The 141,709-nt window shown below is 38.6% G+C and overlaps 5 protein-coding genes and 1 long non-coding RNA gene across 8 annotated transcripts; 4 read left to right on the top strand and 2 right to left on the bottom strand.

The window, feature by feature from the left end:
* The first annotated feature begins 27,118 nt into the window (after window positions 1-27,118).
* asah1a (N-acylsphingosine amidohydrolase (acid ceramidase) 1a) lies at window positions 27,119-30,847 on the top strand. The gene is made up of 14 exons (XM_052149991.1): window positions 27,119-27,236; window positions 27,350-27,396; window positions 27,520-27,610; window positions 27,730-27,813; window positions 27,909-27,987; window positions 28,086-28,160; window positions 28,243-28,288; window positions 28,441-28,585; window positions 28,669-28,723; window positions 28,913-28,994; window positions 29,261-29,392; window positions 29,481-29,604; window positions 29,711-29,767; window positions 29,926-30,847. The coding sequence occupies exons 1-14, from the start codon at window positions 27,168-27,170 to the stop codon at window positions 30,013-30,015; spliced, it is 1,176 nt and encodes a 391-aa protein (XP_052005951.1). The 5' UTR covers window positions 27,119-27,167; the 3' UTR covers window positions 30,016-30,847.
* A 1,290-nt stretch (window positions 30,848-32,137) lies between these two features.
* Window positions 32,138-35,846, top strand: fgl1 (fibrinogen-like 1). The gene is made up of 7 exons (XM_052150020.1): window positions 32,138-32,389; window positions 32,524-32,698; window positions 32,801-32,960; window positions 33,045-33,142; window positions 33,733-33,821; window positions 35,145-35,332; window positions 35,530-35,846. The coding sequence occupies exons 1-7, from the start codon at window positions 32,321-32,323 to the stop codon at window positions 35,690-35,692; spliced, it is 942 nt and encodes a 313-aa protein (XP_052005980.1). The 5' UTR covers window positions 32,138-32,320; the 3' UTR covers window positions 35,693-35,846.
* An 8,931-nt stretch (window positions 35,847-44,777) lies between these two features.
* On the top strand, window positions 44,778-88,332 carry LOC127659426 (microtubule-associated tumor suppressor 1 homolog A-like). 2 transcript variants are annotated; one of them, XM_052149227.1, is made up of 15 exons: window positions 44,778-45,143; window positions 45,183-46,475; window positions 47,596-47,830; window positions 49,883-50,059; window positions 51,847-51,951; window positions 52,091-52,201; window positions 70,584-70,804; window positions 75,724-75,790; window positions 82,344-82,558; window positions 83,174-83,279; window positions 83,398-83,471; window positions 83,633-83,728; window positions 84,257-84,370; window positions 84,558-84,655; window positions 86,841-87,057. In XM_052149227.1, the coding sequence occupies exons 1-15, from the start codon at window positions 44,778-44,780 to the stop codon at window positions 87,052-87,054; spliced, it is 3,492 nt and encodes a 1,163-aa protein (XP_052005187.1). In that variant the 3' UTR covers window positions 87,055-87,057. The 2 variants fall into 2 exon arrangements, with proteins under 2 accessions (XP_052005187.1, XP_052005188.1); XM_052149228.1 differs by lacking the exons at window positions 44,778-45,143; window positions 45,183-46,475 and having other exon boundaries at window positions 47,682-47,830; window positions 52,094-52,201; window positions 84,254-84,370; window positions 86,841-88,332.
* A 201-nt stretch (window positions 88,333-88,533) lies between these two features.
* Window positions 88,534-92,103, bottom strand: LOC127659429 (platelet-derived growth factor receptor-like protein). The gene is made up of 6 exons (XM_052149234.1): window positions 91,933-92,103; window positions 90,942-91,221; window positions 90,640-90,791; window positions 90,198-90,497; window positions 89,888-90,024; window positions 88,534-89,387 (listed from the first exon to the last, which is right to left on the bottom strand). Exons 1-6 carry the CDS (start codon window positions 92,069-92,071, stop codon window positions 89,196-89,198), a joined length of 1,200 nt encoding a protein of 399 aa, XP_052005194.1. The 5' UTR covers window positions 92,072-92,103; the 3' UTR covers window positions 88,534-89,195.
* A 1,022-nt stretch (window positions 92,104-93,125) lies between these two features.
* LOC127659427 (cationic amino acid transporter 2-like) lies at window positions 93,126-107,094 on the bottom strand. 2 transcript variants are annotated; one of them, XM_052149229.1, is made up of 12 exons: window positions 106,886-107,094; window positions 105,274-105,655; window positions 104,303-104,458; window positions 103,596-103,761; window positions 103,321-103,457; window positions 102,724-102,946; window positions 101,395-101,534; window positions 98,379-98,481; window positions 97,746-97,945; window positions 97,450-97,616; window positions 95,897-96,005; window positions 93,126-94,899 (listed from the first exon to the last, which is right to left on the bottom strand). In XM_052149229.1, exons 2-12 carry the CDS (start codon window positions 105,635-105,637, stop codon window positions 94,745-94,747), a joined length of 1,920 nt encoding a protein of 639 aa, XP_052005189.1. In that variant the 5' UTR covers window positions 105,638-105,655; window positions 106,886-107,094; the 3' UTR covers window positions 93,126-94,744. The 2 variants fall into 2 exon arrangements, with proteins under 2 accessions (XP_052005189.1, XP_052005190.1); XM_052149230.1 differs by lacking the exon at window positions 101,395-101,534 and adding an exon at window positions 100,796-100,932.
* A 3,053-nt stretch (window positions 107,095-110,147) lies between these two features.
* LOC127659435 (uncharacterized) lies at window positions 110,148-131,019 on the top strand. Its single transcript, XR_007972538.1, has 3 exons — window positions 110,148-110,367; window positions 130,411-130,769; window positions 130,867-131,019. It is a non-coding gene; the product is annotated as an uncharacterized LOC127659435 (long non-coding RNA).
* Window positions 131,020-141,709: the final 10,690 nt, after the last annotated feature.

Below are 141,709 nucleotides of genomic sequence, written 5' to 3'. Positions count from 1 at the left end.
GTTTTAAGTAAATCAACCTGGATTTACAAACCAATTAAACTCATTATTTTACATCTAGTCCTAATTGTGAGGTCACAGCTAGTGTTTACATGTAAATTATAATTTACGAAAAACGAAATAGAGATATGCACATTGTTCATTCTCGCAGCAGCCTATAATACAGTTGTATAAAAAAGATGAATAAGAAAGAAAATAATAAACAGCTCTGCCTTTATTATTATTTGAGGAGGGGAAAGTGGCTTTAGTCGTACTTACCATCGCCGCAAAAGAATATCCGTCTCCCACTCAGTTTTGTAAACTAACACGCAGCCCACACACTTGTCTCGCGTATCACATCTCAGACTATTTCCCATAAACAATGCCGTCTCAAAACTCCATATCAGCCGGAGAGAACACACGCAGTCTCGATCTGTCAATGGTTTCGCGCTCTCTGATGCCTCACTGATGCTGGCTCATTACTGCTCCTCTGAAGCAAGTCCATTTGTGATGTCATTCAGAATCACACATGAAACCGCGAATTTCCATGTGTATGAGGTGTGTCTGCTTGGTACATTTTTGACTCTGGTCATGACATTTATGAGGGATCCTGTTTATATGAGCACATCCCAGTAAATAGAACGTTCCCCAAACATTGTTGTACGGTTCCCATTTGGTTATTTTTAGGGTGGAACAAACTCCTAACGTTCTAGGAACGTTCTTTGAACGGTCTGAGAATCCCATTGTTAGTTGGGATGTCCAATATAGTTACAGGGGGAAAAAGTGATTGATTGTGGTCATATAATGCACAATCAATGGCATGGAGATGACTCTAAAACGCTTTTTATTATTATTATTGTTTTCAAAGAATATGCATTTGGAGTCATGTTGGTCTGCTGAGATTTAAGATCTAATTTTCACCCTCAGATATCTCAAGCCATAGTCATAATAGCCCTATGCATTTCTGAATTAATGAATTATTTAATTAATTAACTATGTGTATTTGTCTGTTTGTTTTCAAGAAAATCCTTTGAACTTTAGTTAGTGTGGTTGTGATTATCAAAATTTTGTGTTTAAGTCTTGTGAGTATATGAATAGGATCTTAGTCTAGAAGCTTCTTACACTTGCGGACAGTCCGCCATCTGCTTCTTGTTGGTTTAGGTAGCTGGTAACATTAGATAACTCTCAATTTCATATTGTCACAGAATATAAATGTTCTTCCCATTTACATCCATCATGATTTTTTAACTCTTGCTCAGGTGTTACAGACATTATTGATTCAAACCCCCAAAATATCCCATATATTCCCAGTACAAGACAACTTTACTTCATAACTTCAGTAATGTGGCATGTTTATTGAACAGTTCTTGACTCTTTTGAGAAATAGGTGGTAGTTCTAATAGCATTAGGGAGCAAACGTGTGCAGGGTGATTCTCAAAGGAAATAAAAAGGGGGAAGGCTATTAGCACTTTCCTTATAATTTACACTTCATCTTATAGTGTAAAGAAACTTCCATCAGTTTCGGTCATTATGTAAAAGAGAGGTTGTGGGAATTAGCCTGTGTTCAGAGTTATTTAGCAAGAAATACCAAGACTTATGAACCCTATCTGAATATACTTTGGGGCATTGCTCAGTTTTATCTGCATGATGCATTTGAGAAACTTACAGACTTAAAGTTGTAGATCATACAAAAATGAAAAGTCTTTCATCATTTTCTTTGTCTTTCTTCATGCAGTATAAGAAGAGAACATTTGAAGAATGTTGAAACTGCTCATTCCCAAGCAATGCAAGTGAATGGTGACTGGGTTTGTCAGTCACTAACATTCTACCTAACATCTCTTTTTGAGAGAAAATCTTGTAATATGGGTTTGGAACAAAATGAGGTACCAGTAGACGATATAATGACAATTTTAAACTATCTCTTTAATTAAATAAACTTGAAAATAGATACAAAGGAAGTCAAAGCAGAATCAGTTGTTGCATGTCATGGGCAACTGATAGCCTGCAAACAACAAGTTTTGTTGCCGTTTTAAGAAAAATCAGCACTGTTGGAACACCCCCTTGTCAAATCAAATCAGAGGACCAAGAATAATTGTTGTAATTATTTGTTAGTATATGTTATTATATTTGTATTTACAGCACAGCTCTTTTGGAGATTACTTTAATTTGTAAAGATTGTTTATCCTGTAAGACTAGTGTAATTTTTAAGCTATTTCCAATTTCCATTCAATAAACCACTGCCAGATTATATCCTTAATGAAAAATAACAGAAGACAAACCTCGAAGCTGGCATGGACACATCTTTAACTGTATTGGCACTTGCTTTGCAACAGTAAGAGGATGCACACAACATGGAAGCTAAATGTTGCATTGATCATTCAAGAGTGGGAGTATACTTTTTTACATTTATGCATTTGGCTGACGCTTTTATCCAAAGCAGCTTACTGTGCCCTTATTACAGGGACAATCCCCCCGGAGCAACCTGGAGTTAAGTGTCTTGCTCAAGGACACAATGGTGGTGGCTGTGGGGCTCGAACCAACAACATTCTGCTTACCAGTTCAGTGCTTTAGCCCACTACGCCAACCATCACTCCATATTGGATCAGCCTCTGAATATGTGCTATTGAGTGGCTCTGTGTAATTCCATTTGTGGTTAAGTAAGATACATGGGAAGTAGAAAAACAGCCTTGTTTTCAGTTCACTGGCAAGATTACACAGGAACTCTGTAACAAAGCAATGACAGGAAATTAGTGTGGAAAATGCTCACAGATATCTTATTTTACGTGAATACCTCACATGTAGAAGATTAATTTAATCCAAATTGAAGAGTTAATATGTTACACATTTGGCAGTACATACTGTACAGAAGTCTAGATCTATAATACAGTATGGTAAAATCTTAAAGGAAAAGTTCACCCAAAAATAAAACTTCTGTCATCATTTACTCACCGTCATTATGCTCCAAACCTTTAAATATTTTTTTTTTTTCATGGAACACAAAAGGAGATATTTATAGCAGAATGTCTAAGCAGTTCTTTTTATATAGTAAAAGTGCATGGTTCCCATGGCTGTCAGGTAAGATTTTCAGTGAATAATGACTTAAATTAAGACTTAAAGGAATGTTCCGGGTTCAGTACAAGTTAAGTACAATCGAAAGCAATTGTGGCATTATGTTAATTTAATTAATTTAGACTCATTCCTCATTTTCTTTAAAAATAAAAAATAAAGCAAAAATCAAGGTTCCAGTGAGGCAATTACAATGGAAGTAAATGGGGGCCAATTTTATTTTAAATTAAAATACTCACTTTTTTAAATGTAGAACAACAAGACATAAAGGATGTGTTTAAACATAATTTTAGTGTGATAAAACCACTTACAAACCTTTTCTGTGTAAAGTTATAGCCAATTATACAACTTTGTTATCATGACGATGTAATGTTAACAAACCCCAAAAACCATAAAACGACTGAAAAATTACAATTTAAACAACTTTAAAGCTCAAATAATAGTCAAGTTTTAACATAAGAATTAATACAAGTGCTTTTTATTATAAAATTATAATCCTCACACTTTTTAAACCCTTAAAAAAATTGATCACGTTCGCTTTTATTGTCCCCATTCACTTCCATTGTAAGGATCTCACTGTAGCCTTGAATTTAGCTTTTTCTAAGAAAAGGAGGAACAAGCCTAAATACATTTTTGTTGTAATCAACATTTTGCCACAAATGCTGTCAATTGAGCTTAACTTGGTTTGAACCCAGAACAATCCTTTAAATTTGGTCTTCACATAATGCTATCATATGACTTCATAAGACTTGGAAAATAATGCACTAGTCATATGAGCTACTTATGGTTCTTTTTTATTACTTTTTTCTGAAAGCATCTTGGACATCCTGATAAAACTTCTCCTTTGGTATTCCACAGAAGAAAGAAATTCATACAGATGTGGAACAATATGAGTGAGTAAACGATGCCAGAACATACATTTTTGGGTGAATTATAATTTTTTTATTATTATTTGGGCATTGAAAGAGGAATTCTTCTGTCTGTAATTCTACGGCGAGAGATTTCGAAAAAAGGCTGGCAACTTTGGTGTTAGTGGTAATTTACATAGGAAGAGAAAATAGTGCTTGTTTATATTTTGTACAACCAACCATACACAGTGTCCTTTATATTTATATATACATACAGATTTGAAAACAGGTACACCTAAGGTTGTAGATACATTGTTCACAGTTCATTTAAAATAGCTCACTGTACTTTAGCATTTATTAAATCGAAGAAAAATACATCATGGTTTCTTAAAGTGCATTACAACACTTACGACCATATATTTACAGCAAGAATACAATGCAGAATGCAACGCTGTTAAACCAGTGAAAGTGTGAATTTTGGACAGTAAAAACAGCACTGTTGCCATCTAATTTGTGAGAGTCCAAGACAGACGGATCAGATCAACTGCTATGACACCTCTCCTGTAGCCTGGAAGACAGAGGAAGGACACAAGAAAATGTATTTATATAATGTTATGAAATAATTTCTAAAAAAGGGTTCATTATTATTTCCATCATCTTTACAAAATGCACCATAATAATAATAACAATGAATGTTATATAATTGTCCTAATGCTAAGATTATGATTCAGTGTTTTGACTCTTGCATGAAGACTCCTAAAACATGTCAATTGAACTTCCGTTTAACCTGGATTTCAAGCTGTGCATCTCTGTATAATATATATTGTTATAAATAGACTAAATCGTTTTTCACCAGAGGGTGAAAAGATGTACTGTATTAGATGGGTGCCAACAGAGGGTGTTTTTTAACAGTTATTTGTGCTTGTGAATTTTATCATTTGTTGCGATACATATTTTCAAGGGTTAAATATTTCCTTAGAGAGCATAATTGCAGTGCTTGCTTTGTTCTAAACCTCTAAAACTAAGTATTAAACTTCTGCAAGCGAACGCACAGTGACTGCCAGATTTCAAATGGAAAAGCAAAGTCCGTTTGCAACTGTGTTTCCCATATCTTACGAGTTTTGGCCCTGTCATATTTAAATAGCAATTTCAATTACCACGTCTGCTTTTTCACTTTCTCAGCGTCGCGTATGTAGCCAGCCAAAACTCAAGTGGAATATTAATTCCCTTAGTATTTCCATTGACGCCTTACACGGAAACCTGTCAATCAGGGTCAAGGGTGGGATTATGCTATGGGGCGTGTTTGTCTTGGGAAGTGACGTCACTCACAGTCGACGGTCAAGAGTCATTATATAAACAAGCATTAAAAGTAATGGACCAGAAATCTGTAAGATGGCATCACTGCATCATTCTAAGGAAGCATAATATCTTGAGTTTTGACAGTTTTGTAAATTTTTCTTTTTAAAACTAATTTTTAAATGTGTGAACAACGTTGCACCAGAAATATTCTGTCAACTAGTACATAAACAAAAGAGCGGAATAAGAACTAGAGGCACAATAAGTGGAAACTATAGCCATAAAACGTAGAATAACATTTGGTCAGACATCATTTTCAGTAAGAGGCATACATTTGTGGAATGCATCTGAAATTAAAACATTGACAGACTTCAAGGTTTTTAATACACATTTAAAGCAATGGCTGAAACTGAAACAACTTTGTGAACACTGACTGTACAGGACATAACACAATGCATACAAACATAATGTTGCATATGTGAGCACGCACAGACATATGCACCCTTTTGTGTTCTTGTATTGTTAAATGTGTCTAGACTTTGATTTATAGTGACTTCCACCTCTACTTAAGCCCATATCTTATTTCATATATGGGATGTATTTGTTGTATGTATTTTATTAATTATAAATCTTAAACTCAATACTCTGTAATTTTTGTTTTAAATTTATAAGCCTAACCAGGGACAGGGGTTGCAATTTAGTCATGGCTAGAAACATGTATGCGTGGCATCTACTTTGTAGGCCTATTCTTTATAAAGCAATGTTCTATGCATTTGTCCCTGTCAAATAAACATTAAAATAAATATAAAATAAATAAAGAGGTGATGCCCTGAACAGACGCAGGTTTATTTGATCTTGACCGTCGACTGTGAGTGACGTCTCTTCCCAAGACAAACACGCCCCATAGCATAATCCCACCCTTGACCCTGATTGACAGGTTTCCGTGTAAGGCATCAATGGAAATACTAAGGGAATTAGTATTCCACTTGAGTTTTGGCTGGCTACATACGCGACGCTGAGAAAGTGAAAAAGCAGACGTGGTAATTGAAATTGCTATTTAAATATGACAGGGCCAAAACTCGTAAGATATGGGAAACACAGTTGCAAACGGACTTTGCTTTTCCATTTGAAATCTGGCAGTCACTGTGCGTTCTCTTAAACGAAAATGCAAACGGTAATGCGCGATTTGCAATTGCGTTTGGATTATGTCACATTTTATGCGTCCACAAATTGAAAACGCAATTGCAAATACAATTTGCAATTCCTTTTGAATAATGTCCGGAAAATCATTCCATATGTATTCATAGATGCTATTTGCTATTAAACTAAGTGTAAATATCAACAAAAAGCATCTTCTTTTGCACTAAGTGCAAATAGTGTTAGACGCTATTTGCACCCCAACAAGGGAAATAAATATTGGAAGATATTAAGAGCAGTTGTAATACTAACATACAGTACAGTGGCATCACTGCAGCATGTTTATTGTGTCCATGGGCGAAAATTTCATCAAAATGTTGGGGGGGACAATAAACATAACAATTCTCAAGAGCAATTTTTGAAGGGGACACCAAGGTTTTTTTTTTGTTGTTGCCCCATTTGCATTTGTATTATTTTATTTCTTAAACAATTATTTTAAGAATATATTGTAAAACAGTTAAAGGATGGGCAAGGAGGAGGCGAGAACCGGCTTGTCAACATAAACCATATTTAATAAAACTCAAAACTCAAAGCACAAACATAAACACACATGACGGACATGCCCGTATTTCTCTCTCTCTCGAACAATTGTCACCGGCCGCCTTTATCCCTCGCGCGCCTCATCAGGCCGATTGGGGACCGGTGCGCGATATTCCGACCGGCCCGCCCCCCTCCACTCCACATTCCTCCCGGCGTTATCTCAGGCCGGGTGCCACCGGCACGACGTACACCCCCTATCCCTGGGGCGGGGTGTATTTCAGCGTCCAGCGTGGTCATCCCCGCCTTCCTCGCCCTGGGAGGACACAGGAGGGAAAAACAACAACAAAATAGGCGAGGGAAAAGGCCAACACGGTGCGAAAGGGAGAGAGAGAGAGAGAGAGAAAAGCTCACTCACCGGTTCTCTGATGTACCGTTGCGTGGTCCTCGAACACTCCTCCACACTCAGGCGGACGACAGTCGCTCCAACCCCGGGCAAACCGGGTGAAACCTTCGACCCCCAGCGGGCAGAAGCGCCTCCGCTTTCCTGGCAGCAGATGGGGACACTCCTCCGCCCCTGGCAGCGGCCCTACCGCTCCAGGCGGTCGGAGAGTTTCTTCCCTCCTCCCCTCGCGGACGGCGGTTTCCCTCGACCCCTCCGCATCTCTGGGGACGGCAGGGCACTCCTCCGCCCCCGGCAGCGGCTCCCTCGCTCCAGGCAGTCGGGGTATCCCGTCCCCACTTGCCCCGCGGACGACGGTCGTTCCCCGCATCCGGGCGGTCGAGCTACTCCGTCACCCGGCAGATGGCAGCGGCGCTCCCCAGGGTGGACGGCAGTGTCGAGGACTCTGCGACGGGCATCCCTCCTCCTTCCCGGGTTTCGGCACCAATGTAAAACAGTTAAAGGATGGGCAAGGAGGAGGCGAGAACCGGCTTGTCAACATAAACCATATTTAATAAAACTCAAAACTCAAAGCACAAACATAAACACACATGACGGACATGCCCGTATTTCTCTCTCTCTCGAACAATTGTCACCGGCCGCCTTTATCCCTCGCGCGCCTCATCAGGCCGATTGGGGACCGGGCGCGCGATATTCCGACCCGGCCCCGCCCCCCTCCACTCCACATATATCATTATATTATTTACAATCCACATATTTTAATGATATTTTAGGGGGGACAACCCTCAGATGGGGGGTTCCGCCTATGTGTCTATTAAGAGTCCCACATACCTACACAACCCCTTCCCCTAAACCCTACCTTTAATTACAAAAGTTGACCATGGTTTTACATTAACCAGAGTATCATCATGGTTTTTTTGTAATAAAATCAGAGCAACCATAAAATTAATTAAATCATGCATCAGTGAGTAAATGAAAAACACTTTCACATCAGTCAGAAATCATAAGTCTAGAGGAAATTGATATAGACAGTATGAGTCATGCTCAGATTAGTTATACCAAGGGATTAGCCTAATTAGTGGGACTGTCATATCACTATAGTGAAATGAATTAGCTGTTTTGTGCACAGCCACTTATTTATTTCAGGATACTTTCAAACTAGAGCCACTGTCCGGGGTATTAAAATATGGGTAATGGGTTTTAATTCTAAACATTTATACAAAACTGTATTGGCTATAGCTCTTAGTCTTTCTGGTGTTTAATTTATTGTGAGCTCCTGGGAGGTTTGTTTGACTCAGTGCCTGGTATGTGTGTCACACCTGCAGAGCTCAGATTAGAGAAGATTTATCTTGGGTATGAAATAGAACCAGTTTGCCATTGATTTGTGGTCAATCTATCATTTAATCTATCTGACTGCAGCAGCCATTGCTGTAGCCTCTTAGGTAAAGCAGGTACAGGAAATGTTGAATAGCTTTGGGCACTTTTCTAAACAGAGTGATTCTAAACAGTCTGTTTGTTTACAGAATGTAAGTCAGTGTAGCATGAGGTTTCTTGTACTTTCTTGCATATGCTAGAGAAGTGTTAACAGGCATTCATATCATCCATTACAGTAAGAGGCAGGTATAATTATCTCTTCAAGGGATAATTCACCCGAAAATGAAAATTCTGTCATCATTTACTTACCATCATGCCATTCCAAACCTGTATGTCATACAGTTTATAATTCTTTTTTTTTCTGTGAAACACCAAAAGAGAAGATTAGCACAATGGCCAAGTGGCTCTACTGCATATAATGTAAGTGTATGGAGACCAGGGGCTGTCAAGGTCCATAAAGGGCAAACCAGAACCATAAACACTTGCATTGCGCATGAAACAGCTTGAAATTTAAGTTGTAAGTTACTTGAAAATCTTGCTTGACAGCCATGGTCACCATTCACTTTCTGTCATGGTCCTGTCAGTCTGTCAGTCTGGGTTTTTGTCTGACAGGACCGTTGCATGTCTATCTTGTGTTTTGTTGTCTGTTTTTTGTAAGCGCACAATTTTGGTTGAATTCCCTGCTGTGATCTCTTCATACCTATCAACACTACCGTTATTCCCGGGAGTCTCCCATATTTCATACCCATCTCCCGCCCCCTCCCCTTTTGTTATTTTCTCCTAGGAAACTCCCAGAATTTGTATGGCCCATACCTCGTTATATGAATCATCACATCAATATATTATTCCAAGGTTGCCCAGTTGCCAGATCTTGTATGAAACGCATCCACACAATCGACACTTCATACAAATTTCAACCCATTTGTGACCTCAACCTGGCAACCTACAACCCAGTTGTGCTGTTGATATCTGCGCAGGTAGTAGACGCGGGAAGCTGAATCAAGCATCACTGGTAGATGGGAGGAGAATATGTGCTCCGGCAAAAAAATTTTAAAATACAACAGCTTTAACAACATTTATTTATTTAACAACATAAATTTTAAACAGCTGGATGAAAGAATTCAATTTAAAATCTCGAAGCAATATTAACAATAGCCACACCTTTTGAAAAGTGTGTTGCACTGATTTTAATATCGGACACAGTGGGAAAAATTAAGTTTCTCAGCACATTAAATCACAACGGCACAATTTGTTTGTATTTAGCCTGCCTCTGCCATCAGCACAACACCATCCCCCGTTACCCAAATTGTAAATGGTCTGCACTTATATAGTGGCTTTTTAACCTTAACGGTATTCAAAGCACTTTACACTGTAACTCATTCACCCATTCACACACACATTCATACACCAGCTGCGGCAGTGCTGCCATGCAAGGTGCTAGCCTGCCATTGGGAGCAACTTGGGGTTCAGTGTCTTTCCCAAGGACACTTCTGCATGTGGAGTCATGTGGGCCGGGATTCGAACCATCAACCCTGCGATTAGTGGCCAACCCGTTTCTTGTTTCATGTCGGGAGCACGGTGTCTGGATCCTGACTTCCTATCTGGTTCGGTTGACTGTAGCGGCTTTCCCACGGAAGAAGAGAAGATGCAACCATAACATTGCCATGGTCATGTTTTCGCAATGAGAACATGAACCATCCATGAACTGCCTCAATGTGACTGCTGCCCAGACATGTGAAGCAGCGCCCGTTGTCGTCGGAGGCAGAGAGATAACGACCGCATCCAGGAACTACACAAAGGTGGAAAGTCATCTTTAAAAAGACGTTCACGTCAATGTGTTTCGCGCTAATAGAGAAAATATACTCTTTTGTCAGGAATATATACTTTCTTAGTGCTGTCGAAGCACCCAGGGTCATACTCTGCACTGATCGTGCAGAAGGAGAGAAAGCCACTGGAATGCGCCATATATCCAATAGCATATGCTTTTTCGTTTAGAGGTGAATGGACCAGCAGTGAGATTCAGCTCGCTGACACACATCCGCTCAGCTCCGAAGAAAAAATCTGAATGAGTGGCCACACTCCAGCTCCTTTTATACCTGTATGTCCGGGGGAGTGGCATGCAAATTCTACTCACCAATTCTCATTGGCCTTTTCTCAAAGATTGGAGGTGTTTTGGGCTCCCAAAAGTGACCCCAAGTGTCACTACATCGACACAAGAGCGAGTGAGTGACGAAAGGGGAACTCACGTTTTTGTTTCTGGATCTTCCTGAGAAGCACCCTTTTACTGCCTGCTCTGTTTAAAACTGTCCAACACAATAAAGCAAAAAATTGCAATAAGAATGAATCGTTGGATTTTCTGGTGCAGTGGCCAGAGAAATTGAATAATAACCTAATAATAAAGGACCTCTCTATTCAAATGATAGTAGTGTCAGCAATCATCCCTTTTAATGGTCTTTCAACTGGTAAGGAGAATACTTTGCATAATTTTGACGTGATGCATCTCTACATTGATTTATGTGCATGTTATTCTGATGAGAATTTAAACACATAGAGTTGTCAGTCACATAAGTAAGACTATTATGAAGTTCCTAATTAATGGGTAAAATTGCATTACATAAAAAAGCTGTTCATGTTTAATTACAAAATTGCTGCTTTTGTACAGGTAATTTATCAAAAATTATTTAAAGTGAAGTTAGCTTTTAATTTGTTTTAAAAGGTGATGAGAGAAAAGCTGACATTATAAATTATGTTAATAACATAAAGGATAAAAATACAATGTGTTTGTATAACCTTATCTCAACCTTTAAATGTACCTTCAAAGAATTTTGAAAAGTAGCATTGCTTACATCTCCTCCTGACCAGGAGAGTGGCGTTCTGAAAAATGCTCTACATGATAAGCTCAGATATGCAAGGTAACCATCAGCCTAAACTACCAAGCTTAAAGCATTCATCAAACATGTCAACACAAATATGTTTTAAAAAGGTATATTAGTCATGCCCAATTTAACTAGCAACAATGTGGATCTGTTTGGTAATCACATCACAGGACATATTCCTCTCGACTGTCAGCTCTTCGCCCCACTGTCACACCAGCTGAGAGACATTCTAGTGCACATAGTCCTTATTAATCACACACTCATAGTCTTTTTGAATTGTAGATTAGCCAATGCAATTGTATATCATTTGTAGAAAGGAAACAGAAAGGAAATAGAAAGGTTTACAATGCCTCAGAAAAGAAATTTGATTTGTTGGTTGGAGGGTCAATGTTGCATGTTTGTGCTACAAAATATAAACCTTTTGAACTATGTTTTGGTCATCTTGCCCTATGATATACTCTCCCGTGTCTCAGCCTCATTAATTGACTGTCTGATGCATATTGCATACAAAAATGTGCAAGTCACTGCAAGCACTGACTGAAATTGGCATTTCCATTTGGCTCATTCATTTGTACTTTTGTTTAGTTTTTGTTCTCAATCAGACCACCTCTAACCTACACATGTTAACAGGTACCATTTTGATGCAATAAGCGCTTTTGTGAAAAAGCTAATTACTGGACTTTACAAATTTATTCAGATTTGTGGCATCAAATCTTTGAAATATTCTCAGAATTTAGTTTGAAGCACTTCCAGTGGTAGCAAGTTAACTAACGAACTGTAAAATAATCAGTAGCTATTTCTTTGTAAGCGACAAAAATGAACTATTAGTACTAATAGAGTATGATATTAATATTCAATATTTACTTTATTCACATGCACACACACACACACACACACACACACACACATCTACACTGATGAGCCAAAAATATGCTGTTAGTCCTCCTTAGTGCCGCAAAAACAGCGCCGACCCACCAAGGCATGGATTCTGCAAGACTCCTGAAGGTGTCCTGTGGTATCTGGCACCAAGACATTAGCAGCAGATCCTTCAAGTTCTGTAAGTTGTGAGGTGAAGATACCATGGATTTAAGAGTAGTTTTAAGTTAAGAAATCTATTTTCAAACGTGTGGAATTGATATACTCTGCCTGGCAAATAAAGAAAATTAAAAAAGTCACATAACTTATGATTGGATCATTATTGCAGTGATTAATATGTTTCAGCTGGCAACAATTCTTTAAACCCTAACTGATGCAGTGTGTAGCCTCTCATTTCTTAAACAACCATGTCGGAAGACGTATACCATGGTCGTGGAAAAGATGTTACTATGTTTCATAAGGGGCAAATGAATGGCCTGCATCAAGCAAAGAAATCTACTAAAATGTGTTGAACTGTCAATTATGCAGAAGAAATGTGGTTGTAACAATTTTTTTTAATGATTGTGAACGGAGATCACTAAAATGCTAGGTGAAATCACACCGTAAAAAATTTACATGATTGGGACTAAACAGCTGTTTGACTTCAAGAAAGCCACTTGTTAGTGAGGCTAATCTGGAAAAATTTGCTAGGGAGCATAAAGATTGGACTGTGGAGCAATGGAATAAGGTCATGTGGTCTGATGAGTCCATATTTACCCTATACCAATGCGATGGGCATGTCAGGGTAAGAAGAGAAGCGCATGAAGCCCCCATCATATGCACCCATCATGCATAGTGCCCACAGTACAAGCCTCTGGAGGCAGTGTTATGATCTGGGGTTGCTCCCGTTGGTCAGGTCTAGGTTCAGCAACATTATGCGGCAATAAAATGAAGCCAGCTGACTACCATAATGTACTGAATGACCAGGTTATCCCATCAATGGATTTTTTTTTCCCTGACAGCACGGGCATATTTCAAGACGACAATGCCAAGATTCATCAGGCTCAAATTGTGATTCAGGATGCATGTAGGAAGTGGTTCAGAATGCATGAGGAATCGACCTTAACCCCATTGAAAGTCTTTGGGATGTGTTGGAAAATACTTTATTGAGTGGTTTGTCTCTCCTGTCATCAATATAAGATCTCTGCCAAAAATGTATGCAACTCTGGATGGAAATAAATGTTGTGACATTGCATAAGGTTGTCAAAACAATGCCATTATCAATGCTAAAGGCAGTCCAACAAAATATTAGAGTTTGCAAGTATTTTTTGACAAGGCAGTGATTGGAGCTCCTACCCCTTTTTGGAGCTCTGCCTGCAGATATATTCTTGATAAAAAGAAGCAAATTCTGCACCCCATTCATTTACCTGGGTACTCTTCACCTCTGTATTCATGTGCCTGATTTGATGAAGCTTCAGGGTTACATTGGCATACTGACATAATCTGTAGTCACATAATGTAGAATAATATTCAAAAACAATTACATGCATGGATGACTCATAATGTGATAATAATATGAACTATTATCTTTAATATTAATACTATAAAGCCATTATTTTCTCATTCATTACAGCGAAGCTATTAATGACCACATCATCGCCAGCTGTTCTAAAATTTCACTGTAATCTATAACTGTTTTAAAAATGAGTTTTCTTCATTATGTATTTTGTCATCTAGAACTCTCTACTAATTAGGAACGCCATTACTCATTACCATTCAAACAACTTGCACATTCATTAAAGCCATTCCAAAGTTTTTCTATCTTAAATACATATGGCTTTTATTTTCTTACTCCACTATTACACTAAAATGGGTTCTCAAGAAATCTCTAGCACAACCTTACTAGAGTTATTGCTCATTGAAAACAATACACCTAAATACTCCTGCTAACTTAAGTTTAGTTCTGAGGAACCTCCAGTCAATGACAGATTAAATCCTCCCAATTGGAACAACTGAAGGAGCTTCTTGAGGTGAAGATTCTACCCTGCACTGAAAGACATTTTCATTAAGTCTCTGTCCATACATCTTTTGTCACTGGAGGACAATGACAATGAACCAACATGATACAGTATTCTCCCTTCTATTTCTGTGCCAGCCATAGAAATGGCATACATCGACTCTTACCCACTCATTAGGCCTCTAACTAATATCCTGTAAACTGATGTCTCAATTGATTGACATAACACATACAACTAGTTGTAAAAATTAGCTTAAAATATTATTGTTATCTTCACAGTTTTTTTTTTATTCATTTACAAATCACAAATCAGATTTAAATTAAATAGATGTTTCATCACTCTCATTATAGGTAATGGCTTTTGAAAAACACATTGTTTTAAACCAGCTTTACAGAAAATCATGCATTAACAGAAAATGAAAACTGTAATATCTAAAAAGACTTAGTCATCATTGTGTAGTTTTATTAAATATGATTGTAAATTGTGTATAAAATTAATAATTAAATCATAATTGTATTTAGAACCCCAGTGAGCAAGCCAAAGGCAACTTTGGCAAGGAACACGAAACTCCATTAGATGTTTTTTAATGGAGAAAAATAACCTTGGGAGAAACCAGGCTCACTGTGGGGGCCAGGTCCCACCTGGCTAACCAGCATGAATATAATGCCAATATTTGTTATTTATGTGCAGTGCCGGTCATGGATTAAAATGAGTAAACTAAGTAAGTGGTAAAATAAATGAGTAATGTCTTTGAAGTTAAGCCTGGATTAACTGCAGAAGTTCACATAGATGCATTGTCCTTTGTTAGTTGGCCAATTAAGGCTTTTGTTGGTGTCACGAACCCCGCTCCCTCGCTCCGCCCCCTCGAGCTTCCTCGCTCATTTTGCTCCCTCGGGCTACCACGCCCGTTTTGCTCGCTCGAGCTTGCACGCTCGTTTTTGCTCCTACGAGCTCACACGCTCATACACTATCTCCCCCCTCGGGCTCACATGCCCGCTCCCAATGGCCAGAACATTATGACCACCTGCACTCGTCTCAATCACCCCTTTATTCGTTTCACCTGCACTCGTCTCGTCACCTTTCATTGTTTACACCTGCACCTTCCCCTATAAATACCACAGCACATCCGTTTCACGGGTGTTGGTTATTGTATTTAGTTTCCCGTGTCTTTGCCCCCCGCTAGTCTCGTCTAGTTTTGCTCTCCTCTTGTTTACCCCTTAGCATGCCAACTCTAGTGTTCCCCTAGCTCCCCTGTTTAGTATCTCGTTGCTTTCATTCTGATTACCCCGGCTTTGACCCCCACGCCTTCCTCGACCTCTCTCCCGGATTTGCCCCTTTGTTCCATTCTGATTCCCCGGCTTCGACCTCCCGCTCTCGTTGACCATTCTCATTTGGATTTGCCCTTGTTTGTACTTTTGCCTGCTTTGCTTTGTGAATAAAGCAGTTTCCCATCGACATTGTGACTGTCTCGTCTTGTGTGTGTGTGTGTGCGGGTTACAGTTGGCAAATAATTGAAAGTCTATGTATTCAATTTTAAGAGTGTAGTCCATTGTTAGACCAAGGTGATGCAGGAAGAGATCAGTGAGGTGCATCACAGTTAAACCAGCAGGTAATTTTGGTGTCTATCCTAAATCCAAGGTTCAGACAGTGGCATATGAAGTATCCCATGTCTTATGGTTGGAGTAGGCATCAGTTCATCCTATGAAGTCCATCGTAATAGACTGAAGTGATGTCTGCCTAGCACCTGCTGCATTTAGTTGTCATCAGTGGAGCAGTGGTGTCCGACACCAAGTAAGAATGGAGGTGGATCTGGCCGGCTCTGGATATGAATGAGTTGAGACAGGGAAACAAATAGAGTAATATTAGCGTAGGTGCCATTCAAATTTTTGCGGAATTATTGATCATGATAAATGTTTCTGGTTCCGGCAGACCTAACTAAAGCAGCCATTGAGTTGATGGACAAATTAGGTGTATGCCTGGGTAAATAGATGAGTCTTTAGTATAGATTTAAACTGAGTGAATGTGTCTGCATCTCGAACAGTGTCAGGGAGACTATTACATAGTTTAGGAGGCAAAGAGGAAAATGATCTACCCCCTTTTGTGGATTTTGATATTCTAGGAACAATTAACAGGCCAAAATTTTGTGATCATAATGAACGTGATTGAATATAGAGTGGTAGAAGTTCACTTAAGTACTGCGGAGCTAGACCATTCAAAGATCTGCATGTAGTTTTTTTTTATTACTATGAAATTTAAAAGGTAGCCAATGTAATGATGATAAAATGGGGCTAATATGATCATAATTCTTGGTTCTAGTCAGCACTCTGGCTGCTGCATTTTGAACCGATTGAAGTTTATTTATTGAACTTGCAGGACATCCTTCCAGTAATGCGTTACAATAATCTAGTCTTGAGGTCATTTAATGCATTAATTAATTTTTCTTCGTCAGCAACAGAGAGCACGTGTCATAACTTTATATACAGCAATATTTCTGAGGGGAATAATGCTGTTCTACAAACATTGAAATTTTATTTTCAAAGGACACATTGGTTTTCTTCACTGTAGAAGGCGAAGTAACAGTGCATCCATCAAGAGTCAAATTATATTTAAGCTGCTTATGTTTAGAGGTTTTTGGTCCAATAATTAGTACCTCTGTTTTGTTGGAATTGAGTAGAAGGACATTTCTGGCCATAAAATCTTTGAGTTCATTGATACACTGCTAATTTAGAGAATTGTGAAATTTTGTTGGGTTTCGAAGAAATATAAAGTTGGTATCGTCGGTATAACAGTGGAAACTTATTCCACGATTCCTGATATTCTCTCCCAGGGTTAAAGTTTCTTGGGACATGTCCTAAGGAAAGCGAGGAGTTAATTATTTTAAGAAGAGGTTCTGAGATTACAGGGAATATCTCTTTTAAAATCTAAATTGGTTTTGGATCTAACATACATGTGGCTTTTGATGTTTCGATAAGTTTTTCTAGCTATTCATGAACTATGACAGTGAAGGATTTATGTTGCTCATGAGGAAAATTATGAGACGCTGTTTTCTGTGGTACTGTGACAGACAATTGCATAATTCCAATTTTATTTCTGATTATTTACATTTTATCAGGAAAGAAATTCATGAAGTCATTACTATTGTGCACTGACGGAATATCTGGTTCAGTTAAGGCTTTATTCCAAACCAATTTAGCTGCAGTACTGAATAAAAATTTTTTATGAGTTTTCTAAAATATGCTGACCTGGAAACTTTCAGTGCCTGTCTGTAGCTACAGACATTATCCTTCCATGCACCGCAAAATTCCTTTAATTTTGTATTCTTCCACTTGCGCTCCATTTTCCGAGCAGCTCTATTGAGAGCATGAGTATGATCATTGTACCATGGTACATGGGTTTTTTCTTTCATTTCTTTTAATTGAAGGGGGGGGCAACACTATCAATAGTTCTTGAGAAGACAGTATTTATATTTTCAGATATTACTTTAGTTCTTTTAGACTTTTTGGCTTACTGAGTATATGAGATAAATCTGGAAGAGAAGCTATATTTAGATGTCGAAAAAATAGTCCTACCTGAACGATAGCATGGTGTAGATTGAGTAACATTAGCTGATCGCAGTGTACAAGAGATGAGGTAATGATCTGGGGTGTCATTGCTCTATGGCAGAATTGCTATAGTATCAATATCAAATCCATATGACAGAATTAAATCTAGCTTATGATTATGCCGATGAGTTGGTCCTGTCACATTTTGTCTGACTCCAAGAGAGTTGAGAATATCGATAAATTCTAATACCAATGTGTCATTTTCATAATCTGTGTGAATGTTAAAGTCACCAACAATTAAAGCTCTATCCACAGTAACTAGATCTGATAAAAATGTAGCAAATTCTTCAAGGAAATCAGAATACGGCCCGGGTTATCTGCAGTATATACTGTAACAAGCGCAAAAGACGACAGATTTTTTTTTTTTGCAGCAACACCTTCTCCTCAACCCTTCTTGTGAGACTCATGTTTATAACAATAACCTGGGGGAGTAGATATATTTAAACAAATATATTAATCCGGTTTAAGCCAGTTTTTGGTCTCACGGAGCCCATCTAATATATGATCTGTATAATAATTTAATTTACAATTAGTGCTTTGATTGAAAGAGATCTAATGTTTAGAAGCCCTACCTTTCTATGATGTTTATCTTCTATTTTTATGTTATTTCAAGTTTTACCTTAATCAGATTTTTTTCTAAATGTTTTAGGGAGGGGTTTGTGTTTGGTATTTCAGAGAACAGACACAGTCTCTATATGATATCTAGGTGATACATTCTCTATACGTTGTAGTTAATGTGACCTGTGTGATGTCTCAAGGCAGCTAGCAGACGTTCGGATTAGCCAGTTTGTCTACTTCCTGACATGGGCTTATTTAGACTATGAGCCATATTGCTAGACAGACGAATGGCACCTTCCCTGTAGGGATGGAGTCAGTCTCTCTTTAGCAGGTTAGGTCTACCCCAAAAACTCTTCCAATTGTCTATAAATATTATGCTTTCTCCGGACACCACTCAGACATCCAGCCATTCAGTAACACTAATCTACTATAAACCTTGTCACCACGACAAGCAGGGAGGAGTCAGAGCATATTACAGTGTCTGACATAGTTCACACACCTCTATTATCTTTACACACCATTATCTTTAGTGATCTCCGACAGCTGAAGCCGGATATCATTTGTGCCGACATGAATAACAATTTTAGAAAATCTACGTTTAGCATTAGCCAGCACTTGTAAACTTGATCTGATGTCAGACACTCTGGCACCAGAAATGCATTTAACAATAGTGGCTGGAGTCTCTTTTCCACATTCCTTACAATAGAATCACCTATGACCAAGGCTCTTTCAAAATTGTTCTCAGTGGGTGCATCACAGAGTGGGGAGAATCGATTGGAAATCCTAACAGGAATGGGAGAATGGTGTCGCTTTGCTGAACAAGTATGCTGCCGAGATGTCAGCCAAATGCCCTGCTGCGGGGGCTCTACAACCATACCTGGTGACACTCCCGTTTTTCCCGGGAGTCTCCCGTATTTCACACCCATCTCCCACCCCTTTTGTTATTTCTCCCAGGAAACTTCTGTAATTTGTATGGCCCAAACCTCGTTATATGAATAATCAGATCAATATAGTATTCCAAGGTTGTACAGTTACCAGATCTTGTATGAAACACATCCTACTCACACAATCAACACATACAAATTTCAACCCATTTGTGATCTCAACCTGGCAACCTATAACCCAGTTGTGCTGTTGATATCTGAGCAGGTAGTAGACATGGGATGTTGAATATAACAACAGCTGGATGGAACAATTTAATTTAATATGGTGAAGCCATATCAACAATGGCCACGCCTTTTGCAAAGTGTTTCGCACTGATTTTAATATTGGACACGGTGGGAAAAATTACGTTACTCAGCACATTAACTCACAACGGCACAATTTATATGTATTTATCCTGCCTCTGCCATCCAGCACCACCCCACATCTGAAACAGTATCTACCGGCTTCGCTCTCTTTTTGACCTCCACTTGCATTTGGATGCATGCCTCTAACTCATTAAATTTCTCGATCAGCCTGACTAATTCCTCACATTTATCACATGTAAACCCCTCACTGTTGATGGAAAAATCTATAGTAAATTTGTGGTATGCAATGCAGGAAGCAATAAAATGAGAGGATGCCATGACTTAGCACAATTGTTTGTTGATGTTGCTGTAATTCCAGATCAGCATATGTTTGAGATTGATGCAATAACCCGTGTAAAACACAGAGGAGAAAACTAATGCACACAGTAGAAATGCGAGATTTAGACAAGCAGAAAAAAGAAAAGAAAGAAAATAGATGTGCATGGTTAAATAAACGCAGATGAAACAGTAGAAAAGCATGGGGGAAAAAAAGCATGCTGTAAAATCAAATGATGAGCATAGAGGAATAAGCAATGCTAAGCAGTCTAGCAAGCTACAAAAAAAACCAGACTTGTGCAGCATGACAGCAGCAAGCGGAACAGGATACAGGAAGTCACACAGAATGCAAATTCAAGTGTAGTGTATTAGTGTTGTGTTTTCTGACAGAGCTTAATAGAAAATTATTAGTTTAATTTATCAGACAACATGTTGGTAATAAGGCTCTTTGTGACTATGAATATCTGTAATATAATATGTTCCTAATGGTGGATTGCGCAAGTCTCTGATGCAATTAATTCGTTTTTTATAAGTGCATCACACATTGAACTAAGACAAATGCAATTACAACAAGGCAAGTTGTGATTCACTTACAGCCTACATTTCCTTTTTTATGTTTTACTCTCAGGAAGATGTGTGCTGTTGTTGTATTGTTAGCTTCTCTTTTTCAAGGCTCATGGTTACTCTTAACGATTTTTTAAAATCTATTTTTCCTGTTCATAACTATCCTGTTTATACTGAATCCAATGAAATAAGCCACTGAAATTTCTTAGTTTATTCTCATCAAACCCAAAGTAAAGAAAAACGAATTTCTCATTGAAATCAAATTCCAACCAATATCAAAAAGTCGGATCCTGATTCAATTGTGCCATATATATATAATGTATAATATATATATATAATGTCGACACAATGTCCGGCTGCAGCACTTATGTTACACCCTTACAGAAATTCCAATACAATCCAATAATTCAAAGGATACTTTTCGCTGAGGCCCACAGGCTGCAGAATAATCTATTCACTGTGAAGCGGTGAAAATGGCGAAGATGTCTCGCCTGCCCGCTGTCACGCAGAAGGGAAATTCCACACACTGCCGAGTGACAACTTAGAGCAACTCACAGCAGTCAAAGAAAATGAAGAAACAAAGCAATAATCCATCATGAGAAGACCAAAAGCAGATCCTTTATTCTGGTAGTCTTTTAATAAATTAGATCCCTTATATTGATTGAACAGCTTTTGAATTCAACAGAGGTTGTGAAAAGCAAATTTTTAATAAATAAATATTCCCTGTTTATCAGAATGGGGTTTCATCTCTTCAGAATTTTCTCTTTCAAGGTGCATATAATCTCTCTCTTGTACTCTACATGAAAATTGTATTTCTCTCTACTAGAATCATCATCAAGATCTGCACATATCACAGAAGGTGGATCAGAGTATTCTTCTACCCGCTGTGGTGCGCCGGTGATCGCGGATTACTACATTCACTGTTGAACGGCAGTGTGTGGAATTTCCCTCCTGTGGGACAGCGGCAGGCGAGACATCTTCGCCATTTTCACTGCTTCACAGTGAGCGGATTATTCTGAAGCCTGTGGGCCTCAGCGGAAACTATCCTTTAAATTATTGGATTGTATTGGATTTTCTGTAAGGTGTAACATAAGTGCTACAGACTGATTGTGTCTGAATGTGTATTTGTATCCTGTGCACACTCGTAAAAGAGTCGTTTGCTTATCGACATCTTTATAAAGTTTGTAATGTCGTTGACGCTGTGTCACAACATCTAATAGCCCTCTCACTTATGCCGCTGTCACGAGCCGGAAATTAGGTTTTGCTATGATTCACGAGGCACATTCACGTAATGTGTTGATGCGGCGCTCGCTCCGCGGAGGCTGAGCTGCCTTCGAGTTATGAATTACCTTGATGACTGGTTGCTCTTAGCACAGTCTGAGGAACAAGCTTGCAAAAACAGAGACCTGTTACTTGCACATTTGGAGGGTTTGGGACTGAATGTCAACTGATTAAAGAGCATGTCAAGCCATCAGATTTCATTGTTGGGCATGAATTACAACTAAGTCTCTATGATGGCGTGCCTAATGGAAGAACAATTTAATTCCATTCACCTGTGTTTGAACATTTTCAAGCTCAGAAAAACGTTTCCATTGAAGCTTTTTCAACGAGCCCTAGGCATCATGGCCTCTGCAAAAGTGGTCACCCCCCTGGGACTACTGTGGATGAGACTTCTTCATTGATGGCTCAGACTGAAGGTACTGTATCCCATCATTCATGGTGACACGGACGCATACGTCTTGTGGTGACACGCTGCTGTCTAGCCACGTTAACCACTTGGAAAACGCCCACATTCTATCAAATGGGCGTGGCACTCAGTCAAGTCTCCAGACAAAAAGTGATCATAATGGATGCATTGAACACGGGCTGGGGAGCCATGTGCAATGGGCACCCAGCCTTTGGCACCTGGACAGGTGCTCAGGCGACCTCGCACAAAAAAAAAATTCTGGAATAACTAGCATTCTGTATTTCTAGCATTAATGACTCTCTGACGAGCCATCCAGGGGTTTCAAGTTCTGATCAGAATTGACAACACGGCAGTAGTGGCCTACATAATTCGTCAATGGGGAGTTTAATCAAGTCCATTGATTAACCTGGGGTACCAAAGGCTTTGTGCCGAAAGTTGACCACTCTCCTCAGGGCGCAGGTTATTATAAAAGGCGGGACTTCCTTTCTACATTTGTTGACCATTGGGTGTTTCAATTTCTATCATTCATTTAATAGAAGTGGCATGTCTCTGCTAAATAATCTCTGGCTTTATTCCTGATAAAGCACAGCTCTGACCTCTTCACAGAACTTCTATTTGTATCACTCCACAGCACTGATAGCAGACAGGTATTCTTGTTGCCTAGCATTCTTTTGTTTACTCTTTACTGTCAGGCACTATTTCATCTAGCGGAAGGATGGAATTTTAATTTAAAAAAAATAATGTTTTAATGAACATTTAATATTAATATTAACTTAATATTTGTATTATGTGGTAACCGTTTTATAAAAGCAATAAGGCACTAGAGGCTGTGCCATATTGTGAATATAGTCACGGCTGAAGGGGTTGCAGGCCCTCCGCTTCGAGTCGTGCCTAACAGCGCCCTTCAGCCGTGACAATATTCACAATATAGCATGGCCTCTCATACCATATTGTTTAGTTTTTGTTATTCACATCAAGTAAATAATACATTTAGATAAAGTTGTTGCCTTTTATTGGAAACAAATGTGCAGTATATTATCATTAATGCCAGATATACGCTATCTTTTCACAGAGTAGCTGACATGATATACTGTACATATTTAACATGCAGCCTGCATTGTACTGGTGCAGCAACTGTCCTCTGAAAACTGAGCATGATGGATCCTTTTATGCTACTTTTGCTAGATTTTCCTTTAAAAGTAATATATTTTCAATGCACACACAGGGTCACCTCTTTATTCATTAATGCAAAGTGACAAGCTGATTTTAATGGACAGATATAGAGAGTTCAAAAAAACAAACAAACAAGGCAAAGTAGTGTGGGCAGCTTTCCTTTGTTAGACATGGTGTAATATGTCAGAAATGGATGAGCCTCCTGAAGGCATGACATAATAGCTTTCCCCTTGAACCTGAAGCCACAGACATTCTTTTTAGACAGCCTTTTTACAAATTAGGTATTATTCAATGTGTCTCAATAAAGTGTCCCCCCACCCACCCAATGCATCCTCATTTTAGCATTTTATTTGGACTCTGAGACAGATGAATGAACTGCCTTAAGCATTGGTACAAGTTTGCATTGAAAGTATGTAAAGCCAGGGTACATAAACAAGTCCCTCACATTCTGTTTCTATTGATGTAACAGCCTATGCGCAGAACACACCCCCGACTTTGGAGATAAGTTCTATCAGAGGGGAAAATCAGGAAGTGTTTAATTAGTTGAGGATTCTCAGCTGGCTGAGCATCCAGCCTGCTTTTATCTCCTATTTGTGAAAGATCCATAACTCAAACTCTTCTCTGTGCTTCATTTACCACTGTGCAGTAGTGTGTGCTTGTATATTATAGATCTGCCTCTACAGAAACCTAAACAGCAAAAGAAAAAAAAAATTATGCAACACTGATGTTCTGTGGCTATTAAGTATTACAGCAGTCTGGTAAATCTTAACATTCTATATTTATTTGATGTGAATCCAATATACTATTGGGTGCATTTCAGTCAGCTCCCTATGTCGTGAATCAGTATATTGTAAACGAATTTGGGCACTGGTAAGGGTGTTCATCCATTAAACATTGGGACACTTATGACTCATTTACCTGTGACATGATAACGAGCTTGCACATTCAGTTATTAAGCAACATCATCAAGATATTCAACAAGATATTCAAACATACACTGTTATTATGAAAGATAAATTACATAAAATAAAGAAATAAAAATATAAAGGAGTATATTTTAAACCTACTTTTAACAACTCCAATTTTTAAAAGATTGTTTCCCTTTCATGTCATTATGGATGACAGACATTACAAACAACTCTTTAAAAGAGAAAATACAGCTTTTAAATCATATATTTACACTTGTGCTCATCTTCTAATGAACTGAGAGAATTCAGAAGGCATGACAATGTTTCCGGTAAGGGAACATAGTGAGCAAAGATGCTCCCTGGTTTTTACGTGCATTGTAGGATTTTTTAGCGAGCGATTTTGCTATTGATACAACCCCTAAAATGGCTCCCTGATCAGTGCCCTGACTACTGAACTAGGGAGCTGATTGAGAATTTAAGGGCAACAATTCTTCAAAGCACTAGGTCAAACAAGGACACAATTTCAGCACAAAACGTTCACTATGAGTTTATATTCCTCATCTACTTTTTGACTGATCAGCTGTAGCCAGAGTTGAGACATTGTTTCTGTGTCCCCCCTTAGCCTGGATTAGTAATGCGCTTTCTCTGTAATGGGAAACCTAGGCTGGTGTTAGTAGGGCCAGTTTGCTGAAATTGGATTAGCTTTGCTGAACAAGCTGATTTGTCACTTTGAGAAAATATTTTTCATGCCTTGGGAAATACAGAAAGCAGACAGTGGTAAGAAACTCATTACTGCCCGAGGTCAGAGCAGTGCAAATCAATTAAGGAGATATGAAAACTTCCAGTCTGTAATTAAACAAGAATAGTGATAATGTACAGTTAATCATTTTTATATTCCAAAAGGTCAAAGCTTCATATCTTTGGATTAAAAATATATTTTCTGCTAAGAAAGCATACCGTAAATCCAAACAGTAAACCCAAAAAGAGATCTTAAATGCTTTTAGATTAGATTATATTCAACTTTATTGTCATTGTGCAAAATACAAGTACAGAGCCAATGAAATGCAGTTAGCATCTAACCAGAAGTGCAAATAGCAATATAGTATATATATATATAGAGAGAGAGAGAGAGAGAGAGAGAGAGAGAGAGAGAGAGAGAGAGAGAGAGAGAGAGAGATGTAAGTATATACAATATGGGTTTTTGAGTGCAAAGTTATGATGTAGAGAAGCAGAGACCAGCTGAATGCAAATGTCTATAATACAGAACAAGGTGCAAATGAAGAAGCATAAACTGAAGGTGCATTGTACAGAATGAGGTATAGGTATGTAAATGTGTAAATATATGTAAATATATGGCCATAACAGTGCAAGCAGCATCAGGAGGTAGACGTTTTCTACTTATCTACATAGATGTTATATTTTATGAATAATTAGATAATTAATTGCAATTTGTAATTAATAAAATGGTATTCAAATTCAAAACACTGTCTCTTCATTCTTTTACTTTATTAAAACTTCGAAAATGCATCGCCTCAACAAAACAAAAAAAGCTGGTCAAATGTTTAAGGGTTCTTAGTGGGGTTATAGCGTCTCCTTCTGGATATGCTGAATCATTACACGTGGAATACTAGTTTTTAGCGTCCTTGTATTTTCTGTATTTCTGCTCACCATAAGCTATTGACTTGTGGTCTCCCAAAATCAATTAAAATATGACACGGACTACATGAGAAAAGACAATTAGCAATAAACATACCAAATAAATGTTGTATTCCTATCAAAATCTGTGTTGAGTACGCTAAAACATAACAGAAGTGAAACAGGGATGCTCTTAATCATGATGCAGTAATGTATACAATAGTGTGGCTTAGATGATTCGCTGACTTGCCATTAAATACTGCAAGCAATGAAGCGCAAGCGATGCTTCTCATCTTCTATTCACAGCGGTCGCATCATGATGATTTGATATGCCAATCTAGAAAAAAAAACTCCGCGGTTCTATCATTAACTGGCTTGTTACGACAGTGAGTAACCATTTGCCGGTTCCATTCAAATACATGGGGAGATCCGTAAACTTTCAACTATCTGTCGCAAAATTGTATGTGTCTTCTCTTGGATAAAAAAAAAAAAAAAAAAAAATATATATATATATATATTTTATTGTAGTAAACTACACACATTGGTCATTCAAAAAAGATGCTGTAGTGTAAAACATTTAGAAGATTAGCGGACAGGCGGTAAATTCATTAAATTATTAGCGGTTTCCTCACAGAGGAAACATTAAAACATCTTCTCTATAAACATCCGTTAAAAAACGCCCTCTTGTCTCCTCACCAGTATGCATTGCTATGCTAAACGTTGTATGATAAATGATAGAAGGGCTCTGATCACATACCCATAACATTAAACGAACTGACTTGAACTTCCTTGTTTACGTTCGGGTTGAAATTCAAGCCGCAGTTTGACGGGGAACTTTAGTTAGTGTAGTGTACTCAAAACAAGCACACACGAAATATAAATGGTTAAATAGCCTTTTAGTTCTGAATTCATGGATAAATCATTCACTATTTTGTAGATATACACACAAAAAAAAATGTATCGATCTAAAATTATTTTAATTTGGCAATGCATCCCTACATAATATGGTACATTCCGTTGTGAAGCGTATTTCACCACCTGCTTCCGCAGTTGAATGAGTGAACGTTTGGAAAACTTCGTTGAACGATAATGACGCCAACCTCAGTTTATTACATTTTGATTATTTCTTTACTTCTTTTCTCACCCTTTGCTCGAGGGGTAAGGTTAAATGCAGTTACTTCTCCAGAGAGAAAAGCTGATTTAAAAAATAAATAAATCTGTTTTTAGTTGGTGTCATGCGTTACTCATTTCATTTCTGCCTTTATTCGCAGCTTGTTGAGGATTGCAGAAGTGGAATGTTTCCACCTAAAGGACCAACGTACATGATTTTTACTCTTGCTATGTCCAATTATAATGAGACATAAGCTATATCTCAGCTATATTATAGCCTTCATTTCATACGCTCTTTGTTCTGTTCTTATGTGATGTTGAATTTATCTAGGTTTAAAGGTAATGTGACCTGGTACACTGTAAATCTCGATTTACCCCCAAGCGAGAGGTGGACACAGGTGATTAAAGATAAAAACAAAGAGGTGTGCAATGTTTTATTTTAAAAATATGACAGATTGGGGGATTCATGGCAATATATATGGATAATTGTGTTCAGTAAGAAGGCTATGGTTGATCTTATATAATCTATGTTGCTTTGCAGTTGATTACAATGGTGCAGACAATAAAAGACATGGCCAAGGGCTTTTTCGATGGAAAACTTATTGATTTGGTGGACAGTGAGTTGGTAAGCTATTAAATGTATGAACATTCACTCTTATATTATTTGAAATATATTTGTTTGTTATTTTAATGTAATTCATTTTATTTCCTGTGTGGTAGCCTTTCATTGTGGACACACTCCCTTACCCTTACAATGAAGAGATTAAGGGAATTTCAGCAGCTTCTGGTGTCCCACTGGGTGAGAATTTATTTTCTGCTCTAGAGTTAAACCTCACATGATTTGAGGATGAGGTTTTATTTATTTATGTATTTATTTTTGTGCATGTGTTCCTCTAGGAGAGATTACACTGTTCAATATTTTTTATGAGATTTTCACTGTTTGCACTTCACTTGTTGCAGAAGATCTAAAAGGTGAGAATAAGTCATGTTCTCTTCATTTCTTTAGATCAAATGTATATTTAGAAGTTTTGTAGCTACTGTGATTTTTCTCTAGGAAATATTTATCATGCCCGGAATTTGGACTTTGGTTTGTTCATGGGGTAGGTCATGTGTTTTTGTTTATTTTGTTGCAATATATTTTCGAGTATGCATACCATGGCGATTGCCATATGTTTTTTGGATTGATGATGTATGCAGCCGATATACCCATACCTTGAAAGGTGTTGTTTTTTTGTTTTTTTTTTCCATGTAGGTGGGATAGACAAAATAAAACATGGACTTTAACGGAGAAGCTGAAGCCTCTTGTGGTGAATGTCAAATTTGAACGGGAGAATAAAACAGTCTTTAAATCAACCAACTTTGCTGGATATGTTGGCATGCTCACTGGAATTAGACCTGTATGTGTATAAACATTACAAAAATGCTTCTCTTTGTTTAAATGTAAAGATGAATCAAAAATATATTTTTTTCCTGGTTTTAGGGTGAATTGACTCTAACAATGAATGAACGTTTCAACTTTGATGGGGGATACATAGGTAAGGCTTAATTAAAATCATCTTTGACACTTTGACAAATGAAATTTTAAGTGATTTTTCATTTCTGCTTGAATGGTTTGCAAATAATTGCCACTACCAGACAACAGTATATATTTCTTCTCAAAATTAACCACAAGTCATCATTGTAAACATGGTTGACTGCTTGTATAACATCATGAATTCTCTCAGGGATCCTGGAATGGATTTTTGGCCAGAGAGATGGAATGTGGATGAGTTTCCTTACTCGCAAAGTCCTGGAAAATGCTACCAGGTAGAATCAACAATCTACACTTTTGAAAACATGCTACCAAAATCACTTCCTCTATTCTCCTGTCATAACCGACCAAGAGCGAGCGCACACAGTTTTCATTTCTTTTTTTGTAATAACTTGCAAAATAGCTTCATCAAACCAAGTAGTAATCTTCCCACATTTTTCAAAGGCACCAAGAGAATTTATATTCAAATGTGTATAGAATTTAATCTAACTAAAACATTGTGAAAGTAATCAAACATAATGAATGTTTTGTTTCCTTTCAGTTATGAGGATGCCAAAAATGAGCTTTCTCAGACCAAATTGCTTGCACCAGCTTACTTCATCTTGGGTGGTAACCAAACAGGGCAAGGTTGTGTGATAACCAGAACGAGAGTAAACACATTAGATATCTGGGAGTGAGTACATCATATCACACAGTAGAATCAAAGTACTTCGTGCAGTGTTTTAAACTACCCTCTAAATTTGTAACTGTTGATGTTTAAGACTTGATGCAAAGCTTGGTAGATGGTACGTCCTGGAAACGAACTATGATCACTGGGAAAAGCCTATAATCTTGGATGACCGCCGAACACCAGCTATGAAGTGCATGAATCAAACCACACAAGTGGTATGTGGTGTTCTGCTTTTAGTTGTTTAAAAGCATTTCTAATCGGTAACTGAACTTTGTCAAAAATGCTAGTCAGTAAGAAATGTTTTATACTTAATTCCTGCAGAACATTTCTCTGGCATCAATATATGATGTTCTGTCAACTAAACCAGTCCTTAATAAGGTAAGTGTGCCTTTACTTTAAGAGTGAGGATATATTTTTGTGCTTGTCACTTTTTGGAGAGTTTGATTACATCACTGTACCAAGTCAGATGTTTGATGCTTTTTATGGATAAGTGTTGTGAAAGTGACACCCTTTTCTGTCCTGCCTTTACTCTACAGCTGACAACCTACACCTCACTGATGGAAGTCTCAACTGGAACTCTGGAGTCCTATATAAGAGATTGCCCAAATCCATGCACACCATGGTGATCTGCACCACTTCTGAATGAGCTTTGGAAAATTAAATGCTGTTGTTGGTCTTTATCATTGGCAGGTCAATGTATAAGGAAGTGGTTAAAAACAGTAATGTTTTAATTCTGCCTGCATCTGTGATTACTGACACTTTGTCTTTGCACCACTTGTGCCATTTAAGACAAGCATAAATGTTCCTTTATATTAACAAACATCGATCATTTTCATTAGAAATAACGATCTTTTTTTATTAGTATATGCTAATTGTTCTACATGTGGATAAAAAATGTAAATATCAATGGTCTTTTTCTTTCATATTTTAATGCTGCGAGGAAACCTATTTTTCTGATCGTGTGAATCCTTGGTAACGATGAATTCTATTTTGTAACAGCACTTAGATCTTTTGTAAATGCTGGTATGAGAATAAAAAGCTTAACAAGCTTGAATCAGTGTTATTCAAAGACAGCCAATAAGTAATGTGTTGTTCAAAACTGGTATGTAATTTATGAATTAAGTATTGCTTTGATAAAGACAATACCTATAACAGTCTCATTACTTATTGCTCTTAATAGTTTTTGAAGTGTTTAACATTTGTTAATACATAATTTAACATTATTTATCAGTTGCAGTTCAGCTGCTGCATATTCGTTCTCTGACAGGGAATTGCTTCTAACACCTCAGCAGCCTAATTGTTTCTCCCCAATAGCTGATTAGTTAATGTGTAGTTTTTATATATTCAACAATGTATCTATTTCATCCTTAGCAACTGTCCATTTATTTGTATTGGGGCCCTTTGAGAGACAAGTGCAAATGCACTGCCAAATGTAATTTTCATAAATATTTTTTTGTTCCAGTAAAAAAATAAAAATTCTGAGTAAACTCTAGAGACTGTTGTGCATGAAAATCCCAGGAGATCAGCAGTTACAGAAATATTCAAAAAAGCTAATATGGCACCAACAATCATGCCAAGGTTGAAATAACTGAGATAAAATATTTTCTCCATTCTGATGGTTGATGTGAACATTAACTGAAGCTCCTGACCTGTGATTTTATGCATTGCACTGCTGCCACATGATTGGCTGATTAGATAATCGCATAAATAAGTAGGTGTGCAGGTGTACCTAACAAAGTGCTCAGCGAGTGTAATACTAATTAAGACATTTTTGCAGTGTATGCATGATTTTAATTTAACAGGATCAGACAGGTACCAATTACATGTTGTTGGATATTTGATCAAATGCACTTTCAAATTTAACAAATTGTTTTTAATATATTTGATTGCTGTTCTGAACTGCTGAAATATTACTTCTATAAGAGAAGTAGCATATGGATATGTTAGCAGTAAAGCAATTGTATTGATTTCCTAATTTTTATTTATTGATTTATTTAAATGCATATGTGCCAATACTCACATCTTGAAGTGATTTATATTGGATATGTTATTTTGTTAATTGTAATAACCAGAAATGTACTGTACAGACTAACATTGGTAATGTCAATTAAGTGGAATATTGTAGGCAGGCTGCATTATCCTCCTCCATTTAGATAAAGACAAAAAAAAATATATATATATAAGATTTAATGCAGCCTGTGTTTGTACAAAGAGTTAATTTAATCTTTTTGTTAATCATATACGGTGTCAGTATATTCATGAAATTTAAGATTCATCCTCTCAATTCTTTTATTTTGAGGTGAAATTCTTTTCTCTCTCTTTAAGGCTAGTGCCATCAAACATATGTTTCCCATTTTAACTTTATGGGTGTATCAAAGCAGGTATGTGTTCCTGTGCGGCAGACATTCCTGGATTGGATTGATCGATTTTTGTTTTGTAAACAAATACTCCTCTATGTTTGATATTTTTCATAGAATTAGCTAACAATTTATACACTCTGAAAGAAACACTCCGGACTTATATTAAAAATAACATCTATATTGATCTTCCATTGATTAGTACTTCTGGATATAATTTTTCAAATTCTGCTTGGACAAATGTATGTTTTGAGGTCAACCTCTAATAGTTTGCAGTATTACAGTACAGATTCTAGCTTAGTTTTGGACTTCCGTTGTTATCGGGACTGTTTGTCTTATCCAAACATCTGTTTTGTTCAAGAGTGACTCAGCTCAAAGCCGCGTACATCAACCACAGGAAAAAATTTCAGCACCCAGAACAGACCTCAGGAGCATTTGCGCAAGTTGACCAGTTTGTAGATGTTCTTTAGTGCATTAGTTTAATTGAGCTCTAGAATATCTGAATTAACTCTGGACCCTCTGGATTAACAAGATCATTAGTTTGGTCTTTTTCACCTTTAAATAAGGCATCAAAATGAGTACATATAAAATCTCAAATTTGCTCATCATTTTGATACTTTATACTCTGGATTTGTCAGACTCTGTAAGTATATTTATTCTTCTGCTTTCTGTAAAACATTTACTTAATGAAAGCCTGTATAAGTTTGTTTATTTACATGTTAAATTTACAGAACAGTCATTCCGTATATCTTTATATGTGTTTATACATGTGTTTAGTCACCTGAAGAATGCAAAGATGAGATGGAGCGGCTCCGTGCTCAGTTGAAGAGTCTGGAACTTCTTGATACAAAGCAACAGCAACTTATCCAACGATTGATGAATCTCAACCAAAGGGATGAACTTTCCCTAAAGGAGGGCAAATTTTATGACCTGGGAGACAAACAATATATGGGTCAAGACTCCATATAATTTTGTTAAGAGTTTGGCATTCAATGTGCTTGTGTAAAGATGTTATATTTGATTTGACTAACACAAATCTATCTGTAATCTGCAGACTGTGCTCAGATATTCAAAAATGGAAACACGCAGAGTGGATTTTACAGAATTAAACCTTTGCCAAGTACAACCCAGATCAGAGTGTACTGTGATATGACTGACGGGGGTGGATGGACAGTATTCCAGAGACGCACAAATGGTAGTCAGTCATTTGAAAGGTATGGAAAAATGTACATCATTGCTTGTGAGGAGGAAATAGATGTATACTGTTTAATTAATAAAATATATATATATTTTTTAAGAGATTGGAATGATTACAAAACAGGATTTGGTGACATGCAATCTGCTAATGGAGAGTTCTGGTTAGGAAATGATAATCTGCATTATCTGACATCTCAAGGTGAGCTACTTCTAGACATTAAAACGAAATGTACACTCACTGAGCACTTTATTAGGATCACTATGGTCCTAATAAAGTGCCCGATGTGGTCTTTTGCTGTTGTATCCCATCCACCTCAAGGTTCGACATGTTGTGCATTCTGAGATGCTATTCTGCTCACTACAATTGTACAGAGTGGTTATCTGAGTTATCATAGCCTTTCTGTCAGCTCAAACCAGTCTGGCTATTTACCTCTCATATACCTACTTATCAACGTTTTTTTGTCTGCAGAACTGCCTGCTGTTTTTGTTGTGCATGTAAATCCCAGGAGATCAGCAGTTACAGAAATACTCAAACAATCATGCCATGGTAGAAATCACCGAGATAACATTTTCCCCCCATTCTGATGGTTAACGTGAAAATAAACAGACGCTCCTCACACATCTGCATGATTTTATGCATTGCACTGATGCCACACGATTGGCTCATTAGATAATTGCATGAATAAATAGATGTACAAGTGTTCCTAATAAAATGCTCACAAGTCTATATAGAATGTGTTATGAAATGGTTTCCACATTTATTTTAATAAAACGTCTTCTGTTACACAGACGATTACACCTTGAGAATCAATCTGGAAGACTTTGAGGGGAGCCAACGTTTTGCAGTGTACAAAAATTTCAAAGTGAATAATGAGCAGGTGGATCTCTTTGTTAATCTCTTATTATTGCGATTAATGATGTGTGGATAAATACAGTGCCAATGAACAGGTGGCATGTATTGACAGGGGCCATGAGAAGTTTACTAATAAACAAATAATGGCCCCAAATGTAGGCTTTATTGACAATTTTGTGGATATAAAGTATCTAACAAACTGACATCTGCAAATAATAAAAACAAATAATGCTAGAGTGTGTGTGTGTGTGTGTGTGTGTGTGTGTGTGTGTGTGTGTGTGTGTGTGTGTGTGTGTGTGTGTGTGTGTAGCGTGTATTTATCACTTTGTGGGGACCAAATGTCCCCATAAGGATAGTAAAACCCGAAATTTTTGACCTTGTGGGGACATTTTGTCGGTCCCCATGAGGAAAACAGCTTATAAATCATTCTAAATTATGTTTTTTGAAAATGTAAAAATGCAGAATGTTTTCTGTGAGGGTTAGGTTTAGGGGTAGGGTTAGGGTTAGGTTTAGGGGATAGAATATAAAGTTTGTACAGTATAAAAAACATTATGTCTATGGAAAGTCCCCATAAAACATGGAAACACAACATGTGTGTGTGTGTGTGTGTGTGTGTGTGTGTGTGTGTGTGTGTGTGTGTGTGTGTGTGTGTGTGTGTGTGTGTGTGTGTGTGTGTGAGAGAGAGAGTCTGTGTGTGTGTCTCTGTCTTAGTCTTAACTGCCCAAATACTTTTTGGGGCACTGACGGGGTAAATAAGTGTTGTATTACCATTGGAAAACAAAAAAAGTGGATATAAAATATTGCACTTTGTTGACACTGTTGGGTTTAATCCATTTACAAAATAATTAGTCAGTGTAATTTAATTACTTTTTAGTCAAAAAAGTTGTGTTATGCATTACATTTGAAATTAATTTAAATTATTGAATATAAGATTAGAATTACTGACTTTCAATTAATTTAAATTACTTTTAAGTATATTATATGTTTATGCTTATTTCTAATATATGATTTATGTAGAATACATGAATTTGGCCCCATAATGAATCACGGTGTCAGAGAAATGTGAGGTGCTGAGTGTATGACTTGTGTGTCACAATGAACAAGAAAAAAATATAGACATTATTTTGTTGTATATACAATTTGTTGAGCAGAAAAGTGTTTTAGAAAGTAAAGTAATTAGTGATTTGGTTACTTTTTGAGTGAAGTAGAAAATAAATCTAATTCAATTTTAGAGAAATAATTAGTCCTTTGTAGTGGATTACTATTTTTAAGTAACTTACCCAACACTGTTTATTGACTTCATAGTCTGCCTGTGAATGAGTTCTAACCATCCCATTTGTCTTATCAGAACCATTATCAGCTGCAGTTTGGTCACTACATAGGAAATGCAGGGGATGCTCTCTCTGGAAGTTATCACCCTGAGGTTCAGTGGTGGGCCAGCCACCAGGGAATGAAGTTCAGCACACGAGATCGGGATAATGACCGTTATGACCGTAATTGTGCTCAGGAGGACAAGGGTGGCTGGTGGTTTAACAGGTTTGCACCAGACAAACTCTGACAGAGCTATATTTATACACTACAATAACCATATTAAGCTCAATACGATACAGTAAAATAAAAAATAGAAAGACATGGATAATATACAAGCACTTCATTAGAATGTGTTCTAATTTTTAGTAGCAACTCATAAATAAACAACTTCACCTAATGTTCTTTCACTTTTATCCCTCTAGATGTCACTCTGCCAATCTGAATGGACTCTACCACAGAGGTCCATACAGCGCAGACACTGATGATGGAATAGTGTGGTACCCATGGCATGGCTGGTGGTACTCCCTCAAATCTGTGCAGATGAAGATCAGACCAACAAGCTTTGAGCCTGATGATGTCGAATGACTAATGTATCTGAGCACTTACTTATATCTGAACTATGGAAGCGATGGTATTGTGGACGATGCCAAATAACATCGTAGTAACTGTTCAATTCTTAACTTTTTACAAATCTAGTTTAAAATCTCTTGTTTGCATGTAGCACAATAAAGTTGTCAAAACGTCATTGTTGTGTCCGCTGCATTATATTTGTCATCATACCTAACTAAAATGTTTTTTTTATTATTATTATTGTAGGACTATTTATTATTATTCTTTATATGTTGACTATAAATTCAAGACACTTCGTTTGTCTATGGTATTTTGTATAAAATACAATAATGTATTTAATGTTAAATGCAGCTTATAATTTAATTAAAGGTGCAATATATCTAATATACTTAAGCATACAATTATCATAAAATGTTAACGGAGATTTAAGAAACATGCTAATTTTAAATTCTGGCTTCTCCGAAAACAATGCTACAGCCAGTATATTCAACTTTGAAATGTCCGTTCCAGGCCGGAATATCTGTTTGTGTTTTAGCTTGTGTGATCCCGCCCGCTGCCCATTTCCCAATAGTATTTCGACACCCAGGTTACCAGATTTGAAACAAGTTAGCAGCAAACACAGCGTGCTGCAGCCATGGAAGCCAGCAATGCAACTACCTTTAACATTGACAGGTTTATAAAAAATCCACATGAGCTTTTTTATATTTCAAACGTATACATTAGCTGATCAACATAGAATGTGAGGCTCTTGCTTGCCATTGTCATTTTGCTCGTTCCTGTTGCTTGTACACAACCTGGCAACCCGCGTGAGCTTCGAGTTTGGAGAGGAGGAGGCGGGGGAGACAACTCTCTAATATTTTGATTTTGGACTGCAGTATCCATTTTAAACGCTTGATGTCGATGTTAGCCTACACATTGCTCTTTTAAAGGAATATTCCGGGTTCAATACAAATTAAGCTCAGTTGACAGTATTTGTGGTATTATACTGATTACCACAAAATCAGTTGTAAATTGCCTCTCTTTTTCTTAAATATAAATAAATTAATGGGTGTAACACAGCAACAATCTGGGTTCCTGTGAGGCACTAATGGAAGTGAATAGGGCCAATTTGTAAACATTAAAATACTTTATGTTTCAAAAGTATAGCCACAAGACGTAAAATAATATGTGTGTTAATATGATTTTAGTGTGATAAAATCACTTACTAGAATTTTCTTTGTAAAATTATAGCCAACTTTGCAACTTCGTTGCCATGATGATGTAATATTAACAAACCCTAAAACGACTGTAACAAATTACGATTTATATGACGACTTTACAGCTCAAATAGCACATGATTTTTAACAATAGAATTAATGTAAGTTTTATAAAACAATAAGCTTCACATTTCTGCCTTTAAATCCTCCAAAAAATTGCCCCATTCACTTCCATTGTAAGTGCCTCACTGTAACAACGATTTTTATTATTTGTTTATTTGTATTTTTAAACGTTTTACTTATTTATTTTTTAAGAAAAGGAGGGTCGAGTCGAAATGATTTTTTGTGGTAGGTTGTCAATGATCACCAATATCATCGTATTTAGCAGAACATTCACAGTGGCTTCTTTCTCTCCTGCAGTGACGTCATTTAAGGAGAGCGTGAGCTGCACCTGAGTTCTAACTGTCTGGGTGCATGCGCTGCTGTTAACGGTAGAAAATGTGTGAATCCCACAATTAATAACTCGTACAATTGTGACCTGCGGGGTAAGTACGATGTTAATCAAACGCTCCTCTGAGAAACTGAGACGTCAGTGTAACATTTTCCTAAACAAGATCCTAACTTCAACTATTTAGTCGCGTGAGGAGTTTCAGCTGTTTCCCAGACCGTGTTATTGCCATATTCAAATTTAAACAGATTCTTTATGACGGTTTTTTTTTTTATTAACAAATGGTCTGAATCACATTTCTAGACGCTTTTCACAACAACATAAATGCAAGGCAAAATGTGGGACAGATAGTTTGGCTTATATGATATGTATAATGTGTATATTTACGCCAGTTGTGCGTTCATTGCAGTCTGTAATGTCAGTGTATATTTATTCTTGGGGGATTTGCTGCTTTCTATAGGTTTACAACTTTGTTTACCCCATATGTGCTATTTATAGAACGGGCTGCAAGACATCCCATACTGGCCTCTGATTTTTCACTGTCAGGTGCAAAAGACAATTTAAGGCCAGAGATCAGGAAATAGATTGTAACTCTGAGGGAGGTATGACCTCATGAGAAACACGAGCTGGGCAGGAATAAGTTACTAGATTTTAAAATAATTGAGTAGGCTTGTTTTCCTCGTTTCTCAGTAGACTCCATTCACTAGTTTGGAAATGGGTTGGATGTTTTTTATGGAATGGAAAGTTTCTGAAATGAACCAACTTATGTAGTGACAGTAAGCTTTTTTTCATTTGTCATCCACTTTAATGTTATGTGACTCAAATCCACCCATACTGGATAATTCTGTGGGACGTACATGCCGTGACTTGACCTGATATGGTGTTCAGTAACTGTAGAAATCTCAAAGGGTAGGAGCTTTGAATTCCAGAGCAGGTTATAGTACAGGTGCCCTTTAGAGCATCATTATCAGTTTCTAACTCTGCAAGAGATTCATTGTTTTTTTTGTTTTTTTACAAGAATTTATATGTGGCTAATGATAGTGTTTTTTGGTAATGTTTCAAATTAAATTATGCATATTTAGAAACTGCATTTCAGAGACCAATGTAACAACCATCTATATCTATGTCACATTTGCTGATTTATATATACACTACACACACACACCACAGATGTGGACATAGATTGATGATGTTAGTCTGTTTGTATGTTTATAAATGGGCTAAAGATCAATGATTTGCTCTAACTCTTTTGTATTTAGTTTTATATATAATTTCCTTAAGTAGTTTGGAGTATGTGTCTTTATATGCGACTTTAATGCATCTTACTTTCAATAATCTGCAGCAAATCACTCATATGGTTATTTAACTGTTATTAAACCTAAAATATTGCTTTAAGCTCAGTCGACAGCATTTGTGGATTAGTATTTATTGCCTCCAAAAATAATTTTGATTTGTCCATCCTTTTCTTTAAAAAAAGTCTAGACTAATTTAATTTTATGACCCATTAAGCAACCGTGTAAGCTGGTGTCCAACACTTTATTGTCATGTTTTGTTAGCCAAGATTATGGATTCTCAGTCTGGTTTAAAGACGGACTAGTCAGAAATCGTACTAACTTCCCAATGACTGGGGGGGCCCTTGCTATTACATAACATCAAGTTATTGTGTATATATCAATACAAAGAAAGAGGTGCTGTATAGTAAACATACTGTTTGCATCACTGTGTTGAAAGAGGCATTCATTGAATAAATAAGGCATTCAAATCCAACCAGCTTTCTTGAATATGTTTTTGTTAATATTTACACCTAGTAAACTATGTTTTTGATTTGGATGTAATAGAAGCCAGAATATTTCTGCTTTGTTGCCATTTAGGTTTTACAGTGTTTCTCCTAATTTATCTCCTGATGCCTAAATCCCTTCAAAAATGCTGCTGGCTGCTTCGCAACAGTATATGCTGCTTTTGGCCTGACATGCCCTGGCCACTCCCCCATGTAGAGGGGCTTGTCTGGGATAGGGCAACCAGTAGCTGTCCCCTGTAAAGTTAGCCTTGAGACTTAGCAATGAGTTCTGTCAAGGCCCAGGCTGGAACTTGAACAGTGTGGTACGAGTAGAGGCGTGTTGTAGTAACCCAGGACAGACCAAAAGTGTGCTGACAGCAGGTTGGTCTGTGCCACATTCCTATGGAACTGACTATAATGCTGCGGGCCTGGAGAGGTACTAAAGGAGAGAGTTAGAGTTGATTGGTGTATATTGCAGGGAGTATAGTGTTGGCAGACTTCATATACGCACACAAGCAGAGCAGCCAGTGCATTTCGTCTGGTGTAGTGTTTACCACAGCACTAATGGGATTGATCCTGAGACATGGAACTGTGAGTGCTGCAGGAGCCTGAATGGGATGGTGCTGAACACAATGTTTTGCTGGTAAGGCTCTCTTTATGCATTTAGTTTTTTGAAGAGATTTCCAATGACATGCTGTATGAAATAAGAAAGTATTTCCTACATCCTGTAGCTAGGTTACAAAATTCCAATAAAGATCCATGATTGCATTAGTACTGGTACAATTTACAAGTCATTTGATTCTTGAGAGATTTGATAATTGATTTGATTTAAATTCTAATTAATTTAATGAGAATTCAGTTGAAAACTCTGAATTGAGAATTCAATTCAGAGTTTTGCATGTTTTCAATTTCAATTTCAGTACTCAGTTTTCAACAAGTATAAACAATCACCCATTTTATTTCACTGCTATGTTTTATGAGAGTTCAACGTTTCAGTTTTATGTTCCTTTAAAGGTGAAATAAGACGCATCCATCAATAATTCTTCGGGCAGTGGTAATGTATTACCAGAGGGGCTCTTGTTTCTTTAATGCCCAGCCCTTGCATGAGCAGTCAGACTGTAAATGACTACGCACACTGATGGTTCCCAAAGTAACAATTCACACTCTGTCAGTGAATCAAGGAAGGAATTCTTGTATTGCCCTTTCAATCAGAATATTGGAGAAATGTAGAGCCTTTAAATTTCAACAAACCTGTAATCTTATTTAGTCTTTATGCTCGGGATAAGATTAACTTTGTTCAGAAAATAGCAGCCAGTTGTTAAAAATTCTCAGTAGGCAGTTCAATAGATTTGTAATATTTGCTAAAATCTGTAAGAGTGTGATATTGCTGCAAAAGTTAGATTATTTATAGTCAAACCGATATGCCTTTTAATAGTTTAAGGTTCTGCGATCATTGCTGAGAAATTTGCCTTATTTAAAGGGTCTAGTTAGTATGCATGACCATTATTATTCAGAATTAGCTGCAAATTAATATCTATTAGTAATTGAGAGTGGACCTAAAATGCAAATTCCTTGAGAATTTCCGGACATTTTTGTATGATCACGCGCTTAACATGCAGGTTGTAGTTTTTATGTGATTTGAAAGTAAACTAATCAACTGATAAAGTTGCAAAACACGAGGATAATCCCTCTTCTAGAATGTGTTATGATTCGAGCCTGTAATTTAAGCCAACTTCCTACAGTCACTCAGGAATTATACACGTTTGCCTGGTGGTCAGATCGCAGTGCTATCATATGGCACCAACAGAAACCGTCCTCTTTTAGCTAAAACATGTAAAAATAGGGTTCTAATTTGTGTACATTTTGCGCTGAATTATCCACCTTCTCTCTGTAGTTCCACATTTAAAGTGGCATTTCCAATCACCGATTGTTCACATATATTTTATATGGGTTTTGTTGTTTCAAAAGTAGGGTTGGGAACCGAGAACCAGTTCTTGTTCAGAAGCGGTTCCATCCTTTATCAAATACAGGAATAGTATTATCATCGTGACATTCGGCTCTTTCTGAATGAACACTCTTTCCGGTTCTCCAGCTAGCAGTTTTCTGGCGATGTGGCTGAACACCATACTCAGACAGTGTTTCCAGCAGCGCATCTCTGCAGCAGCGCTGCCATCTTCTGAAAACGCACAGTTCTACCATGCATTTAATTCCCAATCGAACGAGTCTCGAGCCGGCTCTTTTTACAGCGCAAAACACATGTTGCTTCCGGTACAGTCCGATCCCGAAAGAACCATTCTAATGAGCTGATTCTTTTGAATCTACAGCGTGAAACATACTGCGCTTCCAGTATACAATAATCTTATACTGATGTTCAAGTTACGAATGTCCAACTCGAATTTAAATAACTGTTGAAGTCTCACAAGCCTGAAGTACAACATTGTGCTACAAAACACAGTCTAAACTGTCTTTGGAACAGTTAATGTTTATTTAATGATGACCTGTGTGTCTATTAAATCGAGCAGTGCAATTTCTGACTGGTTGTTCATATGAGAAATGTATAATTAAAGATGCACAAGTTTTGTTGTAATGAGTGGAATTTTATAAAATAAATTAATTAATGAAATATGCCATCACATTTCATGTTGGTTTAGATTTCTTTATTTAAAATAGAGTAAGATCTATTATTGGATTGTAGTTATGTTTCTAAAAAGTCTGCAAACACACCTTTTACAAGATCCGTATTAAATGTATTTCTGATTTGTAATATCTGCTCTGTAGATATTCAATCTGAAATTATCTCATTATTTGGTAATGGACAGCAGAGGGTAAGAATGCATTATGAATTGCTTATCTAATTTCAAAATAATTCTTAAAAAAAAAAGTACTAAATGAATTACTGGAATCGTTAAGCGGAATCAGAACTGGAATCGTAAAATTCCTTATGATTCCCAACCCTATTCAAAAGAGCTTGTCTCTGCTTCTGCATAAACTGGCCTCTCTCCTCATTGTACTTGACAGAAGTGCATTTGAGCATGCAAGGCCTTTCCCTCAAAGTATGCCATGCCTCTTCCACCCCTGTGAAGTTGTGCAGTGATGTTAAGTTGAGGAGACCGAACCATAAAATAAATGATGAAAGATTCCAAGTTGGGTAGCCTGACCCACAGAAATGTATTAAACAAGTAGTTCACCCAAACATTCTGTCATTTACTAATGTCACTCCAAAACAGTTGGACTTTCTTTATTCTGTTAAACACAAAAGGTATAAATTGTAAAAGCTTTTTCACAGGGTTTAGTTGCCATACTTATAAGTAAAAGGACAACAACAAATAAACCGCATAAAAACATTGTAAAAGAAATGGATATGACTTGTGTAGTATTCCAAGACATCTAAAACAATTCCATCACTTTGTGCAATGATTATTGTCATGAGATGGGATGATGACCAATGAGTTTGATGTAGAAGCCAAATTTGATTTAAGTGCTTTACTAATGATATGGTTTTGAATGACATACAATTTGTTCAGTTTATTGTACTAAGTGATCGTATTGCTTGGACTTAAAATATAATGCATGATTTGTTTCATTTACGTTTATGTTTTTTGTTTTGGTACTTTTTTTAAGTTTGACAGACCGAAGTAACTGCTGTGCGTGTGCGCGTGCATAAATTGACAGCAAGCCCTCTATGTTTGCTAAAAAAGGGCTTGTCTTCTAGGTTGTAACATTACCATCACAGAGCTAGATTTGTCCCTTCTAAACACAAAAAGGTGTTTTCATTAACACCCAGCCAGTACTCCTTTTCTAAATATGTTTGCTCCCACTGACCCCTCTCACCATCTGAGTGGTCATTTGTCTAAAACTAACATGTTACATTCAGGCTTTTAGACTGCTCAGTCTTGGTAGTAAATGCCAATAATGGTCCTATAAATGCACATTCTCTGGTTACTCTTTATTTTATAATGCTCTAAATTTTTGTTAAGGCCTTTTGTGTACCAAGGATAATCATTAAAGGGGAATCTTTGGTCCTATTGGGTTTCTCCTGGTAAAGCAAAAATAAACCATATGTTTGCTGTAATAGTTACTTTTTATAATTTTTAGTTAATTTTATAACAAACTTTTTATATTTAAATATTGTAAAGGGATTGCTTTAGTTCCACAATAAGAGGGGCTAGAAATTGATAACCTAAGTGCTTTAATTTTTTATGTTTTTTCTCTTGGAAACATATAAAGAATTAAACAGGATATCAAGTTCTCATGATTCAAAGTAATTGGTCAATTAATTATTTAAAGAGGAGTACATTACTTATTTTGCAACTACCAACATTACAACAGGTCTCACAAATTGTCAGGGTATCATTCACCGGGCTTGCGGTATTGTTCTATAGACATACTTCACCAATAGCTAATACTACCTCTTTTCAGATCCAGTGTATTATTTTGAGATCAATAGACATGGGCCCCGATTTACTAATATCTCAAATAAAGGGTGCTAATTTGCTTGTGCTATCTATGAAATTGTGTGTGTCGTTGGCGTTTTACTGGTCATTTTCTAAGAAACATCGTGAAAATATGTTGGGGACACACTCCAAAAGGAGGCTTTTGCCTCCAAATACAATTAAAGGTACAACTCTCACTAAATACCATTTTATTTGTATTCAGTTTGGCATTTTTATGTTTATTTGTAGGATTGTATGGTATTGTATCACTGCTATTTAACAAGTGTAAGAGTTGTTGATGAGAATGCACATGACACTCTTCACTTCATTTTCATAAATCACAAAGAAAATACAATATTATGTACACGTTAAACCATCGCTCCACTAATTTATACTTAAATGAAAACTGAATTTCATTCCGCTATTATCTTAACCATGGTAAAGATAGCTGTGCATGAGAGACGCCGGAAGCTACATTGTACAGAACTTGTGCTCCCTATTTGTTTCACAGGTGCGTCTCGGCTTGCCTATTGGAAAGAACCGCCACTTACATTTTTTGCAGTATTTCAGCAGTTAAAACATTGAAGTATGGCATATTTAGGCATAAATTGTTAGTAGGCTTATGATGTTATTAGTTAAGATATCGAGTTTAAAATAATCGATTAACTGTTTTCATGAGTTTTAATTTCACATTTATGTGTGTCAGTAAAGGGTGTTCTATGTATTATCTCCTTTGTCACATTGACCAAGTGCAAATCAGATTAACACCTTTCATTCATATTCATTTTCTCTCGTATTTTCCGATTCTGAAAGGACTTTCAGGCTTTATAAATCACATTGCGGGTGCAATTTGATTAATTTGCATCTAGACCGTCCCTTATTATGCCCTTTTGGAGGCAGGCCTCTAAATTGCACATACATTTTGGGGAAACGCAAAAATTGCCAAGACGTGCCATTTTGCACATTTAAAGATGCAAGACTAATTTAGAAGATCAGCTCAGACCTTTTTGTGAGCGTGCTGTCAAGTTTGCGCATGTTTTTATACATTGTAAACCTTTAGTAAATTGGAGCCATAGAGTATTGATAGAATTTCTGCACATTTATGTTTAAAACTTTTATTTTTCAGGAACATCTGAATGGCATTAATAAATAGTCCTGTCCTCAAATTGGTGAGAAGATTTAATTTTCTAAAACAGGAGGTTGTTCAGACAGTTCTGATGTGAAAATTGCTCACAGCAGCAGGGGCATGGAGATCACACGTAGAGCCATGAATCTTACTTTTGAGGACAAAAATGGAAATGATATTACTTGCCCAAGTGAGCATTCCTCTGATTCAGTTAGAAGATCTAGCTGCTTGAGTGGTGGCAGTTCAGACAGTCCTTCTGATGTTGAAATGGAAAACTGTATCAGTGATGCCACATCTGAGGTAAACTTAAAAACAAGGAAAACTACCTCTAATGCCACCTTTACTTGCACTGATAATGGAGAAACTTCATCCTCAAAGATAGTGGTGAAATCAAGTGGAACAATTATTGTGGACCAAGTTAATTCAAAGATTGACAATTGGAATGAGAATATGTCTCTGTTAATAGTGGACTTGAAAACTAGTGATGTAGGAGCCACGGAATGCAAAGAAGGTGTCAATGTTGAGATGAATGACAGGAGCTTAGAACTCTCTCCTGACTGTGGAGAGCGAGAGCTGTCTGAGGTGGACTCCTGCGAGCCATCCTGCCATGGCTCCAGTGAGAATTGCTTCTCTGTGAGCTCTGGTGAGATGGTGATGAGGAGTAAAAGTTTTGTCTTGCACGAGAATGACCAGCCACTTAACATCTCTCTGCTTGGGGAGTCCAAGACCTCCTTGGATATTTCCTCTGACTTTGGTGGGGTTTTGGGCATGTTGCCTGATGTCTGTGAGGGCCTTCATGAAGAACATCCAGCCAAGGTGCCTCAGGAAGACCCCAAGAATCATGGCTTGCAGTGTACATTCATCCAACCAAACAATAAGACCTTCCTCATAGAGGGGGATTTCTATCAAATGGCTTTAGGTCTCTCTGACTCTCAGAGAGAGACAGAGGAAAAGAATTTGCACCTGGGCACTGACAAACTTGAATGTGTGACACCTGTTCATCATCACAATGTGCAAAAGTTAACTCTCAACACCAGTGGATCGAATCGCTCAACTCCAGCAGAGGGGAAGACTGTGCTCTTCACAGCTTCTGAGGATTTAGACATCAGTGGCAATGCTCAAACATCAACTCCAGTACAGTCTGTGAGTAATATGACATTTTGCCTCCCATCTCTCTCTGAATCGCCTCTCAACAAAGAAGGCGATTCAGTGAGCCCAATGGCTCAAGTCATCAATAGGCAGAAAGGAAGTGCCTCAAAGTCTAAAACACCATTGGTGGCAGCAAGCAAAAGCAATACAGTAGAAATTAAAAGGTTTTCCAAGCCTAACTTCTGTAATATAAAGTCTAAAATCTTGGCTCGTGCCACAAACCCCTTCAAGACATCAGGTGTACCGGTTCCAAATGCTTCTAGCTCTGTTCCTCAAGCTACTGACAACTCTACTGAACACAAGTCATCTTCTAAAAAGTGTTCCTCTACTGCAGTAACCAACACCTCTGCCACACCAGCCCAAAGTGGAAAGGGTTCCATTGCGGCTAAAAGAACACGCTCATCCACTTGCCAAGAAAGTGGTCCAGCCTCAATGTCTCGAGCTCGCCATTGGTCTGAAAGTGCTACCTCTTTCAAAACGAATAAAGATGGGTCCCAAGAAAAGAATTCAAAAGTCAACCTTGCAACACCAAAAACTTTATTTAAGGGAGGTTCTCGAAGTCAGCGTGAAAAGATGAAATCTGCAGATGGACAAGAGTCCTCTAAAGATGGCAATCAGACGAAAGAGTCACTAAAGGGTTGTGGGAAAAATCTGAAAATCAGTCTGTTGGTGAGTGTGTTTTCAATTTAAGCTTGATTTAATGTTGTAAATTGTTGAAATATGTTTTGGTTGATGGTAAATTTCATGACCTTACAATTGACAGAGCTTGTGCACTCAAATATTATACATGAATAAATACAAATATAATTTTTTCTATAATTCTGGAGGCTTCCACTGTGCTGCCAGCTATTCAATTAATACAGTATATTAAAATATGGCCTTGACAACATGATCACACAGGAAATCGACATGCTTCCAAAAGTTCATGTACCATGAAATCAACACCGTTTAGACAAATTGCTGAAAAGACACATCCCCATCAGGCATTTTTTCATCAATTCCGGTGTGAATGCATTTCTCTAGCACTGCTGTAAGCGTGTCTCGTTAGCAACTTAATGAGTTATGAGTTCAATGTTGAGTGCAATTCAGAGGTTGCATTTTCACATTTTTAATTCACTGACAGTTGGGTTTAGGATTTGGGTTAGGGGTGCTTTTAATAAAACGTGCTTTCTAGTTGACTATCACATTTACAACATAAAATAGTAACTGCTTTTGGCACTACACTCTGAACATTTCATTCTGGAGACTGTGCCTATAAATTCAACAATCCAGGGGCAGTGATTCCAATTTTGGTAAGAACAGTCCGATTTCAGCAGCAAAACTTTTGACCTACTGTTGCTGAATTCATAGTATGATTATGCTGGCATAGGAAATCTTAAACCTTTGCCCTGCCTACTTTGTTTGTAAAAACTCTAAGTCAAACTTAGAATGTTTAGCTTTGATTTGTGGTCTGTTTTGCTATTTGGATCAAGACTGCCATCTCAAACAAAGCACAATTCACAAAAGATTGAAAAGAGTGTAATTGGTGTTTTAATAAGAGCTGCAAGATAGTCTCTGGAAAATGCGTTCCATGTGCACACATCACATAATCTTTACGGAGCTGAAGAGAGGAATGAAAAAAAAAATTGGTAGTTACTTCATACTTCAGAGTTCCCATGAGTCTGTGTAAGTTTGAACATTGAGCTCACTCTTCAGCTTTCTTATGGCAAACGCTGTCAAGAGTGTGGGAAGTGCATGCTTGGAGTGTCATGTGTGGGAGTGATTTGCTGAAAGGGAGCTTCTCTTGCAGGCAGTGTCTTCCAGGCCAGCTGCAGCAGTTTGCGAGTGGAGTAGATGTAGGCTTGGCCCTCAGCCATCCCCAGCCAGGAAAGGAGACCCCTCTGTTGCTCGCAGTCAAGCTGCAAACCTTCGGCCGCCACTCTCGGCTGCATGTAAGCTCAAACCTGGGACAGCAGGAAAAGATGGCAGCAATACCACATTGCAAGACATGCCTTCTCCCAGAAACAAACTGAGCACACCTAAGGGTATGGAAAGCTCTTTTACTCAGCAGAGTTAGCTTTTTCTGTCCTGTTTAGGTATGGTTTCTCTTTTAATAGAGTGTGAGTGAAGGCATGTTTTAGATGCACACTTTGATATTGTTTTTCTAATTATCTTGTGTAACACCACAGAATACAAATTGGTCAAAAATACTACATGTTGTTGACCGTATATGTATGTGCTGTATTGCCATTCATGTCTATCCTTTATTGGTCAAAACATATTGGGAAAGAGACACCTGAGTAATGCCATATTTTAATAAAAGTAAATGCACTTTACCTTGTTGTTTTTTATTCATATGTGGTCCCAAAGGCATAGCTTGTTATGTTACTTAAACTTTACACTTTTGGATTTCCTTTTGTATCACTGTGGTCTGTTGCATGAAGCTACCCAGGTAAGTTTGAGTTTTGTTCAGGCTCCTGAAAATGGGTCAATTTTTACCGGTGTTCAGCACCATTGACACTTACGCCACATGGCTAACATGCTCCAGAGCTAATTTTATTCTGGGTAACCGATCACAAACTGATGCTGAACCAATCAGCTGTGAGTGACATCTCTGAAACAAAAGAAGTCACTCCCCCGTATCTCTCAGTCCAAATTAAAGTGTGCTTCACAGGAAAATGGATATATAAAATGTATTTAAATATATATGTTACGATTTAATATCCTACCTAAATACTTATTATAAGATGGTTTATTTGAGAGATTGGAGAACCTTTTATCTTTTGAGCAGCACATTAAAATGTATTATTGCAGTTCTTAACATACTGTACCTTTATGCAGTGCTTACTGCTGAAAACCTTGTGGAAAAAAATACGGTTTTAACACTAAGACAAATTTATTGTGTGATATGCATAAATATTTACAAAAGAACAAATATGATTAAAATTATATTGTAGACTATCACAAAGTGACATTGCTTGCACATTTAAAAAATGTATTAGGCTTTTAATTTAAATGAATATAAAGGCTTTTTCATTTTTAGAAAAATAGATAGATTTTTACACTTTTAAAAATGAATAAGCCTGTGTCTTATTGTGAACCTATATCCGTGAAATTACACTATATTCAGGTTTTATTTTCAGTGGTAGCAGCGGTGTTTCTTCATGCTGTTTAAATGTAAAAATTCTTTATTTTTTATAATGATCTCTTGATCTTCAGTAGAGATGTAAATCATGCTGAATGTCTTCAGCATGATTTAAATTGTGCCAACTCTCTCCAAGATTCACCCATTGGCTGTTCATGGCAAATGTCACTCATTTATGTGCACAAGCTTCAGATTTAACAACAAACTTGGGATCAAACTTTGAGTTGACAAAGAACGTTTGTACCAAGCTTCTCTAAATCGATGAAACTTGATCTTCTCAACCTGAAACATACTCTGAAACTCTGAGTTAAACTAGCTATGTACAACCAGCTACTGTAGTCTCAAGGTAGCTATTTATTTTGTTAAATCGATTTAAAGGGGGCTAGACTTTAACATGGATAATTATTCAAATATTCTTGCCTGCTGAAAAGAAAAGGTTTTCCTGGAATGGTTTGTTACTGTAAATACTAAACTAAACGTGCAAAACGCATCCTGTTCTGTCAGCTCTATCAAGGTTTTATTGTTATATTTATTATTTTATTTAGATTTAGGGCTAGGTAATTATTTTGGAAATGTTTATGAATGAGTTTTGGGTCCCCTTTTTTTTTTTTTTTTTTAACTAATCTGATAAACACATACAGCTCTTTTAGAGGACTTGTAGACTTTAAAAGCTTAAACCTTTAGATAAAATGTCACCAATCATCACTGCACTCTCAATGAAGGACTAGATTGATTCAAACGGTGTCCACTCTCAAAACAACTTCATGTAAACATGGACTTGGCACAGAACATTCGTTGTGTTTTGTAAGGCTTGTGCTAAAATTGCCATTCCAGATTTTTATAGTACACTGTTTGCAGAGCAAATATTTGCAATACAAACACTTAAGTGTTTATTTGTAACTCATAACCTGAAAAATAATGGCTTTATTTTTTTGTCACTTTCCCAATGCAGCTAAGCTCAAAATCCACTTGACTGGGGGCACTGCTGCTGTTTCAGAAGGAGCCCATTCCAGACTTGTCCCATCCACACCTGCCCCAACAGGATCAGCCTCCAAACTGCCAGTGAAGCCCAAAACACTGCCCAAGAGCTCCAGTGCTTTCTCTCAGACCAGTGGACACCTAAAGCAAGGTGAGACTCTTGAAGATTACATAAAGATCAACTTGCATGACTGGACCAAAAGGGTTGAGCTGGACATGTTTAATAGATTATATCCTCCTGCACATGCTTATGCCGAGTGCAAAATTCTAACACCATACAGTAAATGTATTAGTTCACTGACTAATTTATGGAGTTACAAATCATTCATGATTGCTGCATAGCACCCTAGATCTATCATGAACCAGTTCGAAACCATACCATACCACATCTCAAGATAGTTTGGACTCCAAAGATCTGAGACAATGGGTGGAAATGTTTAAATTAAGCATATTTCTAATTTAATTACATTTTATAATATTATCAGCACAATGATTAGTGAAATGTTGTCTTGATTCATTATTACATTTATATCATAATTTGTATTTTTATTACAAATCTTTAAATATTTGTTTATTTTCTTCAAATGTCACAGACAAATTTCAGAACACCACAGCCATACCAGCTCTCCCCTTTTTAAAATGTAGTATTATTTTTATGTTTAAAAAACAAACAGACAAAATGTGTTGCTTCAGATAGGATCAACCTCATACTTGTACAGCTTGACATACATTCCCTGCTAGGACAATGGTGCCTTAAATCCAAAGCCTGCATATTAAATCCCTTCTAAAGATTTAAAACCTGATTTTAGAAACATCTTGATTTTGGAATGTAATTGCTGCTTATAAGCTATTGATTTGTATTAAGCCAATGGCTGGATATCAGGCCAAATGTATTGGCCTATATTTGGTCATTATCTGACCAAATATAAGCCAATTTGGTCAGTCTAGAGAAAGGATGTACCAATAGACAATGATTCTTTACCTTTTCAGTATCTGCTTCTCTCATTGGTTAATGGGCATGTTAGTGACAGATGTCTGCGAGGCAGGGTTTGTTCCACCTCAGTTCACTTGGAGGGATATGAGAAAGCTGTGCACATAAACACACAAACATTATGTTGAACTCTCTGTGGAAGGTCATGTCTGAACACAGAGGTACCTTGACTGAATTTTCAGACCAGGTTTTTAAAAATTCCACTTTGAATCACAAGCCAAGCTCTTGTCCTCCGTGTGATCTGACTCTCTTGACATGCCTCCTTATCGGATCATATCATTTTTGTATTATTCCTTTGTTGACTGCCTTTAATGGGAAGCCTAAGACACGATTCTGGCGAAGTAAGTACAATTTTGAAGGTAACACTTTAAAATAAGGATTCATTTGTTAATGTTTATTAATGCATTAGATATCATGAATATCATTTGTTAATGTTTTTGTTAATGTTCTTTTTAAGAAATACAATTGTTCCTTGTTAGCTACTGTTAGTTCATTATGCGTTAACTAATGTTAGCACAACTTGTAATTTTAAAAATGTTTTAGTAACATTAGCATTGACCAAGATTAGTGAATGTGTATTTTTTTGTGTCATGTCCATCTATGGATTTAGGTAATATTTCATCAAAGCTTATTTTTTGCACATTTAGCACTTATGTTCAAAGATATATTGAATATATAACAGAATATCTCTTTGTTCCTCAATTTATTTGACCAGATACCATATTTGTTATATTTCTGTGTTCTAACAGTCTGTAGACTTTCTTTTTGTGTCAGACAGTAGCTATTGAGTGATGTGCTGTTATGGTAACATGACAATCCATAGTATATCTATACCCACTGGCTACTTTATTATGTTCTTAACTACCACTGTAGAAGATTTCAGTAATATATTTGTAATTATTAATTTCTTATTATTGTCTTTATTATTATTATTATTATTCAATCAGATCACCCAGATCCAACAGTTGGAGCCTCAAGTAAACCTTCATCTAACAGGCCCAGGTTATTAAGAACCAAGCTGCAGTATCCGTCTACCAGAGGTGTATCATCAGGTATGACTCATGCATGCAAAAACATAATGAGTATTAGCTTCTGATCTTCAGATGGAGATCAAGACAAGTTAAATCCGATTTGGATTATATTACGGTTCTATTTACTCTAAACCTAATGAGACATCTTCTGCTACGAGAGCAGGATGCAAGAACACCCCATCATTGGGTCAAAGTTCAGCAAGATCTTCAGGCAGTCCTCTGAAAACCCCTACCTCAACCCGACCCTTGAGACCTGCTACTACTCCAACAGGTGAGACATGCTAAGATTTTATGAATTACCTCAAAGCGCATAATTACAGTAGAAGGTGTCAGAGATTATGCACATGTGGCTTTATAATATACTTTTAATTTAATAATGTAACATTTAATCCATTCATATTTTTAACAATATCATATTCACATGATAAACACAGGATTTCTATTATTAATAAAATATTGAGACCCATTGAGAACCAGACACTTGTTTAGTTACTGTATGTTCACTGTAAGTCTGAAACGTCCTATCAGCATTGGGAAAACATTATACAGCAGCCAAGACCATAACATATCTGTCAGATTCTAAGTCGTCTCAGCTGCCATACCTGTGGCCTGGTACAAGTAACCTGTGCTTTCTTACCACCCTTTACTACTGTAATTAAAGCTGAAGTGTGTAGCCTTTACAGTGTTAAAATATCTTCTCCTATCCCATATTAAAATGGAAAGACAACTATTATGAAGCCATTTATAGGTTCATTTTCTTTAAGTCTATAAACCCAGTGTCTCTGTGAGGCAAAGAAATTCCTCTTTAACCCGACACGACAATATTGACTCAACCAATTGTGTGAGTTGTGGGTGGGACTATCTGTTTGTTCGATTTACTGCAGATACACCAAGCTTTTTTTAGAAAACAATTGTTTATTTGTGCAATTGTGTTGGATGGCACAGAAATGATACACTTTAGCTTTTAAGGAAATCCATTGCACTCTTTACAAAGTAATTTTATGATATTAAAGTGGTCATGTCATTAGGAATAAAATTTCCCTAGATCTTTTGATATAAAATAATTCAATGTAGTATTAAAAATATACAGTAGGTTTCAGAATTTTAAACTTCAACCCTTGTCCAAAAAGAGCAGTTACTAACACAATGCTGCAAAAACAGCTTCTCTACTTCCGGGACTTCTGTCACTTGGGGGGCCTTCATTAATGCATGACCACAGCAAGACTACTAACCCTAACCTAACTACTTGCATATTTTGGCCAAAATGATTGCATTGAAACACCCTTTGTACCATTTTTAAGTAGCAAAATGGTCTAAATAAAATGAGCATGCTCCCACAGTACATGGTAAAATACCAGTAAAATTAACCTTAAAATAAAAAAATATAGTAAACTTTTATATAAGCTATTATTTAAATATTAATAAATTATTAATGTTTATTAGGAAGTTCAGTGCAAACACATAACATGACGTCAACCTAATAAACATTAATGTTGGAGGGAGAGATCTTATATAAATGTTGAATTAGGCTTTATCAAGTATGGTAAAATGTAATAGTTTTATTCATTTAAAAACTTGTATTGTTTCAGTATGCTTTCTGTCAACCAGACTCTCAGTCCTAAACCGATGCAGCCCCTGTCGCTATGAAGTTCTGTGTCACTAAAATTTCTTCTTGGTGTCTTTTTCCATGGCAACTCATGGATTCAGCGCTTCACTGAGAATGCATTTGAGTTCACAGTGAACGCGCACAAAACTATGGGCACTATGGAACCATTAACCATGTGTTAATGCTTGGTTTAACAAATACTTTAGAGTTTGTGCCAAGGCAAGCTAAACATGCTTTCTGGAACAGCCCACAGGTCTTAGCTGTCTGTGTCAAATGAAATGACTTCAGATACATTTAAACTTGTCTAATACTATCCATTTCAGGCCTAGGTCCCCCCTGGTGGATGGAGAGACATGTTGAATAAAATAGTGTTGCATTTTAGACCTGACCTATAATAACATTGCTTTGTGCTATATTACTGTATTTTTATGATGGTTCCATTACAAAACCGATAATAATCATTGTGTCAAAAACTTGAACATAGCATTTTAAATTTGCTCTTAATACATTTTAAAATGGGAGGGAAAATGTTGCTGAACTTCAGGCTCCACAAAGAAACCTTACACATTATTATTTATTTATTTATTTATTATTATTATTATTATTATTATTATTATTATTTCACTTTTATTGAATGTTCTGCATTCCAAACATGTCAACACAGGCATGTATTACATTACAGTATTTTCATCTTTTACTATTTTCTGGAATTTGTAAGCTTGTATTTTCAAACTGATTTATGAACGCAGCCTCAAGTATCTGGACTGCAGTCTTAACTGTGCAGGCATGCAGTGTTTGCTGCCATCAACAACCCCTCATAAACATAATTGCATTTCAAACCTAAAATTATGGCTTCAATGTGGTAAGCACTTTTGTTTTCTGAGCTCTTGCTGGCATCATAGGCTTGTATTACACCGCTTTGGTCTGTGGTTGCTCGGCACTGTTCTCTTTGTAACAACAAAGAAAACTGTTCCCATGTAATGGTTCTTTATTATGGAGGTTTATAGTGAATGAACTGCAATATTCAAAGCAATGTTAGGTTCTCAATTAAAATAAAAATTTGTATTTGGTGATCTGCCTCAGTGTTGCTGTTCATCTAACAATCTGCTGCTGTAAGCGGTAACTTTCACTCCTGCCATTTTTAACCCTCCCCCGTGTGCAAGAAAGCTTGTTATACTGCACATTTATCCTGACTGAGAGTGATGGAGAGCTCTGTATTACAGCCCACCCTCTCCTGCTCTGCTGTTTACTCCTCCCAGTGCCCTTACACTCTTCCGTTCACCCAGCATCCTGCACCTTCTTAACAGAAAGCTTTGAGCAAGGGATGTAAACTATTGGATGAGTTTAAACCGATGGATTAATGTTTTCATTTTTCTCTCTGGCTGTGTTGTCATAAGCAGCTGCCCCACTTTAATCTAGGCTGGTTCTGTTATCTTTTTTGCTAAGTGTGATGGGAAGACACCGATCTTTTTACCCCCTCCCTTCACACTCTTTGCTGTTTGTTTGGCAGATGTTTTTTCTTTTGCTGTAATGCCTAGTGCACAGAGTCTTTTCATGTGTGCATCTGAGGCTGTTTCTCTTGTTTTGCCTACGAAGAGCAATCTTTCTGACTGGCAAGATGATTTTCTCTCCAAAATTTTCTCTTTCCATCATCCATGTGAGGCTAACAGCCAAAGGCTTAATCAGAAACCTCCAGCTGTTGTCAGGATGCAAGAGTACTGTGGTGTTTCAGACAGGTCTGTTCTTGGTTTCTCTGGTTTTAATAGAAAATGGTCTGTTATTGTGTATTTTCCTTCATTCTGCACCAATATTTCCAAGTAAATCTGTGAAGCTCTCAACAAATTATCTTTGCACATGTGGTGTTGATTCTATCTTTAGACTGTGTGTTTCTCTCTCTGCCAGAGAGTATTTGATATTTGTACATGACCTGTAGGTATCTGCTTGATCTCCACAAATAGATCCTGGAATCTTTTTGGACATGAACATTTGTGCCACAATTTGAGTTAATCTATGGGTTACTGTTGTGTTTATGTACTTGTCAGGAGATGGCGCTGTAGTTCACATGATGTTACCTATAAAAGCTGTAGAGTAAGGTTGCACCTGGTGTTTAATTATGTAGCCATGTGGCACTGTTGCATTGCTTGTGGGTTGAATAAACCTTGAAGAAGTAAGAAGGTTCTTGTCTTCTTGATTACCAGGATTTAGACATAACAAATTGGCGACGAGGATTTTGCTGGTCTACATGAAAGATGGCTGCTGTTGCTTCTTTTCCTACGCCATTCTTACCATGTCCGGGTGAGCCGTCTATTTCTTTTGGCGTCTGGTTAAAGATGTTTGAGAATTACTTGCTTGTCGTAAATGCATCAGGAGATGACTGGCCAGTTGCAAGGAAGCAAGCTTTGCTTCTTCATTGCCTAGGAACAGAAGGTCAGAGACTGTTCTATACTTTACCAAACCAAGGAGAAACAATGGAGGATGCTATTGAGACTTTGAAACTACATTTTATTCCTCGACGTAATGTTGTGGCTGAGCGTCATGCATTCAGAAAACGAATTCAAGCACCAGGGAAACAATCCTGCAGTATGTTGCTTCTCTTTGGGACTTGGCCATGACATGTGAGTTTGCATCTAATAATGATGAAATGTTGCGAGATCAACTAGTGGAGAATGTAAACAGTCATCGTGTTAGAGAACGTCTGCTATTAGAGACTGATTTGACTCTTAACAAGGCTATTACTATTGCTACACAAATGGAGGCTGCTGGTGAACAAGCTAAACTTTTTTCAAATCAGACTTCAGTACCGGTGCAAGCAATTCAAGCAACAAGTGTGCCTGCTGTTGACCGTTACAAAAGACAATCACCTTTGAAACCTCTGTCTGTGCCTCCAAAGTCTTTTGCTACTTCCTTGGCTCGTGCATGTTATCGATGTGGATCTACAAAACATCTTGCAAATGATTCCAGATGTCCTGCAGTTTCTGTAAAGTGCAATAATTGTCAAAAGTTGGGACATTTTTCAAGAGTGTGTCGTTCACAGCAAGCACATTCGGTACATGAGATTGAACTGCCTGAGCTTCAGATTCTTTACATGCATGATTTAGTATCTAATAAGATTAAGTGTATTACTACTATCATGACTGCATCAGCTTCTGTACCTGTGGAGTTGATTGTGGATTCGGGATCTTCCGTGTCCATTCTGCCAAAATCTGTGTATGAAAAACATTTTAAACAAGACTCTTTGCTGCCTCCTTCTGTTAAATTGGTGACGTATTCAAGAGATCCAATACCAGTGCTTGGCTGTCTACCTGTTACTGTTACCAGAGATAATATGAACTGTAATACGTCAATCTTTATATTTGAATGTGGCACTGCTCTTCTTGGAAGAGATGCAACCCATTAATTAAATCCAAAGTTTGAAGGTTCTTCCATACTTCCAGGATTGGCTTCAGCTTCTGTAATGCGACTTTCTGCTTCTGTGCCTGTTACTAAGCTAGGATGTGCAAAAGGATTTGTGCATAAGGTAAAGACTTCTTCAGTGGTGAAACCTGTACGTCAGAAACTTAGACGGTTGCCATTATCTGTTCGAAATGCTGTCAGTGATGAACTTCAACGCCTTCTTGATTTGGGTGTTATTGAACGAGTGGATGCATCACCATGGATTTCTCCAATTGTAGTTGTTCAGAAGAAGACCGGTGGAATTTGCATGTGTGTAGACCTGCGAGAACCAAATAAAGCTGTTGTTGCGGACAGTTATCCTTTGCCCCATATTGATGAGATGATGTCTATGCTGCGTGGAGCAACTGTGTTTTCTACAATTGATTTAGAGAATGCTTATTTCCAGCTTTTGTTACACGAAGAAAGTCGTGATCTGACTGCGTTCATCACTCATGAAGGGTTATTTAGATTCTGTCGAGTACCTTATGGCCTTGCTTCAGCTCCATCTGTGTTTCAGAAAATGCTAGCAACTGTACTGCAGGGATTGCCAAATGTGGCCAATTATTTGGATGATGTTATTATCTGGGGACACACAAAAAGTGACCATGACCACATGCTCAAGGTGGTTATTCAGCGCATACAAGATGCAGGCTTACAGTTGAATGATTCAAAATGTCACTTTAATAAAAGCAGTCTGCGCTTCCTTGGTCATACTGCATCTGCACGGGGTATTCACCCAGATGAGGATCATCTTAGTGCAATGCTTCATGCTCCTGTTCCTAAAGATGCACATCAGCTTCGTTCCCTTCTTGGATTGTTGTCATGGTACAATAAATTCATTCCAAATTTCGCTACAGTGGTAGAGCCATTGCGTGCTTGCATCAGACAAGGATCTGAGTTCAGCTGGTCAGATGAGGCTCAGAAGAGTTTCAGTACTGTAAAGAAGTTGTTACTTCAAAGCCCCGCTTTGGCATTGTTTGACCCTAACTTGGCCACTGTCGTTTCGACGGATGCATCAGATTATGGACTAGGTGCTGTATTCTCTCAAATTCATGAAAACAACACAGAGCACATTGTTGCATTTGCTTCAAGAACATTGTCGATTGTGAACGTAAATATTCAACGATTGAAAAGGAAGCTTTAGCATGTGTCTGGGCTGTTGAAAAATGGAGAACTTACCTCTGGGGTCGAAAATTTCTTCTACGTACGGATCATCAGGCCTTGACAGTGCTCCTCACCTCTAAAGGCACAGATCGCGCTGGAAAGAGGATCGCGCGTTGGGCAGAGCGACTCCTGTTTTTTAATTATGAGGTGAATTATTATCCTGGCTCTCAAAACCAGGTTGCTGATTATCTTTCACGCCTACCCTTACTTGCTTCTGATGAGGATCTCTCTGATACTGAACCAGAGTTTGTTGCATTTTTGTCTTCTGAAATGTCTGCTGTGTCTCCAACTGAATTTGCTTCTGCCTCTGCATCATGTTCAGAAATGACTGCATTACGTGCTCAGATTGATCGTGGATGGCCTTCTTCATCAGCTGCTGTGGGGGTGGTTCTACGTCCATATTTTCAAGTACGTCATGAACTTGCTGTGCAAAAGGACTATGTGTTTAGAGGGTCACGTCTTGTTGTTCCTGTTGCATTGCGACGTGTTTTGGTGAATCTGGCCCATGAAGGTCATCAAGGAATAGTGCGGACGAAACAGCGCATTCGTGAACTTTACTGGTGGCCTGGCATTGACTGCTTGGTTAATGAACAGATCAAGAACTGTGAGGTTTGCTTGTCTTCTGATAAGACTACAACTGTTCGTGCTGCCCCTTTACAACCTGTACCTTTTCCATCTATGCCATGGGAAAAAGTGGCTGTTGACATTGTTGGCCCATTTGATACCGCTACTTGGGATTGTCGGTACATTATGACATTGATTGACTATCATAGTAAGTGGCCAGAAGTAGCGTTCACTTCTTCAATCACAAGTAAAAATGTGATCAACTTCTTGACATCAGTCTTCAGCAGATTTGGAAATCCTCATTACATTGTATCTGACAATGGATGTCAGTTCAAGTCAGTGGAGTTTGCAGCATTTCTGAAAGATCGAGACATTCAACACATACGTACATCAGTGTATCATCCAGCTGCAAATGGAGCTATTGAGCGATTCCATCGAGTACTGAAGAGTTCTATTCAATCTGCTATTCTGTCTGGAAAGCCATGGAAATCAACAGTAACAGAATTCCTTCAAACTTACCGTGCTACTACCCATTCTGTTACTGGACGGTCTCCTTCTGAGTTACTCTGTGGCAGGAAAATGCGTACTCGTCTTAATGTTGTCCCTCTTCCTGTGACTTGTAAGGATCCTGTTGTGAGTCAGAAAGTGTCATTGTCTCAAAAGAAGATGAAAACATACACAGATCTCAAACGAAGAGCCTGTACTCCTGAGTTTAAATCTGGAGACTGGGTGTGTATAAAAGTTCCAGTTCATGTTCCAAAAGGACATCCGAAATTCTCAAAACCTTTGAAAATTGTATATCAACTTGGTCCATGCACATACCAGTTATCAGATGGAAAAAATTGGCATGCCTCTCATCTTTCTCCAGATTGTGCACCTATGGAAAATGTTATTGAGAGTGAACTGGTGTCCTTGCCTCTCCAGTCTGTTCCGTCCTCTACTGTGTTGCCTAAAGATGAACTTGTGAACTTGCCTAATCAAATTGCTTCTCCATCTGTTCCTGTAAGGTCTTCATCACGAGTGAAACGCCCTCTGCGTTGGCTACATGATTATGTCACTTAGTACAAAAGACATTGATTATCTTGTGCTAAATGAGAAAGTAATTCTAGTTTAATTGGTCTGGTTACAGAATGTAGAATATATTGTTAAATTAATTGAATTGGATGTAAATATGGTATAAGTTTTGCCTATTGCACCAACTATGTATTTTGGGTTGAATTTACAGTTTTGAGTAAAGGGGAATGTTGTGTTTATGTACTTGTCAGGAGATGGCGCTGTAGTTCACATGATGTTACCTATAAAAGCTGTAGAGTAAGGTTGCACCTGGTGTTTAATTATGTAGCCATGTGGCACTGTTGCATTGCTTGTGGGTTGAATAAACCTTGAAGAAGTAAGAAGGTTCTTGTCTTCTTGATTACCAGGATTTAGACATAACTGTTACCTACCAAATCAGTAGATACAGTAAGTAATTATTGAACTTTTTCGTCCTTTTCAAGCGTGTTTGTATACAGGCCTAGAAACCTTATTCTCCTGTATCTAGTACACTTGGAAGGTTATTTTTGGCAATTGGCTCTAGGGTGATGTCTTGTAAACATTCTGACAAGCTAAATTGAAATTCCCATGAAAAGGGACAGTAGGGAGTTATTTGTATGGCAGAAACTGGTCTTTCCATAGTGATTGGCCAAATAAGGTCTGTTTGTAATCGGGGGGAGTAACAATATTTGTTCCCCATCCATAACGCTGAGATCAAATATAGTCTGCATTTAAACTGGGATTTATAAAATGTACTTTGATAAGGTTTCACCTGTTGAAAAATCCCTCTAAAAATAAATTAATATTGGCTTAGTGTTTCTAGTTTTATTGACAACCTTAGCGACGATCGGTTCGGCACAGATGTTAAATACAGTACGGTATGTAATCTGGGTCACTGAGTCTTTCCACATCAGTGTGTCGTGTTGCATAGATGTAATTGTAATATGCTTTTATTTAGTATAACATATTTTTTCTTAAAACACATTTGTTCCAAATGTTATCAGTGTTATGGAAAATAATTGTACCATGCAAAACTGACTTGTAATCAAAAGCTGATGAGATTTGTCAGGCACATTTGCATAAGATCATAAACTTTATTTAATATGCCATTGTAAATGGAAGGAAGTGCAGGAATTCTGCAACTGAGTGAGCGAGTGAAAGGGGTTGTGCTTACAGGGAGCACAAATCTGCTTCTCAAGAGTGTCTAAATAACTCTGGTGTATGTAATGATATTGAAGTATTCATTTCAGTACGCAGTTAACTGTTATGCAACAGTTTTTTGTTGATATTACTTATCAATAAAAGTACTTGTCTCGTAAAAACTAAAATTTGATTTCAGTTATGTAAAATTATATTTTGAGGCAAATACTTGAAAGAACTGCTCACTGCTAATTCATATCAAAGTAGATTTGGCATATTTTACCATTTTAGCTTTAAGACCCGGTAAATGCATTTAGTTACACCTTTAGGTCTCACAATCTCGGGACAAAATCACAGTGCATGTGTGGTTCCTGTAAGGAGATTAACCACTTAAAGTGATAGTTCACCCAAAAATGAAAATTGTCTCATTTACTCATACTTATGCCATCCAAGATGTGTACGACTTTTTCTTCTACCACATAAATGCAGCATAAAATTAATCTACATGGCTCCAGTGGTTAAATCCCTATCTTCAGAAGTGATGTGATCGGTGTGGGTGAAAAAAAGATCAATGGTCAAGTAATTTTTTTACTATAAACTCTCCTCCCTCTCCAGTAGGTGGCGATATGCACAAAGAATGCAAATCGCCAAAAACAAGAGGAATGTTTTGGTGAACATGGAGATTTATGGTTAAAAAATAACTTAAATTTGTATCGGTTTCTCAACCACACCTATCAAATCACATCTGAAGACATGGATTAAATAAATGGAGTCATGTGGATTACTTTTATGCTGACTTGAACTGCTTTTTGGACCTTCAAATTTCTGGCCACCAATCACTTTGCATTGTATGGACCTACAGAGCTGAGATATTTTTCTAAAAGTTTTCATTTGTTTTCAGCAGAAGAAAGTCTTATACATCTGGGATGGCATAAGGCTGAATAAATGAGTGATATTTCATTTTTTGGTGAGATTTCCCTTTAAAAAAAACTCTAAGGACTAATAAACTGTGTGGTGATCACAATGGGGGGGATAGATAATGAATGAGTTAGAATTATCTGCATTGCAGAGGTCAAAACTGCATAATCTAAGTGCTTATGTGAATTTTATAACAAAATTCACACAGTTAGGGGAAAAGATGAATGACTAAAGCATTATCAGCTAAAAAGAGAGTTACATGACCACTTGGTGTAATAAACTCCCACGATTCCCATGTTCTTTTAGAGATTAAATGAGACCTGATAATACGCGTTACCCTTAGAGACCTCTGGGGGTTACTGACGGAATTACAATAATAATAATAATAATGGATTGAGAGCCCACTCATGCAATATACACTACTTGTCAAATGTTTAGACAGTGATTTGTTTGTGTTTATCATGCTCTTAAGAACCTTTTGATCTAAATAACGACTATAAAGTGCTTGAAATTATTTTGTCTACTCATGAAATTCTTTACAGAACAGAAGTACATTTGTTTGAGAAATGTTTGATATAGAGTAGCAGCACTGTATAGTGAAGGAAAAGTGTCACAGGTGGTGAGTGGTTGTACAGAACTGCAATTTAGGCTAAGGGTTGCTGCTTTGTAGAAGCTAAAATATAGAATTTTAAATGTATCTATTGATCTCTACAAAATTCCCATACTATTTATATTTATATTTTTTTATGCTTTTCATATTTTAAAGTTTTTACTTTTAGTGTGTACAAGTGTCATTTCGGCAACCGATCTGTCAATGTACATTTATCAATTGTGGGAGCAATGCAGCTTTTAAGGAACAAGAGAAGTGTTTGGTTAATGTAGCTAAGGTTGCATATCTCTATTTAGGTCTGGGTTCAAAAGATCTAGGTTCAAAAGATCTGCATCAGGAACCTGGTTTAAACTGCCAAATGTCTACCCAATATTTATTATTCACAAAGGCTGCATGACCAACTCAAACACCCATTCAATGTGTGCACTTTCCTGGACCTATAGACAGCCCTTACTTAAAGTTGAACAGCAGAGGGAGCCACACAAGTGTTTACTTGGCAGTGACATCTTTTTTTTTTGGTTTGAATCATAATACATCTCTACTTCTGGTGTTTTGGCTAAAACGATTTATAAAAGTCTGCAACAAGTTTTTTAATTTAGGACCACTCAATCACATTTAAGAAGCAATACATCTTTATTCAGACTCGAAAGAATTCGCTCCTAAATCATGTTTTCCTCTACATGTATGAGCTTGGTGTCTTGCTGTTATTTCAGACATAAAATTATGTTTGAAATGTCAGTCTGGATTACATATCATTAGCTCATTAAATGTCATCCTTACAGAAAGAGATCGGCACAAACCGAGTTCAGAGAAATCACAGCAGCTTAAAAAGCCAAACTGTGGTTATATCTCAATTTCTTACATTTGGGTTACAAGACGTCCCTGTTTTCTGGGGACAGTCCTGGTTTTTGGCGTTCTGTCCCTGACTGGATCTGTCCCCAGAAATGTCTCAGTTTTTCCAGAGCGATCAAATCAGCCCGCATAGTGAAATATTAAATGGCAAGAAACTTGGCCCGAGCAGCGAACTCTGCCATGTGCTGTTTATTTTGACCAACAGGGTGGCTGCTCGCTATAGCAGCTTCAATACATTTGTCTTCCTTCACTAATTATTTGGGCAGACCAGTTTTGCCATTTAAGAACTGGACCAGGCAATTGAAGTTTTATCATAAGTTTTGTTATAAACTTCAAGGTAAAGCACATACTATTTATATTATAAAGTTATATTGTTATGAATAACAGGTTCTGGATTTGGCCTTCATAATGTAGGAATTCCTGCACAGACCACACAAACTATAGCATGCTGGTGAAAAGTAGTCAAATTAATCCCAGCAGATGAACAAATAAAATCAACAATTTTATAATTGTATTGGACTGTAAAACCAAACAGTGTGATAATCTTTCAGTGTGATCAACGTAATATTCACACACTAAAGGAAGCTCCTTCTCCTATATTTGCTAATTTGTTGTTTTAACATATGCCTGAAATAAATTTCAAAAAATAATTTGACATTAATAAATTGCTTAAATCTTCACTGTAAGAGATTATTTGGTTGAACTTCAGAAGTGAGTTCATTTAAAACTAAATTTTGATTATAAAATAATAATTTTAATAAAAAAAGTATAGTAAATAACATTTTCCATCATAATTGTAACACTTCCAGTCTCTTCAATCCATGTGATATGCTAAACAGTTCTATTTATTTTATGGGTGGGTACAGTGAACTAACAGACCCAGAGTGGTTTGCAACTTTGTCTTGAAAGGCGTAACAGGATGTTGGATGTTGGGGGTGCGTGTGTGTGTGAGTGACAAGCAAACACACTGGCAGCCAAAAGTTTGCTCTTATGGAAAGAAATTGGTACTTTTATTCACCAAAGTTGCATTCAACCGATCATAATGTATAGTCAGGATATTAATAACTTGGAAAAATTACTATTACAATGAGATTTTTAGACTTAAAGAGTTCTCATCAAAAAATCCTCCACGTGCAGCAATGACAGCTTTGCAGATCCTTGGCATTTTAGCTGTCAGTTTGTCCAGACACTCAGGTGACATTTCACCCCACACTTCCTGAAGCACTTGCCATAGATGTGTCTGTCTCGTTGGGCACTTCTCACGCACCTTACAGTCTAGCTGATCCCACAAAATCTCAATGGGATAAGATCCATAATTCTCCTTTTCAATTGTCTGTTGTCCAATGCATTTGCTGCTTTGCCCACTACAACCTTTTCTTTTTGTTTTTCTATTTCAAAAGTGGCTTTTTCTTTGCAATTCCCATAAGGCCTGCACCCCTGAGTCTTCTCTTTACTGTTATACATGAAACTGGTGTTGAGTGGGTAGAATTAAATGAAGCTGTCAGTTGAGGACATGTGAAGTGTCCATTTCTCAAACTGGAGACTCTGATGTACTGAATGTACAGGTGCGTATGTACGTAAACACACATACATGCATACAACAGTTAGTTCCAGTCCTCAAATCTGATCAGTCTCACACCATCACCATTTTTGTGTGTAATATGAGCCAGTTGGTGACATGAAGTAAGTGTCAGTCAGTGTTTATATTCAACCGCACTCTGTGACTGCTTGTATTACTACTACAATACTAAAGCTAGGAAATAGCTTTAAATGGCTTTAAACAAACAACTTCAGCATTATGGCTCATCACAGTTGAGAGATACAACAGACTGATTAATTACATACACTCAAGGGGCTTATCTCTTACCTGAGTTTCGACATTTGGATACATACTGTTCAAAATGGCAGAGGAGATTGCGGTTTCTATAGTGAATGACTCTTGCGCACCAGCTACCGCAAAATAGGGAGGAATGCCCCACATGGACTGTTATATTCCTCTTAGAAAATAGGATGAATTTCACTAAAATTACATTATCTTCAGAAAACTGACTAACCGACTGCAGCATCATCAACCGGTGATTGCACACACTCTGTATCTCTTTCACTCACACACCCCTAATTGTTTCTCCAATAACATGTTAGAAACAGCCCAAGCTGGGATACTTCTAAAGTTACGTTTTTGAGATGCTTGGATGCATCATTTGGTTTGAACCAGCAATAGCAGATTCTAATCGGTCACGTAAGAAAGCAGTTCCATGCTCAAAAGCGTTTATCACCGTACTCTTTATGACCTACTTCCTATTTTTTTATAAATATGCTTGCTCTGCATCTATAGCCAGAGGTTTGTTTTCTGCAGTGGTATCAGCCCATGTTAATGTGTTGGCATTCTAGACAATGTCTGCTGGAAATCTTTTATTGACATTTGGATCAAGTTCAAGTGTTTACACTCCTATAGCTCAGTCAGTTCTCAAAAACCCATCTGGTCTGTTTCCTAGGAGTGTTAAATGGACATTTTGGATTGAATAACTTGGAATGGTGTTGCTGAAAGGGGCATTGTGTTTTCCAACTTGCATTAAAATGGTCCTGTCATAAGGAATACAATTTTCATTGACATTTTGACATATAAAAGGCCATTGTACTTTTAAAGAAACATACTGTAAGTTTCAGAACTAAACTTCCTCCCCAATGCAAAAACAAAAAAATAAATCCGCTTTTAAAAAAAAAAAAAATATATAAGCTGCAAAAATTCTCTGTGGTTTTCCTACGTCACTTGGGGGCTCATTCAATTATGACCGCCTCGACAACATAGACATCAACGCCTACTTTTACATCATCGCACCCTTAACCCCGCTCACTGGGGCTCAGTCGGTAAACAGAGACAGCATGACCGTTAGGTCCAGTGGCCTAGTATTCTTGCATACCAAAGGGGACTTACATGGGATACCTTCTTGTGAATCCGAATCAGAATGAGCTTTATTGCCAAGTATGCTTATGCACACAAGGAATTTGTCATGGTGACCGACGCTTCCAGTGCAAAGAGAATGCAACTAATATGCAAACATATACATTTAAACACATATACATAGTGACATAAAAAAAATGAGATATATATCTTATTTTTGAGCAATAAAGTTATGAATATTTTATATACAGTTATGTGCTGGTGATGTAATGTATTGAAGAGGTAGAACATGTTAAAAAATATAAATTGAATATTGTGTGTGTGTGTGTGTGTGTGTGTGTGTGTGTGTGTGTGTGTGTGTGTACACACCTAAAGGATTATTAGGAACACCTGTTCAATTTCTCATTAATGCAATTATCTAATCAACCAATCACATGGCAGTTGCTTCAATGCATTTAGGGGTGTGGTCCTGGTCAAGACAATCTCCTGAACTCCAAACTGAATGTCAGAATGGGAAAGAAAGGTGATGTAAGCAATTTTGAGCGTGGCATGGTTGTTGGTGCCAGACGGGCCGGTCTGAGTATTTCACAATCTGCTCAGTTACTGGGATTTTCATGCACAACCATTTCTAGGGTTTACAAAGAATGGTGTGAAAAGGGAAAAACATCCAGTATGCGGCAGTCCTGTGGGCAAAAATGCCTTGTTGATGCTACAGGTCAGAGGAGAATGGGCGGACTGATTCAAGCTGACAGAAGAGCAACTTTGCCTGAAATAACCGCTCGTTACAACTGAGGTATGCAGCAAAGCATTTGTGAAGCCACAACATGCACAACCTTGAGGCGGATGGGCTACAACAGCAGAAGACTCCACCGGGTACCACTCATCTCCACTACAAATAGGAAAAAGAGGCTACAATTTGCAAGAGCTCACCAAAATTGGACAGTTGAAGACTGGAAAAATGTTGCCTGGTCTGATGAGTCTTGATTTCTGTTGAGACAGTCAGATGGTAGAGTCAGAATTTGGTGTAAACAGAATGAGAACATGGATCCATCATGCCTTGTTACCACTGTGCAGGCTGGTGGTGGTGGTGTAATGGTGTGGGGGATGTTTTCTTGGCACACTTTAGGCCCCTTAGTGCCAATTGGGCATCGTTTAAATGCCACGGCCTACCTGAGCATTGTTTCTGACCATGTCCATCCCTTTATGGCCACCATGTACCCATCCTCTGATGGCTACTTCCAGCAGGATAATGCACCATGTCACAAAGCTCGAATCATTTCAAATTGGTTTCTTGAACATGACAATGAGTTCACTGTACTAAAATGGCCCCCACAGTCACTAAAATGGCCCCCACAGTCACAATAGAGCATCTTTGGGATGTGTAGAACGGGAGCTTCGTGCCCTGGATGTGCATCCCACAAATCTCCATCAACTGCAAGATGCTATCCTATCAATATGGGCCAACATTTCTAAAGAATGCTTTCAGCACCTTGTTGAATCAATGCCACGTAGAATTAAGGCAGTGCTGAAGGCGAAAGGGGGTCAAACACAGTATTAGTATGGTGTTCCTAATAATCCTTTAGGTGAGTGTATATATAAGTAGGAATGGATGGATTGAATATTGCACATGGTTGTGTTGACAAAAAGAAAAGCATTTGGAGGCAGTTTAACTGTTCATGAGGTGGAAGGCCTGAGGGGAAAAAACAGTTTCTGTGACTGGCTGATCTGGTGCTCTGTAGCGCTAACCAGGGATGTAGTGGAGGCTAAACGCACGTAAACGCCGTTTACGCACCTCCCAAAATTCGGAAATAGCGTTTACCCACCTCCAAAGTGGGTTTATCCACCTCTAAATTGCGTTTATCCACCTCTAAATAGATAGTTCCTAAGCCATTTTAAATTAAGCTTATGTCGTTTTAGTTTCATATTGTTCATTATTAGTTTCATAGGTTGTTAAACCTAAGACGAAGTCTTTCATAATGCGCTGCTGCCAGTGTTTCCCATGCGCGTGCATCGATATTGACTACTACCAGCTATATACAGCGTGCTGACCTCAAAAATCCAGCTGTATTCTAACAATAACTTGGCTCTCCTTATTAGCTAGGCTCCTTGCATGCTGGCTAATAAGTAGTAACTGACAGTGCTGTGTTGGACAGATTTATGCAGTGGTGTTCCATGACGGAGAGAGAGCGCGAGAGGTACGGGTGAGAGAGAGAGAGGGACGAGCGAGAGGTAGCCTAGTGCTGCGCGAATGCACTACGGCTCTCTGCAATCAAATACGATTTTAAATAGGCTTAGTAAAAAATAAATCGAAAATCAATGTGTGGCGGTCAGCGTTGATATTGTGGCGGCAATGAACGTATGGGAAACCCTGGCTGCATTAGGCCTACTGTCAGTATTGACCAATCAGCAGGAAGCAGCAGACTGCATCAAGATTCATCCGTCACTCACTAGCCCAAACGATTAAAATAAAAATATGTGGCACCAGATTCATTCTTCTGTCGTTAATCTGCACTATTTTACTATTTAAACTATTTTGATAATCAATTAGTCGGGTTGAGTCATTTTTTTTAAGACAAAAGTAAAAAATTCTTTGATTCCAGTTTGTTAAATGTGAATATGTTCTAGTGTCTTCTCTCCTCTGTGACAGTAAACTGAATATCTTTGAGTTGTGGACAAAACGAGACATTTGAGGACGTCATCCTCCTGGGCTTTTGGGAAACACTGATCCACATTGTTCTGACATATTATAGACCAAACAACTAATTGATTAATCGAGAAAATATTCAACAGATTAATCGACTATGAAAATAATCCCAAATCCCTAATCATTATGTACAAGTGCATTGCATTGGAAGCCCTGGATATAAGCCTCCCTCTCTATCTCTCTTAAATATTTTTGTTCTCTCTGTTTTGTCATTTAGTAAACTTTATAGATTTCAACCATATTATTCCTTCTTGGGTCTCTTTAACAAGAACTTAGATTAATGTATGAATTGAATAGTGATTGTGTGACCTATGATGAGGGAACAACCAGTGATACCCTTGGTAGTACCATCAAATGATAGCCTATAGCGATGCCTAATGTGTATCCTGATGACAGTGGCCCACCTTACTGGGTGACCACATCGTGGTCCACCAGAATTTTTTGTTTACCCACCTCTTTTTTTACCACTACACCTCTGGCGCTAACCAGAGGGTGACATCTGTTGTGCCTATCTGAACTATTGTGATTTTTTTGGTATATAAACATCCACTAGACTGACTTCTTTGACCATTTGTAATTTGTGTAATGCTGCTTTTACAAGATAATGTGTCAAGTTATAACTTTTAAAAGCAAACCCCAATTGTGTTTCATAAAGCTGTTTTGACCATAAAAGCATCCTGGACCATTCTTGTTAAATACAACAACAATTCAAAATTGTGCAGATGGGCACAAGTCTTTTATCGTGTGTGTGTGTGTGTGTGTGTGTGTGTGTGTGTGTGTGTGTGTGTGTGTGTGTGTGTGTGTGCTGAGGGGATCATGCATGATCGTTTCATGATGTAAGATGCTAAAAATCCTGAATCAGTTATACATTTTTAACACTCTTCATCTTGAAACCGAAAGTTGCTGTTCAGACTACAGGTTCAGCACATTTTCTTCAACTCTAGCTGAGACACTTTGATTAGTTTTAAAATAAGCAAATGTTTGCAAATATCTTTAACACTTGTAGAATGTGTATTTGTTTTCTTTTAAATGTACTTTGTTTGTTTGACACTGCAGATGTAAACTTGTAGCGATACATTTGTTGAAGTGACATTAAGGAGAAAGGCCACATGGGGGTTGTGGTCCCACCCCTGCCTTAATAAAGCTAGTATTTCAGAAATGTAAAAGAGCTGTTATGTAATAACTCTGCTAGGATAAACTGGATTAACAACATCAAAGCTTGAGGTGTTAGCATTGGAAAAATGTTAATTTGCATAGTATGGTAAAAAAAGCCATAAAACCCTCGTGAGTTGCAAGCAACTTCTAGAATAATCTTATTTAGGTGGCCAACTTTGTTCCCTTCCTCTAGTAGCCAGGCCCCTTTATTAGAAGGATTCATGATTATACCCTGGAGTTATATTTATAAGGTGATTGTAATTTAAAACCCCATTGGCAAAGCCTGCTAAAATAAGAGGGCTCTGATGGCTAGATTTATAGAGGGAACAATATTATCCAGTGATTGACGAACTGTTATCTCATTCAGGGGTGCATTTGGTGGCAAGGTTGAATTGCTACGTCTGTAGGATCTCAGTCTACCGACATCAATGTGTCACATCAGTGTGATGCGAACCTCGGTTGGGTCTCTGCTCAGTGTCTTTCCATCCTCTTCTATCAACTGGGAAAGGAAAAGCTCCTTGAAGGAAAATTATGCTGAATGTCATCACAACATTAAATACATGTTCTCTTACAGTTGACAAGAACAAGTCAAGGACAAGTTCCCGGAATCTGCAGACACCAACAAATGGCCATCCGGATCTGGTACCACCGGAGAGTAAGGCAAGAAGCGTTGAGTATTATAAGACTCTGTGTGAGAAGAAGAACCAGACCATCCAACAGATGGAGAACACTGTCCGATCCAACAACCGCAGGTTTGAGGCTGTTGCTGTTGTCATAAAGCACCTATATGCAGAGGTGAGTTATGAACATCGCTTGTTTATCATTAATCATTCTGCAATGCAGTGATCATGAATAATCAAAGAAGGTTGCATTTTAATCAGTTGTAGAGATCAATTGTCATGTTAAGAGTTAGATACCTTTATGTTGATCTCTTTTCTCAATTTATCCTAAATTTGGACTGTACAGACTGTACTGGTTTACAGTCCTTTTGCATGCATGTGTATTTGTTTGCAGGCAGGCAGTGTAGAGAAGCTTCCTCCTGCTCTGTTTGTTTTGGTGATGTCCTTTTATCAGCTTACCTCAGCTTACCTAATTTACAGCACTTTCCTAATTAACTGGCTCAATGCCACATATTTAACATTTTTCACATTCATTCTGTGTGTGATGCTATTTTATGACCTTCCAAAGTTGTGTCAGTCTTTGCCGTTTCTTCACTTATGTCATGTCACAGGTGAATTTATGTGTATTTAGCCCCTTCATCTCAATGGAAGCAAGTAGCCCAATTTACCTGAATTCACCTTATTATAGACCAAAAGTGGCCAAATGCAACCACCTATAATGCAAAAGTATTGCATAAATGTAAATGTGTGCCATCGGTATATTACCTACAGATTGTATTAAAACAATAGGGTTGTGCTTTACATGGATTTTATTACTGGTAAGAGGTGTTAGGAAGGCAACAATATGCAAGACACCAATGTTCGATAAATAGTTACATTTATTAAAAGTTATAATTGGAATAAACAGTTCTTCCAAGTGATACAGTTGATTAGTAATTCAGTTGACTAACTTGAGGCCGTTTACGTTTCCCATGCAACATGGCACCTTGGCACAGTAATGTAGATTGTGTGGTCACAGGTATCTGTTTGTTGGCATTTTACAACTGTGAACACTGTTCATTCAGTCAGATTTAAGTCTGAACTATCCACTTTATAAATTCATTTAAACAACTTTGTTTTATATTATTATTCACCTTCCACCCTAGTTGTGCTGTATGTGAATGAACTAGGTTTATTTACAATAGCCTATCTGCAGCTATTCCTGACTCTGGACAGTCAATTAATATGAAAGAATACTGCTTTTGACCGTACATGCTTGAATTCTTCAACGTGTTAAAGTAAATGGTAAAAGCACAGTACTTGTGTAGCTTACCTAATAAAATAAGCCATGAGAAATGGAAAAAGCCTAGCTGCAGTTTCTTGTTTCGGTTTATCAAAAACTAAATGTGTATTTGAATTAATTACTGTGCAAAAGAAGTGCATTTTATTTAAGATCAATTTGAGAAACATGCGCTATATTGTATATTGGCTGCTCTTGCAGAATCTTGACCAAGACCAAACTTTAAATATTTATAGACCTTTTATGGTGTAGTTCTATAAATGCTACAACTTAATTATGGTAGTGCATTTTACTGAACTCAATACTATTTTCATTGAAGATTCCCGTTAAAACGAGCCCACACACAACATGATCTGATGTGTAGATTATTGGATAATCCACATGAAGCACAATGTGCATACATCACTTAATGTGCTAGCGATCCTGGATCAGATGACTTCATCGGAAATGATGTAGTATGTTGTCTACTTCATGGAATCATAAATCAACCATTAATCAATATTACGATTCAGATTGCTTCAACCAGAGGTAGAAGTCGTTCAAATACGGGCAGAGAGGAAAGTTCACTCTGTTTACATTATGCCACCAGGAGATGCCGCCAAGTGCATGATAGGGTTGCAGCAGTATACCGATGGAGAATCTCACATGCATGTGCATGCGCGTGTGCATTTACTTTTCTCCTTGTCTGCCTGTCAGACTTGTCAACTTTTTATTTTTTTGGATTTATATTCCTTTCATTTTGGGCATGTCACCTGAAACGGGAAATCTTCACACCTAAGGGTTAAGAGGTGTCAATGCCAGACAGACATAGAACAAATGATAGAATAGGGAAAAGCAATGGTTGAGTTCACTTAAACCAACTGTCTGTCCTATAGGTGTTATTTTACTTATACGACTCATAATTTCAGCCAGTGCCCCTTTGAGAGTTTTCTATATTAATTGCAAACAAATGTTGAAATTTGACCAGTTTGTCCTCTTTCTGTCTGGGTGCCATAACATTTGATGGCAAAAGTTAGATTTGCAGCGTATGAATCTGATTTATGAGTGTAGTTTGATTTTGGGATCACAGTGTCCTGTATTGGAGTCTGTTAAGCATTCATTTACTTAAGAATAGGAGGCTGGGCTTCGCCATGTCTGTGTGAGAATGTACCAGCTGCTGCCTTGATATGGTGAGATGCATACTCGAATGCCAAGTGTAGTGTAGGGTACTGCTTCATATCACTTGTTTGCATTGAACTGTCAATGCACTGTTTGCATTGCCATAATTTCACTAAAAGTGGTCACCCACTTTCCCTGAAGCACTATCATGAATGAATATCTAATATATCTCTTGATAAATTCATATGGGTTAGTACTCTTTTAGATGCAGATTTTTGGTGTGAAATCATTACAAATTGCCACACTGTTTGACTTTTGATACAACCATAGTTATGACTCCATTACTGTTGATTTCATGGTACCTCACTGGTCTGTCAGGCTGTACTTTTAAAGTCAATTTTATAAAAAAATAAAAAGATAGAATTGGCGCACATTTTATTGTAAATGGTCTATTTTGAGGCTGCTATTTTACTTATTTAATGGTCCAGCCTTCAATATATTTGATAACACTTTTACAATAAGGTTCCATTCATAAACATTAGTTAATGCATTATGTATTATGAACTAACAATAAACAATATATTTTTACAGCATTTATTAATCTTTTGTTATTTCATTTGTCACACTGCAAGACCATTTCAAATGGGGAAAAGGCTAATTATTATTTTAAAAATGGTGAAAAACATTCAAAAGAAATGGTGACCAGTCACTGCGCTTGAAATATAAATTTTCCCTCATACATTCACATAATGTTTAACCTTAAATCTTCATTTGTGTGAACATGTGCATACATAATGTAAAATCTCATTGACATGTTATGCATCAACTAATACCTATGTTTATGTAGGTATTGTGCTTCTATTACCATTTAATAATTGTAAATACGGATTTTAGTCAATGAAGCACTACACCGCTTTCCATTAGCAGCAACTCTCATTCCCTGTGGGAAGGTCATTGCATACTTCTCTCCTGTAACATGCACTATTTTACTGTGGCACTCAGTAAAATGGTGATTGTTACAGGAGAGAAGTATGCAATGACCACTCAGTCAGACATGTATCCCCCCCCACACACACTTTATTTGCTCTGCTTGCAGCAGGTGTCTTAAAGTACTGCTTAACAAGCACTGTACAGCTGCCTCCCCCTGTTGCCCTTCTTTTAGATAAAGTACGGTATCCCTTCACCACTGTGAAGGCAAGTGGTTGGAGGAGGCAAGAGCCAATGAGCTTATTCACTCTAATGTAGAGCAAGATAGCAGAGAGAGGAGGTAGAGTGGCAGGGGTTTGTGCATCTGGGCTGCTGTCTTCCTGTATTCTGGACTCAAATCACTGAGACTGCTGATCATGGGCTGCTCTGGCAGCAAAATGTGCCTTAACGCTCCCTGCGCTGGACACAGGGTAAAGACATTAACCTCTCCACAGGGAGCAGGGCGGGATAGATTGGGATTTGAAATGGGATAGCCATAGATGCCTATACAAAGCACGTATAGCCTGTGTCATTGCACAGAAATGAGGGTAAGGAATTACAAATATGATGCTTTTACGAGGTTTGCTTAAATTTGGTATGTTTTTCTGATTTATGCTCTGAATGCTTTGTGTTCTAATGAATGTGTTATAAATGGTAATTAGTTCATAACTGGCTGTAGAATGTCACTCAGCCTGTGTTGTCATTGACCTCGGGGGAAGGGGCATGTTAGGACAGCAGCAGCAGCATGCGCTTTTGAAGCAGCTTTGTATTGGTAAGGGAGTCTTGCAGCATTGCAGCTGTGTGGCTGGCTGTCCTCCACTTTATAAAAACAAAATGCTGGAGTGAGAGAGAAGTGTAATGATTTCATCAGTCTACATCAGACTTGGCTGCATGAGGACAGCGGTTAAACCCATTGTTGATGTCATTTATTTTTAATTAAACCCTTAAAGCACTCACTTATTGTATAGTGGTGTGTAAACCACCTACCTGGGCTGTGGGATGCATGCCCATGCAGATCTGTCACTACCTTATCAAGATAAACAATGATGATTTTCCTCAGTGTCCTCTGGCAAAAAATCTAATTTGGACGTTACATTTGGAAAAGCCATGCTTTTTTTTATTTATTTTTTTATATCCACTATGTGCTTTGTTCAAAGTTAAGTTAAGTTGCAGATGCCTTGGAAATACGTATTGGCAGTACAATTATGATTCATGCTAATAAAGCACATTTAAAGGTTTTATTTTATTTTTGAACTAGTTCTCTTACCCCAGCTAAATATGCAGACAACAAATAAGCCATTAGTTGGCTGACTTCCACAAGTGTAAACACTGGTTCTGTGGCACTATCAAAATATTGCTCTGTTTGCTTGAGCATCTGTCCCACTCGACACCACAGCATTGGCTCAACCAGTGTTTGGCTACTCGATGGCAGATGGGGGAGTGTTCAGGAAACCTGTTTAAAAACAGTAAAAATAAATAAATTCTACTAGTGGCACAGAAATTATACCCTTCACCTTTTAAAATGAAATTAATATCTATAATATTCTACCCATCCAGTCCTTTGACTGACAAACACTATTACATTCCTGAAGATGACTTTAGATTGCACTTGGCATTGCCCCACTCTTTGGCAACCTACTTTTTGGCAGATGATATTTCTTGTGAAATCTGTACTGGAGTAATATAATGCATGTGTTGCACTGTGAGATGATGCACACTATTGGACTGATTTACTTTCTGTGTTCCTGCAGCATGAGGAGGTGATGAAGCAGCGCAAGGAACTGTCTCAGGAGCTGGTCACCATGCGTGAGGAGCTGGGTGAGTGTGTATGCAGTATGTGTGAGTCATTTTAGAGAACTGGCTTTCCACTGCCTGCAGAATAGAGAGCGAGATTTTGTAATTAAAGGAATGGTTCACCCAAAAATGAAAATTCTCATCATTTAATAACCCTCATCCCATCCCAGATGTATGACTTTCTTCTGCTGAACACAAACAACAATTTTTAAAAGAATATCTCAGCTCTGTAGGTCCATAAAATACATGTGAATGTGACCAAAATTTTGAAGGTCCAAAAAGCACAAAGGCATCATAAAAGTAATCCATACGACTCCAGTAGTTTAATCCATGTCTTCCAAACTGATCCAATTGATTTTGGGTGAGAACAGCACAATATAAATCCTTTTTCACTTTAAATCTTGAAATCACCAGTGTCCTTGCTGATCATTATTTCAGGATCCATTACACTTCCTAGCACTTTGCCCATGCGTCAAGCACTAGGAATGTGAGTAAATGAGGTTGAGTAAATGAGGTTGAGTAAATGATGATTCCCTTAATTTTATGTAATATATTAATTGCTGATCACAAGTGGTACCGTAATCAAAGGGTTGTACAGTAGGTGTGCTTTTTCTTGCCATAACATGCAGACATCTGTGAGCTTTCAAACTACTTTCATCCTGTGCAGACATATGCACTTTGGCTTCATTTTTATATCCATTTTTCATAATAATAGTGAATTTATCAAAGCATTGAAATAACAAAAGAAGTATGGAAATTATGTAGTGATCAAAAAAGTTAAATCATCATGTAGCCACCTTTTTATCTAGATTACAGCTCTGCACACTCTGGGCATTCTCTCAACCACCTGTGATGTATTGGAGGAGTTTCCACATATGCTTGGCACTTGTTTGCTGCTTTTTCTTCGCTATCTGGTCCAACTCATCCATTTAAAAAAAACTAGTTTTGTAAAAACTACAATTTAATTGTACAAAACTAATTTTAAGCCTTTAATCATACGCCTTTTAGAAAGGTTTTTAAGATCATGTGAAACATCTGAAACGTAGTGTGTCTATGTTCGACTGGTAGTGTTCTGTAATTCACTCACCTAACTCTGAGCATACCCACCAGTAAACAAACTACCCTGTGATGCTAGATATGGAGGATGGACTGTTTGTCTTATTGGTTCTGTCAGAAGGACCCCCTTCCCCTCCCATAGGGTTTATCTGAGACACTCCAGACATCATCTGAAGGCAGCAAAGAGTGGTCCGTCTGTCCTGAAATGTGAAGGACACTGAAGTCATGCTTGTGTCTGCAGACAAGGACATTGCCTGAAATCTGATGTCCCTCAGTCTAGTTGGCAGAGTAACGGGGAGAAATTAATATTAAGTGCAGAGTAAGAGACGGTATTTCCTATAGCAGACATCTGATGCATTGCACAAGCTCAGTTTTCAAGAAGTAATATGAGCTGTGAAATCAAAGGAGTGATATTTGATTTTATGTTCTTTTTTTGACTGAAACTAGAGAAGTGAAACTAGTTAGATCACTTCTTTTGATCTAACCTTACATTTAATAATATTCAGTTGATCAGAGAAAATATATTTTTTTTTTATTATTTGTAAATCCTGCACATGACTGTCCTTAACCATTATAATCACTGCTTGAGCATATTAGCACATTCCAGCAACTCTGACCATGTTTAAGATCCCATATGAATTTGCCAGACCAACTTCTAAAGCGAAAAGTATAGAAGCTTGACACCCATTTCTCAATTTACCCACAGAAAGCTTCAAATATTCTTATATGAACATATTGATGTCCGCATGCTTGCTGTAGTGTGGCATGTTTTTTTGGCATGCACCCATATTTCCCTTTATTAAACAAAAGTGTCTTTTAACACGGGACAACTGCTCTCTGCTCATGAAGCTAGTGCTGTCTTCACTCAAAACCTGCTTGAACTGTTGTGACTAATTGATTTAGCATGTGACTAATATGTCTTGCTGCAGAATGTTAACTTCATTACTGCTACTTTTGGCACTAGTGTTTTTCCTGCAAGATTGGGATTTATTAATGGTGCTTGCTAAAGAAAACTTCATTATTAGGATACTACTGCTAAAACTTGGGGTTAGGGATTTAAACCCAAGCCAGATCCAGGAACGTGAAAATAATTTAGAGGGATAGGCTCTTTTGACTTGGGCCAGTTAGAAACCACATTGGAACATGCTACAAACCACTGAAACACCTAAGCAAACAAGTAGCAATGCCCTGACAACCACCAACCAGTGAATTTGCATAGGCAAACACCATTCACATTTTCTTCCAAAAATGTACAAATCTAGTTCTGTATATTTAGTATCAAATGCTGTCTAGACCAAGAAGAACAGCATCTCCGAATTCTATTCTGTGATGCGGTTTGGGGCTGTTTTGGCAGCAATAGAAGGATCAACACAATATTAGGCAGGTGGTTTTGTGTTTGAGTGCATGCGTGCACGCATTCTGTGATGCTATTCTTCTCACCAAAATGTACAGGGAGTTACCGAAGACTGTCAGTTCAAACCAGTCTGGCCATTCTCTGGTGTCTTCTCTCATCAACAAGGCATTTCCATACACAGAACTGCTGCTCACTGGATGTATTTTTTAAATGTTTTATTTTTGGCACCATTCAGAGTAAATTCTAGAGACTGTTGTGCATAAAAATTGCAGATCAGCAGTTACAAAAATACTCAAACCAGCCCATCTGGCACCTACAATCATGCCACTGTCCAAATCACTGAGATCACATTTTTCACCCATTCTGATTGTTGACGTGAACATTAACTGAATCTCCTGACCCGTATCTGCGTGATTTTATGCACTGCTGCCACACAATTGGCTGATTAGATAATCACATGGATGATATTGGTGCCAAACGGGCTGGATTGAGTATTTCTGTAACTGCTGATCTCCTGGCACACATGGAATTTCCTCAGAATGATGCCAAAAACAAAAAACATCCAGTGAGTGGCAGCTCTGTGGATGGAAACACCTTGTTGATGAGCGAAGTCAACAGAGAATGGCCAGACTGGTTCGAACTGACAAAGTCTACAGTAACTCCGATAACCACTCTGTACAATTGTGGTAAGAATAATAGCATCTACGAATGCTATTCTGAGATGCGTTTGGTGGGACGAGGGGGACTTACACAATATTAGGCAGGTGGTTTTAATTTGTGGTGTGTGTGTGTGTGTGTGTATGTGTGTGTATGTGTGTGTGTGTGTGTGTGTGTGTGTGTGTGTGTGTGTGTGTGTGTGTGTGTGTGTGTGTGTGTGTGTGTGTGTGTGTGTGTGTGTGTGTGTGTGTGTGTGTGTGTATATATATATACACATGCATGCATGCTCAGAATTTTTTCTGACTGTCAAGTTAACCTGTTTGTCTCTTTGGAGAAAAGAAACATCCTCCTCCTACCTGTCTGTTTTTCCACTTGCTCATGTTATTTTGATTATTTATAGGCCATGAGTCGTGCTCTGCATCATAAATATAACCTATAATAGAATTACACTGCAGATTCATAAAATACATAAGGCCATTAGTGAGCTCTGGGTCTAGTTCATCTACTGTGTGTGGATCTGATCCTGTCATTGGGTTTAACTGTCTCATCTAGCCACTACAAGCAACTGTTTAACTATTTTGCTTGTGACTCATATTTAGACTGTCTTAAAATATCAACTTTGTCATTTTCATTGCAGAAGATGGATGATTGGATTGTGTGCTATTGTGAGATATGACCACTTTTCTTTTTTTTTTTTTTTGAGAACAGGAGTTCTTGTGTTATATAGACAAATGCATTTGACCTCAAAGAATTTTGCTAATGCACACTTGGCCCCTTTTATTTCTAGTAGCTGAGGTTCAGTTAACAGATAAGATTAGCAGAACATCTGTGGCTAGTATTGTCCTATACTTTTGAGAAGTGGACAACTATTTTAAATGCTATATTGCATTTTTTTTTTTTTTTTTTTTTTTTTGTTATTATACATGCAGGTTTTATGACCTAATTTATTGAGGGTCTATAGGGAATATTTGTGCTCAAAATGAATTTGTCATACCGCAGACCATGTAAACTGAAGTAATGAAGCCAAAAAGATGGTAAAATTATAATTATTATTTTTTAAATGGTGACAAGTTACATGACCTGAGTCATACACCGATGAACCAAAACATTATGACCACCTGCCTAATATGCTGTTTGTCCTTCACCTGCTGCCAAAACAGTGCCAACCCGCCGAGGCATGGACTCTACAAGACCCCTGAGGGTTTTCCTGTGGTGTCTGTCACCAGACAGGGTCTAGAACTCATCATGTTCCTCAAACCATTCCAGAACAATGTGTGCAGTGTGGCAGGGTGCATTATCCTGCTGAAAGACGCTACTGCCATCAGGGAATACCATTTCCATTTAAGGGATGTACCTGGTCTGCAATGATGTTTAGGTCAGTGGCACATATCAAATTGGTGTCCACATGAATGGCCGGACCTAGGGTTTCCCAGTGGAACATTGGCCTTCGCATCACTCTTCCTCTGCTGACTTGTCATCTTTCCACAGTGTATCCTGGTGCCATCACTTCCCCTGGTAAACTGTGCACACGTACACGGACGTCCACGTGATGTAAAAGAAAATGGGACTCATCGGACAAGACAGCCTACATTGTAGGTGCTTTCAAGGTGGACAGGGGTCATCATGGGCACTCTGACCGGTCTGCAGCTACGCAGCCCTATACGCAGCAGGGTGTGACACACTGAGTGTTGTGAAACATTCCTCCCGTAACATCATTCAACTTTTCTGTGACTTGTGCCACAGTAGACCTTCTGACAGTTCGGATCAGATGGGATAACCTTTGTTGCCCTTGCGCATCAATGAGCTGTGGGTGCCAAACACCATGTCGCCAGTTTTGGTTTGTCCCTCCTCGGACCACTGTCGGTAGGTACTCATCACAGCTGACTGGGAGCACCCCACAAGCTTTGCCATTTTAGAGATGCTCTGACGTAGTCATCTGGCCATAACAATTTGGCCCTTGTCAGAGTCTCTCAGGTCTTTACCCCTACCCATTCCTCCTGCATTCACTACGAGAACGGATTGTTCATTTACCATCTTATCTTCCCAGACCTTGACATGGGGCCTTGTTAGGAGATGATCAACGTGATTTTCTTCACATGTGAGTGGTCATAATATTTTGGCTCATCAGTGTATACTTTCCCTTAAAAATGTAAGTGAAATTAATTTATATGTCAATTTTTAAAGTGGAAGTCAATGGACAATGTTATGCGTCAACTCCCTACATGTATAATATCATCTCAAGAGCAGAGATGGCTGGTTTTGTACTTTGTTATTTCACATTACTGGTCTATATGGATCCTTTTGGACCTGTAGCTCAACTAATAAGGACCATAGGACATCCATGCAAACCAGATATCTTACCCATGCATGGTTCCACCAGACTAGCCCATTATTTTATGAGCTGGATAACTTGACTGCACAGTCATGCACTACAAAGACAGGAGCAGCTGCAACATTCAACTTGACACTTTGTGCATAAACTATATCAGCGCTGTGCAATGTTGTGAAGTGCCATCTGTTTCCAACCATAAGAGGTGGGCAAAGACAGCAAATCCTCATAGGGGAAATATCTGTGACACAATTGCAATTGAGAGCTCATAATGGTGGATTGGGAAACTTTTGTGCATTGCACCACTGTGGATTAAAATCCACAGTGGTGTGTCTTGTGTCAAAGAACTTTCCCTAAATTGTAATTTGACTTGGAGTTTCATGTAACAGTTGACACTGTATTTACAGAACTGCTGGAGATACCATAACTGTAGAGACAACTGGGAATCGTGTAGAATACCTTTGTAATGAATCATAGCATCCAGAGTAGGCAGGGCCTGATGTCAGTGCAGCAAATGGAGTTACAGACATGGATGTCTTGGCCTTTCACATTTTTCCACTGCTGTCTAGATATAGCATATCTATATTTTCATATCTCAAACTGTTATGTTAGATATCAGATGACCTTCTATTTGTCAAGACTGAGGATAGCTGTCATCATGCCACAGCAAAAAAAAAAAGCAAACATCTAGATCAGTGGTTCTCAGTTGGCTTTGCACCAGAACACCGAACCCACCATATAAAAGAATTATCGTACAAAAGTACAAAATAAATGATACATGTACATTGTTACAAATGTACAATTTTGTAAATGCATGAACAATATCGTAACTATTATTTAACATACACATAGAACAAACACTCAGCCAATATTTGTATTTACCATTTTAACAAGTAACAGATTAATTTGCACAAATTCTGGAGTTTGATGGGATGCACAGCATTTGATGTACATCAACAACAAAGGAAAGGGTTTCTCCCTTTTATATGTTGGTATATGCCTAGGTATTTTGATATCCCATCTTTGCACAATTATAGGTTATTTGCATTCAACTTCAGAACAGATCTGGGACTCATCAGCTGAGAACCTCTGGTCTTGGTGGGCTTTAATTGGGTTGATATTGGGTTGATATTTGTTGACTGTATGTATTGAACTTCAAAATGAACTGATCTTTTCCCTAGTGAGCTCTGCTCACTCATGTGAGCGTCTAGAGCACGAGAAGGAGGACCTGCGTGTGGCCTTTGATGGAGTTCTGCAGAAAGTCCAGGAGCAGCACCGCTTGGACCTGGCTGACCTGGAGGAGAGGCTGAAGACCTTCTACTCCACTGAGTGGGAGAAGGTCTACCAGACCTATCAGGAAGAGACTGACAGATGCAAAGCGCAGATGGAGCAACAGGTGTGGAGGACTTTTTCTCTCTCGCTCGTTCTCAAGTGTCCTGACACAATTATGGTTTGATGCACTTTATTGCAGATGTCTTATGTCGTAATAAATGGATGGTTCACCCCCCAAAAAATTCTGTTATTATTTACTCACTCTAATGTCATATGACTGACTTTCTTCAGTGGAACACAAAAGGGGATATTTTAAAAGAGGTCCAATTTGCTCATTTCAATACAATGGCAGTTGTTCGTGACTTACTTTAAAGCTCAAAAGTGACCCAAAAGAATCATAAATGTGGTCCATGCAAGTAAATGTTGTCCATGCAAGTACATTTTTTTTTTTTTACTTTAAAATAACTTTTTGGCTGTTTCTCACCAAAAATGAACAATTTATTTTTATGACACTTTTGGGTAGTTCAGCTAAATCTGTAAACTGCTCCTTTTTTGTTTCCACAGAGGAAAGAATTTAATATGGGTTTAGAACAAAATGATGAAGGTAAACCAATAGTTTTACAAGATCTTTTATGGATACTTTCCCATAAATGTAGTCTCAATGTATGGGTTCAATATTGACCTTTTGAGATGTTTAGATGGGCTTTTGCATAATGATTTTATTTGTAATTTTTTTTAGCTGGAAGAGTTGCGATCAAAACATGAAGCTTTGAAGAAGGAACTGGAAGTCAGCCATATACTGGAGGTGGACCGCCTTAAGCAACAGTTTGAAGAGTCTTTCAAAGGTAAATAATCTTGGGCGTTGCCTTTTCTTCTCCCTCTAAACTAGTTTTTGTATAAATGTTGAAACATTTACTCCAATGTTGAAAGATTGATTATTGTTAATATTCTATTGACTTTAAGAACTCAAACAATCCCATGAAAAGGAATTGCATATTATCAACACAACACTGAAGGAATCAGAAGAAACATTATCTGTAAGTCGGTAACCAAAATCTCCACACAACCATTCCTGTTAACCTTTCTAAATGTTTTTTTTTTTTATTAAAATGTCAAAGGCCTTGTCAAAACTTTACAAAACCTTAAGCTATATGGTAAAATCATTTATTTTTTATATATAAATATATTTCTCACTCAGAGTCAAATTCAGGAGCTTATTACAGAGAATAACACCCTTAAAGAGAAACTGAAGGTTGAGGAGAAGAGAAGGAATGATCTGGGAGAGCAAAGCCAGGTACAGTACCTTAACACTCACAACCATAGCTCCACTGTCAGTCAAAAAGTCTAAAAAAAAAAAAAAAAGAGCCATTGATAGCACTGTTTGCAGTACTAAGCCACACACTTCAACTTTGCTCTAAGTAGATTGTGTATTTTCCATGAATGGCAGGTTAATATTAGACGGGCCTCTATGATAAGTCTTAAGGAGATTCCGGAACTCTCAACATTCTGAAAATGCATGTAAGGGTTTTTAGATAACTAACTTGCATTACGCTTCTATAAATAGTGTGACAATGGCAGCATGGGAAACTTATCACTCACTCACTTGCAGTTCATAAGTGATTCAGAGAGCTTTCCTAACGCTGCAAGCACCTAAACCACACTAAACTATTCAAATACATGACTCATTTAAAACTCTCAAATTTGAACATGGTTAAATGATAAATCAATGATAAATTCTTAACATTGATTCCAGTGAATGAAAGACAGCATATGTTTCCTGATATCTCTCTCTCGCTCATGCTCATTTTTGATGTTGAAGAAGGACTCCCACACCCTTTATTTGGAGCAAGAACTTGAAAGCCTTAAAGTAGTGCTGGACATCAAAAACAAACGGATCCATGAACAGGACATGAAACTCTTGCAGATCAATAAACTGGTGAGCTCAATCATCTGTGTTTCATGAAGCTGTTAATATGATTTAAATCAAATGGCATTAAAGTTTAATTCTAGTTTCTCTCAGTCGGTTTTAATGTTCTACTTTGTGTACCTTCTGATCATTTCTGAAGTGGCAAACATAAATCTATAAAGGAAAAATGCTCACCGAGAGTTTGATTTAATCCTAGATGGAGAGGAATATAAAGTTGGATGAGTGTCTTAAAAAGCTGCAACAAGAAAATGAGGACCTCAAAGCCAGAATGGACAAACATGCTGCTTTGTCGAGGTAGCGTGCTGCATGCTGTCTTACATAAAGTCAAGACACCACATACCTTTCAGAAATGATTGTTCTTAATCCATTGGTCTCACTTATTACTCTTGGGTGTTTTCCCCTGTGGACTTCAGACTTGTAGAAAAGCAAGTCAATTTTGATGCTGCTGGCTATATTTTGACAGTTTAATTACATTTGATTATTGTTTGTGGTCTTGTTGGGTGAGAAAAGGGACGTTTGTTCAGTGCAGCTAAGCTTGGTTCGCCCTGCTTTCTGTGGAACCTTATATTCTTTCATCTTTTAGTGCATCTTCCCAACCTTTTGTCTTATGTACCTTCACAACTCCCTCAGTGAGGCCCAAAGAAACCCATCTTCGATCAAACCAAAAATGTGTTCCTTTTAAACTCATGCTTGATATCATTTAGTGGCCATTTTTTAAATGATTCACATTATCAACAGACTCCAATTTGCTTCATCTCCGTTTGGACACCTGAACTTGTTTTTGTCATTACATATTTTGGCAGCTCTGGTGGCAATTATAGAAAAACTGTCTAACTGCAAATTTATTCATAAATGAAATCCACCTTGGACATTTAACAAAAGTGAAATACTTTTATTCTACTGACTTGGTTTAGGGTTTTTGTTCAAAACCAAGACCAAAATTTCTGGCTATAATTTGTCCTAGAGCTTTTAAGCTACATACACAAACTTGGTATAGACCAAGTCAGACAACATCAAGGTTTCTTTTGACAAACTTTACCTATCTAGTCATCACTGAAGCTAACAAGTACAAAATATCATCCAGATGTCATTCATTCTCACAAATTGACAACCAATACATTCTATTTTGTTTTCGTTCCTAAAAAGAAACTGACAAAATCATTAGATTAATCATGATTTGTTATTTTAACCTATTGACAGCCCTAATATTTAAGACATCATTTGTTTAATTGCTTTAATTATGGATATCCCGATACCATTTTGTTTTTACTGATACTTCCTTTTAGTACTCGCTGATACGAGTCTTTTTTATATGTCTATATATATATATATATATATATATATATATATATATATATATATATTTATTTATTTATTTATTTTTATTTTTATTCCATATCAACAATTTTTCACATTTATCAAAATGGTGTTTATATAAAAAGTATAATTGTTTTTTTTTTATCAAAGGAAGTGCTTTTATACAGAACAACACAATCTAAAATGCAACATTTGAGTTATATTTTGTCAAATAAAGTGCTGAATAACAGAGCATCACATGTGAGATATTGCTTTAATACAATTACTATTGGTTTATTAGTAGTAGTAGCTGTAGTAATATTAAAGTGAATATTACTTAACTATTCAGTAGTGATATATTTCTGTCGTAATTTCTATTTTTATTTTTTTTTATTTTGAAGTGCTTCTGTGTTGTGATGGTAAATATGGTAAATACAGCTATTTAATTAAATATGTGAAAATTATTGTTTCTCCCACATGCTTACGGAGTTGCACTTGGGTACATTGATCTGCAATCCCTTTCTGGTAGATGAGATTGCATACCCTCTGCAGTATTATTCAATATACAGTCTATTAGTAATATGTACAGTCTACATATGATGACAGGTGTTTGTGTAAATGTAATATGGATCCCTCAAAAAAAAAAAAATGTATGTGCCTTGCGCTACAAAGTGAATTTGCACACTGTTCACTCTCATCTGCTACAAACAGTGCACACAATGCTCATTAGTGTTTTCCGTCTATGAGCCAAGGCTAAGTTTTAATATGACACTATCTCCACACAATCACAAGTGCTCACATTTGAAACGTGCAGCACAATCAAACAATTAATATAATTCAGTTTTAGTGGCTAAATAATCTCACTAGGACATATAGTGATTTTATTTGTGCACTGAATGTTTTTACAATGATATTCGCATGTTAGATGGTATTGTTTTTTGGTATCGGAGCATTTTTATGAGCACGAGTACAAGGACATGAGTGCTGGATCGGACCCCGATTTCAATACCAGTAACATATTGGGACATCCCTAGCTTTATCAAAGCAAAATCTAAATCTTTTCAAGTGCCACCTGGAACCTGTTAAGTGCACGTTCCCCTGGTTTGGAATCAATGTTAATAGTGATCGTGATATTGTCTAATCTTATCAAGTTTACCTGAGTTTACTGCCTTGTTTGTTTCAGACAACTGTCCACAGAGCAGGCAGTTCTGCATGAAACTCTCCAGAAAGAGTCCAAAGTGAACAAACGACTGTCTATGGAAAATGAAGAGCTGCTCTGGAAGCTTCACAACGGTGATCTTAGCAGCCCACGTAAGGTCTCCCCTTCACCCTCTCTGACTCTACAGTCACCGCGCAACTCTGGGATGTTTTCCAGCCCTCCCATCTCGCCCAGATAACAATGGCTTTCAGCTTCCAGGAAGAATCTTCAAGGACTTTTCAACGGACCGAACACTTCCTGCATGCTGAAGCTGATATTAACTGTTGGTCTGGACCATTTCAATGGCTGAAAGCCTCTCTAAAATGGAATTGACTCTCAACTCATGAACAGATGACTTCAAATAAAAGATAAAAAAAAACTGAACACAAAATTGCACAGAAGCACTTACTAATGAGGCCACGTTTGTACTGTTTGTTGCCTTTGATGTCTGACTGTGGAGCAAAAAAGGAATATCTCAGGGCTTAAGTTTTTCCTCCTTATATATAATTATTATTTTTAAGACTTTTTGACCCATTATTGTCTTGAATGGGTCTCTCTGTAGAGAACTGACATCAAAATCCATGAATTGAAGAACTTTGTCAAGTTATAAAGCTTTAAAACCAGACACCTTTTAAGTTTACCTGCATATTTTAGGATGTATCTTGGCTCTGGGACGAATGGAAATTTCTCCGATGTTTGACTTTGGACCTCAGGTTTCAGGAGAACAATATGAGCTTTTTAAGGAAGCACTTCATAGATCTATCAACTCCATAAACCGATGCAGTCCAGTGCATATACTCGACTGATTAAACTGATCTGAACCAGGTGTTATCAAAACCATATGCAACACATTTGTGTCTAGTTTTCTGTATAATTTCTTTCTTTGAATTGTATATGAGGAATTTGTTCAACTTTTTATTTTGTCCATGAAAACTTGTAGCCTGTTATGTCATGCAGTTCAAGAGCTCCTTGAAGGCATCTGATGCATGTTTCATCACCGTTGAAATGCCCTCTAATTATATGCTTGATTGGTGAGCTTTTATTAAATGATTGATTGCAGAATGAATTCTCCTGAGTTTATCAGAAAGCTTGCATTTTCATAACATCTGTATTGACTATTAAAATGGGATGAATTATCTATTTCTTAAATTTCTTGGCAATCAGAAATTAATTAATCACGGTATGCTGTTGAAATGATGACTGAAAGCATGTATTATTGGGAATCTGTGTTTTTTTTTTTTTTTCACAACAATTTGTTTCAATAAGGGATTTTGGTGTGATTGAGCCCTGGAGGACAGATTTAAGTTTTTATTTGTATTATTATTTTTATTTCTATGTTTATGTCTGATCATGAGACCCATGTAAATATCTGACTGAGCATTTTTCAATGGCCCCAAGAGCACCCTTACTGTCTGAAACCCTCCACTGCAGCTTTAAATTCATGCAAGTTTTTTTTTTTTTTTTTAAATGTATTCACTGTGTGGATGTTGGTGTGAAACTGAAACTCTTGAAAATATGCAATTAATAAAGTCATATGTTGAAATTCAAATCTGAAGTGTGGAATTATTTTTACCAATAGCAAACACGAGGGTGTTCTGGAAACCTATTTGGAAAAAAATCCTTATTTTTGCAATTCCCTTTGGCAAAAATTACTTCATCTTTAAAATCCACCTTGCAGTTTTTGTATTTGTCACACCGTTTTGTGTTTATAATGTAAAACATACATATATTTTGTATTCTTGGTTCCTAGGTCTTTCCCTTATAAGGGCAAATTCTACTGAAACTTATTCTTGAATAGCTAGAAATTCAATAACTGAAAAGTAAAGACTGGTGTGAGAGGAGAAACATGCTTTGACTATGTCGCACTGAATAAGCACTGGGCTCCCACTGCACATTCCACATAAGGAGTCCATTAAAGCAAAGCACAAAGCCTTCACGCTCCTCAGCAATATTTCATGGTAATGAAAGGTAGTACAGAAAAGTCATCTTAGACCTTAACACCTTCCATTTTGTTGGGTTAATGTGATTGAAATATGCAGATGTAGTCACAATACCACAGACGACCAATTCCTCCAAAACCTTTTGTACTCCTAAAATACAGTTAATAGAACAAACAATATATAGTACTGAATAACAACCTAACAAGGTACTCTCAGTATCTTCATTAAGCTACATTCATTTTAAATGTCATTTTTAAAAAATAAGCTATTTGTTTCTAACACATAAAATGGATTTTGAATGGTTAAAATTTGAATCAAACAGCATAAAGCCTGAAATGTGAACGTCTAGCTCAGCACATTGTATAATCTTTGTTTTTCTTCCTTGTCTTCTGAGGATAAATTATTGATCCGACTTCACTGATGTTGCCACCGATGTCTCTCCGTGCTTATTTTTGGTGCTGCAGATGTACTTTCCAAAGTCAATTGTTTCAGCATCATCCACAATCATGACACTTTGGGAGATGCGTGTGGTGTGTCCCACACCTCGGTTTATCAACCTCCAGGAGTCGTGAATGATCACTGGCCTCTGACCCTGAAACAGACATATTTAGGATGTTACAGTAGTGTTAAGTAGAGGTTACACAAACAAAATTTTGTCAGTCATAACCTGGAATGAGATTCTACTTTGAATCTACTAAGAATTCAAAGACACTTTTGTGTTTAAAACAACTAGATTACATCTATTTGACCTTACAGTCGGGAGTACATTTTCTCACCTCTGTTTCACCCCAGGGTGTAAGGCCAATATGGATAAGGACTGCCCACTGAATGCCTATAAAATACAATGTATGTCTCCCTAAGTTAGACTTGATGACTACACATTCTGACATGTAGACTGATTCTCCTGATCTTCTACAATAAAGAATCCTGCTGATGCTGTACTCAAGTCTCCTGGTCTTCTCTGAGAGATTCCAACAGCCACCCATCAAAAACATTGTGTTGTTATAATTACATCTTCAACTATAATCGAATCAATCCCAAATCAGTAGCACACCTGAGCATACCAGGGGAAAAGAATGATGTTCCACTTGCCTGGCCAGGATACCTCCAGCTGAAGCTCACATTCATCTCAGGTTCACCTAGAACTGTGCATGTAAGATTAAAGATATCTCCCCCGCTTACTGTATTTGAAGAAGCCTCAATAGTTGCAAAAGGGGGACCACTAGGCACTATGAAGGGAAACAAGACAAAAAATACTTTTAAATGCGCACAATGCTACAAAACATCCATCAACAACAACTGCACTAATACGTGAATTAAGGAGTTTTTAGTAGTGAGCTTCGTGCTAACTGGTAATCAGCAGCACCATTGTGTTTTCTCATATGGGTCTCTCTTCTCTTACCCTCCACATAGAGCAGCTGGTACTTAGTGGATATTTGTGGGGTGGTTTTAGTGGTGCTGTTGGCCTTGCAGTAGTAAGCTCCCTTGTGCTCTGGACTGGGGTTTTGGATAATGAAGCCCTTAGTGGGATTGTATAAGATTTGTTTTCCATCTATAGGGATTTCCTCTGGAGGAACCTCCTTGTGCATCGATACTTTGATTTTGGGGTTGGTCACACGACATGGTACGGTAGCCGGCTTGTCAGGCCGTAGATAGATAATCTCAAAATGGATGGCAGAGGGGACAAACAGCTCTTCTTTGTCTAGACATACACACAAGGAAAGAGAGTTAGGCCTTTAGACTGCAAGTATATGGTATACCTGGGTAAATATCTATATATTCTGTAATGTTATGTTACATTACCATGACATAAACCTTTGGAAGTGTAGTGTTAGATGCAGTACCTGTAAAGTATATGTAGGTTTTGGAGGTGGTATCAGCATCCTTTTCACATTCAGAGCCGTCACAGAGCATCACCCAGCAGCTATACTCCCCAGTATCAGCAGCAGAGGGCGATGTCAGAATCAGCTGGCTGTACCTATCATGTTGTTTTATACTGGAGCCAATGAAACAAGAGAATCAGTCAAGTCTTAGACCTGGACCTTGATGATACTGAAAATTAAGGGCTGTTAATTTCCCTGATTTAGCCAAATTGGTCTCATCCAAACAGCCTAAATGAATGGAAAAATTGAAAAGGAAAGTATACCTGAGGCGGTTATCATTGAAGGTGTCCAAATAAGAGGGAAATGCCCAGCCAATCTTTGTTCCTTTGCATCTCAGTTCCAATGTTTTTCCAGGATTTAATGAAAGGGTCTCGCCAAGTCTAAGAAAACGGCCTTTATCCAGAACCTGGGTGAGAATAGATTGGCCCTTGCTTTCTGCCTCCTTTTCTTTCACTTTGGGGTAGCGAGTTTTCACCCTCTTTCTTCCTGGTCTTATGCGATTCTCACCAGCCTCTTTCTTATGCTTCACCTGCTGGCACACACCTAGGTAAACCAGTAGACTATTAAATGAAGTATATCTCTCAGAAAATTCAACAATAGCTGGTCAGCATAGTCCACCAGCTAGACCAACACCAGACCAGCACTAACCAGTATAAACCAGCCTGGATGACACTGAAATTAATGCTGGTCAAAACTGGTGGAGAGGGAGAGAGAGGGTGGTTCTCCCATCTGGAAAACTGTTCAATATACTTCAGCTCACAGCTGTACAAACAACAAAGCAGGAAATATGCATTTTTTCGCTCTCTATGCAAAAATGCCCAAATCTGAGCAGTCTCTCTGATGTTCAATGACTCTATATTCATTTAAACTCATTTATGCCATATGTGAGAGTAATGAAGTCTACAGGAATGAAATATACACATAATTGAGGAAAATAAATAATTGCGAGTTGCACACAAATTTGCTAGCACTGAATCATAGAGGGTATCCCATATAACAATGTACATTGTCTTTGATTTTTGTTGTAGTCATTTAACCTTGATGTTTCCGTAGAAAAAAATATTTCATGCTCTGCTCTGATTTAACATCTCCTCCCCTTTATGCTCATGTTGTTTCCATTACCACTTATGTCAGCATTGGCACACACCATACAAGTCCCACATCGACAAATCCTCTCAGCTTATTGCAAACCAGAAACTGACAACATTGACTTTCTAAAGGCAGAAGAAACAAAACAAAATAAAATCTGCTCACCATTTTGCAGCTCCAGCCAGAGCAGTGCCAGTGTGCAAAGCAGCCAGAGCTTCATGGTGACTGAAGTGTGTTCCAGCAGCACTAACGGACTGTTCTGATTAGGAACTCTACGACCACTGTCTGAGCCGCTTCCACACATAGAGCTCCATCCTTTGCGGAAAAAAGAGGAATTTTCCCAAACTCCTCCTCTAGTTTCAGTCTGTGAGCTTCATCTTCTTATTTTCTGAAGCCCTCTGCTGGGCTGAAGCAAACTTTTGACCCAGTTATGAACATAAATTTACAGCTCCAGTTAATGTTACTTAAAAGCTATTGTGAGGATAACAACATTTTTGTCCCGAGGACATTTATAGTGTAGCCTTTTAACAGAATGAAATGAAGGGAGACTATATTTTGTGTACGACACACAAAATATAAAATATAAAATTTTGTTGCATAAAACTGATTAACACAAACATGAATTTTGACTTGCTCCACCTTTTCTTAAAAAATGAAAAGCAAAAATATGGTTACTGTGAGGTGTTTCCAATTAAAGTGTCTGTAAACTATAAAATACTATTTCAAATGTATAGCCACAAGAGGTAAACAATACATGTTAACATAATTTTAGTGTCATAAAATCGCTTACTACCTTTTTTTGTAAAGTTATTGCCTATTTCGCAACTTCGTCGCCATGACGATGAAATGTCAACAAACTCTAAAGCCCTACCACGTGTGTAAAAAATAATTTAAACAACTTTACAGCTCAAATAATACATGAGTTTTAACCGAAGAATTAATGTAAGTGCTTTTATAAAATTATAAGCTTCACATTTCGTCTACCCTCCAATAATGGGTCTCATTCACATCCATTGTTGGTGCCTATATCTGTAACTTACAATTTTGCTACTTAATTTGCTTTTAGAAAAAGGAGAGCCATAATCAACATTATGCCACAAATGCTGTCGATTGAGCTTATCTTGTATTAAAATCGGAATATTCATTTCAGTAAGCTATCCCTTTGGGGACAATGCGGGTATTATTTGTTTTGGCTGATTATTGAAAGGTAATGCTTAAATCGAATTTTTTGCTGTGCAAATTGCTTAATACAACAGTTTATATCCATTACTTAGTCAGTGTCATTGTACTTGTTATGTAATATTCAAGCTCCAGACGTAATTCTTTACAAAAATGTGGAAAACGTGCTTAAAAGGGAGGTGAGAAAACTTTTATTGGTTTGTATGCAACCAATTTATAAAAATGGCATAATCCTTGAAATGCACCAGACCCCTGTAATATAATAATTGATGTACATTTTCTTAATGACACAAAACAAACTTTGAAAATGTGCACAAATCCAAAGATCCTGCATTCCATTATTCAATTGCACTGCAATTTACGACTCTGAGCGTTTTGAGCAAGTAAACACTTCAGAACTTGTAGACTGAAGAAACTTTTTCAAATGACCAGGTTCAAGTTAGACCACCTCTGTCTTCTAGCATCACTAGTGCATCAAAAAAATTGCTGTTGACAACATTGAACCATGTAGTGTATAGACTGAGATGATAACAGAATACCGGAGTGCAAGCCAACATTTTCAAACTTTTGAAGATGTAAAACCATGTGCACAAACTTGTTGATGGTTCAAATTGTTTATCAAATAAGTTCCTAAAAAAGTAGCTAATTGAAGAGTAAAAAAAAAAAAAGATTCTTAAAAGAAAACAAAGTGAGCAATGGATAATTTTACAACATGACTTTTTAAAACATTCATTACATATCTTCTTCCTCATCAAGATAATCAGACCTTTCGGTTGAGTAAAACAGGTTGACCTATGAACTCTGAACATTACAGTATATGCCTGTCAGAAATTCAGAAACACATGTAATATGTAGAGTTATAGAGTGAAGACAAATGCAGTATAATCAGAATACAAGTTACAAGTAGCCTTACATGAGCAACTTAATATCTCTGGCACTTAAAATAAGATCTAGTCAATTGAATTAATTATATAACTGAGAAGTAAACACTTGAGGTGATTTAAAAAAAACAATAAAGGACTTAGCTATTCTGTGATGATGGGCATTCACCAATATCTGCACTGCATAGCTTTTCCCAAAAATCGAATCAATGTTTCACAGTTATTTGGTTAATTGACTTTTCTTTTTTTTTTTTGTCTTTATTATTAGTATTATTATTTAACTAACTAACAGTAGACGTAAACCTTTCTGTGGAAGTCTTAATACTTTTACTCATTAGACAATCAAGTATGTTTTGTGAATATGTTTTCCCTTTCTCCTCCAAACACATTTCAATGCAAATTGCCCATTGAATTAAATGTAATACTGATTGTTTATTAAATAATGCAATGTACTGCTAAATTTCTAAGAAGAAGAATCTGAAATTTGGTCACAGTTTGGATTGGTTCAATGTTATTGTTTTGATACATTTTGTAATTATTTTCAAGTATATGCTAAATTATGGGACAGTTCACCCTGTAGTGGTCAAAACATTTATTTTGATAAGAAATTAATGCATATTAAATTGTAATGTGATGTCATTATTAGCAATTAGCAAATTAATTAACTAAATCTATAATGCGTTATATTTTCATTGTCAGATCGATGATCATTTTCAGATCAGTGCGCATCAATTCATTTACACCCCTGATGTCATATTACATGATCTGATCACAGCACATGTGAGAGCGATACAGTGATAAAACATTGTTCATGATGGCAGTGACTGTAAGGCAGAATACACAGAGCTCGATCTTTAAGCCAGTTGGTGAATGCTGTGGAGAACAGCCAGTTACTGTGAGACCATGTCTGCCATATTTTAACATGGGCTAGTCTTCTCCGTGTTAATCAAATACTCCACAGTGCCTTCATTTACAGTCAGCTTCTTTTTCTCCATCACACCAACACAGTTCTGTAGATGCCTCTTGCGTTCAGCACTATGCCAGATCCCATATCCAAAATAGATGAGGAAACCTGTGTATTTATATTAAAGTTAAGATTAATATGAAATTTGTATGCCTATTTCTTACTAACAAATAAATAAATAAATAAATAACAGTATAGCTGGTCACAGCATAAAGTATGTTGTGTTGTGACAACTGGTGTGCTGGTGATCCAACAGGATAGTTAACAAATCTAACAACAAGCAAGACATCATTGGCCACCCATTTCCACCAGTATGAACACCTTGGCTATGTTGGACTACCAGATATACCAGTGGTTCTAAACTGGTTTTGCTTCAGGGCCCAGATTTTACATGGGACATCAAGTTGCACCCCTTAGTATTCAGTTTTGTTTGCGGTTTTAGTGAGTGAGAGAGTGTGTGTGTGTGTGTGTGTGTGTGTGTGAGCGTGTATTTATCACTTTGTGGGGACCAAATGTCCCCATATGGATAGTAAAACCCGAAATTTTTGACCTTGTGGGGACATTTTGTCAGTCCCCATGAGGAAAACAGCTTATAAATCATACTAAATTATGTTTTTTGAAAATGTAAAAATGCAGAAAGTTTTCTGTGAGGGTTAGGTTTAGGGGTAGGGTTAGGTTTAGGGGATAGAATATAAAGTTTGTACAGTATAAAAACCATTATGTCTATGGAAAGTCCCCATAAAACATGGAAACACAACATGTGTGTGTGTGTGTGTGTGTGTGTGTGTGTGTGTGTGTGTGTATGTATACTTAGCTGTAGTTTTGGTTAAAAAGAAGTCAGCTAAGTCTGACAAAACCTCCATTTGAGGACAATTTGGGATGTCCTCATTTGGAAAAACATCCCATTCATACAATAATATTCCTAAAAACGCTTTTATTCTAAAATGTTTCTTCTAAGTTCTAAAAATGTTTTTCAAATTATTTTCTTGTAGGATTAGGGTGTGGGTTTAGGTTAATCTATAGTTATTATTATTGACTTTATATAAAAACAATAGAAGCCTATGTTGTGTCCCCATTTAGATAAGTAACAGTAATTAGCACTTACCTATTGCCATCCAGATGGAGAAACGGATCCATGTGTCTCCGCTAAGCTGAACCATGAGATACACATTGGCAAATATACTCAAAATGGGTAGATAAGGCAACAGAGGAACCTGAAACAAGAAGAAAACACTGCTTTCAGCATCTGCTTGACTGCACTCTGCTCAGCAATCACTAATGAAATGAGCCAAAACACTGTGAATGGAGACTTTTTCAGGCTGAATAACTTTGTTTTCCATGTCAGATAAGGATAACACACAATGCAACCCTAAAGAGGACACTGAGTGCTTTGCAAACAGAGTTATTTTATACAGGCTATTAGCCTAAAACCCTGCACTCTATTGGCAGAATACACATAAGTAACTGTTTGTTTAATATAAGACCCCATGAAATAAAAAAATTGAAAGAAAAGTTGACAAAATGAACCTTTTAAAATGCATATATATACACTTTTAAAATGTACAGTTTTTCAGACCAAAAATGTACATACCAAAAATACTGATGACTCATCTAGCGATACACCTATTTTTATCCAATGAAATGCTCTCAAGCAGAATGGCAATGCCCCTCCCCCTATATGCACCTGAACTAGATTGCAAACTAGAATGGACCTAGTTCATGGCTGTGACATAACTAAAATACCTTTCAAAAAATGAGCTCTTCAATACTTGATTCCTGTTTCAACATGTCAACACAAGAAATCAAACTGCACTCATCAAGCAATTCGCTGTATAGTTAAAGGGATAGTTATCTTATCATTTACTCACCATCATGCCCTCCCAGATGTGTATGACTTTCTTTCTTCTGCTGAACACAGACAAATATTTTTAGACAAATATCTCAGCTCTTTAGGTAGATACAATGTATGTGTATGGTGGCCAGAACTTTGAAGGTCCAAAAAGCACATAAAGGCAGCATAAAATAAATCCATAAGACTCCAGTGGTTAAATCCATGTATTCAGAAGCAATATGATAGATGTGGGTGAGAAAAAGATACATTTTTAAGTCCTTTTTAATTATAAATCTCCACTTTCACTTCTGCATTTCTGCTACTTTTGTTTTTGGCGATTCTTGTGTTTTACTCTTCTTTATAGTAAAAAAGATCTGTTTCTCACCCACACCTATTATATATATATTCTGAATACGAAACACTGGAGTCTTATAGATTACTTTTATGCTGCCTTTATGTGGTTTTTGGAACTTCAAAGTTCTGGCCACTATTCAATTGCATTGTATGTATGCATTCCAGGAGCTGAAATATTCTTCAAAAAATATTTCAAAAAAGTAATAAACATCTGGGATGGCATGAGGGTGAGTAAATGATGGGAGAATATACATTTTTGGGTAAACTATCCCTTTAAGGGTTTGAAAGTGGTTTGAAAGTGGTGTGTTTTTGTACAGAATGTGAATAATTTTTCATTTTATTTCAATTTGTGTTTCAAATATCAGTAATGCTTGATAATGTTCACTTGTATCTCATATGTTGGCTTTGATGGTTTATGATTTGTATGTCCTGTAACAATTGTAACTTTTTGATTGCTCCATAAACTTACATACCATAAATGAAACTTTCTTCCTCGTCTGAGGTTGTCTGCACACCAAAAATATGCACGTAATAAAGATGAACAAGGATGATGCTAAAACCCCCAGGGCCCATGGCTCCATGGCAACAATAGCTTGTCCATAGTATGTGTTGAGCGTGCTTACAACACACACAACAAGAACTGCAGGGGAAAAACAAACATAGATCAGTGTGACTACAGATGTAAACTTTCAGAGCAGATGCCAGATTTTATTTGGAAGCCAAAGGCCACAGATCTATCAAACCAATCTTTAACTACTGCAGTACAAACCTATGATAATAACAGACACATTGACAGCCCCTGATGTCTGTTCAGTGGGCAGCAAAGGAGGGTTGAGGAGAGAGCGTAGGGTTACACCTCTATCCTTTAGCATGTTGAGGTGAGACTCAGACTCCGTCAGTTCAGATTCACCTGCCTCTTCCTTCCCTTCACTGATCCTACACCTCTCAAATGCAGCATCCGGCTGGTATCTGACATGTAAGTGTTGTTGCAAATAACATTGAATTTGTATTTGAAATAGCTGTTTCATGCCATTAGAATAAGAAAACATTATAAATACAATAATCAAATGTGACAGTATACAGAATACAGTCTATGGAGATTATCACAAGAAATTTGCCAATGCTTAAAGATTAAGTGTTAATGTCTCTGCCAATAGGGTCACTAAACCGAATAGCAAAAAACTATGCTCCCAAACTCTGCCTCTGCACATTAAGCTGGGAAAAACATTTCAAAATTATTTAAGTTGTAAAGTTGCAAAGTGACACATGAGTACTAGATGGCAGATAATTTATAGTAAACAGTTTACTATAATTTATTTATTTATTATATTTATTGCAGCAAATTTAATTAAACACACTTGAGTAAAGCCGTTCAGATAATACCATAACAATGTTCACTAACCTGAGGATAAGTACACATGCAGCTACTAAGGAGTATGCCAGCAAGGTTCCAATAGACATCATGTCCACCAACGCTTTCAAGTCAAACAGGAAAGCCATGATAGCTGTTGGTGTGAAACAAAAGCTTATCAGGTGTAGTAAACTTATTTCAGACTTTCAAAAAATTACTTCATGTACAACAATGAAATTAAACCTAAATGGTTGACTAATGAGGGACATTTGAAGGGCACTTGAAAAGGACTTAATAATGCTGCATAAATTGAATGGCTATTATAAATCAAAATTAAATCTAAGTGAAGTCTAAACATTTATACATATGATACAGGGTTTGGTAACTTTCAAAGCAAATAATGCACTTTGAAATGAATGTAGTACACAGTCCTCTTAAAGAGCCCCTCAAATGATTGATTAAAACACAACTCAATAAATAAAAATATGCAAACACAATGTCACAATCTATAGGAACCTGTATAAATACAATATTTTACATTCAGTGGCCCCAAAGCTATGTGGACTCTTAAAATGCATTAAATGAATTGCATGGATTTATTTGTTTTTAGATTTAATAATTTTTTTTATTTATTTGCTAAATTGACAGAAAGGGAACAGGTGTCTAGTATTGTACAATTTAAAAGCACACTTCTTTTTGTGAAAATTTTGCTTAATAAGTGTGCTTGTACTACTGAAATAAATGCCACAGTTTGATATATTGTTTACTAATGCTATGACAACATTCATATTTGTAATTGAGCTATGACGGTTCCAAATACTTTTTGGGGTCACTGTACAAAAGGGCATGCACGGCTTATTTAATTTTCATACATTTTAAGGTAAATCTACCTATTTAGAAAAATGTGTAACTATGACTGCACTAAAATTGCCTTAATAATCCTAGTGTAAATAAAAGATTATTGGATTTTACTCTACGTGGGGTACTGATTACAGTTTGCAGTTTAATTAAAAGTTAATAAAAAGCATTATCAATACCCAATAGGTCTCTTGATTCTAATCTCTAATCTTTAATCTCAGTATGTGACTGAATAGTGTTTGCATGTTCTGTTGAAAGAAGCTCCAGATCAGATGTGCCCTATGACCTCTAATACAGGTGCTCAATCGTCCCTCACAGCAAGGAGGCACTGTACAGTAACAAACACAACTGCTTTAGGATAAGCCTAACATGTGTAATATGCAGGGGGTTCCTAAACCAAAAACTGTCCCGCTTCCTCACCCCTTAGCTATGCTTCCCCTATGCTCTCTCATTTCTTTAAAAGTCCTCAGAATCCATAAGCATCCACTGAGCTGACCCCTGCTAGCATCAAAGTGCTCTATTTCCACAGCACACACTCTAAGGGAAATATTACGACTCTCCCTGCAGCTGTCAGCAATCCATCACACAAGTGCACCTGACACAGGATTTCAGATATATATAATAAAGTGACTGGGCTTTTTCTGGATGGTAGCAACACAAGAGTGACATCCTTTTATTTTCTTGCCAACTTCAAAAAGCATTCCACATATTGCTTTTGCATGCAATTGATTATTTTTGAATACTACACGCTGCTGTTCAATCCCATATGGAGGGATATAGAAAGAAATTATTATATAAATCAAAAATGTTATAAATAAAAATGTAATAAAATGTGAGCATGAATTAACAAGGCATTATAGCTGTTCATCAATTGCAATTCGAATCGAATTGATTGCATGATATGCCAATTAATTAATCACAATTAATCACATGTATCAACATTTCTGAGAAAGGCCCCCAAATAAAAATAATTCAATATAATAATAATATAATTGTGGCTGTTGTGGATGTTTCCTTGTTAGGTGTCTGTCAGTCGGGTCCTGTCCTGTCCTGTCCTATTCCAGCTCGTCATCTGTCTCCTTTGTCTCCCTGGACTGTGTCTTTTTTTTCCCTCTTTGGGGTAATTTTTGTTTGTTTTTGTTATATTTTTGTTAAAAGCCCTTATCGCTACTCTGCATTTGAGTCCTGCCATTTCCTCAACCCAAACCTGACAAATATTATAATATAATATTCCTAATGATTAAATTATAATATAACAAATTATGCCATGTAATATGTCTTAATGTAATATCATGAACAAAAATAAATATACAATGAAATAAAAAATCCAGTACATCATGAAATGTCGCAATCAATAACATTATTAATTTATTTATGCAAATAAATATTTATGTAAATATTTTTGTTTTTTTTATTGCAGCATTGCATGATGTATTCAACTATTTAATTATATCTGTATTCATTTAGATTTTAGTATCACCACCAGCACCAATAACACACTGAAAGCATGCACCCATCAACAGTGTAATTAAGCAGACACACTGCACCTCCACCAAGCTAACAAAAACAGGATGGCAGGCCAAGCAAGGCCTACCTCGGTCTTAGCTTACCCGCGGTAGTGCCTGCTGCCATAGTGGCAGCCACTGGCGACTGACGCTTACTCACTTTGGAAAGAAATCTGAATAGTATGCCATCTCGCGCCATGGCAAATAGTATACGTGGAAGAGGGAACATGGAACCCAACAGGCTAAAGACAAAAAAGGGGTCATGTTTCAAACAGCTGGAACTCTGGAAGGAAGGAAACATATTAACCACCACTGGCAAGTGTGAAGGAGCAAATCTTTTTAATTATGTTAACCCATTAGTGCTTTTCAAATAGTTAATTAATAGCAGGTATCCCAAACTCTTTGACTAATGAACTTCAGTGACTTAAAAATCATTTTAGAGCTGACCATAAAGAGAAACATGTATATTCACTATAGAAATGCCCATGACTTTTACATGCCTTTTAGCATTTTTATTAATTTCAATGAATTTTCCAGGTCTGAAAATCACAATTATAAAATTCCCTGATATTTCCAGGTTTTCCAGGACTGTGGTAATCCTGTAAGAGATACGTTCATTTTATGTATGGTATTGCACACTTTTTCACATTTGCCTGGTGGAACACATGGGCAGTTTGCACAGCAACCGTGCCTCCAACTCTCACCTGCAACTACACCGGAAGACATTGTGGCAATAAGTGGGGTCTTCGTCTTAGGATTGATTTGGGCTAACACTTTGAAAAGCACCCCATCCTGTGCCATAGCATAGATTACACGTGGCATTGGGAAAATGGAGCCCAGCAGACTGCATGTGAGGCAAAGACATCAGCAGAAGCAACAGGTCAATTAATTACATGCTTCAGAGCTGATCCCAAAGACTTCTTCTGCTGTACAGAGGACTAAATAAACTTTTTTTTTTTTTTTTTTTTTTTTGTCTTTTTAAAATCAACATGAAATACAAATTGCTCCTATATACTATCTTAAAATAAATTCATGGTCTTCTTGTGCACAATTGTATAGTGCACATTTGTCCAAAAAATTTGCCTTTCAAATCATTTATAAAAATGTAACAACTTGCTACACCTTTGAAAGGAATTTTTTGTTTTTCTTGTGACATCACCAATCCCTATTTTTTTATTCGCTCTCTTCCAACTTCCTCTCATAAAAAGACCACTTTTCATAATTCAATCAATTTCTAATGGATTCCCATACTACATTTTATCTTGTTGAAATTCATGTTTCTCTCAGAAATATGTCACAGAAGTAAAATGGGATGTAAACACAGTTTCATGTTGATTTTAAGAAATATAAAAAATATCAGAATATTTTACAGCACATAGCAAAAGAAGCAAATGGGACCAGACATAGAGTTACATCATCCTCATTTTTTCCTGAGAGTTTTGTTTAAGGCCCATAGACTACAGTATCTTGGATTCCTAATATCCAGCAAGGATATTAATGTAAATTAAAATTGGCACTGATCAAAAATCTTCAATGAATGCATTCCAGAACAGTATTAAAGAAAATCCAACAACCATAATGATATAAATTGGATAAAGGATGACTGGATCAAGTCATTCATGTTTCTTTAGGGGGTGTTTCTAGATGCCAAACAATATGTTCTATTTAACTGATTTAGGTCACCAGGAAAAAATAAAACACAAGTCACACAAGTACATTTTGTTCTAAAAGAGAGCAAGTGCAAACCTGATTACAAGTAAAAGCAATGTTCAGTGGCTCTGTTTCAAACAAATCACCATCACAAAATCATTGAAGATGCAAAGCATAGTAATCAATCCACCACAGACCCAACTATTACCAAGAATGGAATTGTGTTTAACTGAATTAACATGTTTATCACATTAGACAAAATGATTGTATTTTGAAATATTACCTTCTGCAATGTTTGATCTCAGCATGCTGCCTCAATATACAATCTTATAAGAAACCTTGGCCAGCAGGACAGCAATGTGAAAGCAAAGCAGGACGTTTACCTGGTTGATAGAGCACAAAGCGATCCTGCAGCCACTACATATTTCGCCGGTCCCCAGCCCACATATTCAAAAGCCATAGGCAGGGGACTCTTCTCATCCAACAGGTAATAAGGCATCATAAGTGTGAGGGCCGCAGACACTCCAAAGTAGGCAAGGAAGCAGACCAGCAGGGAGACGACTATACCAATGGGAATGGCCCTCTGAGGGTTCTTCACCTCCTCACCTGATCTCAATAAAACATTACATCAATTTATTCATCCAGGGTCATACATTCATGTCTGTTTTTGTAATCTGTGATCATAGGCAGGCCCAGATGGAATATGCAAACACAGCTGAGAGAAGAACACTTTTTAGAAACATGCAGGGGTGGGAGATGTGTAGAACTTTATAAATGATGAGCTCTCTAAGGGGCCTCTCACACAAAAATGTGTAATGCGTTAAAAAAAAGGTAGATGCAGTGAAATGAATGGATGCGGAATGCGGGTGTTTCGAGACGAGCTTTTAAAAGTTTACTTTCTCTAAAAACGAATCCTATGTAAACAGCCCTTATTCTGTTCTTTAAGTTTATCTATCATGAGAAAAGCTGTGTTTGAATACCTGTGGTTGCAATGCAGTCAAATCCCACAAAGGCATAAAAGCATGTGGCTGCCCCAGCCAGTGTCCCGCTAAAGCCATAAGGCAAAAAGCCTCCAGCACCATAATCACTGGTAACATTAGCCGTGTGTGAGAGGTTCCTGTAATGAAACATTTTGACGGTTTTGAAATAAATTCATCTTGTTATGATAACCAAAAATTCACACATCAAGCTGGCATCCATCATCCAATAATAAAAAAAAAAAGTTGTCATGTTTAACAGAAGACATATTCTTCACCTTGTGACAATTGTGGCATTTATTAGAGATTCTTCTGACAGATTCCAATTGAGTGAGTCTCCTTTTACGAAACCAGATATAATAACAAACATAAGCACAAGCACGTTTACAGCTGTGAAGATTTTGTTGACCCAAGCTGACTCTTTCACCCCGAAGGACAGAAGACCTGTGGTGGGGGGGGGGGGTACATTTTAGGAAATATGTATGCCAATGTGAGTCATAATTTACTAAATACATAAACACTTAACAATACAGTAAGGTTCCATATTTTATGGTATATTGAAATAACAATGAACAATTTATTTTCTACAGCATTTAATAATCTTAATGTTAATGTTAGTTTGTAATACAGTTTTATACAGTTGTTCATTGTAAGTTATGTTAGGTCATAGTTCATTAACTAATGTTTGCATATACAACTTTTGATTTAAAAATGAATTACTACAGTGTATGTTGAAATGAACATGAACTAAGATTAATAAATGCTGTGAAGTATTGTTCATTGTTAGTTCATGATAACTAATATTGTTAACGAATGTTAAACTTTATTGTAAAGTATTACCAATGCATTCAGGAGTTTGTCTAATTGTACTGGACATAACATTTAATTATCCAAAACAGATCTCAAAGGTTTGCAAAACACTTGCTTCTTATTTCCAGTCTACTGAAATGAACAACAGAATTTTAATAGGACTTTTTTATTTTACCTGACAAAAGTAAGATGAGGCAAACTGCAAAGAAATCAGGGTACTCTGCTAGGCCAGGCAAGCTCATTTTGAAGTACATTTTGCAGAACATCTCAATGTGACCCCCTATGAGCTCATCAAAAGTCCCACTCCAGGCCCGTGCCACACTAGATGTCCCTGTTCCAGTAAAATATCAGTTTGTGTTGGAACAATATATTTTCAAATGATTCAAATTTACTGTATGTCCACAGTGACAAGCTGTATTAAAGGGATAGTTCACTCAAAATGAAAATCATAATTTACTCACCCACATGCTGTCCCAGAAGTGCATGAATTTGTTTCTTCAGCAGAACAAAAACAAATATTTTAGAAGGATATCTCAGCACCGTTTGTCCATACAATGCAAGGGAATGGTGGCCAGAACTTTGAAGGTCCAAAAAGAATATAAAGGCAGCATAAAAATAACCCACAAGACTCCAGTGGTTAAATTCATATCTTCAGTAGCGATATGATAGATGTGGGTGAGAAACAGGTCAATATTTAAGACCTTGTTTAATATCACCATCTTGTTATTTTGTTTTTGGTGATTCACATTCTTTGTGCATATCATCACCTACTGGGCAGGGAGGAGAGTTTATAGTAAGATAAGTAACTTTAAGATTGATCTGTTTCTCACTCACACCTATCATATCACTTCTGAAGACATTGATTTAACCACTGGAGTTGTGTGGATAGCTTTTATGCTGTCTTTATATGCTTTTTGGACTTTTGAAAAAGTTCTGGTCACCATTTACTTGCATTGTATGGACCTACAGAGCTGAGTAATTCTTCTAAAAATCTTTGTTTGTATTCATCTGAAGAAAGAAAGTTATACAAACTGGGATGGCATGAGGGTGAGTAAATGATGAGAGAATTGCATTTTTGGGTGAACTATCCCTTTAACACTGATTGATTGCATTAACACTGATAACCTATTAACAATTAATGTTTACCTATTACATATGACAGAATGAGGTTCCATCCAGTAATGAATGCCCAGAGCTCCCCCACTGTCACATAACTGTACAGATAGGCCGAGCCTGTCTTTGGTACTCGCGCACCAAACTCGGCATAGCAAAGACCGGCCATGACAGATGCTAATGCAGCTATAAGGAAGGACACCACAATGCTGGGGCCAGAATTGCCCTTAGCAACCTCCCCAGCGAGCACATAGACACCGGCCCCAAGTGTACTTCCCACCCCGAGGGCAATGAGATCAACAGTGGAGAGGCAACGGCACAGCTTGGACTCTTCAAGACAGTCCACATTTTTCCTCCTCAAAAGGGAACGGCCAAACGTGAGGCAATGTTTCAGCATTCCTCCTGTGAATAAAAACTGTCCAGAAAATGTTGTATTATATTTTTCAGATAAATAAATCAAGTCAAACTAGCTGTCTTGTGAACTTTTATGTAGATGATTTGATTAACCCTCATAAAAACAGGTTTTAAGAGACACATTTATTCCTTCAGAAAACCCACTCACAGACTCACATCTCAGAATGTTTTTTTTATTAATGTTCTAACAACAATGAATGCAAAATGTACTGTACTACAAGATCATCAGGAGTTAAAATCTAATATCTACAGTTTAAGCAGGTTTAAGCGTTGCCTAGCAAAGAATATTGCAAAAAGCCTGAGGCGACATTGCATAATAGTGGGATAAAATCCTTTCACCTCATTTTGACAGACATAGGTATTTGGCACGTTGTTTTACTGATCAGAGATAACCTTGATCAATTAAACCATTGACAATGGTTTACAAGTTTAAGAGGGCATTCTAAACATTCTACCATGGGCAAAATCTCATCATAAAAAAGCAGTCTCTTTAAACAGCCAGATACTGTGTAGTTGTTGTTGTTTTTGGCAGTGTGCCCATTTGTGGCTCTAAATGAGGTTGTAGACATAGTAGAACTAAAAAGCACAAAGTTGTCTCCATAAAATTACTCTATTGAAATAATATTGTTACACATAAAACAGGCATTTTATAAAAAGTATGGGACATTCTGGTGCATTTAACATAATTACTGGGCATTAGCATTACACTATGTATGCTTACAACCTGTGAAAGGTGTGAAAGAGTCACGCAAACTGAGAATATTAACATGCAAAAGGCTGTATCTATGAGCTGCATGCTCAAGGACGTATCACTCTTTATGAAGCACAACTTGACAAGCAACTCAAGCTGCAGTTACAGCATAACATATTTTACAGTTGAACCCCATTTAATTCTTAGGCTACTTAATGTAATGAGTGAGGAATAAACTATTGGCTATCATTAGAATTACAGTAACATTTTACACACACTCTACACACACACACACACATATATATATATACAAGTTGATATATATGTATATGTAAAAGTGCATGCATATTTAACTTTTTCACACAGTACTTGTCTGCTTTTAGTCTATATTAAGATATCTTCATTTGAACTAATATCATCACAATTTAATTTTACAACTCTTGTAAAATTAACAGTCTTCTGTTCTTGAACAATTCATTATTTATGACTTTGTCAAAAAAAAATAATCTACAAATAATGCATTTGCAAAAAAAGACTTACCACCTGCTGAGACACTGGCAGCTGTGGATGAGTCACTTTTGGGAAAGTAATGCCTTTAACAAAGTTCTTACAGCTTTCCCACTAACACATACACGCCCCCAACACACACACCTCACAGGGATCTCCTGGTTTCTTTAAAAAGCTCACAGATCTCTTAGTACAAGTCAGTCCTTCCCAAGTCTCAAGTTTGCCCCTTCCCTCTAGCTCAAATAACATGCAGACCTCAACTGTACTTTTACTCCCTACTACACTTGTCCTGCCCTCCAGAGGACTAATCTGGCAGCTGCCCCGAAGAGAAGGAGGAGGAGGGGTAGGGGAGATTCAGACTCTGGAAGGCAATTTTTGGAGGCAAAAATCACTATTGTTCATCAGGGTTCATGAAATAAAGAACATTGTGTGTGTGTTATAGGCAAAAGGGACCTTTTTGGTGTCTGATTTGCCTTAAAAAAAAATAAAAAACACACATATGGCTGAGTAAGTCTCTGCTGCCAGTGCACTTACTGGCCACTGATAAATCGTTAAGCCATTGACATTTACAAACATTGAGACATACAGATCTGTTTGACTAGTGCAGTGTGGAAGAGTTGCTAAAAGCATATGCACTGATTAGAGAAAGAAACCTGCAAGGTTAATTACTTTAATGGATGATTGTTTCCCTTATATATAAGCCCATCAGAGCAGGGATACAGGGTCAATGGGCCTCTCCAAAATGACATCATAGCAGTGCTGATATCACAAACCAAATACAGCTTGGGCTGTCTAGGTAAGTACTGAGAGAAATCTATATTTCCAATATTTTTGTTTTCAACAAATGGTCAGTAAAAGGAGGTTAAAATCAAAATGTTGATTGTCAACCTCAGGAGGTCAAAATAAATTCCGAATTGTATATAAGTATACTGTATATATCAATACACTCACTACTCACTTTATTAGGAACAACTGTACACCTACTTATTTATGTGATTATCTAAACTGCCGATTGTGTGGCAGCAGTGCAATGCATAAAATCATGCAGATACGGGTCAAGAGTTTCAGTTAACGTTCACATCAACCATCAGAATGGAGACAAATTTTTATCTCAGTGATTTGGACCGTAACATGATTGTTGGTGCCAAACGGGCTGGTTTTCGAATTTCTGTAACTGCTGATCTCCTGGGATTTTCATGCACAATAGTCTCGAGAGTTTACTCAGAGTTTATATATATATATATATATATATATATATATATATATATATATATATATATATATATACACGTATCAATGTAAATTTTGTTGTTTGGTTTTGCATGTTTACCATAGTTTAAAACAGCTTAATTTGTATGATATTCCAATGTTTTAGCAATGCATATTAAATAAGAATGACAAATAGACAAAATTTATAAAATGTAAAAAACAAACAAAAAAAAACATACAAACTATGTCAGAATGAGTAACATTGTCATTAGATTTATTAAATTACTTATTCAAATTTACCATACATATTTGTTTGAACATTTTTCTTCTTAGGTACCAGGGTTGATGGTTGAACTTATTCAGTCAAAACAACAATATTTCTAAAAAAAAAGATGAGATTATGTACTTTTCAATTCAGAAAACTTGCCATTTTCACTTGCCATGATGTAGTAAGGTCCAAATTATATTTACTCTCTGTAGTCATAATTGTTTGTAACAGAAGGGGAAATAATGTGGTAACAAGGTTGTAAGCAAAATGTAGGACAATTAGTCTTTCTGCAATAGCATTGCTCTATCATGTATCTGGCTGTGAAGTTTTTCCCCTTCAGTTCGTCATCAATTCTAAGCTTGTGTCCATACTTTGTCATTTATTTATCTGAACACCACAGTGAAAGCAAATGCCACCCTTAATGGTTGGGTAAGTAATGGGTAGCACTGCAAGCATTCACACACTAACCAGGGAAACAAATTAGCTGAAATTCCAACAATGTTGTGCATTGGATAGGCCAGCACTGCCACATTCATCAGGTAAAGACAGATCTGGCATGAATTACAAGAAACTAGATCAAAAGCCTGATGCAATGTTAAAAGGACTTCATGCTATATTTGTGAACAGATCACAACCATTTTGATATAATTATGTAAATTGTAGGTTAAATTCATGGTAGCATCCCACAACATAACAATGCATTAAAAAATGACTCAATGGGCAGTTTGAATTAATTGTCAACAGCTCTCACTGTTGCTCTGAAAACCAGAGAGGCCTTTCTTTGAGCATAATATCAAGTCCAAAGAGCAGCTGTGTGCATCTGCCAATGCAGTCCTTCACAGCAGAGAGAACAAAGGTGGACAGGACATTTTGAGAAGTGGGATGAAACTTGTTGAACTGCTTATATTTTAATTTCAAGCTGTCATTTCAGGCCAAGTTTCTCTCTGCCTCTCCACACAACTGATTTAAAGATTCAAGTGTCAATGTCACGCACATGGCCATAATTAATTAATCTAATGTGAAAATGTTGGTTCCAGTGTCAACAGACTGACATCACTACAGCAGAGTTAACACTACTTGCATGTGGACGCCTCACACCACTTAACAGAGCTGTCACCAGGAAATGTACAAGTGACTTGGAATAGCCAACACAGCGGGGGTACAAATCCGAAATGTATAGGACAATCACCTTTCATGTAATTTTTTGATTGTATTTTTCAGATACATAAATCAATTACATTTTTTTTGTTTATTTGTTTATAATATGTATAATATGTTTGTTTATATGTAAATATAATAGTAAAAAGCTTAATATGAAGATATAACATCAGCTCTTAAAACATGAAGAAAACACTCCCAGTAACTGCAAAGCTTAACACAGAAATCGAATGTGTTAAAATCTACCATGACTGTGGAGAAATGTAATGTTTAATATAAAATAGGGACTGGCAAATGACTCCAAATATATTCTACCAGAGCTTTTATTGTGTTTTAATATCTTGTGCATTATTTATAGCTTCTTTTGTTATATTTTATTGGAAACGACCATAAAAATGTTACTTATTGAGTAGTTTCATGCAGTGTCATTATTACAAAATGCATGCAACTATTACAAATATGAACTGCCCTCTCACTCTCTTTATCTAAAAACAAATAACTCTCATGCTATGAACGTCACTTGGTGCTTGCTTTTGTTTTGATAGCGCACAGGGTCCTTAGACTGGCACAGTCCTTAGAGTTCACTTACCTCCCAACTAACCTACAATAAATGACAAAAAAACACAATCTTTCAAATGTTCAGCACAACTGAAGACATGAGAGCCACATGATTTTAATAAAGATCCTTTACTCATTGAAGCATACAGCTGTCTATCAGAAGATTATTAGCAAACGTCTAGACCTGAAATATTCTATGCAGACTTTGTCAGAATTTAATTTCAACAGATCTGGTCCATCTAATAAAGCATCAGCATGGGAAGTTGATCATCACAGTTTTTACTAAGGATAGGATGACAAAATTGAAACAATAAGTATGCAGGTAAGATGACTGTTACATTTATTATATCTTTAGAAAGAAAGCCGGTATTAAAATATAGTACAATGGGGTGAATATGGATATTAATTTATATGACATACATATGACAGATGTTTATATGACTATTATCCACCTTAGTGAGCATAATCGGCCTAAGAATTCAAATCTTTTTTATATTGAATACCAATTCAATGATCGCCTGTGGGCATATTGCGAGATCTACTTAATGCTCTTTTTATTACAAAACTGCTTGATTTGCTTAAATCCTCTTGAGCAGTGATTCTGTGAGAAATGGCCCCAAGGTTTCTTCAGCTTAGTAAATTTTCTGTGCCAACCACACAGCGAGAACACACTGTAAATATATGCAGTTTCCAAAAACATAATTTAGCATAGAAAATGGTTGTTTTTTTTTTCTTTAAGACATATAATAGTATTATTTTGTATGGTATGTTAAGTTTTGCATTTCGAACAGATTTCTCACCACCACTGACATTAGAAATAGTGCCATTAAAATAGTGCTTTTAACCTGAAGGCTGGTGAGCCAATCCCAGGCAGGACTTACCAAGGAACTGAAAACATACTGAATTAGTATTTTGCCACCAAGCAGGGCACTTAACCCGTAGTTGCTCTAGGGTGACTGTCCAAAAAAATCACTATTATAAGAAGGAGAGGAGTAAATTGCTCAATTGCAAACACTGTCTGAAATCAATCAAATCTAGAACATGTCTGCTCATCAAAGGAATGTTTAGAGAGTTCAAACAATGCTTCAAACCTTTATACAATTTTTGACAAATGTAACATTACTTATGTTTGTTTTATGGGTCTCAGTTACAGATAAGATATAGAAAATGAATAAATGCAATTAGTTGTCACATGTTAAGATTCTCTGATAATGTGTGGCAGTGCTTTCCTCTTTTTATTTTCACATTTTAATTTGTTTTATAGCATTTTTCTGCAATATTGGTCAAACTCACACAAAACAGAAGCAACATTACTAGATATAAGTCACATTGAAAAGTTAATGTTAACTTTATGATAAAACAGACAGGTAAAGTTTCAATAATTTCTGTGATTTTATTTGTTAGGGGGAACATATAATAATAATAACAAATATTGTTGTTATTATTAATACTACTACTACTACTACTACTACTACTACTATTATTAATGTTAATAAAAATATTGAATAATAGAGAAATTAAAGGTTAAAAGTTTCGACATACATTTCAGGACCCCAAACATAATAAATATCAATATCAACAGTCTTACACAATGTACATTATGAGTTGTAGTAGGCCTACTCTAATTCGGTAAGCATGAACAAGAAAGGAAATGGCCATAAAATCCATCAATACCAATTTTCATGACATGAGGCAGTTTGCTACAAGTCCAGATGTGTATGTTATATTTTAAGTTTATGATATGGAAAAACGTGTCTTCTAAATGTAGGTTAAAATAATAATAACAATAATAATATGTTTATTTTATATAGCGCCTTTCTTGAACCCAAGGTCACTTTACATGAGAGCAAATACATGAAATACAGCACATGAACAAATAACACATACATTTAAAACCATACTGCATTACTGATTTGCTTGCTGGAGTATCCTATCAGAATGGACCAACACTGTAAAGGTCCTCCATAATAAAAAGTTAAAACAAACCGTGTGATTTAAACCATGCATGGTGATTAGAGGAGAAATGTTCAGTTAGCAAATCAAAGTTCTTGACCATGACCATTTCTCTCTCAACATCAATGCTGTATGTACTGAACAAAGCTGCAATATCAGCTGCCTTAAAAGGCTCACTGATTAACCTGACTAAAAGATTCATGTGACATCACAGCAGTGTCAATATGTATTTTGTAGAGAGAGAGAGAGATGGGAGAGAGTATCAGTGAATGTTCAAATTAAGAGTGACAGTTCAATTGAATATGATATCTAGTTATGAACTGAACTTAATTTAACCTAGATTCATTGAAGAAAATGTTTAGGCCATATTTGTCAATCTAGCTATTCTATACAATTTACCATCATTCTACTGCTGTCATAAAAGGGAAAGGTACCCAAAAATGAAACATTTCTCACCATCATTCCATCCCAGATTTGTATGACTTTCTTTCTACTGCTGACAAAAGATTTTTTACAAATTTCTCAGCTCTGTTGGTCCACACCATGCAAATGTATGGTGGCCAGAACTTTGAAGTTCCAAAAAGCATATAAATGTAGCATAAAAGTAATCTAAATGTCTCCAGTGTTAAAATCCATATCTTTAAAGGGACATGATAAGTGTCGGTGAGTTCAATAATGAAGTCCATTTTAACTATAAATCTCCACTTTCACTTTCACATTCTTCTTCTTTTTATGTTTTTGCCGATTTACATTATCAGGCATATTGCCACCTACTTGGCAGGGAGGAGAATTTATAGTAAAAAAGGACTTTTATATATGTATATATATGTTGTGGCTTACATTTCAACTTCCAACTCATCGGCTTTAGAACCATGCAGCGGTGTCGAGGAACAGCAGCACTGATACAGTATGGTGAATCACTAAAAAAACAGGAGCCATATGCATACGTTTCAACCAGGATTGAAAGCAGCTTTGCGTTTTTATCATACTCTTAAATAATGTGTTCAAATTAACTCAAGAATACATCTTGAATATGACGCTTAGTGTTATTTTATTTCGTTGTTAAATTGTGTTTGCTTCGTAGGCTTGGTCACTAGGGCACATCAGAGTGCCAATGGTAAATGTTCAGCATCCACCCACAGATTCAATATTCATAAAATAAAATATCTTTTAATATTATGTATCTTATAGCTCCATGCATCGCCTCCATTTGCTCGACAATAACAATCTGTGATTTATTAAACTTTATTGCATTCATTCATAAGTGTCAGTGAGAACTCAACTTTGTGTTAATACCAACCCATTGGTGTAGCCATAGTGTCATCATGTCATATGCAAGGAGATTAAATAATATAAAAGCAATAGCTTACATCTGACCATTTTCTTAATATTTTAAAGAAAAATACTGAACTCCAGCCAGGTCTCCTAAGCAATCATATTGGCCCGGTTGCTAGGGAGGATCTTTGGTCGCTAATGTCTGGTTCTCGCTATCAGTGGGGCGTGTGATGAGTTGTGCGTGGATACCGTGGAGAATAGCATGAAGATTCCACACGAGCTAGGTCTCCGCAGTAACGCGCTCAACAAGCCATGTGATAAGATGCACAGATTGATGTCTCAGACGTGGAGGCAAGAGAGACTCGTCCTCCACCACCCGGATTGAGGCGAGTCACTATGCCACCACAAGGATTTAGAACGCATTGCAAATTGATCTTTTTGAGTTTTGCTATTGTGTGTAACTGTTATTAGATTATACAGACATATCACTTCAAGCCAGAGGGTTGTTTACTAATATTACAATCTGTAATTTAATGCATATATTATTCAAAACGTCTAGGTTATGTATGTAAACTCAGTTCCCCTATGGAGGGAACGAGACGTTGTGTCGAAGACGTTGGGTCTCTCTTGAGCGCCGAATATGTCTCTGATCTATGAAAAAAGGCCAATGAGAAGTTGGCAGATAGTATTTGCATACCCCGCCCCCGGACATACGGGTATAAAGGCGAGGCAATACTATGAGTTCATTCAGGATTTTTCCTAGGAGCCGGAAATGTTCCGGCCACAACAGTGGCTCGGCTCAGCAACGTGGCAGGGAAGACACAACATCTCGTTCCCTCCATCGGGGAACTGAGGTTACATACGTAACCTAGACGTTCCCCATCTGTCGCTCACTTCAACGTTGTGTCGAAGAAGCGACACTAGGGGTCCCACTTGAATCGTGCCATGAGCTGAGCTGTGTACGTGAACTGCTGATACAGAAGCGGGCAGGTACTCTTACGTGCAAACGCGACCAGCTGTATCAGGCTGCACGTACCCTTCCCCCATGCCATAAAAAGTCATCAGATTCGTTCTGGTTACCCTAACGAGGGGAACAAGGTGATGCTTGCCAACCTGGGAATGGGCCAAGCCTGGCCTGGCCTCGTTTCTCTCTATGTTTCTCGCTTAGAGCAATTACGGCCGGGGCCCTTACATGCATCAAGGGAAGGGGGTCTTACCCAGTTTCCTTTTCTTTCAGGGGAAAAAGACCCTGCGGAGACACACCTGCCCGAAAGGGGAGATCAGTGTGGTAAATGCATCACATGGGCTCTTTAGGCGACATGTGGAAAGTGGCGCGGTGGTAGATCCAGCCTCAAGGAGGGGGGAGTTGCTACACACGGCCTGGTTATGATAAGACAATGAGATGGCATCGACAACCCAGTGGGGAACCTCTGTTTGGAGACAGAGTTCCCTTTCCGCTGTCCCCCGAAGCAGACAAAGAGATGCTCAGAACATCTCGAGCTCTGCGTGCGGTCCAAATAGGTACGCAAAGCACGTACTGGACACAGCAACGAAAGGGCTGGGTCTGCCTCCTCCCAGGGCAACGCTTGCAGGCTCACTACCTGATCTCTGAAGGGCATGGTAGCAACCTTGGGCACATAGCCCGGCCGCGGTCTTAGGATCACATATGTGTCTGCCGGACCGAACTCCAGGCAAGTGTCGCTGACAGAGAACGCTTGCAGGTCCCCGATCCTCTTGATGGAGGCGGGCGCGATCAGCAAGGCCGTTTTGAGAGAGAGGGCCCTGAGTCCAGCTGAATCTAGCAGCTCGAAGGGGATCTCTGGAGGCCCATGAGGACCACTGAGAGATCCCAGAGATTACGTAAGCCTCGTCCTTGGCCCTGATGTTTCTTAACCAGTAGTGGCCGGTTGATTTGTAACAAAGTGCTCCATAACCAGTTTTACTATCATTCTCTTTTTTTAAGAAATGCGAATAAAGTATATTTTTGTATGATGACAATGTCTCTGACTCATATCGGTGATATGGACCTGTGTATGCCTTCTGTAGGGGCTAGTGTTAATTCTTTGGGTGAAATTCCCAGGGTGGCGTAGTTGGAGTGTAAATGGTACATCTTATTAATTTATTATAATTCTTTAGACAACCCCCCTTACTGCCCTCATCTCACCCGCCACACAAGGAAATCTGACCTTTAGTACAAAAGCTAGCATGATCAGTGTCACAAATTTGCTTCTATGATTAGTGTCCTACAAATAATACATAATCTTATATCTGACTAAATATCACTTGTTAATTTTATTTAATATGTTTTTATGTTTGTTTTTTTCCACAGATTTTTGTATATTTGCAAGATGAAATTAGATTTTGAATGCCAGATATTAAATGTGGTCTCAGACTTTTGGGATTCCAATATATTTAATATACATAATATATTAATTGATTTAATTCAGGACATTGTTGTCATGTGTTCTTCCTGTCTTGCAGAAAAGTATGAGGAATTGTACTGCTTTTCTTTCAATTCTAATGTTGACAAAGCTGAATGAGAGCATTCGTGTGAATTTTTAGATCTGAAGGCGGAGTACAGTCAAATGGGACTTCCAAATAAACTATGGCATGCCACACTCATCAGCCGAGAGTATAGAGTTAGTACATAAAACAAATACCGTCTAGGTTACGTATGTAACCTCCATTCCCTGATGGAGGGAACGAGACGTTGTGTCAGAGAAGCGACACTAGGGGTCTCTCTTGAGCGCCGATATTCACCTCTGAACTATGAAAAAAGGCCAATGAGAGTTGGCAACCAGTATTTGCATGTTCGGCCCCCGGACATACGGGTATTTAAGCGGCGCAAATACGGGAGTTCATTCAGGATTTTTCTGAGGAGCCGGAAATGGTCCGGCCACAACAGTGGCTTGGCTCAGCGACGTGGCAAGGGAGACACAACGTCTCATTCCCTCCATCAGGGAATGGAGGTTACATACGTAACCTAGACGTTCCCCTTCTGTCGCTCTCTCCACGTTGTGTCAGAGAAGCGACACTAGGGGTCCACTTAAAAAGTGGCATGCGCTGAGCCGTGTACGTGAACTGCTGATACAGGAGCGAGCAGGTATACTTACGTGCAGAAAGGACCAACTGTATCAGGCTGCACGTACCCTTCCCCAATGCCCCATTTAAGCCATCAGACTCCTTATCGTTACCCTGGAGGGGGGAACAAGGTGATGGCCGCCAACATGGGAACGGACCAACCTGGCTGGGCCTCTTTTCTCTCTATGTTTCTCGCATAGAGCAACTACGGCCGGGGCCCTTACACGCATTGAGGGAAGGGGGTCTTAGCCCTCATTCAGGGTGGAGAAGACCCTGCGGAGGCCACACCTACCCGGGAGGGGAGGAAAATTTTAGTGGCAAATACATCACATGGCCTAACTTAGGACCTATGTGGAAAAGTTGGTGAGGTGGTAGATCCAGCCTCGTAGAGGGGGGAAGCATACAGCACGGCGACCGAGGCAGCTGTAACTGCCTAAGGGAGACACGGGAGTCAGCTCGTGAGGGGACAGTACCGTGGCATTAGCGGCCCAAAAAATGGGATCTCATGGGAACAGAGGCGCACTGTTTTCCCTTGGTTAGGGGGAAAGGGTGCTAGGCGCAAGCGGTTCACCTGGTCAGATCGTCAGCATGCTACCGAGTTCTACGGGCTCGGACCTGAGAAAACACGGGACGATACTGACTCAACTCGGAGATTATAGAATCTCGCAAAAGTGTTAGGTGTTGCCCAGCCCGCTGCTCTACAGATGTCTGCTAAGGCGGTGCCCCTAGCCAGTGCCCACGAGGACGCAACACTCCTGGTGGAGTGAGCTCGGCCCCGCAAGGGGGGGCATGGCCTGGGTGTGATAAGCCAAGGAAATGGCGTCAACAACCCAGTGGGCGATTCTCTGCTTGGAGACAGCGTTCCCTTTCTGCTGTCCCCCAAAGCAGACGAAGAGCTGCTCAGAGCGTCTAGTGGTCCAGATAGATATGTAAAGCACGTACTGGACACCGCAGTGAAAGGGTCAACCTCCGGGCACCTTTTAGGAACCTGACAATTAAGTGGTGCTTACCAAGACACTTGCCGTCTACCGTGTCATGGTAAGTCTCATACACCTTGAGGGTGGAGGGGGACAGCCTCCTCTCCAGCCTCTCCTGTAGAAACACGAGCACTGACCTAACCGCGCACTTCTGTGGGTCTTCGGCTTGGGAAGTGGGTCTTCGCCACTTTAGGGCGTAAAGATGCCTGGTCGAAGGGGCTCTGACTTGGTTGATAGTGTCTATTGGTAGGCCGCCTAGCTGTTCCGCATCCCGTCCAGGGGCCAGACGTGGAGGTTCCAGAGGTCTGGGTGCGGATGCCAGGGTGTGCCCCGTCCCTGAGAAAGAAGATCCTTCCTCAGGGGAATTCACCAGGGAGGGGCTGTCATGAGGAGCGTGAGAGCCGAGAACCATGTCCGGGTGGGCCAGTAGGGGGCCACCAGAGTGACTTGCTCCTCGTCCTCCCTGACCTTGCATAGCACCTGTGCAAGAAGGCTCACTGGGGGAAAAGCGTACATGCGCAACCCCGCGGGCCAGCTGTGCGCCAGAGCATCTGTCCCGAAGGGAGCATCTGTGAGGGCATACCAGAGCGGGCAGTGGGAGGTTTCCTGGGAGGCAAACAGGTCTACCTGGGCCTTGCCGAACCTGTCCCAAATTAGCTGGACCGACTGGGGGTGGAGCCTCCACTCCCCGCTGGGCAAGCTTTGTCTTGATAGCGCGTCCGCTATCACATTGAGGTTGCCCGGAATGTGAGTGGCGCGCAGTGACTTGAGTCGCTGCTGGCTCCAAAGGAGGAGACAATGGGCGAGCTGTGACATGTGGAGGGAGCGTGACATGAACGGGCCTCGGTTCCACCGGCCTGCGGCTGCACGCCCGTTGCACACGGTGCCCCAACCCAGTTTGGAAGCATCGGTCGTAACCAGAACACATCAGGACACCTGCTGCAAGGGCACTCCTGCCCTTAGAAAGCAGAGGTCTGTCCAGGGTTTGAAGGCTTGGCGGCAGGTAGTGGTAACTTTCACCTTGTGCGTGCCGTGGCGCCATGCTTGTCTCGGAACTCAAGTCTGGAGCCAGTGCTGAAGTGGTCTCATATGTATCAACCCCGCCGCGGAGGATGCCATATGCCCCAGGAGCTGTTGGAAACGTTCTAATGGGACCACGGCGCCTGGCTTGAAGGAAGCAAGGCATTCCAGCACTGACTGAGCACACTCGCTGGAGAGACGTGCTGTCATTGAGACTGAGTCTCACTCCAAACCGAGAAAAGAGATGCTCTGGACCGGGGTGAGCTTGCTCTTCTCCCAGCTGACCTGAAACCCTAAACGGCCGAGGTGCTTGAGCACCTGGTCTCTGTGTGCGCATAGTAATTCCCGCGAGGAGGCCAGAATGAGCCAATCGTCGAGGTAATTGAGTATGCGTATGCCAGCTCCTCGGAGCGGGGCAAGAGCCGCCTTTGCAACCTTCGTGAAGACACGAGGGGACAGAGACAGGCCGAAGGGGAGGAGTTTGTACTGATACGCCTGGCCGTCGAACATGAACCGCAGAAGGGGTCGATGACGAGGGAGAATCGAGACGTGGAAGTACGCGTCCTTCAGGTCCATCGCTGCGAACCAATCTAGATGCCGGACGCCAGATAGAATTTGTTTCTGGGTGAGCATTTTGAACGGGAGTTTGGACAAGGTCCAATTGAGAACTCGCAAGTCCAAGATCGGTCGTACGGCACCACCTTTCTTGGGTACAGCGAAGGGCTGTATAAACCCTTCTTCGTTTCGGTTGGAGGGACAGGCTCTATCGCGTCCTTCATTAAAAGGGAGGCGATTTCTTCGCGCAGGGACTGAGCGTGTCTGTTGTGCACTGCGGCGAAATGAACGCCCACGAAGGGGGCGGAGACCTGGCAAACTGAATTGCGTAACCGAGTCGAATGGTCCGGTGTAGCCATCGCGACGGGTTGGGCAGTGAAAGCCACGCCTCTAAGCTCCATGCTAGGGGCACCAAGGGGATGAGAATTTTGGACCTGGCGGGGCTTCGCAGCGGTGCGGAACAGGTAACGCGCCGTCGGGGGGGCACGTGGCATCCCGAGGCTCTGGTGCTGAGAGCAAACTCAAAGCCCAGCTGGGGGCGGGTTCGTGACTGAGGAGGAGGTCCGACGCTGGCGTCCTCTGGACTCGTCTGAACCGGCCAGCCGGGGAACAGTTGTGGGGCTGAGGGCGGGGGCACTGCATCCAGGAAGCCAGGACTGTTGAGGCCTGAAAGCAGAGTGCCATGAGAACGGCATTTGCGGGCCATGTGGCCCAGAGGTAAAGGAAATAGCTCTTTTATTGAGAATTTGGGTACCGCAGCCCCTGTTGAGGGGTCCGGCAAATGAAAAAACAAAAGATTCTCCTCCCGGCCCTCCACCGGGGGACGGAGCAGTCTTACCTCCTCCGGAGCGAACTTCTTGCACTCTGGATCCGCTGTCTCAGGAGCGCGTGGGAGACTCCCGGGTCCTTGATGGAGTCCGTGAGACAGGGGGCGTACGCTTCCCGCGGTTTGCTCGACGCCGGGGCTGAGAGCTGGGCCCGGGTTGGGGCGGAGAAGAAGGTCTTCTGGCCGTGGGCGGACGCCCTCGGCAAGCAGATGGGGCCTGGGCCGTGGCGGCAGGCTTGCGGCGAGGCATGATGTGAGAAATGGCCTCCGTCTGCTTCTTCACCGGGGAGAACTGCTGGGCGAAGTCCTCAACGGTGTCGCCGAAGAGACCGAACTGGGAGACAGGGGCGTTCAGAAAGCGAGTCTTGTCGGCTTCACGCATATCAACCAGCCATCAAGTCCAGCCATTGCTGACGTTCCTGGACCACCAGTGTGGCCATCGCCTGCCCGAGCGCCTGCGCTGTGACCTTCGTTGCTCTTAGGGCGAGGTCGGTCGCTGAGCGCAGTTCCTGCAGCGTGTTGGGATCAGGGCCACCCCCGTGCATGTTTAGCAGTGCCTTGGCTTGGTGGACCATGGCATGCAGGGCGGAAGCGGCATGTCCGGTAGCGCTGTCGGCCTTCGTGGTGAGTGAGGATGTTGCTCTACAGGACCGGGAAGGGAGTACAGGGCGACCCCGCCAGGTGGTAGTGCTTCCGGGGCATAGGTGGAGCGCAACGAGGCGGTGCGACGAGTGGAGAGGGGTGCTGTCCATGAAGACGTCAGCTCATCATGCACCTCTGGGAAGAATGGAACCGGGGGGGGGGGGCGAGGCTGTGAGCGGCGCCCAACACCCAAGAACCAGTCGTCCAGCCGTGATGGCTGTGGGGAGGATGGAGGGTTCCAGTCCAAGCCCAAGCTGTTGGCTGCCCGGAAAAGCATATCGGACATCTGTGCGTCGGCCTCTTCCTGGGCGTGCAAGCCCGAAGGCGGCAGCCCAGAGGAGTCCTCGGCATCAGAGCCCACGCCCTCCGATGTCGCGGCAAACTCGTCTGCTTCCATCGCAAGAGGGTAGGCAGACTGGCTGTGAGGCGAGTCGCCACCACTTCGAGCGGGGACGGGAGTTGAATCGCCTCCATCGCCAGCCGCATCTTCCTCAATCCCGTGGGAAGAAGGAGCGACGTGGGGGGCAGCTGGAGTGGCTTGCTTATGGTTGTAAGCAAGCCGCAACGTTGTCATGGTCATGTTCTCGCAATGAGAACATGAACCATCTACAAACACAGCCTCGGTGTGATCGCTACCCAGACACACGAGACAACACCTGTGGCCGTCAGAAGCGGAGAGTACTCTACCGCATCCAGGAACAACACAGGGGCGGAAAGGCATCTTGAAAAAGACACGTCCTTAAAAGGACGTTCAACGCCGCTGTGTTTTTGCTCTTTTAGAGGAAATTACTCTTTTAAATAAAATCACTCTTTTATGAAGAAAAAAGAACTCGTAAGAGATCTTTATTATCTGCACTGTCGAAGCGCTCAGGGGCAGGAAGTGCACAGCCGTGCAAACAGGAGAAAGCCGCTGTTGTGCACTGTAGAATCCAACAGCATGCAGCAGAGGAATAGCAGGAACTCGGTGTGTACACGCAGCAGTTGCAGACACAACCATCGGCTCTGAAGAAATTTTCTGAATGAACTCCCGTATTTGCGCCGCTTAAATACCCGTATGTCCGGGGCGGGACATGCAAATACTGGTTGCCAACTCTCATTGGCCTTTTTTCATAGTTCAGAGGTGAATATCGGCGCTCAAGAGAGACCCCTAGTGTCGCTTCTCTGACACAACGTGGAGAGAGCGACAGAAGGGGAACTACAGTACTATGCAAATGTTTTAGGCACTAGGTGAAAAATTTTGCATAGTGAGGATGTCTTAAAAATAATGCCATAAATAGTTTTAATTTATCAATTGACGTTATGCAAAGTCCAGTAACCATAAAAACACTAAATCAATACTTTGTGTAATCACATTCGCCTTCAAAACAACACCAACTCTCCTTGGTACACCTGGTCACAGTTTTTCTTGGTTGTTGGCAGATAGGATGTTCCAACATTCTTTTAGAATTCTCCACAGTTCTTCTGTCTATTTAGGTTGTCTCAATTGTTTCTGTCTCTTCGTGTAATCTCAGACTAACTACTGATCCAAAGAATGTGTTTTTATGTGTTACTTGTCTTCTCTTGACACAAGTGTGTGATACTTACCCAGCTGACCTGTTTGTGCCATCGCAGGCAGCTCCAAGTTTCATAGCAGAGGTCGATTTCCCACGCTGTCATACTACTGCAATGAAAACCATGTGAGTCTCTCCAGCCTCAAAATTCATCTACCCTTTTTAATGAGGCTGTGGAGAATTTGCCGGCATCTCTCTGCCTGCCAAATATTCTGTCATCAGAAGTCGGAGGCAAGTTCAAGGTTCTTGTACATTGTGTTCTAGACACTTTTTATAAAAAATGCTCAATTTCCGAAGAACCATATTTATGTGATGCAGCTTGTTTTAGCTCCAAACTCCAGCTTGATATGATTTCTTTGCAAACAATGTACATGGTTTTTCTTCAACTTGGCATAACAGCAACTCGCAGTCCATTAAATACTAAACTGTACATTTACTATAGCAAGAGACTAAATGTGTCATGCAGCATATGCCTGATTTATGAATTACAACAACATTAATGGGTGTTTTAAAAGCTAGGTCAAGCACTTTCTTCACCCTTGTGGGTTTGCCTCTCTGGTAAAGGACATTTATTTAATTGAGGTCAAATACTCCCCTTGGAGTCTCTGTGATTACTTTTGGACACATTAATTCAAACCACATGGAGAAGCTAGTGTGTGACTTCAACATGAGTATCATGGTGGTGGGACTCAAAGGGGTCAGTTCGATTTTAATATCTGCCCATTTTCATCCTTCTTAAACCTTAAATGTAATATTGCAAACTCAGCCTTTAGAATTTTATGAGGACAGGGACAAATTCTCATGAAGTGGAGCCCATTCCATGATCTGCTTTTCTAGATTTTGTGACCTGGGGGAGAAAAGATCTTGCATTTTTCCCTAGATTGAGAAAAATTTTGGATGATGGACGCTATGATGAAATATTTAAACATATGCAAAAACCTGCTCAACCAGTCAAATATGCATTCTCTTTAGTAATACTTTAATATTACTATTTTCCACATTTTAGAATAATAGTAAAGATATCAAAACTATGAAATAAGGAACAGAAGGAACTATGGGAATTATGTTGAAAGCCAAATATGTTAAACAGGTCAAATCTATTTTATATGTTTTTAGTTTTTTTTATGCATTTGGCAGACGATTTTATCCAAAGCAACTTACAGTGCACTTATTACAGGGACAATCCCCCCAGAGCCACCTGAAGTTAAGTGCCATGCTCAAGGACACAATGATGGCGGCCGTGGGGATCGAACCAGTGACCGTCTGAACAGTTCTGAGCTTTAGCCCACTACGCCACCACCACTCCATATTATATTTTAGTGTACTAAGTCTGGTGTGGAAGAATTTGACTGGCTTGCTCAAAGCTTACCTGAATCCCATTTGGGAAATTTAGGATGAGTTGGAAAGCCAACTGCGAGCCCATCGCCCAACATCAACGACTGACCTAACTGATGTTCTTCTATCTGAATGGGAGAAAATCCCCACAACCATGTTCCAATATCTAATAGAAACCCTTCCCATAAGAGTGGAAGCTGTTATAGCAGCAAATGGAGGAGTGAGGACCAACATTTTTCCTTATTAACCCCCATGGTTATGAAATTAAATGTTCAAAATAAAGATATCATGGGGTGTATGGGTGTGGGTGTCCACCTACTGTTGGAAAACCCCTTCTCTTAGACCAACTTGAACCAGTATATAGCAGCTCCCCTTCAGTTTTTCTGAGATTTTCACATAGTCCTATTTTAACTTAGATTGAAATATCACGACTTGAGACCACTTAGTGTTTTAACAACTATGATAAAGATATTTGCAATGAATCCCTAGATTGTACCATGGGAGGGTTTCTTGGCAAAGTAGACAGTCTTGTATGGGTGCTTTGAATCCATCTGGCTTTTATTCCTTGCCTATTTTTGCATTGTTGACTTAATGATTGGAGACCCTTTCCCCCCATTTGAGATAAGGAGGGCGTGGGAATGATATCCTCCAGTGTTGAAGAAATAATAGCAGTGCTGAGTGTGATAGCTTTTTGACCTACAAAGCAATAGGGAGTCATCAGGTTGAATAATCAGAGATTAGCCTTCCAGCAGAGAGTATTGGCACTTTTCCACTGCACGTTGCTGTTCGACTCGTCTCAACTCTACTCACTCGGAGCTTGCATTTCCATTGCAGTTTAGTGCCATCTCTATGTGGGTGGGATTATAGGTTGATCTTCATAGTTGTGTCGCATCTACTGCTGTGACATCATCTTAAACGCGACACAAACTGACCAAAACAATATCACAACTGCTAGCTTTTAGCTACTAGCTCATTGTGCTGCATAAAGCAGTTGTTGCATGGTGAATTTACACAAGTGCAACAGTTAAATTGGCCTGGTTCTTTAAGAAGCAAGCTTCCAGTAGCTGGTCAACTAAATAAAGTGAAGCTTTCAAGTGGAGTATAGAGTTAACATAACAAAGTGTGGCATAATGAGCTAGAAGCCCACCTGTCTGTATTTAAGTAGGTTCTGTGACATCATTAATCTGCGCTTGTATTTAGGCTTGAGCGCGTCTTCTGTGAGTTCTCACCGTTTTGTTTGGTGCTGCACGCTGCTGTGACCGCTCCGAGCGCGTCTTCTGTGAACTCTCGCCTGCTTTATTTCGTGCCACACGCTACTGTGACCATTTCGAGCGGACAACTGTTTGATGCTGCGACCCATTGTGTCCCACTACTAACGTGGTTTTGGTTTCCTCCGGATGGCTGTTGTGCGGGTGTCTGTGCCCTTCAGGTGCGGGTATGACAGGTTTTAATTGATTGTTGCTAAAGTGTAGCAACTGGTCAAGTAGCAACTCGCCTGCGTTGTCTTTTTAGTTTGAGATTTGACGTGTGAATTATGACTGTGGTGAACCATTAAAAGGATGTCCTTTTGGATACCTGAACCCGCAGCTACGGTAGTTCACCATCTACCTTCTGTTAAAATATATATGTAGATCTAGATTGACTTTTAATCATTTTTGTGAATTTCAGGAGAACTACAGTTTGTGCAGTGTCACCGCTGTTTTGTTATAGGTTGTTTTGATACTGCTGTGCTCAAATTACACCTTCATATTCTCTGCAGTGCTTACACGCACTTCCTCATTGGATGCTTTGCTTATTTAAGGTTTTGTTATAGGTTGTTTTTCTTCTGCTTTCTTTGTATAATTGTCTTTTTGGTAACTATCATATTTGTAAATTGATTGTTTTATTCATTTGACACGTCTTGATTTGTGTATTTCATTAATTTCTCTTGTTTTGTTTTTTTTGGTTAAAGACTACTGAATTTGGTTATTTGCATTATTAATTGTTTTTCTTTATTGGATTGGGCCTATTGGTGGATGAACTTGTTTTTGTCCATCCACCTGCTAGCTTGTATAATCCTGTTTTTTTCTTCTCTTTGTTGTATGCGTATGGTGTGGAGAGTGTGTGTTTTTTTAGGAGCTGCGGCCCTTTTTGCTTGGGCAATTGACCGTTCCTCTCCCTGTTTTGGTGGTGGTGTTTACACCGTGTGCCGTGACTGATCACTTCACTGGGGCTCTTGTGCTGTGAGTGTGAGTGTGTAGTGCGTTTGAGGGGAACAAAATATATCCTTTGCGAGGGCACCTCCTAAATAGAGGCCGCAGCTGTTTTTCTGTGAACTTTGTATTTGATTGTTTGAGGCTTGTCGCCTTTCTGTGTCCGGGTTTTTATTATAAATTCTAATAAACTTTTTTGTACTTTGCATAAATACCCATGTCTCCATGTCTTCCTGTCTCTAGTGGGGAACCTGTGCGCGGATAATATTCTCTGGGTGAAATTCCCAGGGTAGCGTAGTCGAGATTAAACTATAGTGTTCTTTGTCTTTGTGGTTGCCACAAAAGCATACCATCTTCCATCGTGGTTCAATGCCTGTCCAGGGCACTCTCCCTCCCATTGCTCGGCGGTTTAGATAGCATCCATTTGTTCGAACCACTTCCACTTTTCCTTGATGGTTCTGTAGTCACTTTTAAGTGTTTTTAACTTTTCCCTACACTGTTGGTAGCCTTGTGCGGCCAACAGCTGAGACCATTTCTTTTTTCACAATTCGAAAGTCGCATGAACAAATGATACTGCTACCTCTGTTTCTAACTTTAAAACTAGCGGGTTGATGTCGCGTGTCGGAAATCCAGTGACACTGCTAGTGACGATTCTCCCTGAGAAATCAGTGATCTGCAGGATTTTGACGTCACACTTAGTATCGATTCGGCTTGCTTGGAACCTTGACCGATGTGGTACAAAAAAGGTACCAGGTACCAGGTACTATCCACAGTGGCAAAGCCCCAAAAAGTGAGTCGAGTTGTACCATGCAGTGTAAAAGCCCCATATGTGGCCATTTGAGTTCTTGTTACTGCACAGTAAATTCCTTCCAAAAATGGCAGGTTTCTAAAAACACAGTTAGTTTAATTTCTGTCACCAAGATTGACTGAGTTTGTCAATGTTTTGGCTTGAGCTCTCATCTGGAGTGTTCTCATAGAGCGTCACCAGCCCCTAAAAACTCTCTCATCACATTTGAACTGTTTACATACAGGCTTAAAGTATAAGGCTTACAGTGCAGTACTCTTATTGAATGTTTATGTTGGTTTGTGGGACAAGACTGAATGCTACTTCTATAAATACAGATTTATTTGATTGTCATAATAATTGATGAGCCATCAGACGAAATCTAGAAATGTTTTGACCTCTCAAACAAATGCAAATTATTCAGTACTGTATATTTTAAGTAACACAAATAAAGAGAATGCTAAAACTCAAGGTCATTTGTGGTCAAAACTATGGATATACAAAAATGATTCTCATATCAGTTTCCTGTTGTAAATTCTCAATACTGCTGCTGTTTTTCACCATTGTTTCTGAGTGAATGAGTGAATATTTACAATATTTACAGTACAGTATGATAAATATAACATTTTACCTTTTTTCTTCATGAATATAAAATCCCATTTCCAGCAGCCATCACGACAACACCTTATCCTTAAGTAATCATGCTAAAGTGCTAATTTGGTACTAGAAAATCACTTGCCATTATTTCAAACACAGTTTAAATCTATTTCAGAATCAGAATCAGCTTTATTGCCGAGTATGCTTACACATACAAGGAATTTGTCTTGGTGACAGGAGCTTCCAGTGTTCAACAATACAAACAATACCAAAAACAGCAGCAAGACATAGGTAATTAAAACAAAAAGGAATACAAAATAAATAATTATACATATACGTACATACACTCACCTTCATACATACCCACGTATACACACGTAGTGCAAATCTATTACAATCTGTTATATAAAGAACATAAAACAGTATATTATGTACAGAGCAATGTAAGTAATGGCAGAAGTGGATATGTTGGATAATATAAATATAATTAAACTGTGTATTGCACATAATTATTGCTCAATGGGGCAATTTAATTGTTCATTAGATAGATAGCCTGAGGGAAAAAACTTTTCCTGTGTCTGACGGTTCTGGTGTTCAGAGCTCTGAAGTGCCGGCCAGAAGGCAACAGTTCAAAAAGGTAGTGGGCTGGGTGAGTGGGGTCCAGAGTGATTTTACCAGCATTTTTCTTCACTCTGGAAGTGTATAGTTCTTGAAGGGGGGGCAGGGGGCAACCAATAATCCTTTCAGCAGACCAAACTGTCCTTTGTAGTCTTCTGATGTCTGATTTCGTAGCTGCACCAAACCAGACAGTTATTGAAGTGCAGAAGACAGACTCAATGACTGCTGAGTAGAACTGTTTCAGCAGCACCTGTGGCAGGTTGAACTTCCTCAGCTGGCGAAGGAAGTACAACCTCTGCTGGGCCTTTTTCACAATGGAGTCGATGTGTATCTCCCACTTCAGGTCCTGTGAGATGGTAGTGCCCAGGAACCTGAATGACTCCACTGCTGCCACAGTGCTGTTTAGAATGGTGAGGGGGGACAATGTTGGGGTGTTCCTCCTAAAGTCCACAATCAGCTCCAGGTTGTTTTGAATGCACCAGACAGCCAGCCGTTCAACCTCCTTTCTATTATGCAGACTCATCATCATCTCGGATGAGGCCGATGACAGTGGTGTCGTCTGCAAACTTCAGGAGCTTGACAGAGGGGTCCTTGATGGTGCAGTCATTCGTGTACAGGGAGAAGAGTAGTGGGGAGACAACACATCCCTGGGGGGCACCAGTGCTGATGGTACAGGTGGTGGAAGTGAATTTTCCCTGCCTCACAAGCTGCTGCCTGTCCGTCAGAAAGCTGGTAATCCACTGACAGGTAGAGGTGGGAACAGGGAGTTGGTTTAACTTATTCCGGAGTATATCTGGGATGATTGTGTTGAAAGCCGAGCTGAAGTCCACAAAAAGGATCCTTACGTAAGTCCCCGGTCTGTCCAGATATTGCAGGACGTGATGCAATCCCATGTTGACTGCATCATCCACAGACCTGTTTGCTCGATAAGCAAATTGAAGGGGGTCCAGAAAGGGTCCAGTGATGTCCTTCAGGTGGGCCAACACCAGTCTCTCAAATGACTTTATAACCACAGATGTCAGGGCGACAGGTCTGTAGTCATGTGATAGTCAAGTCCTGTGATTTTAGGTTTCTTAGGGACAGGGATAATAACTGAGCATTTGAAGCAGCATGGGACTTCACACTGCTCCAGTGATCTATTGAAGATCTGAGTGAAGATGGGGGCCAGTTGGTTAGCACAGGAACAAAGGCACGCTGGTGAGATGCCATCTGGGCCTGGAGCCTTCCTTGACCTTTGCTTCTGAAAGACACGACACACATCGTCTTCACAGATCTTGAGTGCAGGTAGTGTAGCAGGAGGGGGGAGGAGGGGGGTTGCAGGAGGTGTTGGTTGAATTAAGCTTATCATTGTCTTTGTGTTTGTTTTTGAGTTGCCACAGTATGCAATAGACTGGCATGTCTTAAGGTCTATTTTAGGTCAAAAATCAGTCAATCCTTGTTTTGAGGTATGAAGGCTTTACAATGCTTGAAATTGCCTAAAAAAAAAAACTCTCTGTGGAGATCGTCAAGAGCACCAAATTCCTTGGTGTTCACCTGGCGGAGAACATCACCTGGTCCCTCAACACCAGCTCTATTACCAAGAAAACCCAGCAGCATCTCTACTTTCTTCAAAGTCTGAGGAAAGCACATCTCCAACCCCCCCATCCCCACTACATTCTATAGAGGGACTATGGAGAGCATCCTGAGCAGCTGCATCACTGCCTGGTTTGGGACTTGCACCGTTTCGGACCGCAAAGCCCTGCAGAGGATAGTAAGGACAGCTGAGAAGATCATCAGGGTCTCTCTTCCCTCCATCAAATACATTTACAAAAAACACTGCATCCGCAAAGCAACCAGCATTGTGGATGACCCCACACTCCTCACACAAACTCTTCACCCTCCTGCTGTCTGGCAAGAGGTACCAAAGCATTCGGGCCCTCACGGCCAGACTGTGTAACAGTTTCTTCCCCCAAGCCATCAGACTCCTCAATACTCAGAGACTGAACTGACACACACACACACACACACACACACACACACACGTGTCCTGAGTTGAACTTTAATAATTGTCACTTCATACCTGGCTGCTACCTCAATAACTGTTATGTGCATAGAACACTATCTCATAGTATGGCATTTTTAGAAACTGTCATCTTATTGCACTACTGTGTACTGGTCGGCGCTGCACTGTCTCTCACTGTGCCTATTGTCCAGTTAATTTTTAGTAAATTATTTTACTGTCCTGTACTTTTTACACACGTTTGCACGTGCACTTCATAAAGGTATGTTATTTAGTCTGTGCAGTCTCATGTGGTTCTGTGTTTGTCCTATGTTGTTTTATGAAGCACCATGGTCCTGGAGGAACGTTGTCTCGTTTCACTGTACACTGTACTAACTGTATATGGTTGAATGACAATAAAAACAATTTGACTTGATGTACATGCATTGCATTATTGCATATAATGAATATGTGACCCATTTTTTACACTGTTTGTTAGGAAATTAAACCATACTTTGGTATATGCTTTGTGTATAGGTGCTGACTGAGAAAGACTGGGTTTTATTTGGACAATTTTTCACACAGGTTAGCCTTACATTTTTTATTTACATGTTTTTCTGAGATACTGCTGCAGTGCAAACATCAGCTAAATTTTTAGAGACCGTATAGACTGAACGCATTGTTGCCCTAAAAAAGCTAGATGCAATGCACATGTAACACATGCATATATAACAGGTGTCTCTCAAGACGCGCTTTAAAACACTGCTCGAGTCATAAGGAGATGAGACAGTTAATGGGGCTGGCTGGCTATTATCGAAGGTTTGTGCCTAATTTTTCAGACGTCACCAGCCCGCTGAATGATCTCACCAAAAAGAGAGCTCCAGACACGGTCTAGTGGACAGAACCATGCCAATGGGATTTCACACAGGTAAAAGCTACGCTTCTGCATTCCCCTGATTTCTCTCTCCCTTTTGTTTTGCAGACAGACCTATCAGACAAGGGGCTGGGTGCTGTTCTGTCCCAAGTGCTAGAGAGAGATGAAGTACAGCACAATAGAGAAGGAATGTGTCATCAAGTGGGCGGTCCTCACTCTCCGCTACTATTTGTACTATATTGATGAGCATTCACCCTCTGTTCGAACCAAGCCCCACCCCAAAGGCTCCACCGCAAGAAGGACGCCAACGCCCAGATCACCCGTTGGTATCTGACACTCCAGCCATTTAAGTTTGAGGTGGTCCACAGACCGGGGGCACAGATGGCTGTCGCGGACTTCCTCTTCAGAAAAGGTGGGGAGGAGTGGGCTGTCCGGATGGTTCCCCCAGTCGGTGGGGGTATGTGGAGGTGAGGGCGTGGTAGAGCACCAATTTAGGGAGAGAGAAAGCTGTAAGGACATCCACCTGAGATGAATTGTGACTAATTACCATTTCTATGTTCACAGTGAGAGTTGGGGGAGGTAATAGACGGCCCAGTACAGAGAGAGAGAAGAAGAAGCTGAGTCTGTGTGAATGTGACTGCTGAAAAGAAAATCTTTAAAGTGACTTAAGAAAAGCATATCTGTGTTTATTTTATTATGCTGAAAAGCAAAGTTTGTGTACACTGAAAAATGTTGCGATTAAAAGTGACTTACATTGGATTGTTCACCCGGCTCCCTCTTTCTCCTTTGATCCAAATATGAACCTTTGCTACAAAGACTACAGTTTAATATATGTCTTCTGAAGCAGTCACTTTGGGTGAGAATCAGATCAATATTTCAATGCTTTTTTGCTATTGAACTGCACTTTCACTTTCAGAATGTGTAGGTGAAAGTGGAGATTTATAGAAAAGAACAGACTTAAAATGTATCTGTTTCTCACACACATCTATCATATTGCTTATGAAGATAGGAATTTAACCACTGCAGTAATATAGATTACTTTTGTGCTGCCTTTATGGGACTTTTGGAGCTTGAAAGGTCACCATTCACTTGAATTGTATGGACCAACAGAGCTGAAACATTCTTCTAAAAATCTTTAGTTGTGTTTTGCAGAAGAAAGAAAGTCATACACATTTGGGATAGTATGAGGGTCTGTAAGTGATGTGAGATGAGACAGTTAATACTATTCTGATGATAGTGAAACTTTGTAATATGGCACTTTTCGTACCACTGTCCCCTTAAGATGATTCGCTGATGTTTTTCCTCTTTTGTAAGTCGCTTTGGATAAAAGCGTCTGCCAAATGAATAAATGTGAGGATTAAAATCTCAGGGTTAACTATACCTTTAAGCATTTTATTTGACTTGGTCTAGTATGCAACCATCCGTTGTGCCCTAGAAATCACTCAGAAAATCCTAGCAACTGCACAGCAACATGCTTAAAAACATTGAGAACACTTAAGCAACACCCTGATATCAATTCTTAACACTGTAGTATTATGGTGGTAACTTTTGCTCCAGCGAGCACCCTTCACTTTGTCTTCAGAAAATTTTAAAATGTAGTTCATGCATATGATTACAAATTCTGTTTCTGAGTGCATCATTGTAATGAACCAGTAAGATTGTTTGCGATTTAATGTTTGATGGATCTTGTTCTGTCTTTTAGATACAATCATCTTGATGGAGAAGCTAAGGAAGTGTCATTGATCAGTTCCTGGAATGTGTGAGGCAGCTTATGCAACAGTTTCCATGTTCTTTTGAGTTCAATGAGAGGTTTCTTCTCAGCATCCACAACCACATCTATTCCTGTCTCTATTGCAACTTCATTTGTAACAGCCAGAAGGAAAGGAGTGGACTGTTGTTTTTAACCTGTGTAGCTGATGACATGAAAAACAATTATTTGGTGTTTTGTGGATGGATATTAGGCCTACAGGGGTTAATATTAACTGCACCTACTGAATTTGTTTTATTTCATGTGATTTTTATTTCGGAGATTAATGAGGCCCAGTACTGCGCCCTACTGTTTCAAGTATGTCAGAGCATGTTAAACGGTCTATGTCTTGGTCTTTCATAATTTTAACCAAAACGAACCTTGTTGTTAACACATATTTAATTTAAGAGGTTTTGATTCCCTTTTCCCTTTATGAATGTAAAAGGGTATGAATGTGATTGTGTAGGTTCTAATGTGCCACTTGAATAACTGAACGATAACTATAAAAATGCTTTTTATTTCACTGTTAATGGCATAGTGCTCCCAAAAATGAAAATTCTGTCATCAGATTTTTCATGTCTGTTTGAAAAATTCCCTTAATATTTTTATCTACAAAAACAATTTGTCGATTAGATGTTCAGACACTGGAGAAGTTTGTATAATCTATTTGATTGTGAGCTACACCCACGTCAGTCTGAGCTGGATTTCCTGATGGCTGTGAAAGAAGTAACACAACAACTTGAAAAAGAACTAGCTCTCTATGAGAAGGTAGAACAAATTCTGCTTTTAATCTCCTTTAAAGTGCGAAAACTGTTTTCGTTAATACATACGTTATATTAATGCAATTTCTGCTGTAGTGGTAAACTCTTTTCTCCTTGCAGAATCTGGCTATGCTGAATAAGGTGCGTGCAAAAACCCTTTACATGCAGAAGGGGGTGTTGAATAACAAGCAGACCCTTTGGGCCACTGGCAAGTGAGCCAGCCGTTCAACCTCCCTTCTATATGCAGACTCATCGTCATCTTGGATTAGGCCGATGACAGTAGTGTCATATGGAAACTTCAGGAGCTTGACAGAGGGGGTCCTTGGCAGTGCAGTCATTGGTATAAAGGGAGATGAGTAGTGGGGAGAGCACACATCCCTGGGGGGGCAGCAGTGCTGATTGTACAGGTGCTGGAAGTGAATTCCCCCAGTCTCACTAGCTGCATGCTGTCCATCAGAAAGCTGGTGATCCATTGACAGATAGACTTGGGAACAAAAATGATCCTTGCATATGTCCCTGGTCTGTCCAGATGTTGCAGAATATGATGCAATCCCATGTTGACAGCATCATCTACAGACCTGTTTGCTCAATAAGCAAATTGAAAGCGATCTAGAAAGGGTCCAGTGATGTCCTTCTGGTGGGCAAACACCAGTCTCTCAAATGACTTTAACCACAGACATCAGATCGACAGGTCTGTAGTCATTAGTTTTTGGGTTTCTTTGGGATGGGGATGATTGTGGAGCATTTGAAGCAGCAGGGAACTTCACACTGCTCTGTTGAAGATCTGTGTGAAGATGGGGGCCAGCTGATCAGCACAGGATTTTAGACAAGTGGGTGAAACACTATATGGGCCCTGTGCTTCCCTTGTCTTTTGTTTCCAGAGTACACGGCACATCTCCTCTTCACATATCTTGAGTGCAGGAGGGGGGGGGGAGGGAGGTTGCAGGAGGTGTGGATGTTTGTGTTTAGTGAAGGTCAGAGCGGGTGTGTGGTGTGAGACTTGGCCTTTCAAATCTACAGTAAAAGGCATTCAAGTCATCAACCAGTTGTTGGTTCCCTACAGTGTTGGGGGATAGTGTCTTGTAGTTATTAATAATGATGCAGGGTCCACACTGATGCAGGGTCATTAGCTTAAAACTTGTTTTTCAGCTTATCAGAATAGGTTATTTTAGCCAATCTGATTTCCTTATTTAGTGTGTTTCTGGCCTGATTTTACAATATGTTATCCCCACTTCTGTATGCATCCTCTTTGGCCTGACAAAGCTGCCTGAGTTTTGCTGTAAACCATGGATTGTCATTGTTGAATGTTAAATAAGTCCTAGTAGGAATGCACATATCCTCACAGAAACTTGTATATATGATATCACAGTATCTGTGAACTTGTCCAGATTAGTGTCTGCAGCCTCAAATACTCTCCAATCAGTGCAGTCAAAGCAGGCTTGTAGTTACAGCTCTGCTTCTTTGGTCCAACTTTTTACAGTATTTGCTACATGTGTATCTGATTTCAGTTTCTGCCTGTATGTTGTAAGAAGATGAACCAGACAGTGATCAGAGAGTCCTAAATCTGCTCTAGGGACAGAGCGATATGCATCCTTTATTGATGTTTACCAATGATATAGTGTATTCCTGTCTCTGTCGGAGGCATGTAATGTGCTGTCTGTATTTTGGCATGTTACATGATTTATATTTATATGTATGTTACATGATTTATATTTATGATTTCACATTGCCATGTACAGATGAAGTCAGAAGTTTACATACACTTAGGTTGAAGTTATTAAAACTCATTTTTTAACCACAACACAGATTTAATATTAGCAAACTATAGTTTGCTTTTGTATATATAGTATACATCTACTTTGTGCATAACACAAGTATTTTTTCCAAAAAAATGTTACTGATTGTTTCACTTTTAATTGTCTATATCACAATTCCAGTGGATCAGAAGTTTACATACACTAAGTTAACTGTGCCTTTAAGCAGCTTGGAAAATTCCAGAAAATTATATAAAGCCTTTAGCCAGTTAGCCAGTTAGCTTCTGATAGGAGGTTTACTGAATTGGAGGTGTACCTGTGGATGTATTTTAAGGCCTACCTGTGCCTCTTTGCTTGACAACATGGGAAAATCTAAAGAAATCTGCCAAGACCTCAGAAAAGTAATTGTGAACCTCCACAATCTGGTTCATCCTTGTGAGCAATTTCCGAATGCCTGAAGGTATCAGTTTCATCTGTACAAACAATAGTATGCAAGTATAAACACTATGGGACCATGCAGCCATCATACCACTCAGGAAGGAGATGCATTCTGTCTCCTAGAGATGAAAGTAGTAGTTTGGTGTGAAAAGTGCAAATCATACCCATAACAACAGCAAAGGACCTTGTGAAGATGCTGGAGGAAACAGGTAGACAAGTATGTATATCCACAGTAAAACGAGTCCTATATCGACATAACCTGACAGGCTGCTCAGCAAGGAAGATGCCAATGCACCAAAACCACCATAAAAAGCTAAAGCTCTGGTCTGATGAGACAAAAATTTAACTTTTTGGCCATAATGACATTGTTATGTTTGGAGAAAAAAGGGTGATGCTTGCAAGCAAAGAACACCACACCAACCGTGAAGCATGGGGGTGGCAGTATCATGTTGTGGGGGTGCTTTGCTGCAGGAGGGACTGGTGCACTTCACAAAAAGTTGGCATCATGAGGAAGGAAAACGATGTGGATTTATCGAAGCAACATCTTGTTGTATTACAAATTTATAAAATGTTAAACACAATCATATATATAAACTGGGAAAGTAGAGTAGACTGCATTTAGCATTTAAGGTATAAATGATAAATATATCAGCTGTTAGAAAGAGTATTCCAGCAAGAGATTTCCTTCCGGTTCTGTTCTCTCTATTGTAAATTAAATTAGTCAGACTACTGACAATCTCATCCTCTGTCTTTTAATGGCTATTGGAGCCCCAGCCCCAGTTGTCTAAATAGTTAGGCTGATTGGATTAGCATCTCTGTATCTGAATAGTTATGCTGATTGGATTAGGACTGGTAACAATCTAGAGTCTAGGGTGGGTTTCCTATGCCTGTATACATCATTTGCATGCTTTAAAGTTATCACCTGGGTGCTTTGTGTCTATCTCTAAGCACTGCCCTCTAAATGCATGTATAAATTACAATGTAAAGTTCCCTTAGTTAGATGTTGGTCCCTGCAGCTGCTGACAGCACGAATTTCTCAATAAAGAATCCTGCTTGAAGATACAACCGAGTCTCCTGGTCTTACCTTCTGAGTTTCCCACTCTCTAGAAGGATAAAAAGTTTACAACAGTTTTGGTGCCGTGACCCGGATAGAGCTACTCACCTGAATCCAGATTGATTTAAGCTCAACAAAGATCTCAACAAAGAATTAACTTTTCTGACTGAGTTCCAGACGGAATCTTGAAACTTCAAGCTCAAAGATCTCAACAAAGAATTAACTTTTCTGACTGAGTTCCAGACGGAATCTTTCCGTACAACCAACGATTTGGTTAGTGCCACTCTATCCAAAAGAACCTTTAAGACCAGTACAATGTGTTATCCTCTGCGCCGTCAGAGAAGAGTTAACAGACAGCTGTAGGGTTTGGTTAACTAAGTTAATCCTCTAAAGTTTTCTGTTAGAGATGAAAGTTATCCTCTGCCCAGGCAGGGAAGATTAGCATTACGTGTTAATATTGGTTAATCCTCTGTTCACAGAGAAGGAGTAGCATTACGTGCTAGTTATTTTGTTTATCCTCTGTTCACAGAGAAGGTTAGCATTACGTGCTAATATTTTGGTTTATCCTCTGTTCAGGCAGGGAAGATTAGCATTACGTGCTAATATTGTTTATCCTCTGTTCAGACAGGGAAGATTAGCGTAAAGTGCTGGTAATTTGTGTTATCCTTTGCTCTGCCAAGGAAGGTTAACAATAGTTGATCTGTGTTAACAAGTGTACCCTCTGTTGATCAGAGAAGTTTTAGTGTTTTTGATTGTGTGGTAACAAAGAAACTCACAAAATGTTTAGAAAAAATGCTCGACTGATCCCCACAACTGAAAAAGGTTGGTCTTGCGACTCCTTTGTGGTCAGATAGCGAATTCAAATCACTGTTAGGAGTACAAATGTACCTAATAGTCACTGAGAAAATTAGACAAGAACTAACTCAGAAATATGAGATTCATCCAGACAAGACTTGGTCGGTAGATGAGTGTAAAAAGGTACTAGGAGCAAGTATTCGCAAGAACAATGTGAAAGCCATTATCTGCTGCCACAGAGAATTTGGTTTAGCGCTAGCTACACAACAGTCTCAGCGTAACTCTGAGCTAGAGAAAGAGAACAAAGAGCTACGTGCTAGAGTTTCCACTTTGACCAAGAAATTGCACTGCAATAAAGCCATAGAAAAAGTGATGTAGAAGTTAGTCAGCCGGATAACATTTACCCTGACTTACAAGCATTCTTTGAAACAGATGTAGCTCTCCTATCAGCAACTGATGTGCCTGTAAATTCAGTCAATGTGTGTGGTGCTAGGAAAAGATCACAGGGAATTGAGGGAACTGAAAGTGTTTCTACCAACTCTTCTGTTGTCCAAATACAAACTGTCGCAAAAGCGCTTGGACCTAAAGATATAGAGAGACTATCCCAGAGCTTACCATCTGCACGCACACAGTTCTCTGAATTTAGAAGAGCATTGATCAGCAAAATGCGTCTATATGACATGTCGTTTACAGAAGTCACACAGTTAATGTCACAAATTTTGACTGAATCTGAATTCAACAGTTTTGAATCTGCAGTGACTTCTGAACTACAACATGCCAGTAGAAGCGATATGAGAGACGGTGTTTTGAAAATCCTAAAGAATATCCTAGGACCCAAAATAGATTGGTCTAGAATTACTAGCTGTGTACAAAGAAGAAACTGTGAGTGAATATACTGAGAGGTTTTGTCAGTCAGCCGTAACTTACAGTGGAATAGTGGATGATTCTGAAAGTGTGCTCGATGACAAAGGACCACTAATTTGTATCTGGTCAGATAGCCTTGTAGCCGAATACAAAAGAGCTTTGCCATTCCTATATCTAACTTGGTCTAACAGAACTATCAGAAGTAATTTAGACAGGTTGGCTGCATGGGAAAGAGATGCTGATGTTAAAGCCAAAGTGAGAGTAGCAGCAGCAGCTACATTTAGCACAGCAAAACAAGAAAACAGGTGGTCTAAAAAAGAAGGCAAATGCCACTACTGTGGAAAATTAGGACATTGGGAGAAAGAGTGTAGGAAGAAGTTGCAAGATACAAAAAGAAATGCTATGCATAATTCTGCTCCTCCTCAGCCTGTTTACAACCCTGAAGCAGTTCACGCAAGTGTCCACTGAAACTTTAGGACAGCTCGTTCAGGCTCTTCTAAGAGCACAAAAAGACCAGGAAAAAAACTAATTGTTGGGGCTGTGAGTAGCTACCTTTCCCCTGTGATCCACCATAATGACAAAATAATTGTTGTGAAGGGTGGCATACAAGAGAAAGAGATTGATTTTTGCTTGATACAGGTGCAGAAATTACAGTAATTCCTACAAAATTGGCTAAAGGAATGGTGTTAGGACAGACTGTAAACGTAAGTTGCCCTCACGCAGTGTCCGCATTAATGAGTCAAGCAAAAGTCACTTCTGTCACTTCCTCTCGTTGGGGAAATTGGTTAGCAACTCTCACAGCCCCGAACATTGTTTTACAGCGTGCACCAGTCATGAACCCATCCTCATGTATGATGTCTGCAATGACTGAAGTTTTGTTAGAGGATGAAGGAGAAATGACACACGATTGTGTTAAGTGGCACGGACCACATCAAGTGATGTTGATTACAGCAGCTGCAGTATTGTGTCAGGGAAAGAAAACCTGGACTCATGTGTCACACTGCAAAGTTGTTCCCCCACCTACAGGGATAGGATAGGACACAGACCAGTGAGGAGCCCAGGGAAGAACCGAATGCAATATGCATCGGGGGACAAACCCTGTGGTGAAGACTCCCTCATAGGCCTTCCCCATCCACTAGTCCATTTTTTACCTCACTGTTCTTTAGGTGTCAAAGGAATTATGAAATAGGGAAAGAAGGAACAACATTAGCAGACCCAGAAAAGGACACAACCCGGGTGTTTGAACAAATACTGCTCTACTGTCTTTTGTTTTAGGACACAACCCTGGTGTTTGAACAAATACTGCTCTACTGTCTTTTGTTTTTCTTTCTACCCTCTTTGCAGATACCACTTGATGGCTGTCCCGAGACCCATGGGCATCGACCTCCTCACCTGTGTATGAGGCCACAACTTCCAGAAAACAACTAGACCCACTGCCAAGCCCAGTATCAAAAAAATAAATAAATAAATAAATAAATAAATGTTATACACAACACAGAGACTCACATACAGAATCTTCAGTCATCCATCAACATGATCAAGATTGTCACATTTCTAACCATCATGGACATCGCACAAAGTGTGGACTCCAGAAACAACATATTCTTAGAGCTGATGAATATGTCAAGAAGTGCCTTGTTTGCAGGAAAGGACGTTTGCATGCCACACGCACCCTCAGTAGGAGCAGGAATCCCATGGGTGGCACACCCTATCTCCAAATGTGACACGTGTACCTTCTTTGATCATCATACCAGTGGATTATACAACAAGGATACATGTCACAATGTAACAATTCCTCCACCCTCTCCATGTTGCATTCCTGGATTACCATCCTGCAACCTAACTTCAGCTCCTCCCATTATGACAGATCTACTTTTGCCAATGACTTTTCCTTGGTGTATGGAAAATTATGCTCCAGCCTCAACTCCCTTGGGTGAAATTCCTCGTGAACTTTGCAGCTTTGTGGTCGAAGTGAGAACAAAATCCCATGTAGACATTACTCCATCAGCAGGAAAAGAGGACAAAGACTTAGAAGAGTGTCTCCACAGGACACCATCCCTTCCAAAACTCTTGGCAATAAATCAGTGGTGTATGATTCCTCCACCGACTGGCATTTTTTGGTTATGTGGAACTTCTGTCTGCAATATTCTACCCAGTCGATTCAATGGCAGGTGCACCCTGGTTTATGTTTTACCGGCTATCAGAGAAAATACACACTCCACCCCAAGCTCTACACATTTACAAAATTCACCACCTTCCACAAACAAAGAAGATGGCTGCATTCCAGGACTTACTTGTGCACAAACATGGTGGTCGAGAACTCTTGGAGCAATAATCCCGTCTTATGGTGTCATGCAGGCCCTTGATCAAGTCAGAAGCTTATCAAATTCTGTACAGAAATTGACCCTTGGTAACATCAAGGACAATCTCGCTTCGCACAAGATAATGATCTTACAGAACAGAGTGGCCTTGGATTACATTCTAGCAACGCAAGGGGGAGCCTGCACCATTATCGGCCCGAGTGCTGCACCGGTTTAATGGATCCAACAGAGAACTTGAACAAAATCCAACAAGACATTCTTGATCTTGCAGCAAATTTACATCAGATGACTGAAAATAATTCTTCATGGTTTGGAAACTTGCTAGGTAAACCCTGGCTGTGGATAAAGGAAATAGCAATTCTGCTGTTCTTTTTCCTACTGGTGTACTATTTATGCGTCCACAGTATCAAGTGTTTCATTCAACAAATGACTCAAGTACCTCACGAGAAAATAACAGTTCCAACCAGAAAAGATTAATACCCATAAGAAATTCACGGACCCTAATTGCATGTTTGTTCTGTGTCAGCATGCAATCACAGAAAAAAACAACACAGAGCAAGTGCTATGTGCCTGTAACGATCACAAGTTACAAGAATGAACTTTTAAGTGTCTAAATTTTTATTTTGTGAGAGTTATTAGAACTCTCAAAGGGGAATTGTTGTATTACAAATTTATAAAATGTTAAACACAATCATATATATAAACTGGGAAAGTAGAGTAGACTGCATTTAGCATTTAAGGTATAAATGATAAATATATCAGCTGTTAGAAAGAGTATTCCAGCAAGAGATTTCCTTCCAGTTCTGTTCTCTCTATTGTAAATTAAATTAGTCAGACTACTGACAATCTCATCCTCTGTCTTTTAATGGCTACTGGAGCCCCAGCCCCAGTTGTCTAAATAGTTAGGCTGATTGGATTAGCATCTCTGTATCTGAATAGTTATGCTGATTGGATTAGGACTGGTAACAATCTAGAGTCTAGGGTGGGTTTCCTATGCCTGTATACATCATTTGCATGCTTTAAAGTTATCACCTGGGTGCTTTGTGTCTATCTCTAAGCACTGCCCTCTAAATGCATGTATAAATTACAATGTAAAGTTCCCTTAGTTAGATGTTGGTCCCTGCAGCTGCTGACAGCACGAATTTCTCAATAAAGAATCCTGCTTGAAGATACAACCGAGTCTCCTGGTCTTACCTTCTGAGTTTCCCACTCTCTAGAAGGATAAAAAGTTTACAACAATCAGCCATGAAGTTAAGCTTGGTCGCAAATGGGGCTTCCAAATGGACAATGACCCCAAGCATAAGGACCACAAAGTCAAGGTATTGGAGTGGCCATCACAAAGCCCTGACCTCAATCTGACAGAACATTTGTGGGCAGAACAGAAAAAGCATGTGCAAGCAAGGAGACCTACAAACCGGACTCAGTTACACCAGTTCTGTCTGGAGGAATGAGCCAAAATTCCAGCAACTTATTGTGAGAAGCTTGTGGAAGGCTTCTCAAAAAGTTTGACTCAAGTTAAACAGTTTAAAGGCAATGCTACCAAGTACTAACAAATTGTATGTAAACTTCTGATCTGCTGGGAATGTGATGAAAGCTGAAATAAATTATTCTACAATTATTATGACATTTCACATTCTTAAAATAAAGTAGTAATCCTAACTGACCTAAGACAA

The sequence above is a fragment of the Xyrauchen texanus genome, chromosome 19, assembly GCF_025860055.1.
Source record: "Xyrauchen texanus isolate HMW12.3.18 chromosome 19, RBS_HiC_50CHRs, whole genome shotgun sequence".
Taxonomy (NCBI): Eukaryota; Metazoa; Chordata; class Actinopteri; order Cypriniformes; family Catostomidae; genus Xyrauchen; species Xyrauchen texanus.
This window is presented reverse-complemented; position numbering and strand designations above follow the sequence as displayed.

Excerpts from the sequence above, each read along its gene's own strand:
- LOC127659429 (XM_052149234.1), bottom strand. The coding sequence starts at position 92,071 with ATGTGTGGAAGCGGCTCAGACAGTGGTCGTAGAGTTCCTAATCAGAAC. Across the intron at positions 90,792-90,941 it reads TTCAATGATAACCGCCTCAG|TATAAAACAACATGATAGGT; the intron begins GTATACTTTCCT and ends CATTGGCTCCAG. Across the intron at positions 90,025-90,197 it reads CCAGCTGCTCTATGTGGAGG|TGCCTAGTGGTCCCCCTTTT; the intron begins GTAAGAGAAGAG and ends TTCCCTTCATAG.
- LOC127659427 (XM_052149229.1), bottom strand. The coding sequence starts at position 105,637 with ATGCTGAAACATTGCCTCACGTTTGGCCGTTCCCTTTTGAGGAGGAAA. Across the intron at positions 104,459-105,273 it reads CATTCTGTCATATGTAATAG|GGACATCTAGTGTGGCACGG; the intron begins GTAAACATTAAT and ends TTACTGGAACAG. Across the intron at positions 103,762-104,302 it reads CCTCATCTTACTTTTGTCAG|GTCTTCTGTCCTTCGGGGTG; the intron begins GTAAAATAAAAA and ends CCCCCACCACAG.
- asah1a (XM_052149991.1), top strand. The coding sequence starts at position 27,168 with ATGACGCCAACCTCAGTTTATTACATTTTGATTATTTCTTTACTTCTT. Across the intron at positions 27,611-27,729 it reads TTAAAGATAAAAACAAAGAG|TTGATTACAATGGTGCAGAC; the intron begins GTGTGCAATGTT and ends GTTGCTTTGCAG. Across the intron at positions 27,988-28,085 it reads AGCTTCTGGTGTCCCACTGG|GAGAGATTACACTGTTCAAT; the intron begins GTGAGAATTTAT and ends GTGTTCCTCTAG.
- fgl1 (XM_052150020.1), top strand. The coding sequence starts at position 32,321 with ATGAGTACATATAAAATCTCAAATTTGCTCATCATTTTGATACTTTAT. Across the intron at positions 32,699-32,800 it reads GGGAGACAAACAATATATGG|ACTGTGCTCAGATATTCAAA; the intron begins GTCAAGACTCCA and ends TGTAATCTGCAG. Across the intron at positions 33,143-33,732 it reads GCATTATCTGACATCTCAAG|ACGATTACACCTTGAGAATC; the intron begins GTGAGCTACTTC and ends TCTGTTACACAG.
- LOC127659426 (XM_052149227.1), top strand. The coding sequence starts at position 44,778 with ATGGAGATCACACGTAGAGCCATGAATCTTACTTTTGAGGACAAAAAT. Across the intron at positions 75,791-82,343 it reads CACCATGCGTGAGGAGCTGG|TGAGCTCTGCTCACTCATGT; the intron begins GTGAGTGTGTAT and ends TCTTTTCCCTAG. Across the intron at positions 82,559-83,173 it reads AAGCGCAGATGGAGCAACAG|CTGGAAGAGTTGCGATCAAA; the intron begins GTGTGGAGGACT and ends AATTTTTTTTAG.